Genomic DNA, 144,179 nt, shown 5'->3' on the forward strand with positions numbered 1-144,179 from the left:
AATGACGATCAACTTGTGGGACATCAAAATCCGTGATCACCGGAAATTCCATCGAAACTGTGCGTGAATTCATCAAAAATCAGACGAAATCATCATTGAAATTCGTGGAAATGGAATTGAACATATCCAAAACATCGATTTATCGCATTTTGACCGAACATTTGGGCTTACGAAAGGTGTGTGCAAGGTTTCTTCCGCACAAATTGACTGACGACCGAAAATTGCTCAGAATCCAACATTCGAAGGACGATTATTTGACCAAAAATCACATTTTAACCATTAACCACTCCCCGTATTCACTTGAAATGGCACCGTGCGACTACTTCTTTTTTGGAAAAATGCATTCGCGTATGAAAGGAAAGCGTTATGCAGGCGTAGAGGCCATTCAAAAGGCTTGCACCACCACACTGGCGGCCATACCGTCCAACGAGCTAAAACAGTCGTTCTACAAGATTTTGGATCATGCAAAAAGCTGTATTGAAGCAGAAGGAGACTATTTTGAATATAATAAATTGATTTTGCCAAAAAAACCATTTGTTCTGTTGTTTTTTAAGTACTGTTTAGTCCTGTTAGGAATGCACCTTGTATATTGAGTTGCTGGGGAAAACGTCAACCCGTGAATAGAAATTTTTTATATTAGGGAAGTGAGGCTTAGACGAAGTTTTAAATTCAGTGGTAAACCACATAACTTTCATTAAAATATCACACATCTTGACCAACTTCAAAGTCAGCTGGTAATTCGGATTAGATTGTAGCGTTGCGTTGGACAGTAACCTATGATGAATAAAACAAGCTTTCCTTGCAAGGACTTATTTTGGATCGGCAAGTTTGTATGAGAGCTATTTACTATAGTGGTCCGATTTCGTGGGTCCGACAGTTCGCGTACATATAGGTGGACATTCGGACAGCCTTACTGACAGAATTGGCTAAATTCACTCAGATTGTCACGCTGATCATTTATACATATATATAAATATATTTAAAGGATCTGAGGTCTTTCGTTCTGGTTGTTACAAACTTCGTGCAGCTCGCGCAGCCACTCGTTGGTAAGAGCTTATCTTATTCACATACCTGCAAATATACACAGAAACATATATTCATATTTTCTTGTCTTAATTACGATTTACCTTTTTTAGTTTCGCATTGAAATTCATCTTCGGAACTTCCATTATTGACCAAAGCAGATGCACACTCATACACACATATGTATATTAAACTTGCACACATCTGAAAGTTCTTCCCAAAAAGATACTTCACATTTCGAAGCACTAACTCTTTCCACTGACCCATTGCGGCATTTTATTTCAGAAAAATACACTATTTGCATAATTGATCAAATTACGTTATATAAAACGCACTCAGCACTACATAAATATTGATAAAAGCAATATTTTTGCACTTTTCATTGAACACTTTTGCAGCTTTCCACAAACGAATCGGAAGCGAATGCATGACGTTTGAAATGGCGGCGGAAACTGGAGAATGCAATTGGAGAAAAGTTGCCAATGCAGTTGAAAAAAATATTATAATAAATATTAGTTAATATTAAATATTAGTTTAAGCCATTTAACTTTAAATTGTTCAGAATATACTCTTAAGTAGTTCTCAAAACTAGTACTAAGCAAAGAAATATCTAATGCTAAACGTAGATATGTATAACAACTTATATATGTCTTATTTGTTCGCTTTTGTTATATACTCGGTTCTTGATAGACGTGGCAACACTCTGTTTGTGCTTCGTGCATATCTGGATCCTGGAAAGTATATTGCCCCCTCTGTCGGCCAGGGGCTGTATATTGTGAATGTCACAACACAAGCAAAGCAATAACAACCATATGTTTATTTCCAGTTTCCGCCGCCATTTAAATTGTCATGTATTCGCTTTCGACGCGCTTGTGAAAAATTTGTAAAAATTGTGATTTAAATACATATATCATCAGCATCAATAGAAATAAATATCATTTAAAAATACATATTGTTATTTTGTTGTTTTTAAACGAAGAATATTAGTAAACCCATGCATTTTATTCAATTTGTAGCCCAAGAGGCAAGAGTTTTCACCGGTTTATGAAATAACTGCGCTATCATTGTAGAAATATGGAAAGCAGGTGAGTTATAAAAATGCTTAAGATGTACATATACCATCAAATACATGAGATGAATATTTTACATGGAAAATTCGGAAACTATTATTTTTTTAATTGAGACAAATATTTGAATATAATTTTGTTGTTTAATATAGTTCTTTTAATTCTAAAACCAAAAATGTCCACTTTCTCTCATTTTTGTTCATATAATTATTTAACCGGGGTTTACGATATAGAGTCAACCGGTAGTTCGAAAATTTTTCTATTTGGTATTTTGTATTGACCCGATTCAACCTATTTTTTCCATTCAGTCATATGTATTATTTTCAGGAAAGGATTCTGTTCACATTTCACTTACATATCTCACACATTGACGGATATTTTCGATACAAATTTCGTAATTGGAACTGCGATTCACATATTCGGTATCTGGAGCTTTGAAAAATAGTACCGTTGTACAGGAGAGATTTCGTCTTGTCCTCGTTCGCAACCAGACCCATACGCCTCGGTTCTTCATACGGTCTTGAGAATATCAATATCATCGGCGTACGCCAGCAGCTGTATGTACACTTTTAAAGAACATTGTACCTTCTGTATTTAGCTCTTAGCTCTCGCATTATTTTCTCCAGCAATAGGTTGAAGAAGTCACACGATAGGGAGCCCCTTGTCTGAAACTTCGCTTGGTATCAAACTTCGGAGAGGTCTTTTCCGATTCTGATGGATCTTTTGGTGTTGCTCAACATCAGCTTCCACAGCCGTATTAGTTCTGTGACGTTACCAAGTTTTGACATAAAGGCTACCGAAGGCGGCCTTAAAATTACCGAATAGGTGGTGTGTGTCGATCTTCCTTTCACGGGTCTTTTCCAAGATTTGGCGTATGGTGTAAATCTGGTCTATAGTAGATTTTCCAGCTCCAAACCCAGACTGAGAAGGTCTGTTGACAGTGGGCTTCAGTCTTTCACACACTGCCCAAGATAAGACCTTATATGCGATATTTCCTTAAAAGGCTTATCTCATACTAACTGGCGCTGAAAATGTGTATTTTGAACATTTTTAATTCTGACGTTTTGCAAAAGTATGTCATTGGATCTTGTACTCGTATTCGATCTGTCTTTCATAAGAGGCAAGATTTCGATGACTTCACGCCCCCATTGAATATGTACTTTATAATATCCTTAGACTAAAGTATGTGATAAAGTATGGTCCCTAAAACTCGACCGCCAAATTTTAAACAATTCTTTAGCCCTGGATTTATTGGAACACAAAATTTGAAGCAAACTTATAAATTTTTTTTACATGCTAAAAAAATGTGGCCCAGCAGAAAGTTAATCTTAAAAGTAATTTCATAAATTTGGGTAACTAATTAATCAGTTTCGTATTCATTTACACAATTTATTTGATTATTTGCAGTTTACGGCGAATAATACTCACCGATTCGCTATTTTAAGACAAAAGAATTAATTAGCATAGGTATATTTGATTTTATTATTCTCTTTTTGTGTTTGTTTTCTGTTTTCACGTTTATTTTATTTCGATATTCCCATTTAGCTTAGCTTAGATTTTTTTTACAGCTATATAGTATGTATAATATTAGAATTCTATTAAATCTAGGCTTCGAAAAAAAATTAAATAATTTACGAACATTACGAAAACAGTAATTAATTACTGAAATGAGTATATTTTACATATTAGTTTAACTAAATTAAATTATTTAAGTAATAATTAATGGCATAATTGAGTTCTAAGCAAACATTTATAGATCAATTTATTTGTTTTTGTTTTTATAAAAATTCTTTTTATGCGTCCAGACTGCAGTATAGATTGAGCGTATCAAAAGTTACAAGTCTAAAGGTATATTAAAAGAAAAACGAAATCTATTTCGAAATGACAAAAAGTTATGCTAAATTCTAGCAATTACAGTTATGTAATACACATATACACGATGTACGAATTTGTATGTTTCTATATATTGAAGTATTGTGAAGTTTATAAAGCAATAAAAAATTTGGACGGACAAATTGCCGAAATGTAATGTGAAAGAAGCGAAGAAAATGATTGAGTGAATTTCAAACTAATATACAAAAAGTTATATATCTACATAAGTATATGTTATATAAAGAAATATGTGGATTATTTATATTAATATTTTAAATTCTGGCAGAGTTGGTATATGCTTCTTTATTGAAAAATTATTTTATACGGAAAAATTAAAAAAAAAAAATATTTTTTTTTGATAATTATGGCCTAAATTTCTTTGTAAAATATAAAAAAATTTTAATAAATTTATACAAACAATATTAAAGAAATTTAAGCGTAAAAATAATTTATTTCGAAAAATTATTTTTTTTTTCCAATAATTAAATCTAAATTTTTTTCTATAATTTCCAATAATATTGAAAGATTTAAATTAAATCATATTTACGAAATTGAATAGAAAAAATAATTTATTTTGAAATTTAAAAAAAGTTTGCTAGTTACGGTCTAAATTTTTTTTCAAAGATGCAAAAAAATATTGAAAAAATTCAAAAACATCATATTTACGAAATTGAATCGTGCGACTGAACTTCAATAATAAGGGGTATATATAATAGTTTCCAATAGTTGAAAATTAAGCCTCGAAGTTTTTCAATTAATGACCCAAAACCACTCAATTCTATTTCAATCGAGTCCATATACATATAATCACATGGATATAAGAAGCCTAAAAATAGCCGATATTTTATGAAATCAATTCTAAAAGCTTGATCAATATACAATTTCGTAGATATCAGAAACCTTAATGTAACCGATTCGAAAATTATTAAAAATATTTATAATCATGCCTTGTAGTCCCACACACAATTCATTGAATACATCGTTTGCTTCAACTTTAATAATAATGAAGAGTTGAAAGCAGAGCCTCCAAGTTTTTCAGTAAACAATCCAAAACACTTGACCCTATTTCGATCGAGTGCATATAAAATTGATATAAGAAGCCTAAAAGCAGTCGATATTTTATGAAATCGATACTTAAAGCTCGTTCGTACTGATAACGTCTTTAAAAATTCTCTGAAGATATTGTTATTCAAGTCACTCATTTTCAAGAGTTAATACCTTTTGTTTATACTAATTGAAAATCAGTTATTCTGACATCCAAGAGAAGAAGAGTTATATCTGTGCAGGAACATATGAGGCTAAAAAGACCACGAAATGGCTTTCAGCCAGTTTTATAAAAAACCTCTTTAAGTTTTTAACCAAGTTAAGTTTACTGAATTGTACGAAAATTCGAGAAATGCTATATGGCGATGCTTGTAGGGCGAATGTAAAGCAGAGCTGGTTTCGGAAAACCAAAATTTGAGAGCGAAATGCTCAACAACTTATAAATAACCGAACAGCGGTAAGTCGCCGAAGTAACAGCCCTTAGAGAGATGGAAAACAGAAACCATTCCGGTAACGAACGGTTCTCGTGTGAATCGGGGAGCATTTTGTTTAAATCTCTAAGGACACTTTTTGTCTAAACGAACAAATCATGTAGTTTTTGGTGTGAATGGAGTATATATATTAGTAAAGTAAGTCAGAAAAGTGATCTGATGGTATCTGCGTGGCAGAAAAAAACTAAATCAATGTTAAGTTCACGATCTAAGAATTAAAAGACTGTTTCTCATCTCGACGTACCAGTTATGTTTGCTTTAAGTCCGCGGTAAAACTTTTTTTAATATCTGAAACTGCCAACTCCACCAAAGTTATAAGAAAAAAACATATTTCTATAAATTACTGATTGTATTTTTGTTCGCATACGCATATACTATATAGCAGGTATGCTTATGTGTCTGTATGCAATTATGTAGAGTTGCTTTTATACTTGTTCTCTTCTTATTTTCATACACTGTAAAATCTACTGTAAAGTTGTCTATAAAGTTTTGCTCACAAAAGTCCATTTTGTTACTGTGTTTTGTTCTTGTTTTTGTTTTCTATTATCATTTGCGCAAATATTTGATTTTCTTTACACTTCAGCTTGCTATGCTTCAATGTTTCCAGTTTTTTTGTTTTGTTTTTTCGTCTTAGCTAAATTTAATATTAAAGAGTAAAATATCTCCAAAATGTAATATCCTTTACTAATTTGTTCTGTTTTCTTTTCTTTTTATTTTTATTATTTATTTTAACTGTTTGTTTTTGAAATTTTTTATTTATTTTATTTGTTTTTGCAGTGGATTGACTTTATTTGCGCATTGTTAGTGTAAACTTGCAAAGAAATTATTTTTATATTTATTAACTAAATTATTTAATGCTAAAGAATTGGCTTAAATTGAACTAAATTCGTAACAAAATTCGCTAACATTTAAACATATTTATTTACGCATATTTTAAGTGTTTTAGAAACTAGTGAGTATAACAGTAATTTTACGCAAAGAACACCGTAAGCGAGTAACTAAGTGATTTAGGAAACCAAAGAGAACACAACATAGTGTTAGAAATTTAATCAATTAATTACTAATTAAGTGTGTATGTACGTATATATATTTGTCTAAAAACATACATATACACATTTTGATTCCTACTTACTTTAAATATTGTTTGCTGTTCAATATTTCAATATATCCACGCTTTTGTAAATATTTGTAAGTAATATTTTCTTGTAGTTTTATTATTTAAATTACGATTCATATACCATTAAATTAATTAATTTATTTATGATGTTTTGTGTTGTTACTTTAAGAGTTTTAAAAAAATGCTTACTTGTAATTACTATGGTACAATTACAGATTAAGTACATAAATAATCTCTATTTATTCTAAAGTTATCTCTGCTTTACTGCCAGCGGAATTTGGAAACTTTCAGAGTTCCATGTATATTCTATAGGCAGAATCATTTCTTAAAATTATATAAAGTGCTTTAATTAGAAATAAAAAAAAATTAAAAATAAAAAAATATCTAAAAATGTTTCTTAAATATAAAAATAAGAAAATAAAACCGCTTCTTGGAGAGAAAAGAACGTTTTCTCACATTAGAGATCGATCACTCAAAAACAGAGAGATCAATAACAAAAAACATCAGCCCGCGTGTTGAAATTTATTTTGTAAAGTTTCTTTCTGCGTGTTACAAACCTCGTGGCAAACTTTATATGCCCTGTTGATATAAAATATATGGGTTTATGATCAGATTAATTTTGTAAGCAGTAAAAACACGCCAAAAGTCAAACATAGTTTTAGAAAAATCCCATCCCCTCACCCCCATCACCCCTTAACATGGGCTTACGGGTGTGTTACTCAATTCTACAACACCTCTACAATATTGTCCTAAATTTTGAAGTTGATCTGAGTAATAGTTGCAGAGATACAGCCTTGAGAACTTGTGCGCTCTAGGCTAGCCAGGCTAAGTACACCGTCTTTAAAAGCGTTTTTCTCGAAACTGTGTTTTTGCAGTCGGTCAGCAAGATTTCTCGAGAACTACTCAAGCGATCTTCATGAAATTTTACAAAGGTTGTTTAGATACAAATCTTAAAGACTTGCACGAGATTTTTTTTTTTCAATTACAACTATTGTCGGGAAATTTTCAGGGAAATTTTTAGTTTTTTATAGAAATGTCAGCCAAAAATCCAATTTTCAGTTGAGGTTTTAACTATAACAAGTATTTTTTCACTTAAGAAGATCCTGTTAGGAGTTATACCGCCAACAAGGGCGTAGCTTTTTTCCGAGTGATCACCAGAAATGGCGTCGTAATAGCCGAGTTTAAAATATTTTTTTCCAAAAAGCTCAGAACTTCTTTGTTAATTGTGTATGTTTGTAACAATAAAAAATTCTAAAAAAAATATTTCACTTTTTATATGAGAAAAATTTTTGAAAAATGATGTTTTTTAGGCGAGGAAACCCACGTAACCCCTTAATACCCCATTGTATGTTCAGATGTCTCCAATAAACTAAATTTAATTAACACTGTGGATGCTAATGAAAAACCGTTGAAGAAATGTGAAATGTCAAAAATTATTTGCCTCTGCTTAGAGAACACTTTACCCATATCTAAACAACATAAGGCTGGGCGTATAGTGAAACGAAAAACAAAACAAAAACGAAGGCAATCAAACGTATGATTAAAAATGTTCTTTTTATAATTATAATTCAAAGTGGATTATATGTCCGTACTTCTCCCAGGGGTCAGGGGGTAGAATTTGTCCGCTGTAAGGTATGCCTGTCGTATGGGGCGACTAAAATCCAATATGTACTATGCCTGTTATTTGGCTTGCCCCGAAATTTCTGTATAGTCTTGCCAGAAATAGTGCTATAGTACTCAGCTTGAACTGATATTATAGACTTTGAATGAGATTTCTTCTAATGAAAAATTATATGACATTAATCAGACGATAATCACGCCTACTTTCCCTATAGCAAAATTTTAAAATCCAGTTCACTCTTGCACTCTCCAGTATACAAGTCGAGCACCAATGCCGCATTTGGGTCGAAGAGCAACCTAAAGAAATTCAAGAACTACCATTTCAACCAGAAAAAACTACGGCTTGGTTTGTGGGCCGGTGGAATCATCGGTCCATATTTCTTCAAAAAATTATGCCGGTGAGAACGTAACCGTCAATCACGACCATTATCGCGCCATGATAACCGACTATTTGATGCCTGCAATTGAAGCTCGTGATCTCGGCGGCATTTGTTTCCTATAAGACGACGCCACTTCGCACACATCACATCAGTCAATGGATTTATTGACTAAACACTTCGGTGAGCAAATAATTTCACGTTTTGAGCCAGTCGATTAATCATCAAGATCTTGTGATATCACACCGTTGGACTTTTTTCTGAGAGGATATGTAAAGTCACAAGTGTATGCGGACAATCCCGCTTCGTTTCAGGATTTGGAGGAAAACATAACACATGTCATTCGCAAATTACCAGTCGAAATGCTCCAACGAGTCATTGAAAATTGGACTCAACGGACGGACCATCTGAGACGTAGCCGCGGTCTACATTTGAAAGATATAATCTTCAAAAAAATAAATGCCAAAGGATGTTATTTCGAATGTTAATAAAAATTCCCCAAAAATTTGAAGTGTCGGTGTTTTTTTCTTTAAAAGTAGGGAACCTCAAAATGAATCACCTTATATTTCGAAAAATGTAACAGTTATATTTTAAAATTGCAATTTTCTCACGCAAACCCAGTATTATGTTGACACCTCTTACTCTCTTTTTCTCTCGCTCTCACTTTATCAACTATTCATAATCACTTTATCAGCTTGCCTTCAGCTCTGGTGCTCAGCTGATCATGCAAATGACGTTTAGCGGCTTTTAACAGTCTCTGTTACGACAATTTTAAATAAATATCTGTTGCCCAATATTTAAAGGCAAATAAATAAATAAATATGTATACTTTACATTCAAAGTGTTGTTTGAAGTTTTGTGAACACATACACACTTATACATACGTTCTGTGTTATACATTTAAGCATATGTTAGTACCACTATAGTTATACATATAAGTATCTATGTCTTTGATTTGCGTGTACAAAGTATATAATTAAATATCTATTTCTTACCAGCATGAAATTGGAAGGGTTACTGATGTTCTAAACATTATAATACATACATACAATTAATTTTAATAATAGTTTTACGTTTGCAGTGTTTATTTCATAACAATTACGTTTGATTACTCCTACTTTAATAATACAAATAAATATAGGCTGATGAGACTTAATGAGAATTATTTTTGTTTTGAATTATTACTTTCATTTTGAAAACGTGTTCTTTTAATTAAGTAATGGTAGTGGAAAAGTATGTATGTATATACGAGTATATATTATTTTTTTATCAAATGAATACATATGGTCTCTTATGTTTTTAGATAATTTTTTGAGATCAGTTATAGAGTTACTTGGCTTTCAAAACTGAGTGAATTTGTTTGTGTACACAAAATATATATATTTTTTATGGTTTTTGGGTTTTTAACAGTGTTGTATTATATTACATATCGTCACCTAAAATACAAAATAAAGTATCATCACTTTTCATAAGTTTACAGGCGAAGGAAAACGATATAATAGAAACCACTTAACTTGAAACAAAATTTTAGTTTTGGTTATAAAATGGTTATATATCGGTTATCGCACACTCATATTGAAACAAAATTTGAGTTTTGGTTATAAAATGGTTATATATCGGTTATCACACACTCATATTGAAACGAAATGTGAGTTCTGGTTATAAAATGGTTATATAACGGTTATGGCGCGCTGTTGTTAACTCGGCTATAATCACGTAAGCGGTGTCTATGCCAATTAAGAAGAAGAACGGTTATCACACACTCATATTGAAACGAAATTTGAGTTTTGGTTATAAAATGGCTATATATCAGTTATTATATTTGACTGCGATTTTCGATTTGTTTTTGACGAAACGCTGTTTCGCATTTTAGGTGACGATATATTATACGGTAAATAGAATTTTTTTTGTATCAACAAAAAAACAATAACATGTTTGAAATTATTAAAAAAAAATTAATAATTTGAAATAAATTTAAATAATAGTGTAATTAAATTATTTAATAACGAATGAATAAGAAACCAACAAGTTGAAAAAATGCACAAATTTCAAGTTTTCTACACACACTTAATATAATTTAGCTACTATACCCTTTAGATGATATGATAAACTTATATTCCAGTACCTTTTTCCTAACCTATAATTAAACCTAGAAGACTCCCTATTACTGTTTTTGCGCCAACCACTAGCCACAAGCGGCCCAATAATGTCTAGAGCTGCGCGATTTACGCATTCTATGTATGTTATGTAAGTTTGTATGAATATGTATGTATGTATGTATAAATCTTTATGTAGTAGATAAGGAACATAATTACAAATGAGGAAATGTATGTATGCGTGTTTGACTGCTTGTTATATATATATATAAATACATATATGTAACTATATATAAGTAGTATGTTTGTATGCACATGTGTAGCTACATTCATATGTATGTCTATATGTACGTTGTGATAACTTTTAGTATGTATGACTTTTACAATGATTTTGAACATAGTTTTAGCTGTATGATGAGAATCTCTACAAGTAAACTAAAAAATAGAAAGAAAATTATCAATAATATTGTTGTTGTTTTTGTTGTGCAAAATCAATGCGAATGCAAGTTGCTCTCCACCCATTTATACAACGATGTCTGAGAGCGCGCCACCCACTCGACATTGGAAGCGACGCTGCTGAGCGTCATATTCAGCACTTCCATGCCGGGACCGCGTCCAAAGCGATGCACCAGCGACTTCAGCTAAAATTTAGTAAAAAATATTCATTTTCATTTTCATATTCAAGTAAAATAAGCATACGCACCTCATCGTAGTCGAACTTCGTCGCGCCATATTGTGTTATCGCCGATATCACTTTGGCGAAGCTTAGCGTACCGTGACCGAGTCGCGTTTCCAATTCAAACCATTTGGCTTGCAGAAAGCGACACGCCATCGCACCACCTGTCGGCGTGCCAGCAATAGCCTGTAATACTTGCACCACTTCAACGGTGGGCAGCATGGTGACATGCGATAGTAGGCGATTTTGTAGCCAAGCGTCTTTGGTACGGCCGAGCGCACGCAGTAATTGCATGCGTTCGACGAAACTCTCCGATGTACGCTGGAGCGCGATGAAGCGTTCCCAACAATGCTGCCAGTAAATGTATTCACCGGACAGTATGGAGCCGGTATAGACCACCTATGAGTTGTGTAAATTACGCTTATTGAAAAGCTTATTAATAAATATTTTACAAAAATCACTTACCTCTCTCAGGTTAGGTGGTATCGCCGTGCCGTTGTAGTACAGAAATTGGTTAAGCATGTTTTTGGCCTTTGTTATGCTGTCAATATCTTCCCAAAGCACTGAGCTTAAGAGTACTTCCGGTCGCATTAGTCTAAGGATTCAGAAAATCACATGTTATTTGATACGAAATAAATTAAAGGCTTAGCAAAAGTATTGTTCTAGAAAGATTGAACGTAACTTTTGTGAATGTTTCAGACCTTGTTAGAGATTCAGTAAACATTTCTATTAAAAGCTCTGGTTTTCACTTGCCTGGTGGCAACTCGGTTAAAATTGTAAATTATCAAAAAAGTTCTAATGACTACCATTCCTGGGAAGGTATTTTCATAATCAAACTAAGACAAGAAAAAACGTTAACTTCGGGGGCACCGAAGCTAATATACCCTTCACAGGTGCATTTCTTTTAGTAATTATGTGTTCAGTTTGTATGGAAGCTATATGCTATAGTAATCCGATCTGAGCAACAGATTACATTTTGAGAAGATAATCTATACATTTTGTTGTGAAAATACGTTGTCAAATGTGAAAGTTTTCCATACAAGAACTTGATTCCGATCGTTCAGTTTGTATGGTAGCTATATGCTATAGTTAACCGATCTGACCCATTTCTTCGGAGATTACGTTGTTGCTTTAGAAAATAATCTATGCCAAATTTGGTGAAGATACGTTGTCAAATGTGAAAGTTTTCCATACAAGAACTTGATTCCGATCGTTCAGTTTACATGGCAGCTATATGTTATAGTGATCCGATATCGGCCGTTTCGACAAATGAGCAGCTTCTTGAAGAGAAAATGACGTTTGCAAAATTTCAAAAGGATATCTTAAAAACTGAGGGACTAATTCGTATATATACAGACGGACGGACGGACGGACAGACGGACGGACAGACAGACAGACAGACAGACAGACAGACAGACAGACGGACATGGTTAAATCGACTCAACTCAACATACTGACTATTTATATATATGTATACTTTATAGGGTCTCCGACGCTTCTTTCTGGGTGTTACAAACATCGTGACAAACTTAATATACCCTGTTCAGGGTATAAAAATAAAATTCAATAGAAACAATAGTTAACCACATTGAACGAATGCTTCAAAGTTAAGTGAGGAGGTTAATGGTAGGTTAGGTTAGATAAACAGGTTGTTATTCGTGAGAGCACGAAGAGTCACACTTGAACATCTGGACACGCCTGCTCAGAACTCCTAGGTATCGACAAAAAAAATCGTCGCATATCGACAAAGTACCTAAAGTCAATTCCATTCAATTCGCCAGGTTCTTAGAAAGTATGGGATGCTTCAACTTTAGTTTGGCGAAAGATGGTCAGTATAGGAGAAAGTGTGTAGATGTTTCAACCTTATCTTCCTCCCCGTAACTTTGACAAGTTTCATACTAGAAAATCTTTAGCCTCATCGTGTGACTGTCAGTAGGGCAGGGGTCTGTTATTAAACCTATCATTTCGGCGAGTGCTAGTAGTTCAATGAATCTTTTACGGTCCTTTCTGGGACAGAAAGCTGACGGTACCCCACAAGTGCTGGTTGCCAACCGATGCTTGCTGAGCTTACGGACCTGAACGCAAAAAGACAGGGAACACCGGCTTTTTTCTATGCTGAATAGATTTGAGTAAGTGTGCTCTTTCGTGGACGCTGAACGACTTTAGATTTTCCGACGATTTCGCTATGATCAGGCACTTAGAGAATTATAATATGGAAGTAGTTTGATGGCTGCTACCTTTGGAAGTATTTATGTGCGCGGAGAAAGTGATCCAAATTTTCAGGGATTTAGTAAAAGTGAGAGAGAAATTCAAAATGTTTTTCTCTGGAACCCTTAACGTATCCGCTTTCCAGGAATCTTATAGCATGATCAATGTTGTATATAGTCTAGGAAATTCTTGCACGGGTAATCCAGTTAGCATGAGTAATCTTTCTTAAAGATGTGAACATATTTCTTACAGACAAAAGATCCCACCAAAACCAAAATTGGTTAGAGAAACCTATATATTGTATAATGTTAATCGAAGAACAATATTATTCCGGACAGCTAAATGTCAGATGAGCTTGCTAAATTGGCAAATGCTATTACAATAATTTCTCTTTTACTCACCTCTTTGCTTCATCGCCATCATCGGTCCAACCGATTTTCTCAATAACTGTAGCCAATTTCATTTTAATAAATTCCGATAACATCAGGAAACATTCTGAATACTTCAATATACGACGCCACTTCTCCAAGTGCCGCAACGCCACTGTCATGGGACCCCAATTGGTTTCACTAGGTAAATATTGTATCATATTCATGGTGATCTCACAGGGCAACAGATTCGCGTGACAAAGAGTAAACGAATCCGACAGCAAGCCAATGCGATCCTAAAGTAGATGAAAAGAAGGATTGTGCAAGGCTTTTGAGATACCAAATTTATTGAAGTCACTTACCTCACTGGATAACTTCTCGGGGTTGTTGGAAAGTTCCTCAATCAAATTCGCCCAGTTGTCATCGTTGTACAAGACGCGATAATAACCAGATTGCATTGCATTAACCTTGATCCACTTAACATTCTCTGGCACATTGAAAGTAACTGTAAATTAAAAGGTTTTGTTGTTGCATTGAATCTTGCGATGTACGATTCCGATTTTATTTATTCACACTCACCGTCAATATTTTGTAGCCATAAAGTCTCACTAACATTATTAGTATCGGTTATATAGGTTATTGGGAATATCCATTTCATCTTTGTCGGTTGCTTGGTTTTACCCGCAGCCGTTGGTGCCACAGTGCTCGGCGTCTCTGTGACATTCACCACCGTTTTATTGTAGTTGTTGCCGTCATAAGTCTCATCGTGTATGGCAAGGAAGTCAGCCGGCTTGAAGGGCCGCTGTGATATGGATACGCTGTTGCCCAGTTTGGTAACAGTCAGTAGCGGGAAGCCCGGTTGATGAGTCCACAAAGTCATCATGTCCTGTGGGATATATGAAATATCTAAATGCCGACCTTGGAGTTTAAACTAAGACAACACTTACTTTGATATTCTTGGAACCGTTGGCTTTCTTTGTACAAATCGTCCAAAGATCTGTGGGTTCGGCAGTTTTAAAACGATTAATTTTTAGAAAAGCGCCAAGGCAACCGCGGAAGCGATCTTCGCCAATGGCGGTGTGTAACATTGAAAATATGGCAGCGGTCTAAAGAATGTTAAATAATTTATATTAGATCTCCACTGTTACTTAGTCAAAAATTACTTATTACCTTTTGTATGAAAAACTCTTCATTATTACCATCATGCTTTGTGCCGTTCATAATGCTATCCCAGCCTTGTATGGCGTCAATGTCCAAAGCCGTTGTAGCTATTTTAAGCAGGTACATTTCTCTCAACGGCCAGTTGGTTTGTTGCGGCGAAAGCGAATGTATGCCCAAATATTTTATGAGTCCCTCCCACAACCAGACATCTTTCAATACCTTCCTCGATGTAATGCCACCAAAGAACTGTCTCACCATAGCCTCGGCTACTTGCAGGGCGCTCTTCTGATATTCCTCCGTCGTTATGGACTCGGGATCGGTGAGAAAGGCAGTCTTCAGCGTAACCAAACCCAACGAAGAGATAATGTTCCGATCCAGTGAAGGTAACGCCACAAAATCGACTTTCGTCAGCGGATACAATATGTCCAACCAGGTTTGTAGATGTTCCAACACGTCACGTGCAGTGTGTAGTATAAAAGATGAGCGTGGCAGTAGATCACGTGGCGCATAGAAAGTATACGATGGCGCACGTTTAATTAGCGAACCCGTCGACTGGCTGAGCGATGTAAGATTCTTGCCATTGCTTTCGGCAGTGGGCGTAACGGTCGTTGTGGTGGTATTCTTCATCAGATTAATATTCAATGAATGTGTGAGCGCGGTTATATTGCGCACGGGCGGCTTCTTCTCCTTCAACTGTGGGTAATTGCTGAGCTGTGCGGACTTCTTCGAGCCAGCGCTACCAGGCGGCGCCGGTGTTGTTGGCAAATAAGCTGGCGAAGGCTGCAGAGATTCACGCTGGAAATCGCTCACCACCCATGCGACAGCATCGGCGGGTAGTGGTGGTGTCTCGATGAAATCGTCACGTAGCTGCGGAGTGTGAATGGCAATTAGCGTGATGTAGAAGAAAGAATTGGGCGCATACTCACCAAACCGGTGCCCATGTAGAAGCCCACATCCTCCGTCGTATGCACAATGGAATTGGAAAGACCAATGTGGAAGCGATCACGAAAAACAGATATGCGAAATGGGGCGCGTATTTGCGGCTCATCAAAGCAGGGGAATGCGCGACGCGCGCTATTCGGCCGAAATACGGTGGCTGCCAGCAAACTGTACACGTTGCGGGAGAGTTATGGCAATATTTGTTAAAGTAAATATATTTTCTTACTTCTTAAACGCACTTACCGCTCCAGTCCGTTAGAGCTCTCATATTGATCCACGTAAAAACCTTCCGGCTCCGGATTTAATTTCGAATACCAGCGTAAGTTAAGCGTGTAATTCGACTTCTTCTTCAGCTTCTCCTTTACTTCGATGTACAATTGCTGTCGCGGTGGATATTCCAATACTTTGACAATTTTGATGGCGTAACCCTTGTTGCCCGTCGTCACAATGGCCTGTGAAAAAATGGAGAAATGTCAGAAAAGAAAAATTTAATGCAAATTTAGTGGAATTTGAATAAAATGAGAACTGTTTTTGGTCATACCCCAAATTAAACTTATGTACAACATACTAAAGTGAAAGCAAATAAAAGGTAAAGCTTACCCTATCGGTGACGTTTAGGTCCTGTATATGCAACACTATGAAATTTGTTTCCTTCTCCATGAAGAGATCGATTGTCACTTGACCTAACGAAGAAATGCCAAAATTAATTTTCTTAAAACTTTTAAGTACATTGCATTTATTTCGCTTGCTAACCTTTGACGTCCAGCGTCGTCAGATTCGGATGTATTGTCACCATGTAACGCAGTGGACGCGCACTCGTTGGCAGTGCCACTTCCAGCCATGGATAAGGCTCTCCATTCGTCGCAATCGGATTGAATGGCTGTGTGTCGTTCTCTTCATCCGTTTCGAAACCCGGTGCCAATTTACCAGCGCACGAACAATCTGGAATGGCAAGCAAGCGAGAAGTGAGGTAAAATTTGCCATTTTATGGGAGAAAGTACATGTTTAGTCGCTAGAGTTAATGATAATCTAGTATATAGTTTAGTATAATTGCATGTTATGTGGGATTTAGGGTACATTACATACGCGCATTTCGATACAACTAGTAAAAAGTGTTTTCTTTTATAATAACTAAAGTTTGCTAAGCTTTAATATATATAGATAAATATTGTTTCAGACCTAAATATTATTTGGTGTACTAAAATATATTTCCAAATAATAAAAGAAATAATTCCAGTGTAACATCTCTATTATACTAGTGTTTATGGTTATATCAGTGCATAATTCAAAAAAAAAAAAAAATTATTAAAAGTTATATTTTCAGTAAATCTAGTAAAAGAACACATATTTTTATTTACACAATTTTCTATGTGAAAACATTTACGACCCAGAAAACACGGTTGTAATTCACATATAGTCATGCATTAAAGGTTATTTTACAAATGTACAATAAATATATACAATGAAATATTCGTGCGAAAATCTTCCATTATTTTATTGTATTATTTTAATTAAAAAAGAAATGCAAACTTTTGATTTAAGGGATTATTTTCAAAGCATGCCTTACACGCAATGGGAACCTGATTAATAGCTAATCTCATCCTATATTGTTTGGACTTTTTAAAGTCGCTAACATTTAGCGAGTAACGAAACGCATGAGCGAATAACATAAATAAAAGTCTAACAGTAAAAAACCTTTACAAATTCGTTAATGATGTTATAACTTCGCACCGAAGTTCATTAATAGTTATCTCTAAAACAAGCGTAGTTTCCCTAAATGGTCTTTCATACTAATTTATCTCGAGTAAAAGTTCAACGAAATCAAAAAATCTCTTCACTCGTTGCTAACTGTTACTGCTCCGAAGTTTTCTACAAGTTCGTTTATTTTTGAGGTAGTATATTTACTAAAAAGATGTGAACCTTTAAACAAGAGTGACTCTTGTCAACTTTTTCACCTTTGAACTGTGAACTTCGAAATTTAAAGATAAAGCCTACTCTCAGCGAAGAAAGTTAATAGGCTTTCATATTATACTTCATTAGGTTGACTCTTGGAAAATATTATAACGAGTGGTCCAAGTAGAGGCACTTTTTTCAATCACCTTTTTTTGATAGATCGCGCGTGAATCGTGTCAAGCTGTCATGTTATTTTTGTTCAGTATAGTTTTGGATTTTATCACGGAAAGACTTACGTCTGAACCACGTTTGCAAAGCGTTCAATTTTATTACGAAAATCCCAGTCTGTAAGAAATATGTTTCGCGCGCTTCGCTCAACTGATGGTCAACATAATCGTTCATGAGCCATCACCCATCTTAAGACCCAGTATACGGTATTGGATAATATTCGACTGAAAATACCATGTCCAGCACGCAGTGAAGAAAACATAGCAACCTTAACCGAAAATGTACACGAAAACCGTGAAGAGTGGATTCGGCGCCGTTCGCAGCAACTCCGACTGACGTATTTCACGTCGAGATCTTAGATTGAAAGCATACAAAATACAGCTCGTGCAAGAACTGAAGCCACTCGACCTTCCCAAGTGACATCGCTTCGCTCTATGAGCTCGAGAAAAGTTCCAAGAAGTCTGTTCGAGTCAAATTTTGTTTAGCTATGAGGCCCATTTCTGGCTCAAAGGGTATATAAACTGGGCAAAATTGCCGTATTTGAGACGAAGAGTAACCTGAAGAGATTCAAGAGCTGCCATTTCATCCAGAAAAATAACGGTTTGGTGTGATGGTTTTGGCTGCCTGAAATTGATGCTCGTGATCGCAGTGACGTTTGGTTTCAAGACGGCGTCACTTCACACACATTGCGTAAATGAATGGATTTATTAAGAGAATACTTCCTTGAGTAGATAACTTCACGTTTAAGGCCGATTGATTGGCCACCAAGATTGTGTGATATCACATCGTTAGAGTCTCTCCTGTGTGGATATGAAAAGTATTAAGCCTATGCAGACAATCCCGCTTCGATTGAGGCTTTGGAGCAAAACGTCACGCGTTACTAGTCGAAATGCACGAACAAGAAATCGAAAATTGGACTCAATGGATGGACCATCTGAGACGTAGACGCGACCAACAATTGAAAGAGATAATGTTCAAAATATAAAACCCAAGATATGTTTTTTCGAATGGTAATAAATATTCCCCATTAAATTTGAAATTTCTCTGTTTTTTTTTAAGTAGGGAACCTTGAAATAGATTACCCTTTAATTAGGTTGACTCATGGAAAATATTATAAAGGAAGAAAAAATAAATTAAAACACTGAAAAATTAAAAAATAAAAAATTGAAAGCGTCAAAGCACCAGGTTTTGCTCCATAGTTTACTTTAGCCGTCAAAAGCGTACAGGTTATCGATTTTCAAGAGGTTTTCTAATCTTCGCCTTATTAATTATATATAAGTCGGGTATTAGGCAATTGATTTTTGAGAAAAAATGTAGAATTTGCCTCTAGAATTGGAAGTGAAGATTTATCGTTTGGCCGTTACGCATTTCGCTCACTAAGGTACGATTGTGATTTTTACTAATTTGCTATATAAATGAACGTGTGCAAAAAGACCTCAAATTACCAAAACCAAACCAGCTTCAGCTTTTTGAAACCAACATGCAAGGTTATTTTTGCAATAAGAAGTCACGTCGAGAGACGTGAGGCATGCTTTCAAGGCATGAAGCCATTTCATGAATCACTTAGTCGCAAAGTCTTAGTGTATTCGTATATTTGCTGATGCTTTTAACTGATTGTTTAACTATTGGTAAACAAATGGTGGTTTTTAGACATGTGGTTTTCAGAAGAAATGTACTTATATAACTTAATGTTACGGCCAAGAGTTCAGTTTTCTTTTCAAAATAGCCGTGAGGCTCAATTCTCGACCACTTGTTACAGCAATTGGTGCCATATATCAGTAATAACACGCAGAATATTCTCTTCCAAGGCGTCAATCGTCTCGGACTCAGCGACTTAATCATAATCTCACAAAAATTGTCAAATGGTGTTAAATCGCACGATCTTGGAAGCCAGACCACAGGCCCACGACGTGAAAGTTTACTTTAATAAATTAATTGTTTCGTTGGTTGTTTATGGGATGCAGTGCCGTCTTGTCTTGTCTTGTTGCAACCAAGGTCGCCACATCAACATCCTCTAATTCAGGCGCGCAGAAGTCATTAGTCATGACTCTATGGCACTCCCCACAGAATGTAACATTATGGTCGGCTTCATTTTTGAAGCAAATAGTGCATCTATTGATTTCCTTTACCCATAAGCATTAGCATTCAACTATCGAAACAAAAGTTATTGAAAAAAGTATTAAACACGTGTGTTATATTAAACAATACTAAAATTTACGCTGTCTAGTACAGTCCATACTTTTTTTTACATATGCACCTGTGGACTTACTACAAATTTATGGTATTGGTTCGTTCACTAAGTAATTTCGTTTGATGACAACAGTTGATGTTATTTAATTTTTTCGCAACCAATTTAATGGCTTTCTTCTTCTCAATTGGCGTAGACACCGCTTACGCGATTGTAGCCGAGTTAACTACAGCGCGCCAGTCGTTTCTTCTTTTCGCTACGTGGCGCCAATTGGATATTCCAAGCGAAGCCAGGTCCATAACCATAAATCTTTCGCAGAACTTTTCTCTCGAAAACTCGCAACGTCGACTCATCCGTTGTTGACAACGTCCAAGACTCTGCACCACATAGCAGGACGGGAATTATGAGTGACTTATAGAGTTTGGTTTTTGTTTGTCGAGAGAGGACTTTGCTTCTCAATTGCCTACTCAGTCCGAAGTAATACCTGTTGGCAAGAGTTATTCTGCGTTGGATTTCTAAGCTGGCATTGTTGGTGGTGTTTACGCTGGTTCCAAGATAGACGAAATTATCTACAACTTCAAAGTTATGACTGTCAACAGTGACGTGAGAGCCAAGTCGCGAGTGCGACGACTGTTTGTTTGATGACAGGAGATATTTCGTCTTGCCCTCGTTCACTGCCAGACCCATTTTTTTTGCTTCCTTGTCCAGCCTGGAGAAAGCAGAACTAACGGCGCTTGTGTTGAGGCCGATGATATCACCGCTGCCGCATACCCTGCCGCTTTGTTGTTCTTCAGGCGGGCAATTGCTATTCGAACTTCTTCATGGTCGGGTAATGGAACGTCTGCTCCATCGTCATCGATTGGGGGATCGGGTTCTCCTTCTCCTGGTGTTGTGCGTTCACTGCCATTCAGCAGGCTGGAGAAGTGTTTCCTCCATAATTTAAATATGCTCTGGGCATCAGTGACTAGATCACCTTTGGGGGTTCCACAAGAGTATGCTCCGGTCTTAAAACCTTCTGTAAGCAGCCGCATTTTTTTGTAGAATTTTCGAGCATTACCCCTGTCGGCCAGCTTATCAAGCTCTTCATACTCACGCATTTCGACCCCTTTCTTCTTCTGTCTGCAAATGCGTCTCGCTTCCCTCTTCAACTCCCGGTATCTATCCCATCCCGCACGTGTAGTGGTCGATCGTAACGTTGCGAGGTAGGCAGCCTGTTTTCTCTCCGCTGCGACACGGCACTCCTCGTCGTACCAGCTGTTCTTTTGCACTTTCGGAAAACCAATGGTTTCGGTTGCAGCTGTACGTAAGGAGTTGGAAATGCCGTCCCACAATTCCCTTATACCGAGTTGTATGGCTTTACCGTCATATATTTGAACAGCTGATACAGGAGGGCTTGTTTGTAAAAAATGTTGCCTGGTAGAGTTTTTGTTCGGTCCTCTAACGCAGATAGAAGATCGATAACAGCAATTTCCGACTGATTTTACTGATTTACTATCAAAAGGGTAAAAAAGCAGTTCAAGCAAGGCGAAAATTATGTGACGCATACGGGGAAGTTGTGTTGACCGAATGCCAATGCAAAAGTGGTTTGCAAATTTCGTACCGGCAATTTCGATCTTGAGGATGCATCACGACCTGGCAGGACTCTTGATGCCGATGTGAATAAAATTAAGTCTTTATTCGATGCAGATCGTTAAATAACAACTCAAGAGATTGCTGAGAGATTATTTTGTACGAAAATACACGAAATTACCGAGCGAACGACTCAATGCAATCTTAACTGAAAATATATTAGTATTAAATTAAAGAAGTATTCGCTCAATTAGCAACTGGTTTTGTGAATATTTATATAACAATAAGGCAGGCAAAAAAAAAAAATAGTGGAAGAAATGTAAATATATGTATATATCTACAGAAAGTTTGACAAAACAACATAATTGGAATTAACATTTATAAATAATGAATTTAATTTGTTTTGGGTACAGCAAAAACTACGATATGCTTTTATCAAATGTTCTTTTTTCAACTTTATTTACATATTTATTTCGAATAAATTAAGACACTTAAAACAAATAATAAATATTATCACAGACATCAATATGCTGTTACTCGCATCTATATCATACATACACACTATTTATCCAATGTGTATTGAATTTTTTCACATTGTACTAATGAATGTAGAGTGATGCCTATTTTTACCCGAAAACAGAGTCATATGAAAGAAGTTACTAGATGTCAGTAACTCACTCGAGAATGCTAACATTTTTAAATGTTTTTTGTTTATTTTATATTGCTTCGACACCAACATGCCATAATTAATAGAAAAAGGTACGATATTATTTAGAAAATGCGTGAGAAGTAAGGTCTAAGAGATGTGAAGGTATTGCGCATTAGATAATATTTCTGTAAGAATTTTACTCACATTTTTTACCAATCAAACAAGCATAAAGTGAAATCGTTATTTATTTATTGTTGTTGTGTTTTTTAGATTTAAGTTTTGTTCAAAAAAATATCAAGTAAATATAAACAGAAAATATATATAGAATATATTGCATTTGATTAGCGAAAAATGTTTGCAAACGTTAAATAATACATATATATGTTTGTAAATATATTTATTTATATCTTTAAATTATATAATTTATGCCTATGTATATAAGTTGACAGTTATGTTTTATAGTTAGTACAGTTTCAATTAGCATACACACTCACACAATTTTTTTTTCAGTGTATGAAAGTCGGATATGAGTTAGTTGTGATTAAAGTGTGTTTTAGCAATTAGAGAATATTTGTCGCTTTAATTTGAATTTTTATTGAAGCACGCTGATTTGTTATGTGTAACTGCGGAAATGTGCGCATGGTGTGTTCAAAAGTGTAGGCGAAGAATGGAAAAACAGAAAACTCTGTGCTTATTTTTACACACTTGCAACATGTTGTTACACCTAACCTAAATATAGGGTTATGTATATATAAATGATCAAAATGACTAGACGAGTTGAAATCCGGGCGACTATCTGTACGTTCGTCCCTCTGTGCAAGCTGTAACTTGAGTAAAAATTGAGATATCTTGATGAAACTTGGTATGCGCGTTCCTTAGTAAAAAAAAATACGAGAATCAGACCACTGCCACGCCCACAAAACCCGAAACAGTATAAACGACAGTATAAAAATGGATGAAATCGGATGGTAATCCCGCTCACTTGGCGTATAACGGTACTTTTAAAACTACCAAAAGCGCTATAAATCAATAACTAAACAATCTAGAGACATTAAGTTTTACCTCCGAGATGGAGGGCTCTTAAGGAACCGGCGTCAAAATTGGACCATGGGCATAGCACCGCCTAATTTTAAGTTTTCCATTTTTAGACGAAAACACTTCTCTCGAGATCAACCCGACCGAATTCAACCAAGTTCGGTACATGACGTTCTACTGACTTTTCAGCAGTTACATTTCATGTTACAATGTGAAAATGAGTGGAATCGGACTACAACCTACAATTCCTCATACAATTTTAAATTTCATTTGATTCCTTCATTTTCTTGCAATATTTGGACCCTAGTACCCCTTAGTTGACTTTTTACCGAAAATATAGTCAATGTGTGAGATATATAAATGAAATGCAGAGGAAATCCTTTCCTGATGATGGTATGCCTATTAAATTAACCTAGCCCCCATATAACTACTACCAGAAGTGTCGAATATCCGGCTGACTTCGCTCCATGTGTTTGGGGAATGTATGTTAGGTACCTTGATGAAACCAGGGAACATTTTTTTTAGTTTGTGGCATAATAATAGTCCATAGATAAAATCGGCTCGATACTACGCCAACTCCAATATACTACATATTCATAATGATATTCGTTTTCTAACAAACCTTATGCTGAATACTTGTATTCACCTAGAGGAAACTTTATTTGTCACTCTCCTACTCGATCCAACCTAGTTTACGATATTTAGTAGGCTTATTCCACTATAGTTGGCACCATCAACATTCCTTTAGATTGGAAGGAATACGACAACAATTACAAACTTATTTTAGTATGCAATCCAGAAACTAATTTTTTAAACTAGTACAAAAATTTATGATTTCACGATGCTTTATGACACGTTTGTAAGTTGAAGAGAAGTGGATAGAATTCGGAGTGCTTCACACCTCTACAATCGAAGAAAATTGTCAACATAACCTTGATTTTTGATCCGCTTTGCCGTGGTTTCTTTGGCTTCGTCGCATCTTTACCACGATATTTGGCTGATTGATCGGCTGATCCCGGGTCATAAGCATAGGTCCAAGACTCATCGCCTGTAATAATATGTTTCATGAGGTCATAGTAGTTGGAAAGCATGTTTGATCTTGAACTTCTTTGTTGAATCAACGACTCAACGTAAAAATTGCCGAATACACTTTATGTACTTTCGAAAGACAAGCGTATACTAAAGTCTAATGATTATTTTGATGTGACATTTGACACAGTCGTACAAACCTAAAAAAAAAATATTTCGACGAAATTTAATTTAAAAAGTCCTGCTATTTTTTGGCCACAGCAGTTCCAAAATTGTTCTCTTTGTTTGCTTCGTTGGTACTTGCGGAAAGTAGGACTAAGCGGTAATGGAACTTTAGTTAATCTTGACTAAGAAATTCGAGTTCACGTTTTCTCTATATAAAGTTTTTAAGTTTCCTGTTTCTGGCGCATGCCAGCGGTGTGAAGCAGTAGTGGTTGGGCAACAAAAATTATAAATATTACATAAATATATTTGGAAATCCTTCGAGTGCTGTTTTTCAATTTAGTATGTTCTCCATGCCTCGTATCCACCGCCGTTTTACAAGTTGCAAATAACAAATAATTGATTTTGTCCCAGGTCCATATAATGTCATGGACTTAATAACACCGCATTTTTCATGTATCTTATGCGAACACACCCTTCTTTAAACATTATGCACTACAGTCAAAGGCACTTGTGGCTCTTTCTACTACTCGCTTGTCAATTCAATTTACTTCCTCGCATTAAAGGCCATTAAATATGCAATGATAACCTGATGTTTACGCTTTGCATAAATTAAGCGTGTTTTATTTATTTTTTCTTACGTTTTCTTTTCATCTATACTGCCATGTAGCTTGTTGCTACTAGCGTTTTACTTTTTTCGATGTTGCAATAATTACTTTCATCTCCTGCCTTTTGTCCCTCACGGTGCGTAGCTGGTTTAATTGAGTTGATGTCCCAGCCAGCCCTTTTACAAACACTCACCCACCTATTCGTATGTACTGTGTTATTAATTTGTATACGGTACGTCGATATCTCCCTCGTGGGCGGCAATGGTGGCTTAACAAGGTTAACCTCATGGCAACACGGTGCATTTGAGCGACACAAAGGACTTTTTACAATGTGTTCGATTGTAGGTTTATATAAGCGCACAAAGAACATATATGTGTTAGTATGTGGTATATCAAACTACGCTTGGATGCGCGCGAAGATAACCGTTAATTGATAATGCATTAGTCAAGGCTTTTTAGCGGTTCCGTTGCGGTTACTTTGTATCTCACTTACGAAGAATTAATAGACTTTGCTAGTTTCCGTTCAATGTCAGATCAATAAGCTTTTATAAATTCTTTAATTTAAATTGCAGTGAGAGCAAGTTGATAGTAGTACGTACTTTTAGTAGAACATTTGTATCAAGATCGACTTTACAACATTTTTATAGTCTATCGTGATGACGAGACGAGTTGAAATCGGGAAGCCTGTCTTTCCGTCCATCCGGCCGTGCAAACAGTAATTTGAATAAAAACTGATATCAGTTTGGTATGCGAATATCTTAGAAAAAATATGTACGAGTTCGTAGATGGACGTAAATGGACCACTGCCACGCCCACAAAACGCCATTAACCGAAAACCTATAAGCACTAAAATAAGATATAGATTTGGCACAGGGGATCGCAGTAGCATGGGGAACCTGTGGGTAAACTTTTTTGGAAATGTGGAGTGGTCCTAAACCACAAAAGCTCCAACAACCAAATTAAAATATTCTTCTCGAAAAAATGGAATGGAATCGCGAACATTTTCGTGCGATTATTTTTTATAATTTTCGACGTGGATTAACTTATCAAGAGTGCATTGATGAACTTAATTCAATTTCCGGCGATAAAGCTCCATCGAGGACCACTGTTTACCACCAATGTTTATCGATGATATGGTGAACTCAATCGAGATGGTTCAAGACGAATCTCGGGAAGGTCGTCGAAAATCAGTTGGTGTTCCGGAAACTATTTGTTGGAAACTGATATTACAAGATCGTCATATGACCTATTGTGAAATTGAGACAACTATGGGCATTAATGGGACCAGCATTTGTACAAAAATTTTATAGACATTTGATTGAAAAAAATATTTATTCAAGTTGATCGCACATAATTTGTCATTCGCTGAAGCGTAGCGATTGGTCGAGCGAAGGGTTAAAAAATATAACAGCCGTACTTCGAAACACATCTATGAAATCGTGACATATAGTATGATAAATCGAGAATTTAAGCATATAAACCAGAAAGTAAACAGTAGACGACTGAATGGGTGTTTCAAGATGAGTCGCATCCAATAAATGTTGTTTGCGCACGAAGCACTTCCAAGCAAACGGTTGTCTGTTTTTTCTTGGAAAAGCACGAATGACTTTATTTGCAATCTTAAAAGTCGGCAAAGCGCCCTTTGACCAAGTAATTTGCTTAGGCGTTAAATTACAATTGTCAACAGTTCAGCGGGATATCTGAAAATGTGAGCTCCTGAGCGTTTAACCCGAAACGCGGGAAAATCAAGAAGAAAGTAATGAGATGTTTCCATGTTATTCTGTTCTTTTCTCCAATACAGCATCTACAAATGGCATCCGATAAGTTCCTCAACAACGTGAAAGCCGATGATCCGCTAGAACCATCACAACTAGGGAGAGGCTGGCCTTACTAAGGGCAACAAACTTTCGATGGTTCTTGGGGAAAAGGATTTTATGACGGAGAACCGATGGTAGCCAAGCGCTGGCCAAGCTTCTTTTATGAAGATCTTTATCGTTTTTGATTGTTCAGTTTATATGTCAGCTATATGCCGATATAAACAATTTGTACGGAGATTGTCAATATACATATATAACATATGCCAAATTTCGTGAAGGTATTTTGTAAAATGAAAATGTTTTTAATACAAGGACTTGATTTTGATGGTTCAGTTAGTATGCAGCTATATCGTACTCTATATGTAGTAGTTAAAACGAATTTTTCTTCTCTGGTGTAACGGTGTAAACAACAGCTCGCCAGTCGTTTCTGTTTTCGCTATTTGGCGTCAATTCGAGATACCTCCCGATCTCTTCACCGGAATGAAGGTCTTCCTCTTCTCCGAAGTAGAACCTGTTTGCAGGATTATTCTGCGTTGGATTTCGTTACTGATGTTGTTTTTGGTGTTGTTGCTGGTTCCAAGATAGACGAAATTATGACAGTCAACAGTATGATGGGAGCCAAATCGCGAGTGCGACGATTGTTTCTTTGATGACAGGAGATATTTCGTCTTGTCCTCATTCACAACCAGACCCATTGGCTTCGCTTCCTTATCCACTCTGGAGAAAGTAGAACTAACAGCGCGGTTTCTATGGCCAAAGATATCGATATCGTCGGCGTGCGCCATCACTGAGTGACTAGGTCGCGTATATACATATAATAAACCTTGTTTTGAGTATATAAATATAAATCTAAATGAAGATATCTGCTTATTGCCCTCAAACATAAAATAATTTTTAAGTTTATTACGTTCGTATTTTTTAGTCAGAAGAGAAATACTAGAAATTCCTAACTAATCAAATGTAATAGACGCAGAAAAACATTTTCAGTTGACTATACGAGTAAAGTCATGACAAGGTTGAAAAGATCAGTCGGTTCTAAATACACGCCTAAGGATTCCATCCTTTTAAAATAATTTTTGAAGAATTTTTTTTTTGTTTTTTCATTAAAATAATCTTTATGAGATGATAATCATATGAGCTACAATTCCGTCATGAAAATGTCTGAGGCAAAACTCGCTTTTCTAAATTTTGCATTTTGGCAGGGTCAACCTTTGCACTTGAAAGACTTTAAAAACAAAACAAAATACACTGCAAGGTGGTATAATTAAATTAAATCAAGGTATCTGGAACACGCATGAGGTAAAAATGAACAAAATAAATTTATGTGTTCGTTCAATGATTTTCCTGCAGGGGTGCTATATGCTGCCATAAATTTGTTAAATATTTCATTTGCATATGCTGCCGTATATTGATATGCATACGTATGTATATTAATGTATATATTCGAAAAATTAAAGTAATTGTGTGCGAAAATATGTATGTCTGTATGTACGCATAGCCACAAATATTTCAAATACCAGACACTCGTATTAGATACCCGCACTGAATCACTCAATTACACACACACACACATGCATGCAAGTCGGTTTTCAACCTACCATTTTGTGGTCCAGCGTAGGCAATTATCAGCGCGGTGAGCAGCAGCGAGCCCAACACGATGCCAGCAACCAGTAGCGCGCGCCTCTGTGAGCAAACAGCGACTCCCTGACGCGTCTGTCGACCACTCGATTCGCCACCTGTAAATTTAATTAAAAACTTTATTCGTTTTTATTCCCATTCTGTTTGTGTTTTTGTTTTTGTTTTTCAACCTTTTATTATATTCTTCATTGTGCAAAAGCCCGAGTCAAGTGAGTTAAGTGTAGTCAGTTAAACAAACCGAAGAGGCATGGCGCGGCAAGCACTGGGGAACGCACTCAAACCTACCAACAACCACAACAAGAACTCAACAGTTAAAAACAGACAGTTACGGCGCAAAAGTTTATTTCGGTTAGTCGTGGGTAGTAAATAGTTTTGATAAAGTGCTGCCATTATTTTTACTTTAATTATTTGGTTAGTATTTTTTGAGAATGTGTTTGGAAAGGAAAGAAATAATTGATTAAAGCGAAATTTCAAGAGTTAATAGTTATGTATTTAAACATCAATCGAATATTTTTTGGATACGAAATCTTTGATATTCTGCCTTTGGGAAGCAATTGCTCGACGCACCTCGGATCGCATGTGTCGGACGGCGGGCAGGAAACAAAAAATCCGCACAGATTCATATTTGTTAATAACTTATCTTCTTGTTAAACTAAAAAATTCCAAAAAACGTGTAAAATTCTATAATTTTTTTGAGAATTGAAAAAAAGTGGTTTTTGACCAAAAAAAAATTTTACTTTATGTTGTTTAAAAATATGTTCAAACTTGACTTGTCTTAGCTTTTTTTTAGTTTAAATAGAAGGTAATTTAAGCAAATAAACTTTGCGCCAATTCCATTCCATACGACGTTTAGTATTTTTTCTGTCATGCCCGCCAATTAAGAAAAATTGTAAAAATGAAAAATCGAGATATCGCCCGTTAAATTTTTTGCTTTCTGCCCAAGCGCTCATATATCTGCTATACGCTCGGTCACTATTTCCCTTCTTGCTTCGACAATATTTCGAATTCCCATCTATAACTTTGCGGACATATTCTTAGAAAATTTTTAAAAAGATTTAAGCAAAAAAAATCGATTTTTTGAAGCTTCTAAAGCAGGCTCCCCCCTTAAAGCTAATCGATATCGATATAGTGTTATAAAAGGTTTTTTCATGGGAACGCTACCAAAGTTGAACAATAGGGACAGCAAACGACGCCATATTTTTTCCAGCTCTTTTTTGACATTTCTCTTCAGTAAGGTTTGCCATTTCATCATGGAAAGATATACGATCCAACAACGAGTCGAAATTATTAAAACTTAATACCGAAATTTGGAGTCAGTGGCATCAACTTTAAGAGCGCTATGTCCAATTTATGGGTCGTCATAATCGTCCTGTCAGATCAACAATTGAGCGTTTAGTGGAAATCCACAGGCTTAGTACAAATTGTTCTCGTGCTCGTGAGACAAAGAAATGCCAGTAGTGTCGAGAATATTATTGCCGCTAGCGCAACAATTGAGGAAGACCCACACTCTCACACGTCGTTCTCAAGCGTTGGGCATCTCTGTGACGTCGTTGTGACGAATTTTGCAAAAAGATCTTGGCCTACATTATACAATATCAAATTGACGCAAGAACTGAAACCGCTTGACCACAAATCGCCGTATGTTCGTGAAGTGGGCTGAGCAACAATTTGAAAATGATTCGTATTTTCATCGAAAAATCATCTTCAGCGATGAGGCTTATTTCTGGCTGAATGGCGTCGTCAATAAGCGAAATATGCGTAATTGCTTAGGCAGCAATCCACACGTAGTACCCCATGAATCAGCATTGCATCCCGCAAAAAATACATTTTGATGCGGTTTATGGGCCGGCGGCGTCATGGGACCGTATTTCTGCCGTGATGATCAAGACCAGCACGTTAATGTGAATAGGAATCGGTACCGCTCAATGATAACTCAGTGTTTTGGCCTGAAGTGGGTGATATGGACTTGAACAATGTGTGGTTTCAACAGAACGGCACCACAAGCCACACAGCGAATGTCAAAGTCGATTTATTGAAAACCAAGTTTGGTGAACGTGTTAACTCACGAAATGGCCCAGTCAATTGACCGTCTGGGTCCTGCGATTTGACGCCGTTAGACTATTTCCTGTGGCGCTACGTCAAGTCTATGGTCTATGCAACAGTCAACTGCGATTGAAAAACTTCATATGAATATCGAATGTGAAATTGCAGCAGTGTCGGCCGACTTATGCTTGAAAACCGTCGAAAATTGGGTTCAGCGCCTGGACTTCTGCCCTGTATTACTTCGAAAGAATCGATTTATCGATAAAAGCTCAAACCGAAATAAAATTATCAGATCTTGTACCTTTGAGAAGTATGTATATTGTAACAAATGAGAGACTATCAAAAACATCCATAAAAGACGCTTGACAAACAGGCTACACGAATCTTTCCTCAACATAATAATCGATAATATTGTTTCATCCAAATGTAATATTTTCTCATTAATTATATGTAAAGATATTTTTATACCTGATAGAAAGGCACAGTCATCTAAATCCGGATCATTTGTCATTTCGATGCGTTCGCGTCGCCAAACTTTCGAACCTCTCTGACCGCCGCCAACGAACGATATCTTAACGGGGCCCGCTGACCTTTGTCTTCCTGCCAATACGTACGAATTTTTGCGTTTTACTTAAGACACGTAGAACGAAAGAGAAAACGACGTGGACGCGAATTCGTTCGCTCGACGTTCAATACGGAAATCACTCACATGCGCGAACACTTTTTGCACTTAAGCTCTTTGACAGAATATTTTCAAATAAAGCAATTTAAGCCACTTAATTTTTAAGCGGTGAATTTTGTTTTTTTTTTGTTTTTTCGTAGTGATTTGGATGGCAAATTTTACATTTATTTAGTTTAGTGTACTTTTCCTAAAGTTAAACTAATTATACCGTTAGTTAGTAGACTTGAAAAATAAGCAAATATAAACCGTTTGAAACAAAGTTTGCAAAAGCAAATTCACTGATTTTGAATACACTATTTTTTCGTATTCAAATTCACTTTGAAGTGCTGCCCAGTTAGTCGCGTCTGCCGGCAAAATGTAAACAAGCTCAAGTCAACAAAACACTTCACGGCATAGAAATCTCGGTAATCATTATGAACGCCGGCTGCATCCCACTTAATCCAGCTCATATTTTATTCAACTGAAAGTACACACATCGCCGAATACTGATTTTCGTGGGCATCCTTTCTGCATGTCCTTGCCAACAAGTACACCTGCAGTGACCCAAAAAAAAAAAAAAATAAATAAAAATTGAAAACATAAAAATAAATAAAAAATGGAAATTCCAAAAAGGTTGAATTTCAAATTCAACACAGGCATGTCGTCGCCACCAGCAGCGTAGAAAACATAAAAGTCTGCTTTTATTTTGGGGTAGTTTATCGCCTACGGCCTTCCGCTTAATGCGTTCGAAAACTTCGCCGTCTCCTTGTTCCGTTGCGTCGACAATCGCGCAATCTTTGTCGTCTCTTGTAAATGGTATAAATGTAATAAATGCAAAATGCGAAGAGTCAGCAACACAAAGGACACGCTGTGTAGGTGGCCGGCTCAAAAGAGCAGGCAGACAATTTCAAGAAGACTACGGCCAGACGGGCAGACAGCCGAAAATACACACACACACACTCATGTACAAAAACTTTTGGCGCAAATGCAGTTACTACTTGAAACACTCAGCACAGAATCCACCACCATCTCCACGTAGCTCAGCTGCCAGCCACCCTCATAGACCTTTTCATGCATAGCAAGCTATAACTTCCATCCCCATCACCTTAATCGTTCTTATCAATGTACTTTTGCCGGTTTCGCTACCGCCGTGTGCTTGCTGTTGTTTGTGTTTTTGTAAAGCTGTCTAGTAATCATGTAAACGTGAGGCCGCCAGCCGACAGCATCGCTGAGGTATGCCCCACTACCTACCCTTATTCACAACTTTTCGATATTTTTGGTCTTTCACTCTTTGAAAGTTTTTGCTTTAGCATGTTTTCAATGTCGCATTGAATTAGTGAATAAAAGCTCTAACTCTGGTTGAATATTTGCCGAACAACTGTGATATAAGATTTAAAAGAACCATCACTAATTTAACTTGTGCGGGTCCTACTTTAAAAACTACATTAAAAATAACCATTCGAAGTTTTTTATTTTATTTAAGGTGTTCTTAAATTTGCAAGCGTTAGAGAGTAGCGAATCGAACAAACAGTACCCTTTCATGAGGTATTCGAATATTACCTTGGTGCGAATTGAAGACATCTTTTGACAAAAAAGGAGTGCACTATGATAGCGAACAGAGCAATGATGAATCGAAGACAATGCTTGGGATCTTAACCTATAATACTCGTATAGCTTTCTATCTCATTTGATCAGTTTGATCATCTTTTTTACTACGAATTACTTGCTCTATTTCATTCAATAGAAGCTCAAACTATTGTTTTGACCAAATAGAATTAAGTATAACTATACTTGTAATATCTAGCGCTATTCCAAAAAGATATAGAACATATGTTGAGTTCTAGTAAAAAGAAATTTTTTCACCGGCGCCAATCACTTTGTGCCACGTCCAAACTGTAAGGTGTATATACTTATAAGCATCAATCACCAAGTTACCAGAGCTTCTGGTGAGTCCTTATCAATATGTGTGGCCTTGTGTCGTCCTGATGGAACACAAATCTCCTCCTATTGTGCAAAGCTAGCCACTTCTGGGCGATTGCTTCTTCTAAACGGTTGCGAGTACACATTCATGTTAAAAGTTTGGCTTTAGGGGAACAGCTCAAGGTAGATGAATTGTCCTAAGTCACCCACTTTTAATCAACAGTAACCATCCGCTTCAGAAATGGAGTCGTGTCAAGCGGTCATGTTATTTTTGTTCAGTATTGTTTGGCATTTCATCAAGAAAAGACTTACGCCAGAAAAACGTTTACAAATCGTTCAGCGTAAAGAATGTGTTAAGCGCTCTTCGCTCAACTTATGGTCAATATAATCGGTCTACTGAGCGTACTATTCGCAACACTATCACCCATCGTAAGACCCTGCATTCATTATTGAATAATATTTGACCGAGTCCGAGACCGACCACATCTAGCACTCAGTGAAGTGCAGCCGTAGCTGAGAATATACACAAAGACCGTTGAGAGTTGATTCGGCGCCGTTCGCAGCAAATTCGAGTGACGTATGGTACGACTTGGCGCATTTTACGTCGAGACCTTAAATTGAAAGCGTACAAACAGCTTATGCAAGAAATAAAGCCGCTCGACCTTCCCAAGTTCTTGAAAACTTCCAAGAAGATCCGACGTTTTCATGCAAAATTTCGTTCAGCGACGAGGCCCATTCCTCAAGAAAAATTTCCGCATTTGGGACGAAGAGCAATCTGAAGAGATTCAAGAGCTGCTTTCAGCCTGAAAACACAACGGTTAGGTGTGGTTTGTGAGCCGGTGGAATCATCGCTCGATATTTCTTCAAAAAATGATGTCAGTGAGAACGTAACCATCAATGGAGAACGTTATCGCGCAATGATAACCGACTATTTTATCATCTCGAGATTTCGGCGACATTTGCTTTCAACAAAACGGCGCCACTTTTCACTCATCGCATTAATCAATGGATTTATCGAAAGAAAACTTGACTTGAAACTTGAGCAGATAATTTCACGTTTTGGACACGTCGTTTTACCACGAAGATCGTATGATATCACACGATAAGACTTTTCTTGTGGGGATATGTAAAGTTGGATTCAAAATATCACACATGTCATTCGTCAGTAACCAGTCAAAATTCTCGAACAAGTGATCGAAATTTGGACTCAAGGGATGGACCATCTGAGACGTAGCCGAGGCCAACATTTGAAAGAGATAAGCTTCAAAAATTATTTTTTCGAATAATAATAAAAATTGCCCATTAAATTTGAAGTTTTTGTATTTTTTTAAGTGGAGAGTTTCGAAATGGATCACCCTTTATAATGCAGTATAAATAAAGTTCCCTGAACATTTTACGATAGAACGTGGATGTGGTCACTTCTTTTAACAGGCTTTATTTCTGATATATAATACAAAATATTCTCTCGATGCTCTCCTAATGCAGCCCATTAACCTCATCTACACATTTGACTTTACAGTAGTACAGAGCTTAAGAATCATTAAAATTCTCGCACTAAAACTTAGCACACATAGTACTCATGATCTCATTCTCTTCATAATCTCTTCTCAAAAATGGGTGTAACCAAGCAATATGTTTCCTTACGTCTCACATTCGGAACATGTATGTACATATATTCAATGATGAAATCATCACTTTCGTCTTATTTTTAGAAGAGGATAATAATTTGAAAGGACAGACGACTTTTGCCGGACTTTGGACGATGTCTAAATTAGTTACAAGTATTTGTGACTTTTGAATAGAAAACTCAAGATTAAAAGAGGAGTTAAAATAAAACCGGCATATTTGGTATGCGTCATAATTTCATTCAAAAATTGGCAAAATCGCTTAAAATCTGCCGTTAACCCGTTTTACCGTTTTTGTAGTTGCACTATTTTTGGATAATAGTGCGCAGTTGTTATATAGATGTCGGGTCCATTCAAATTTCGTAGAGCCGGCGAATACTTTGTTTAATATGCTAAATTTATCGAGTTTTTCGGGAATTGCTTGAAATCACTATCTTGAAAAATGAAAAATCCTTTTACTTTGAGAAAAGCCTAGTTTAGTGAGCACTACATTTCACGACAGAATAGTGAAAGGAAATTTATTCGCGGTCGATTGGAGCTAGTTTAGCACCTTAGCTGATAATGTGAATTTCGGCATTTAACTGAGAGGTATTTAACACAGAAATTGCGGATCTTGGAAAAAGCTATTATCGAGCTTGAAGAAGAAATAATTTGGATAAAAAAAAATAAACTCTCTTACCTAATCCAATAAACAATAGTAGTACTTTACTTTTATATTGATTAATGAGCATTCCATTAAGAGACCAAATACGATTACTGCGCTTGTTGCCGGAAATGCGTGCAATCGTATACATAAGACTGTCTGTATGTCGGCAAACAGAAGCTATTTATTTTGATTACGACATTTTATTTCTGTTATTATTATTAGGAATGATAGCCGCAATTCCGTTTTGCGCTGCTGTTTTGTTTACACGCGCGCTCAACATATGATTGCCACAAACATTTACCCACACGCGCCTTTGTATACAATAAAAAATATATATAAACGGACTATATACGTGTATGCAAGTGTTAGTGCGGCAAATGCCAATGGCGGGACTTTTACCAAATAGGAAATAAAATTAAAGAATAAGCGAAACCGCAAACCACCGGAGGATTTTCGGCGAAAAGTATGTAAGGGTAGAGAACGAAAGGGAGAGAGAGGGAGAGGAATAGAAGAAAAAGTGAGAGAGAGAGAGACAGTGGGAAATGAGAGAAAAAATGAGCAATGAGAGAAGGAGTGTAAGCGAGTGCTAAAGCACAGTTTTAGGCGCCAGTTAAGCTCACAGTGAATTAAACTAATTCCAGGCTGCAAAGCAGATAAAATGCTGAGCACGATGGTTAGAAAAGTGAAAGAAGAAAACTTTTAAGAAAATAAAAAGAAAATCAAAGAAGCAATGGAAAATGCTTTAGAGCAATAAAAGCTAATTTTCAGCAAAAACATTTCGCTTTCAGGTATTAAAACAGGAAATTGCTGTTAATAAATTAATTTTTATTAAACTATACGACAAATAAAAAATAATAATTTTATAAAATAAATTATAAAAACACAGTTTTGCGTTAGTGCTTCTTTTAAGCCTTCTATATCTCTTGCATTTGAGTTGTATGTGTGTGTATTTCCTTAAAAGCCTTCACGCTTGCCAGTCAAATCGGTTAAAGCAGCGTCAAAGCGTTGTGGAGTGCATGAAGTGCCTTTGCTGTCAAGTTAAGCAGCGCAAAGCAGCGCGCACAAGCAAGGCGATGCGGCGATGCGGGCGGAAAGGCAGGCGCAAACAAATGCGCGGCGTATGTATGTCAATAGTGCGCTTTCCAATGTATTCTTTTTCACGTGTGCTCATTTTTACTTTTCTTTCAGCGCTGCTGCTGCTGTCACAAACGCCGTTTGCCATGGTGCTGCATTGTATTTATTTGTTTTTCGATTTTTTTGCATTTTATTTTAATTTTTCTTTTGCTGGATTTGGCTTAAAGGCACATTTTATATTTGTTTTGCATTTATTTCGCTTATTACTTTTTGCTTAAACGCCACGGCGCGACGTTTTCGTTTTGTTGCTTCCGTATATGTATATACCCACAAAATATATGTACGTATGTATGCATATATGTGTTTGCTTATGACCTTTGTTGCTTTAATTTAGAGCTATCAATGACCGAGTGTTTTTATTGGAGTGTAGTTAACGCTGGTCTTTAATAAATAGCCACAGGAACTCGTAAACGGCGGAAATGATTCGCTAGCAGACCCAACAACAAGCGCTAATATACATAAATATACATATACATAAGTGTACGGCAAAAAACTGTAGTGTGTATGTATTTATAGAGCGCACAATAATTTATGTACACCCTAACAAAAGCAAAGCGCTACCAACATCTTGACATTTACTTTATAGGTTAAATATCACGTATACGCCGTGTAGGCGCACTGCAACACAGCGATTTGCCTTTAACCATCGCCGTGGAATTTTTTGTGGATACACAGAATAATAGTTAGCTAAATTTAGTCTGTGCTGTGCATTCTAGTTAAGGATATATATAATTTCTTCAAAGCAATTGCCACAATTTCTTTGCTTTTTGCCAACGAGACGCTGACTAACTGGACTTGGAAAATTCAATAACACTTGTATGCGCTACTTTCTTACAGCTGTAGATTTTCACTTTTTTTACACACACATACCGAAGAAAGAAATACTTTCTTTGCCACCACGCGCCGCACTGTGGTCCCCGGTGGCGTATAAGCAATATTTTCACTTCACTTCACACAAATTAAACATTAGCTTTGCACTTTACAACAACAGCATATTCACAACAAGCACTGCCACGGCACTCCGTTGTGCTATTACTACAACAACAACGCCACTCACTGCCTGTATATATTCACTTTTATGCTGCTGTTGCATACATTTAGGGGCGTATAGGCAAAACAGCGCAAGTACGCGTATTTAATAGCGCAGAAAAGCAGCACATAAATCACTTGTGAGCAATATTGAGTTATGTACTTTTTAAAGTGATTTTAGTAATAGAATTATCTACACTTTACTTGCAATTTTTCTTTTAATTTCCATGCGATTTCACGATTCACTTTTTCATGCCCGCACTGCGCCGCCTCAGACATGCATCATACGCCGTGGCTGCCTCGTCTGCGGCATGGATAATTCATTAGCCGCCCAGCCGCTATGCCGCCGTGCTGCTTGAACTTGATACCGAGCAAGGTTCAGCTTTAATCTATTTATATTTGTAAGCGTAAATATCGCACGCGATTTTTCTACTTCAGCACAGCGCTAGCGCGCTCAAGACTGATGAACGATTTTTCTACACACTTTCTTAGCAATATTTATAATTTTTATTTGAGCAGCAAACACATTGAAAATCCAAAAATTGTTTATTTGTTTGAGGCAAGCACAAAGTAACGGACGCGCGGTCCGTCAGTGTGTTGTTTGCGCTTACAGACGTTTCCCAACTGGATGCTGTTCACTGCCAGTGCCCAAAGTGAAGTTCCAACTCAGCGCTTGAAGAGCGCAACCACCACGCGCAACCCCCACCAAGCAACATAAACTCTCTGCAATGTTAAACTAAAAAAGCATTTTTGTTGTTGTTGTTTCACTATTTCTTTTATTATTTCACTGTTTTGGTGTAGCGCTTGGTGCTTCACCACTTAGCCGTTGCAGCGCATGCGATTCGCTCCGCGTTAAACTTGCATCTGCTGGAAGTCCCGTTACTGGCCAGCGCTACGCGAAGCCAACAGCTGGAGATTTATGCTCGCGAGCGCATTTCTCTATCTCTACTCGCCGCTATGTATATATGTAAACACCGTATTAATTCTGCACAAAAATGGTGCGTGCCGAAAAGTTCGTAAGCTCACGCGTCGTTCGTGTATTTGAGCGCAAGTTTTCGAAAAGTTTCCCCACATGGTTTGGCGCGCCAGCTGTCGACGCCGATTCCTTATATTGTTGATGTGCCGCGTGCTGGTGTTATTTCAGGTGGTTTTCCACTGTCAACATTGCCTACAGCCACCCCCTGTTGCCCCCCTCCACTCGTGCAGCTACGCCGGCTCACAAGCCATTTACCTAGCAACCCTCCTGCCACCCACCTCCCACCTCCCACCTGAGTCATTAAAACCACCCGGCTTTTAGCCCATCGAGCACATCAAATGCACGCACCGAAGCGCACTTAACGATACACACACACACACAAGCACTCTAATTGCATACATATGTACGCAGTAAACGACTATCGAATATTCGCATTGTCTGCTCGGAAGTGTAGTGAAACGCGCTGTCGAAATACTTCTGCTGTGTTTACGAGTGTTTATGTCCTTATGCTGCTGTCAGTTTGCTATTTTGTTTGTATTTCGTTTGTATGTTTTGTTATTCGGCGCCTTTGCCTTTCACTTACATCCGTTTTTCGTATTTCGTTCGTGTGTGTGTGTGTGTGTTTGCGGCTGAAGGGTATATATTTAAGGGATGCTGTCGGTATCGGCGCTGCTTGTGGGCTGACTGCCATTTCAGTGCCTTGGAGATTTATCGTTTTGGGGAATCCCTCATAATATGCCAATGTCAATGAATGTCTACGCTCATATATTCACGCCATAAATTCTACGATTAGGCAGGGTGTTGAGTGTGCGAGTTTATTTTTAGGTTTTATGTTCTAAATTTTCAGCAGTCAAAAACTGCCGAGTATGCTCAAAATATTCTAAAGCCGTTAATAATTTTTAAGTTGGTGTTCCATCAATTGTGAATTCGAAAATCTGATAAAAAATTCAAAGCAAGTTGAAGGTCGCAGTTATTCTTTTGCTACCGCTCTATCGATTGCCAAACACCCAGACGTACATTAAGAACAGAAAAAAATTGGATGGAAGTTCAAAAATATAAAAGGTCTATTAACCTTTCGAAAGATCGATATCTTCAATAAATATCCCAAATTTGACTCGAACTGACAAAAACAAACGTTGCCACGTATTTTAAAACAAATCTTTATTACACCTTCGAAGCTTGGTTAAGCTCCTCCAAAGCTTAATAACATATAATTTTTCACACACTTGTTCAAAGCCTCTGCTATGATGGGTTTCAATGCTTTCAGCTAGTGTTGCTTTAATGGGCTCATGGCGCGTTCCTATGGAAGTTGATTTTTCACTTTCGAAAACAGAAAAAGCTAACAGGCAGCCAAGGCAGGGAGCACCAAGCCTTATCGTGGTGAACACTTTTTTTAATTTTATACCCACAAAACCGGTTGTTTACGGCAAATTGCTTTTTTGTAAGTGCCTCAAAAGTACCAAGTTCCTCTTTAACCGTTCGAACTGGTGGAAAGGTAAACCACAATATAGTAATCGCAAACAAAATGATAAAGGAACTGTCCAAAAATCAAGCGATTGGCAGTCCAAATATCAGCCGAAACTTATTAGTGATGTAACAGGGTTTGTCGGGAAAGTAATAGGACTGATTTTCTTCCGCAGAGACTGCACTTCGGAGCGTCCGCGCACCGCTGGGATTCGGTTGAGGGCGTTTCTAGCTAACGAACAACCGGCTGGTCAGTTGTCTCCGAGCACCTGGAGAGTCAGCACAAACATTTTCACGTGACGTGTTTCTGTGAGTGGTGCAAGCCGAAAATGCAGCGTCCGTTGAAGCAGAGGTACGCGATTAAATTCTGTGTGAAACTCGGTAAATCTGCGACAGAGACGTTTGATATAATCAAGCAGGCTTACCCAGATGTTGCTTTAGCGAAAAGTGGTGTGTTTCGGTGGCATCATTCATTTTTGGAGGGACAGGAAAAGGTCGCTGAAGAAGACCGGAAGAATGAGCAAATCCAAAGTGGAAACGATGCTCATTGTCTTATTTGACATCAAAGGCATGTTGCTCCTGGACAAACCGTCAACGCCAGTTTTACGTGGAAGTGCTCCAGAGACTCAAACGAACGGTCAATCGGGTACGACAAGACATCGCAGTCGATTGGAAGTTGCAACACGACAACGCCCCGGCTCACAACGGGTTTCTTGTGCACAGCTACCTAACCAAGGCCGGCATCCCAACGCTTCCGCAGTCGGCCTACCGACTAGATGTGACCCCCTCGGACTTTTTTGTTCCCTTGCCTGAAAAGGCTGATGAAAGGCAAGCATTTTGAGATAACAGAGGGGATTCAAGCAGCATGCACCTCGGCGGCTCTCAAGTCTGTTCTCGGAGAATGCCTTCCGTGACTTCTACAATGTTTGAAAATCGCGCTGGCAGTGCTGTATCGACGCAGAAGGAGCCTATTCGAAAGTTTTTAAAGAATTGTAACGATTGGTGTAATACATTTTTTTTAAATCGATTTAAAATTGATAAGATTCCGATTCTCTGGTTGACGTTTTAAATAGTAAGATATTTCGCTGGCTTTGATTTCTGCAAGTTGCAAGAGTATAAAATGTTCGGTTGCACTCGAACTTAGCCCTTTCTTACTTGTTTTTAAATATTTTCAACTTTGTTCCACTGTGTCATAAAACCCATAGTATATATATATGACGTATATACCTTGTGCGGTGTGCTTCCCAACCGGCACTTGCTCCATGGTAATTTCATTAAAGATTTCCATAGAAAATACACACCAAATACAATGCACAACAAATAATGCTAAAACCAACAGTAAAATAATGTATGTATGTATATATACTCATAAAAAGAATTTAACAATGGAAAAAATAGGAAATCAACCCTCTTCTAACTATATGGTTTGGGAGGCTGTGGTGGTGAGTTTCTGCTGTTAATAGTTGGAGTTGCCGGAACAAGCCACACAGTGGAAACATTACACTTTAACAGCAAATGCAAACTCGAACGTACAAATATACATATATAGCGAATGTTTGCATACAAGCGCCCAGTGGGATAACCCAATAAACATAATTGTTGAATGTTAAATGAAATAAGTTGAAACACATTTTGTGAAACAGAAAAAATAAAAAAATATTTTTAAACTCTCGCAACATGTTGCCACAGAGTATAATAAAAAAGTTTTGTACTCCTAACGGTTTTATGTATCACCTACAACTGAAAAGATAGATTTAGATATTTGTATATAAATTAGCAGAATGACGAGACGAGTTGAAACCAGGTGACTCTCTACTTCTAGACTTCACTACACAAATTTACTTCTGGAAGGTCTATAACTATGTCATGTGCATAAAATGAGAATCAGCTGGACAGAATGTTGGCCTTGCAGTGTAGACACCATAGCTTACGTATATGCTCCGCAATGTCAAGAAGATAAAGTCGGTCATCGGAGCCATAGACGGCTGAAAGCCGCGCTGCCAAGCCCATTTAATGTGACCGAACTAGATGCAGTGATGTGCTAAGAGGAGAGCGCAAAATAGATCACAAGTGGTAGTACATATGTATATCATCTTTAGTTGTAATCTCACTTATTCTATTCTTATCTCTGACGACTTCCAAACAAATTCCTATTTCGTTCGTCCGTCTGTATGTACACGAACTAGTCTTTCAGTGTTTGAGATATCGACTTAAAATTGTGCACATTTCCTTTTCCCCCAAGAAGTTGCTCGATAGTCTTAAACGGCGACATCGACCCATTGGAGGATATAGCTGCTATAATATGAAAACCTTTTTTATTTGACAAGTTATTCAAGAAATTTGGTCTATATTAATTTTCTTCTTCTTTCGCACTACAACCGTGAATCAGTCTGGGCCGAGAACACGAAATTTCACTAGTTGCCTCTATTCTTTGCGAGGTTACGCCAGTTGTACAGATTGCTATGCACTTGGTCCTTCCATTAGATGCGTGTTCGAACTTGCTTCAGTTTTTCGTTGGAGCATCAGCTTCCATGCGAACGACATGACCTAACCATAGCATTCGTTAAATGTTTATGGACTTAACTATATATATCCATTCCACCGTATGTATAGCACATACAGTTTGTGGTTCCATCCTCTTCGATACTCATCGCTAAAGAAAAAATCTCTAAAGATCTTGCGAGGAGCAGTTCTTTCGAATAATTCAAGTGCTTGCTCATCTCGGGTCGTCAGCGTTCATGTTTATGCGCTGTATAATAGGATAATAGTGAGAGACATATAGAGCGTAATTTCCAATCGTCGAGAAAGGGATTTGCTTCTCAATTGCCTGTCGATTGCAAAGTACCACCGGCAAGAATTATTCTGTGCTTTATCTCCAAACTTAATTTATTGACAGAATTTATGCTGCTTCCGAAATATAGAAAGGTTTAACTTTATCGTATTTATAGCTGCTAACAGTGACGTAGTTCTGTAGACGCGGGGTATCTTTATGCATGGTCTCCAGCTAGTTTGTCTTGCTCTCGTTCACCAAAAGAACAACCTCTTCCTTTTTTTCTAGGTTTAGAAAGGCTGCGCTGACGGCTCTGTTGTTATCAATGCTGCCCACAGGGTGGAGTTCTATCCCCCCTACTACGGAGCTTACTAGTAGATGAGCTCCTTGAGTTGCTCACAAACAATGGAATTCAGTGCCAGGGGTATGCCGATGACATTGTCATAATGGCACGAGGTAAATTTGACAACACTCTCTGCGACATAGTCCAAAGAGTCTGAAGTCTAGCAAAGGGATTAAGTCTATTACACCATGTAATAGGGTAGGGTTAAATATCAAGCTGCCAAAAACAACCGTCGTCCCTTTCCCTTGGTGGCAGGGAATTAGAGGTGTTTAAAGAGGTCAAAATCTCAGACCTCACATTAGACTCAACATTGCGGTGGAATGGGAATGTGAAAATAACAATGTCCAGAGCCATCGAGGTACTCTTGATATGCAGACGCCTAGCCGGTAGACTCCTTGGGGTGCTCTATACTGGGCATTGCAGGGTAAAGAAACACTTATCCAACATGCCCTCAGTGTCTTGCGCAAATTGGAAACCTTATTCTTGATTGCCCAACTATTTGTGTTTTCCGGTGGGTGAAAACCGCTGCCGGTCACGTTTTCAGTTTGCGTTATACACATAGTTGCTGTAAGAAATGCACCTATGAAAGGTATGACCTGAAGGTAACTCAACACTAACGAATGCTTCATAAAGATAGTTATGAAAATATCAAGTAGTGATAATGAGTTAGTTATGGTAATGCATAAAAAAAACAAAGATAAAATATAACGATAAAGGAGAGTAAATAGTATTATCAACAAGGGTACGAGTATCGATGTTAAACATTATTCAATTGGTTTTCTGGGTAGTCAATAGACTGAAATTTCCCTCAAGCGAATGTTGAATGTTGACTGCGTCTGACAGTGAATATCCACTCAGTTTTGTCTTGCACTGCAATGCCACAAGTTTGTAACTGTACTGCATTGGTGTGTGTTGCTGACGATAAGCGTTGCGCACAATCACGCAACCCATGCGATAAGCACGCCACAATACTCGTTCGCAAACCCATCAAACTTACACATTATGTCACTGTGGATGCACCATTAATAGCATCATTGTGGACACCACCCACTACGTGCAAACGACGGCAACACAACCAACCTGCGCATCGCGCGTTCCTCGAACGTCATCGTTATCGATACAGTTAAGCATATATGTGTGTGTCTATATTTCTGTATGTATGTGTGTGTGTGGTGATTGTCGTCATCATCTCAAGCGACGTCTCTTCGCATTAATTTTTGAATGCTCGAGCTGTTGCCAATGCTGATAATTATGATGACGTCTATGCCCAAAGCAATTTTATCAGAAAATCATTGATTACTCGCCAGCTTTGTACGATTGCATGCACACATATGTACATATATAAAACTGTGCGCACTTGAGCAAGTTCGTTAACTAGTTGATTGTTTGTAACGGCATTGCAATGATTTTTTTTTTGATATTGTTGAAAATAACCTCGAGGGGAACAATCGACTAAGTCGTGTTGGATATTCGCAGAGAATAGTCAATTAGCCATGGGTCATACTTTAGCAGAGTCTTTATGGATTTTAACGACTGAACTTGTGCCGCTCATAATCTTATTATATTGGCAAATAATTGCTAAAGGTTTACGCAAAGAGAATGGAAAAAGTTTTGCAATTATTGATTCTAAGTATTTTTCTGCAAAAGCCGTCGCGTATAATAACTATTTTTGCCCCTCACAATGATTTAGACTTTTTTGAATACAAAAAGTCGCATTTGTGGGCCATAGCAATGTGATCTCTTACTTTTTCGAGTAAGTTTGCTGAAATATTTGTCTTAAGCATGTTAATTGTCCAAGGATTGCAGACATATGCTTTATTATATCCAGAACAGGGGATATTATGTTTGCCACGAAGCTAGTAATACTCAAAACGGGATTGATTTACACAGGGACGATTTATTTGTAACATCTAAATCGAGATACATACAGAGTTATATACAAACAAATATGCATAAATGATCAAAGTAACGAAATGAGTTGAAATCCGGGCGACTTTGATTCCTTACGTCTGTCTGTGAAAGCGATAACTGGAGCAAAAATTGAGATATCGTAAAGAAAATTTGTACACCGATGCCTTTGCCTTTTGTTTTTAATGAAAGCAACAATTTTTTCAGTCTTCGAAACGCTAAGCATTTTTTGGGATGGCCTTCAGCTACTTCATTAAATTTTGTTTCATCTCTTCGATCGACTAAAAACCGGTTCCACGGAGCGACAATTTAATTTTGGGGAACAAGAAAAAATCATTCGGAGCCAAATCTGTTGAAAACGTTGGTTGATCGATGGTATTCATTGCGTTTTTGGCCTTAAATACGGTCCGAATCATGACTCGATGCGAAGGTGCATTATCATTGTGTAAAATCCGTGAATAGTTCTTCCACAATCCGGCAGTTTTCGACTCAACTAAACGCCTCAATACGGCAAAATAGATATTCTTATTGACCGTCTGTCCCTCCAGAACAAATTTTTGATGCATCAAACACGAATATCGAAAAAAACAATGAGCATCAACTTGATTTTTGAACGGCTTTGGTTTCGGCTCGTTTTTTCCCTCCATTCCGATGATTGTTGACTTGTTTGCATAATCCCATGTCTTATCGGCAGTTATAATGCTTTCAATGAATTTGAGATCGGATCAAGCATGTCCAAAGCGACTTGTTTACGGTACTCTTTTTGAAAAAAATTCAACTTTATCAGGACGAGTCGAGCAAGAACGCGTTCCATACTCAAAATGTCCACCAAAATCATTCGAACGGACCTCCGAGAGACGTCGATCTCTCTTGCCATCTATCTAACACTTGCCCGATGATTTTCAGGCACCATATCCTTCACTTTTTCATCAGTTGAAGAGGTCGAAGGTCCTCCAGAACGAGGCATGTCTTCAGCGATCTCTCGTCTGTCTTTCAAGGCTTGGTAGCAATCGTAAGCCTGTGTTTTTGATAAAATTGAATCACGGTAAGCATTTTCCAACATTCGCAACAATTCTACTCACAAAATTTGGTTAGAAATACAAAATTTGAGGCAAATTCTTTGTTCAATATTGTAAATATATTGTAAAAATCCCAATGCTCTACTGAGGTGTACCAACTTAAGCAGCTGCTGTTAATCAACTGGTTGACAGATCGTAAATACCAGATCCCTCCGTTATGTCAGAAGCAAAGGTATGTCATACATAAAGCAGTCCATCCACCAGTTTACTAAGTTTATCACCTACTTAACGTATACGAACTGCTCTAGACTCACATATAGCTGAAGACTTCGAAATAACTAGCTTTAAGACTTCACATTGGGGATTAATACACCTCACACAAAGCAAGCGCACTTGGCGCGGGTTCCACGAACCTGGATGCAGAAATCGATATCAAGCATATACATATGTATAATACAAGATGATATAGTCATGTGTTTGGAATTGTGACTACCATATATAGATTTACTTTTTAAATTATTTCCTCACTCATCCGGTTAATAGTTATTTTTAGTATTTTTAGTTCATATTTATATTTATTTAAGCCTTATCCATAAGCATTTGCAAGAGTACCATAAACAACTCAAAAAATATGAATTTAATAGTGCCTCAGCTTTTATATCAAATCTCCCACTTAAGTAGGACGCCTTGATAGTATTGAATATTATTATTATTTTGCATATTATAATAGCTATTGACACGCAAGTCGTGGCATAGTATACCAAACACTATCAAAGTGTATGTAACACATGTGTGTATGAACCCGATATTCGTATCACAGTAGCACCAGCACTATCAGCCTTTCCATTTAATGCTGATGCATATCTTTATGTTATATTTATATTATGTTGTATGTAGGTATGAATTATGTACACGATTGTAGGCTATAACTGGAAACCCAACATCGATATCAGATGCCTGACCAATCGTTGGTGTGTATTAATCTGTCGCAATATGACCTTAATCTGACGAAGAAGGACGGCTGAGAAGGTGGAAGACTAAATAATTTAATGCTGTTATCGATTTTCGCTAAATTTAATATGACTACTATTATTATGCTGTTTCTCTTTGAAAATCAAATAACATAGATAATATAAAACGAACACATCCACGCCCATGTATTTAGTTGTACAATTAAAAATAACCCCATGTCTCAGGACAATATACTGGCATATGCATTTAATTAGATAAGCATGTTTTCTAAACCAAACAAAAACAAGTAAAGAAGGGCTTAAATTCTGGTATAATCGAACAATTCATATTCATACCTTCAGATACATCAGACTTGTTAATTATATATGGTCTTCGGCAAGTTTTCACTCGATTTTATTCATTCTAACACAAAAATGCACCGTTATTAGAAAAATACGTTCTCTCAATTTTATTAAGATAACTGACATATTGGCCGATATATGCGGTATAATGCCAGCCGTAAGTTCGAAAATCTTTACATTTGATGTATGGAGGGAAAGGAAAGTGCTTACCCGATGCAACCTATTTTCGGCTTTCAGACATCCTATTATTAGGATGCATCTCCCTCATTGACCAATATTGTCGGTCAAAAGTCAACTATAGGATCTGGGGTCCAGATAGCCAGTACATAGAGGCTTGAACAGTTTGGATTCAATTTGGACAATTTTGGTTATAAGTGTGGCACTTCAAGGGCACAATTCTCCCATTTCGCAGTGTAACAACGGAAGAATGTTGCTTACCGAAGTTGGTTGAAGTCGGTCGAGCAGGTCCAGAGATATGTAATTTCCCCTAAAAGTAGGCCGTGCCCGCCCATCGACCAATTTTGACACCGGTTCCTATAAAGCCCTGTTGTGTCATCCTGAATGTATACTTTAATATCTCTGACGCTTAGTTATTGATTAATAGAGATTTTATTAATTTAAAAAAAAGTCATTACAATACTTCCTTTAGTCCCAATATCTTCTTCTTCTTGATTGGCGTAGACACCGCTTACGCGATTATAGCCGAGTTAACAATATACCTAATATAAAGATTTTCGACCTTCAGGTACAAAGTCACCAACATGTGAGTTATCTCAATGAACTCACAACTCCCATATATTACTTTTTATGATTTTTATTATTCCACCAAGTTTTGTACCGAATTTGTCGGTCTGTGTATTATATGCATATAATTGTTTGGATTACGATCCTCTGGTTGACCTTTTGTACCTTAAAGTTTTCCCCTGCTTTGATTCTTGCAAGTTGCAAGAGTATAAAATGTTGTCCTAGTTCTGGACTGGCAAGCTTGCGGCTTGCGTTGAGCTGCCTTTCAACACCAAGGACGCCATTCACAGGGATGGGGTCAAAATAGACATTAATAAGTCCAAGGTACTGCTTGGAGAAGAGTGGATGATATCTTTTTCGGGTCATGCGGGTCTCATACAGGGCAACAAGAGACATCTTGCGATGTCTGTCCGGAATGCGGTGTTGTGTCAAGTCGTTATCTTGATGATATGCGGTGCTCATACGGGGCAAAAAGAGACATCCTGGGATGTCTGTCCGGAATGTGGTTTTCTAACAAGTCTATGTATATCTTCTTCAACTAAGTTCTTTTGCATCAAGACTAATAGAGCCGTCTGCATAGCCTACCAATTGTTTTATAAATGGGCAGCACGATTTCTCTGTTGCGACCCAAGGGACTGCCGGCTAGCGACTTGGAGATTTTATTAGGCCTCTTTACCTTGGTAATTGATCGAGATCGTATGCAGAGTGAAGAAATACAGACTGTCAAACATAACTTCTAAAACTTAAGTGTCATTGACTGTAAGAATTTTAGAGCCATCGAGAAGAATGTTGAGGCCTAGTATCATGTGCTCAATTTGTACATATGGTTGCTGTGAATTTAGCAGTGGTGAGTTTTATGCTCCCTGCAGTGAAGCAGCGAGAAAGGTCGTGGATATAGGCATTCACTGCTACTCATCTTCTTCCTTTACTCACTCGTTTGGTCGATGAAACCGATTGGATTGTAACGCAATCCAAAATAGTTTCTTTTCCGTTTCGTAACCGTCAGCGAAACATGAATCCACTGGTGCACACCAGGGAATAAGAAACTGTTGAAAAAGTGAACTTCGCTTGTCTAATCTGCGAAAAAGAGAAGAAAACTCAACGACTGATCTCTTCGCCATTGCTTTGGTCAAAGTGTTTGAATTTGGATACCCCTTATAGTACTATGAGTATAAGAAGAAAAATGGTGCTTTCGACGGCTAAATTTCAAACGAGAACTAAATAACTCGTTTATCAAATAAAATATTACCGTTATCAGTCATCAGTTTCAATTTCTCTAATGTTAGCTTTAAGGTATAACAGGCACGGATAAGATTGAAGGTTAAACTTGCATTTAAAATAATTCCTGCTCAATCGAAATTGTATGAATCGAGTACTCGTCTTGATATATTATACAATATTCAAGTGGAAATCGATGGCAAACAAGCAAAGCCATTTGACTGTCCACACTGCTCGATTGTAGAGGTCGCTCGCTGAAAGTGCACACGCTCAATTTCGTGCAACTTTTGAAGACTCTTAATTAATTGGCAGACCGTGTTAAAGGGCTCGGCACAAAACGTTTTCGCAAACAAAAACAACAAAACTCAACTTGATTGAATGGTGAATTATTTGCTCAAAGACGCGCACAGCAATCGCACATTAATGCAAGTCATCAGGCAGGCAATCAGACGTAGGCGTGTAATAATTGACTGATTACAAGTAAAAATTCCGACAATCCGACAAGTACCAGTCAATACAATCGCAATTAAAAGTGTGCTTCGTAGAAGTGCTTGAAGTGGCATAACGGCGGAAAAGCGTCGAACAACTTGAATGCACTCACACATACATACGCACATCTATGTCATGCTTATGAAATGTGAATGCGATCAAAAAAGGCGCATTTATACCCACAAATATTTGCACGGCAAGCTGGGCAAGCGCCTGGTGGCAAATGGTTGTGGCATGTTGCATGTGGCATGTGGCATATAGCCATTTCATTTGGCATATTCCACGGCACGTGCATTTAATATTGTTATGCGCTTTTGTTACTGTTATTGTTGTTGTTGTTAGTCAGTGGCAAAAGCCAGCATACAACAAACCGTTGCAAATAAGCTGCTGGGCACATACACTACAGACCCACAACGGTTGATTGAAGAAGATGTTAATCCTGGTAATTGAAAATGTGCGCCGCTTGTAATTTTTTGGATTACTACAGCGGGCCACTGCACCGAGCGCCGTAACAACAAGCAATCAATAAAATCTAATAGGAATCTGCATGCTTTGACGAGGGTCAGTGGAGCAGTGGAGGCAGCGCCGGCATGCAGTCGATGCAGCAGCAACAACTCGCTTGTTTGGCTTAGTGGGTACAATGAACTTAAGGCAAATACCTGCAGTTGATTTTAGGAAAAATTCTACAATATTTCTTCCACGCCCCCGCCACAGCAGCATTGGTATGCTGTTCGTTTAGCGCCCTAAATAGCATTGGCGCAATATTCGCCGTTGAAGTGATGCAATATTGATGGGTGCATGGACCCCATTAATGTGCATGTAAGCTCCCTTGCAGAGTAAGTGTGTTTGTACATGCGATTGAATGTGATCACAAGTAGGCGCCTGTGAAATGTAACTTAATCGCCGTAGGCAAGCACTTCGTAAGCACAGTGTTTTATGGTTAATAAAAATGTAAGCAAAAATAATAAAAAAAAATATTAATGCTAATATAAGCCAGCAAGTTTGGAAGCAAACCTATTGTGAAATTCTGAAATTTTTTATTTTTTTTGTATTCTTTCCTATATTTATAGGGTGATCGAGGTTCCCTACATAGAAACCTCAAATTTTATGGGGAATGTTTATTACCATCCGAAAAAACATTCTTTGGCATTTATTTTTTTAAGATTATCTCTTTCAAATTTGTACCGCGACTACGTCTCAGATGGTCAATCCGTTAAGTCCAATTTTCGCTGACTTGTTCGATCGATTTGACTGGTAACTATGTAGCGAATGACAGTCGAGATCTTTTGCTCAAAGGTCTGAATAGAAGAGGGATTGTCCGCATAGGCTTTAGACTTTACCTATCCACAGTAAAAGTCTAACTTCCGAAAAGCTTCCGAAAACTACAAAACTTTAATTTTTTATAAAACAAAGTTGATTTGTGTTAATTATTCAATTTCATTTTCATTGTTTAAAAGTAATTTTTACACCAATACATATTAGAATAAGTTCTTGCGGATTCGAAAAGTCAAATTTACAACAACTCCAAGCAGCATGTTCTGTGATGATGTGTTCGACAGCAATGAATTACTCAATGTCATTTTAATTTTTGTTAGAATCTATCTAATACGCATCCAAGAAGCTTTAGAAAATATAATGGCGGTCCGTATACAAGAAGCATTAGATAATATGATGGCGGTCCGATAAATACTTTGCCTCACTCACCTGCATCATTTAATATGTACATTTACATAATTTAAATCAGTCGTTCTTCCTTTTCGCCATTTGGCGCCAATTGGAGATTCCAAGTGCAGCTACGTTCTTTTCCACCTGATTTTTCTAATGAAGTAGAAGTCTTCCTCTTGCTCTGGTTTCACCGGCGGGTACTGAATCGAAAACCTTCATGCAAACAACATAGCCACTCAACAAGATATTGTCATCGTCCATGCCTTTGCATCATATAGCAGGAAGGGAATGATAACCGGCTTGCAGAGTTTGGTCTTTGTTCTTCGAGAGAGGACTTTACTTCTCAAATTCCTACTCAGTCCAAAGTAGCAACTGTTGGCAAGAGTGATTCTGCGTTGGGTTTCAAGGCTGATATGGTTGTTGGTGTTCATGCTGGTTCCAAGATAGACGAAATTATCTATAACTTCAAACTTATGACTCTGAACAGTGACGTGCGAGCCAAGTCGCGAATGCGATTACTGTTTGTTTGATGACAGTAGATATTTCGTCTTGACCTCGTTTACAACCACACCCAGAAGCTTCGCTTCCTTATTCAGTCTGGACGAAACAGAACTAACGGCGCGGTTGTTGAGGACAATGATATCAATACCTGTATCATTGGCGTACGCTCTTATGAAAGATTTCACCTTCTCTATTCAGTTTTATTTTCTCTAGCAATAAGTTTAAGAAGTCATATCATAAAGATTCCACTTTTCTGAAACCTCGCTAGGTATCGAACAACTCAGAGAGGACCTTCCCTTATGGACCTTTTAGTGTTGCTCAACGTCAGTTTACACAGCCTATTAGTTTTGCGGGGATACCAAATTCAGACATATCAGCTGGAGGCAGTTCCTTTTCGTGCTGCGTGCGGCTTTATAATCGACGAAGAGGTGGTCGATCTTCCTTTCGCCGGTCATTTCCAAGATTTGGCTTATTATGAAAATCGGGTCGATGGTAGATATTCCAGGCCTAAAGCATCACTGATAAGTTCCAATATGTTTGCTGACGGTGGGCTTCAGCCTTTCAAATACTACTCTCGATTAGACCTAATATGCGATATTAAGGAGGCTTATCCCACGGTAATTGGCACAGATTGTGAGGTCCCCCTTTTAGTGTATTGGGCACAGAATCCAATGTGGTTTAACGTGTGTATCTGCCTAAGGAGGCTCAAATCCACGGTGTTTTCTATTACTAGAAACACACAGATCAAAACAATGCGTTGATCAGCGCCCCAAAGTGTAAGTGTGTGCACCCACACTACACTCTGGAAGAACCAAGGTATGAGTGCCTGTGTATTGGGCACAGTACACTTGGGTTCTAATCGTCGGGCATGCTTTCATCCGAACATATCTTGTAAAGAAGCTGATGCATGCACCTTGTCAGTTCTTTGCCGCCGCATCAGCTCGGCCCGTAACCTAGCGGCGCGCACCCTGAAAATGTGTAAGATGCGATAGCCAACCCATGTGGTGCTTGGCGTCACGTATAAAAGAAAGGAAGCTTTCCGACGTATTCGGGTTCGCTGAAATGTAATTGCAGCGTCTGTTCACCAGAGGCGTGGCAGCGAGTGTGCGTCGATCTTGAAACAATCGACTCGCTTTATAAAATTTTATAAAGCTTTATACTACTACAAGCCACTTCCAATGAAACAACAATCGCGGATGAAAGTCCACACTTTCGATGACGACCACAGCAAATTAAAACTATGTGGATACAATTGATTGCAACTTTAAAAATAAGAAAATATGTACATATGCATGTATACTATATACATACAAGTATACTATATATTAAATATACAGTAAGATAGCACGCTTTTAGCCCAATAAATGCTTTAAAGATAAAATGCAATTAAAAGCGTTTTAAGTTGATTGTTAGCAAACACAAAGAAAGCTCCACTGTGCGCGTGCGTTACAACGGTAGTTAGCAGAAGGCCACACCAACCAGTTGAGTGCAATTTCAATTTAATTATGTGGCCAAGCTAACCAATGGAGCGGCTTGTGGCAGCGGCAGGATGCAGAATATTGCATATTATTTATAGCCAACTTTTTTCTGCCGCGCGGCGCCTGCCAGCAGCTGTGGCACCGCAAAACTTATAGTTCGTGTGCTTGTGTGGGGTAGCATATCATCGCTTAATATATAGCAAATGCAGATATTGCACGTGTGTATGTGTGTAGTGCGCCTTTGCTCATGCCTTCATCACTCACTTTGCACGCTTTGTATCTAAATTGTGCCACAATTCCTTTACACTATCAAGCGAGATGACAGGAAATACAGGAGCCGCAGCCACGTTAAAAGCAAATGCAGCAACAGTGCCGCGCCACGTCCGTTTTCGCACTACCAACGCCAAACATTATGCTATGCACACACACACAACCAAACATTCGCTGCCACATCCGTTGGCATTTAAATTGCGACTTTTTTACTTACTTACTTCCTTCCTATTCTCCACAATTTTCATTATTGAAGTACCCACTTTGACCTAAAAACACATTTTTCTTACAGCTGCACTCCACTTTACTTTCACTTGCAACACACGCGCGTACTCACGTTGATGTACATATATGTAAGTATGTTTGTGTGTATGTATTTGTCACATATACATATATGTATATACGTTTGCACTCGTATTTGCAATGAATTGCAACTTACAGCGTTGACAAGCAGGAAGGCAGCACGGCATGTTGCATGCAACACTCTTACATATGCCATAGAAAATGGGATAAATAGAAAATAAACAAAAGTGCGATAAAGGCAAGATAAGAGGCGAACATAACGGTGAAGTAGCGGAGCAAAGTGAAAGGCATTTGCCTATTGGCTTATATACATACATTTACCAATATATGTACATATGTATGTATGTACCGCAGATTATTACATAAAATTTGTAGAAATGTTTCTGTGTGTGTTTGCTTGCGCTATCATTGTTCCGTCAGCACATCAAATGTTGATTGTATCTGAACCACTTAGCACCTAGTCGCTCCCTCTGCCCCCCACTTGCTACGTCTCACCCATTTCGCAACCCGTTGCGCTGATAACGCTCGCTAAATTGGAGTGTGCAAATGCAAAGGGTAAAAAACAAAAGCGCTTACTTATAAACGTGCTCACCAACACATAACCACACACACACATACATACAAATGTATTTGAATATGTATCAACTTTCAAAAAAATTACAACAAAACACTGCTTATACTTTCTTTTCTATGCTCAAAGCTTTCATATGAGCGCAATTGCTTACAGACAAACATTTACCGTTACAAACAGGCATCATGGCAACTACAAGCACAAAAACTCACAACCGCACGAAAATCGCATAAAAAGTGTTGTTGTTGTTGTTGCACGTTGCATAATATGGTGGCATGCCACATGGTAATGCCGCACCGATATTCAGCCGACTAACTGGCGCTCCTGCATGCTCCTTCGGGATATGCCACGGAGAGCATTTAAGCTTTTTCGCTTTTATTTTGTAGCGTTTGTTGTTGTAGCATTTGTTGTTGTGGCATCTTAAGTGGCACCGCCGTGTTGCAAAAGATGTGATGTGCAGCTCGTTTGCACAGCATGCAACATGCGCTGTTGCATGCATATTGTCTGCACAATACGTTCGCTAAACGTTTGTGGCAAATGAACACTAGGCCACACACACACACACACGCGCGCTCATACCTTTCTACATAGGTATATATGCGCGGCACAGCACGACATGCCACTTCACAGCACTTCACTGTATGCTCCAACTCAACTCTGCACCACTCTCTTCATCACCACTCGACGCGTCTCGGAGTTCGACTCGACTTGTGGCTTGCTTGCCGTCAAGTTGACACACAGAATTCCCAAGTGGATTTAAGTTCGCGAATGTTAATTGCTTATATTCAAGTGGCACAACATACTCAACGCATAAGCCACAATTGTGCATACATACATACATACTGCTAACTGCATTGCTCCATTATTTGCCTCTGAGTATGTATTTTATTTTTTTAGAAGTTCGTTATGATTTTTCAATTAACTGTAAGTATGTATTTGTTGTTTTATGTTTTTGCAAATGTAAGTGCATATTGTCAAATTGTCAAATTGAATGCAAGGAAAAGAGTGCGCTTCATCAGAGCAGTAATTGTGTGCACTTGGGTGCCTATTTCGGAAAAAAATCGCGAAATTTTCACTGAAATTTTAATTGTTTTTAGTAAAAATGTCTGCCAAAATTCCAAATTTTCAGTTCTTGTCCAAGTTCTAAGTTAAGGTATTAACTACAGCACGTATTTTTTGCTTTTAGATGATCCTGTAAGGAGTTATTCTGCAAACGTGGGCGCATCTATTTTCCGAGGGTCACCGGAAATGCGACGCCATTGCCGAGTTTAAAATATTTTTTTCCCAAAAATTTCAGAATTTCTTTTTTATTAGTGTATTTTTGTAACTATAAAAAATTCTAATAAAATATTTCATTTGTTCTCCCTTAAATCGCATGATCTTGGAGACCAAAAACAGTGTTACTAGTATGGTCATTGGTGCAATCTTTTTGGAACCAAAGATCGCCAAACAATAACATATGAATTATATTCAGTCCAAATGCGACAATTTGGTTTACTAACGGATACATTTAACCAAAAGTTTCATTACTGCAACAAAATTTTTTCGGCGACCATCTCGTTTTGAGCCATCGCAACAAATGTGCGAAGCGTTTGATGGTAATTCGGCTTTAATTCTTCAACGAGTTGGGTTTTTTAAGCTCGCAAAATTTTTCATAAAGTGGATGGGTACAGCTCCAATTGAAACGCCCCGTTAGCGGTCTTCTTCGATACTCTGTAGTGCGAAACCGGTGCATGATTGCTCGAATTAGTGACTATGTTGGACGATTATGTCGACCGATTGCTGAGAGCGATGCGTTGCGCGAACCGCGCAATTATTTGGGTAATTTACAAACGTTAGTCCAGAATAATTCATAATGAAATATGAAAAATGTTCATAATGATATGGCAAACCAAACTATGTATAAATCAAGTAACAGCTATAAAAAAGACCGTCTCCGAAAAAAACCAAGCTGGAGTATAAATTTTTTCACAAGTAACAGCTTTTTTGGAATGCCACTATTTTGTGAAAATTCAAAATGTTGACTAGTCCTTGGAGCATTAACTGCATTTATCTATTCCAATAATAAATAATAATGAATATTCGCAGATCTTCTTAGGTTTGCGTGTTATAGAAATTTAAGTGCACTTGTGGAATGAAATTCCGAATGTCTATGAAGCCCTGAACAGGGTATATTAAGTTTGTCACGAAGTTTGTAACACCCAGAAGGAAGCGTTGGAGACCCTGTAAAGTATATGTATATATAAATGATGAGTATGTTGAGCTGAGTCGATTTAGCCATGTCTGTTTGTCTGTCTGTCCGTTTGTCTGTCTGTCCGTTTATCTGTATGTCCGTCTGTCTGTATATATACGACCTAGTCCATCCCTTTCTCTTCAAGAAGCAGCACATTTGTCGGAACTGCCGATATTGGACCAATATAACATATACCTGCCATACAAACTGAGCGATCGGAATCAAGTTCTTGTACGGAAAACTTTCAGATTTGACGATGTATCTTCAAAAAAGTTGGCACAGGTTATTTTCTAAGGCAACAATGTAATATCGGAAGAAATTGTTCAGATCGGCTCACTATAGCATATAGCTGCCATACAAACCGAACGATCGGAATCGCATTTGACGTGGTATCTTCACGAAATTTGACATGGATTACTGCTTAAGGATCTAATCTCCGAATTCGGATTGGACTACTATAGCATATAGCTTCCATACAAACTGAACACATAATTACTAAACGAAATGCACCTGTGAAGGGTATATTAGCTTCGGTGGAGCCGAATTTAACGTTTTTTCTTGTTTCCAGTTCATTTAGATTAAACTATTTTATATATTGGTTTCACTGTTGTTGTTTTTGTTTGGCAGAACCAAAGGTCAATCGCTCAAATGTAGTATCTAATTATGTTAAAAAGCCAAAAAAAAATTTAAAAAATAGTAATATTGCCTATTTCTACACAAATACTTGCACTCTATTTGTGCAACCATCAATAAAAGTTCAATAAATCGCACACAAAACGCCGGCAGAAAAAGATTGGCAGAGATGACGCTACATTAAAAGTGTCCGTTACAAATTATATCTAGCCCAAATCTGTCACGTTTCATTTTTACAACACCACTGACAATGGTGAGCATCAATAAATGGTATGCCAACCAACTAACAAGTACAAAGCATATTTTCTACGACGAAGTGAACCAATGAAAAAGTACCCAGTAGGAAATGCATTTAAGAAAAATCATTTACCGTAATGAAGACTAACAGCTTATTTTTTTGACTTTTTCGAGGGATATCACACTTTCATAAATACTATTGTAACACGAGGTGATGGATTAACTAAAAATCCTTTGTTTTTGCATTACAAAGAAGTTGGAATTATGTGATTTGGGTCAAATATGCAACGTTTCGTTCGATAATTGGTCGCCATTTAAAGGGAATTAAAAAATACTAGTCTCATAGAAATCCTTTTCCCTGTTGGACTGGGAATGCCGATCATAAGATGCCTGCATATGAACCTTTCAACCAAGCTTGCGAAGCTCTGGCTCGTCACTACATTGTGTGTGGCCTGGCGTTACGTATATTCTCTTGAAACACACTTTCTCTCCTACTGGAAATAGCTAGCCACTTTTGGGTGATTGTTTCTGAGCGTCGGTTTACCATGATTCAAAAACTACATTTTTCGCTTGACGTTGTTGCAAATAACCAAGCTTTCGTCCCCAGCAAACATCTTCTTCATAATGAAGATTTCGATACATGAGATGCTTAGCTCCTGGGCTATTGAAACCTATTGAAACAGTGATTACGATATTGGTCAGACATGAATTCAGCGAATTCCTTCGAACCAGAACAATCTTGCGAGCTCTGGCAGTTAACGCAAGTTTTGGCAGCTGATCAGAGGCCGTGAAGATCATATGAGATACAGCCAACCCACCAATAAATTATTAGAATGTCGACTTTTAATTAACTTGTGGTGACACAAATCCAACCCTATGTAATATTTAGGAAGGACTGAATATAAACAACTGCATTCACAAGTAATATGATGTTTTTTCCCCTCGACCAACCTTCTCCTCCAATTTGTTCATTTTATCCTTGCATACCAAATTTTTTTATTTTTAGTTATTTGTCCTAAGATTAGAAATCACCGTTGATTACCTAACATTATCTGTCAGTTGCTCTAATGTGTCAGATACATACGTTTGACGGCCAATTTTCATAGAGGGTGCTTGCATAAAATCGACGTACGTTGCGCTTTCCCTTACTAATGGAGAAAACTCCTGCTCTCAAGATTTTCTTTTCATTTTGAATGGACCGAGAAAAGAAGGCGGTGCATTGCCTTCACGAATCTTCAAAGTTGCCGCCAGACTTTTGTAATATATTTTGTTAGTTCACGGAGCCGTTGATGGGTGTGTGCATGTTGGCGACGCGTCTGTGTTTGCAAATTACCCAACAATTTCGTTACCACAAATATAAATGAACCAAATGTACCTTCACCAGCTGCCAACGAGCCGCTCCCAGTGAGTAAACAAGAAAGGACAAAAAATTAAGTGGAGAACGAAATGAAGAAAGGCTGGCTTTGGCTGGCTACCAGTTGCAAATCAGGCTGCAGCCGCTTTAGGGGTGACTGGGCTATTGCAAGTGCAAACTCACTGTTGGCGGTTATCCCGCAATTGTGCTGTCCCTTCCTATGTGCTTTTAACAGCTTAACTCTGTATGACAACTTAAATATGCCGCGTTAATTCCACTAAGAATCTACCGTTCTCGCATATATGCATGTGTATGTCTGTATGGGGTCTTTCACGTGCTCTGCTGTTGCCGTTGCTTTCGCTGCTCTTGTTATTGTTGTTTTTTGTGGTTTGCTGCTGTTGTATTCATAATTAAAAATGGCGAGAAAATTGTGAATGTGTTGATGAATAAATTCAACAACAATAACAACAAAAGCAATAAGGAATGAAAGGGAACGTTTTGGACCGTTTAGCATGGAAACGTGTGGCTTACCAAGGAAAGCAGGCTCTGTCCGTAACCCGGTAGCTTATAGATAAGGGTTTGCGAATGCCAATAGAAGCAGAGAATTTGAAAATCAGTGAAGGGCTATGAAGATCTGTTAGGCAAACACAGATCCATTATGTTATGATTTGATTCTTTTTTGATAGTCTTTCAAGACTTTCTTATGAGAGCCTTCTCTAGTTTGGATCTATTTTAATATTATACTGCTGAGGTATATTGAAAAAGAAGTTTTAACTGATAACATAAAAAATCAGCTTAAAATGTATTTTTGCTTCATGAGCAACTTTCATAATGTTATCAGAAGAGATCTTGTTCAATAACTTGTTGCCATTTTGAAAATAATTTCATAATACCACTCTCATAGAATCCTTCGGTTCTATTGGCAAAAACTGAAACAGTTGATTTTTGAAGCTTTTTTTGAGGAGAGACTTTCAGAAACAAAATCATGCACCATAGACAGGAGCAGGTAGTAACACCCTTGTTAGAGGTTCGGGCTATGAGGTGGATGCATAAGAACCTCCCAACTAAGCTTCCGGCCACAATCGGTGTATGTGGCATGGATATGATTAGATGGAAAGCAGTCCGCTTCTGGTCGATAGTTTTTTTCAGATGGTCTAAATTAGGTTAGATGGCTGATCTAGAGAGATCGCACGTGGACTGCTATATATTATTCATAGTGAAGCCATAGAAAAGAAGAAATTCTATGGCAGAACTTATAAATTAGCAAAACTCTTAGTAGCCAATATAAATTCCCACCAGTTCGAAGAGATGTGTGAAGGTAAGCGCTCCCAAGTGTTTATGCCTTGATCTCCCAAACGCGGGACAGTCAAGAAGTAAGTGTTGAATTGTTTCCACCTTTTATACTTCCATACGGCTTCTGCAGATGGCTTCTCGTAAGATTCCCAGCTTTGCAGCATGGACACCCATAAGTCAATGCCTTGCTAAAACCCACAAAGAGATCACTCTCGCGTTCGACCTTTGACCGAAAGGATTTCGCGACAGCGCATGTACCGATGGTGGCCCACCGCTGGCCAAGCTTCCGCGTAGACCAACTACCATTCTACTCATAGCTGCTCAGGCACCCTTCCTTGCTAGCTCATCAGCTTTACAATTGTCTGCGTTTCTGTTGTGAACTGGCACCCATACCAGTCTTATCATAAAGGGACTCAATGCTATTGATAACGAGTTTATGTTCTCCTTGACCAACTCTGAACGCACTGTTAATGAGTTCACGGCTAATATCGCCACTCTGCTATCTGAGTGGATGGTCACTTCTGTGAAGTAGGCTGCACCCGGAGCAGTAAATCTACTGCTACCTTAACGGCTGCAAACAGGAAGTCTGAAGCTGGAGTTCAATGAGAGCTCCTCACAGGAAGCTGCTCCACCAACTTACCTTTGACCCATCCGTATAGAAGCTCACTCCGTAGAAGCTTTGACGCGGTATCTTCGTCGTTTTCCACTAAAAACAGTTGCTGTTAAACTTTTTCTGGTGTAGACATCATCCAAATAAACCCGATAAATTCAGAATAGTCATGGTCTTAAATATATTGGTAACCAACCAGTTATATTATAACTCCCAGCAAGGCATTATTTTCATACACAAATCTGCAATCATAAATTCATTTGTTCGCTGCTTTTCGTTCGTGTCTGATATGGCTTCAGGGAAAACGGTTGAAAATAAGTTAAGCGACAAATTACACGAGTGCAATTAAGCAATTGTTCCCTCTACCTATATACATACATACAGAGGTATCTTTTCATGCACACACCTACTTCTTTGCTACTTGAGGGCTTTTCCGTTTTTATTTGTGTGTCTTCATGATTCGTTGACTCTATTAACTTTGCAATTCGTTTTCCATTTCGCATTTTTGTAGTACAGAATATAGCAAGATGAAAGTAAAACCGTCAAACAGATGTAGACGTATGGTTGAACGAATTGTCTTCTAAGGAAATCGTAAAATGGTAAAGCTGCAAAATTTCAAAAATCTTTATGTTAAGGAGGAGATGGATTTAACGATATGTAGAGTTGATAGAGCCTTAAAACAGACTATTGATTGACTATTTGAAATATAGGATGGAGCTATATATAGATGTTCACGCAACTGAGGAAAGTTCTCTGAGCACTATTTATTTGGGAGTGGCCAGAAACGATTCCGGACTTCCGGTCTTAGACCAAGTATCCTCCGGGTTGCCAAAAAACATCCGTTTGGAGACCTAAAGTGAGGAGGCAAATCACTACCGAAGGTTGTGCGCTCGGTCTAGGAGCCGCCACATAAAAAAACACGCCCAAGAAAAGACACAACAGCCTCGGAAGAGAGGCACCTTTTGATATTTCCGCAAAACTGGCTGGCGTACACCGATGGCCTCAACAACCGCGCCGTTAGTTCTGCTTTCTCCAGAAAAGATAAGGCAGCGAAGCAAATCGGTCTGGTAGTGAACGAGAACAAGACAAAATGTCTCCTGTCATCAATGAAACAGTCGCCGCACTCGCTTCTTGGCTCTCAAGCCACTGTTGACAGTTATAACTTCGAAGTTGTAGATAATTTCATCTATCTTTGAACCAGCATTAACAACAACAACAACGTCAGCTTCGAAATCCAACGCAGAATAATTCTTTCCAACAGGTGCTACTTCGTACTGAGCAGGCAATTGAGAAGTAAAGTCCTCTCTCGACGAACAAAGACCACAGTCACTCATCATCAGCGTCCTGCTATGTGGTGCAGAGTCATGGATGATGACAACATCTGATTTGTTGAAGTTACGAGTTTCGACAAAAACGTTCGAAGAAAAATTTAAAATTCTTTGCGCATTCGCAACGGCGAATATCACAGTTGATGGAACGATGAGCTGAGATAACGGCTACCCTGTCTAGAATATGTCGTCCAAATGGATAAAAACACTCCAGCTCTGAGAGTATTCGACACAATACCCGCGGGGGGAAGCAGAGGAAGAGGAAGACCTCCACCCCGTTGGAAAGACCAGGTGAGGCTACACTTGGAGTCTCCAATTGGCGCCAAACAGCGAAAAAGGAAGAACGACTGGGGCGTTGGTGTAATGTCGGCTATAACCGTCTACTCCAATAAAGAAGAAGAAGACTCACGCAAAGGAAGCTTACATTTATTTCAATGATAATTGGTAATCAGAGCCGTTTTTAGTAAGTCAAGTTTTGTATAAAGTCGAATTGCGAAGTTCGAGTGTTAACCGCCCTCAGCCCCTCAATGTCTCCATAAATGTCGAAGAAAAAATGTTGCCTCCTCTAAAAAACTTCTTTTATTTAATTCTATGACCTTTTTTTCTATAGTTTGCCCTTCTCATTGCATATTGCAAACTTGGCAAATAAGCCCTCAAGCACACCCACTGAATCTCATAAATTTGCTCTAGTGTCATTAATATGTTTAAATTTACTTACCGAAAGTCACACCGTTCGTTTGCTTTTCTTTATCCTTTTCCTTTTCCTTGTCGATTTTTTCGCCACCCAACGGCTCCAGCTCGATGCCATCCATTGTGGCCACCTTGTAATCTCGTTTCGACATATTGCCGCAACAAACGCCACAACATAACATTGGTGAAATTCGCTTTTTCCCCTTCGCACTCAGGTTGACAGAAAATTAAGTAAAATTGACAGGATTTGACAAAATTTGCGGAAATTGCCGACAAACGTGCAGTCAGCCAGCCGAACAATATGGATGATGTTCGTGTACGTGTGTTACTTTGTTGTAATCGACGACTCGGTTCAAGACCAACGGATGCACCGCAAGCGGTAGACACGAATTATTGCTGTGTGTTGTTGTTGCTGAAGAGAGTTGGGGTGCAAAATGTCAATTTGAAGAGTACCGAAAGTGGTGTGGTTTCTAATAAGGCCGGTGTTTGAGGCACTAAACGAAAATCTAGTATGTACTACGTTTATGGTTTTGGCGCAGTGTCGTTCTTTTGGGGAGGAGTTTGTGTGTAAAAAGTACTACTGCTGATATTTGTTGGGGATATTGTATGGCACAGCTAAAGGTATCTAGAGTCTTTCTACATGTGTTTCTTTATCGTAAAATATTATTTGAAATGTTTGTATTTTTAATTTGTTGCTACAAAAATTTTGGTGGGGTCGTTTTCTGGATTCAACTACTTGTTTGTAAATTTTTAGTTTGTAAAATACGTTAATGTAAATTTCCTTGTAGATAGAAGCTGACGATCTGCAAAGAAGAAAACAAAACTATTTGAAGTTATTCCAAAAATTTTATAGAGCAATACGTATTTTTACTGTCTAGGGCTAAATGATGTACAGATATAGAATTTTTCATGGTATACATGTTTATTTACGAATAAAAATATAACAAATATAATAATAATTATACCTTTTTTTTGTAATTTATAATTTAAGTAACAGTTCATTCATTTCTCAACTTGCAAAAGTCTCTATGTTTAAATGGCTGCACAAGCTGGTTCAACATTGAGCACTGTCAACGTTGTTGTTCCACCGTATAACGGTATGCAACACCCATCATAATCAGCTTTGAAATTCGCGGAATTAAGGAGTGATCCATTTCGAAGTTCCCTACTTCTTAAAAAAAATACAAAGAAACTTCAAATTTGATGAGGAATGTTTTTTTTATCATTCAAAAGTATATTCTTTGCCATTTGTTTTTTAAAGATTATCCCTTACAAATGTTGGCCACGGCTACGTCCCAGATGATCCATCCGTTGGGTCCGATTTTCGATGACACATTCGAGCATTTCGACTGGTAATTGGTGAATGACACGCGGAATGTTTTGTTCCAAGGACTGGCCTGAATCGAAGCGGGATTGTTCCGCATAGATTCTAACAGTGTGATATCACACGATCTTGGTGGCCAATCAACCGGCCCAAACCGTGAAATTTTCTGCACATCGAAGTGTTTTCTCAATAAATCCTTTGATTGATGCGATTTGTGGGAAGTGACGCCATCTTGTCGAAATCAAATACTGCCGAGCTCAGGCATCAAATAGCTGGTTATCATGGTGCGATAACGGTCGTCAGTGACAGTTACGTACTCACCGCCATCATTTTTGAAGAAATATGGACCGATGATTCCACCGGCCCACAAACTACACCAAACCGTTGTATTTTCTGGATGAAATGGCAGCTCTTAAATCTTTTCAGGTTGCTGTTCGTCACAGGTGTGGTAATTTTGCTCGTTTACATACTCATTAAGCCATAAATGGACCTCATAGCTGAAAAATTTGGCTCGGAAACGTCAGATCTTCTTTGAACTTTTCAAGTGCCCATAGAGCGAAGTGATGTCACTTGGGAAAGTCAGGCGGCTTCAGTTTTTGCACAAGCTGTATTTTGTACGTTTTCAATTTAAGATCCCAACGTAAAATGCGCCAAGTAGTTCCATACGTCAGTCCGAATTACTATGAACGGCGCCGAAACGACTCGCCACATTCTTCGTGGACACTCTCAGCTACGGCTGCTACAAGTATATTTCACTGCGTATTGGACGTGGTCTATTCGATCGAATATTATCCAATAATGAATAGGCCAATCATGTTGGCCATAAATTAAGCGAAGCCCGCGAAACACATTTTTTACAAAACATTTAGCAGGGAGACGTGTGGCATACCACTGAACATTCGTAATAAAGTTGAAAATTTGTAAAATTTGTAATTTGTTCAGGCGTAAGTCTGGCCATTTGGCCTTCTCAGGGATGTCAATCGAGAGGAGCATGGTAACTTGAAAGTCACAGCAGCTTCTGGCTTTTCCTTTTACAGAGTAAGTTTCCCGAAAGAAGTCTTCTATTTCTAGTCTAGTCTCATATGTGTATCTGTGGTACCATGTTTCGTCGACGGTCACGAAATGGCGCAGAAACTTCGGATTTCGTTTCAACAGCCTCAAACATTGATATAAAGTGATCTCGTTGTTCTGCATGTTGGCCAGAGTGAGCAAATGCGGCACTAATTTCTCCGACAATTTACTCATATCCAATATTTAAAGCTGAAATCCCATCAATTCCTTGGAGATGCCTACGAAGGGGGACACTCATCGGATATAGAAATGCTCCACTCGCTAGCCGGCAGATCATGGGAAAGGACAAAGAAACGTTGTTGGCAACATACAAGGCAATCGGCCGATCGGTCATAAACTACGCTGCAGCGATATGAAGAAGCTTCACACGTGGCGATTACAGAATACTTCTTGATGCCTCCTGTTGAACATTTACATAGCGAGGCCCGCATGCTTTCAGTCAAGGAACTGAATGAACTCCTCTCCAAGCTGTTTCTGCTGAAATGTTTTCGCAGAAATCATCTCTGCAGTCATCTGTTGGTACATAAGAGAAACATAAGAGGTACATATTTCTTTGATTACGTCGATGACATCGAAGAGAACGCCAATCAGACGTCGGACGCAGCAAATTTTAGACACGCACTGACCGCCATTCATAATGAAGCCATAAACACCAACTTCATCTCAGTAAATGGTGTCTTTGGAGTCAAACCACTACCCAGCGTGCAACGAACCAACCACCAGAAGACTTGACAATCAACCCGAACCTTGTTTATAAGTGTTATGAACCGAGACATGTTCTATTTCCTTAGCTTTTTGTACTGCAGAAAATTTTCCCGAAATAAGTTCGAGGAAATATGGTTACATCGAGGCAACAATTCTGGGAACATCCAAAAACCTGATTGATCTAATTTTTTTTGTTGTGAGTGTAACGTAATAATTTAATTTCAAATTGATTTCATATAAACTTTTTTCGTGCTTTTGAGACCTACTGAAGCGCAGAAGAAGAAACTTTTTTTAATTTCTGCGAACAAAATTACTTTTTTTAGTGTGTGCACAATAAAGAATTATAAGTTGTTTACGGCTCTTTATATTCCTTATGTATTTCATTTTATTCTCTATAAGTTTGCTCAACTCATCGCCTTCAATCGACAGAATCGATGTCTCACTTTAAACTTTTAATAACTTGTCGTTCGCCAGGCTATGAGCACTCGATAACCTGCACTACTTGGGCGCAGGCAAGCACAGTGTTGGTTGTGTGTGCGCACGAAGAGGTGGATTGACAAAGTCAGCGCTACCATGCCACCCTTCACCCTTTGCAGCTTTGCTCACGAGATGGATGCGCTTTTTCGGAATTCCCATTTTGTCGACAGCTACCTGAAGCATATTTTGTGTAGGCTCCAGTTGACGATCACGCTCTTAAGGACACTGCAAACTGCGAACTGCACTACACTACACTGCCTGTTAAAAGTATTGCAACAACAATAATAACAACATCAAAACTAATATGTACCACTGACGATGGCGTTGACACAACATATCAACTCTCATCACCTACTAACAACAACTATACACTGACACAAGCGCAAACACGCACACACATCCACAGAGCACAGTTCACCGAGTCACTTCAGCTATGTGGCGGTACATCAGGAGTAGAGCGGTCGTTGAACTGCACATTTGGTTTGTGCAAACTTTTGCACTAGTGTTTGTTTAAATTTGCAATTTTTTGTGCATATAGGTGTGCGTGTGTGGATTTCCGGCACTAAGTAACCGGTGTATTGGCCGGAATTCGTACTTGCCTCCATTTTTTCAGCAGCTAAGCTTTTCGTTTTCTTGTTTTGCATTGTTCTTTTACACACGCCGAACATGTTTTCTTCTACTTCAAGTTGCTTTTATTGCTGCTCCTTTCCAGCAAATGAAACATTGTTGGTGCAACTAACCGACGAACGACATACATACGGTACATATGGCATACCATTTCAACGCTAAAAAGTCTAAAAGTTGCTTTTATTATTACTTTTTACCCAATCCAGTTGTAATATGCCACAAGTTGCAATAAAACTGCAAAAAATCGTGGTATGCACCCTAAAGTAGACGAAAAAACAAAAAATTAAAACAAAACAAAACAAACAATAACAGCGAGTAAGACCCGTGCACAATAACAAACAACGAAAAGAACATTCGTTAATAGATGATTACGCTTTGTGTGTAATAAACGCAAAGAAGGAGGTTAATGTGTTTCAGAAAATCGCCCGAAGCTGAAGCTACGGTAAGGCGGTGTGATTGTACTGTGATCTTTTAGCCACATGTTGTTTCTTATGCAAACAGGAATGTTAGTAACTAGTTACATTGCACTTACTTTCCGTTCATCTAATTTTATTCTCACTTTTGAAATTGAAAGTAAATTTTGTCTTGCAAATGAGTAGATAGCATACTGGACAATCGACTCTCCGGAATGACATGCCACTATTAAGAAAGCAAATTTAAATTTCGAAGTATTAAACATTGTTCAAAGCATATCAAAGGACGAACTGATAAGTACTTGGCCTTTGGCTGTCGGAGTCGTAGTTTGGGTTTAACCGCGAGAGGTAGCGAACAAGTCCACGGATTTGAGAAACGTAAGCAAATGGATAACGGTCGTTGATTAGACCAATCATCTCTTTATATTGCGATCGCAAAAAATTTATTTCAGGAGTCGCAATTTCATCGCTGTTGGTTTCAGGTGAGCCATAGATAATTGCTCCGAGTGCGGCTAACACGGAAGCTAAAATGACCAAAGTCCAAAATTTCATATTGATAGTTGCTCGTAGTTTTACTCAGCGAACCTGCTCCGAAGAAGGCGAAGACTTGGAGATTCTTAAGATATCCGTTCCCATGACGGTCGGGTCTAAGTAACCGGAACGGATCCGGATTTTTATTTGGCTAAGGACTGTCAACTCGGTAAAATTCTGCCTCTACAACAACAACAACATTCAAAAAGTATTTTCTATATAGACTGCCAGTTAAAACTCTTCCAGGATTCCGATTCGACGTCGAATTACGGAAAACCGATCTTATTTGACGAAAAGTTTCTCTTCCACCAAGCCAACGTATCGGCTCACAAGTTCACCGCCGCCTTCCCCAAATTATTCGGATTAGACAACGAACCGCTGTCCTATTCACGGTACTCTTCACATTTATTTGTCTGCATATACGCAAACTAGTCCCTCAGCTTTTAAGATATTGATCAGAAATTTTGCACACGTCTTTTCCTCCACAGAAGCTGTTCATTTGTCGTAACCGCCAACAGCATTTAGCTGAAATACAAACTGAACAACCAAAAATCAAGTTCTTTTATGGTAGACGCTTAAGAAAGTTCTTCCGAAAGTATTCGTTGTTAATTTTCGAAAATAACTACCTTCAAAATTTTACAACTCATATACAAATTTTAGTATGTATATGAAAGGAGAATGGACACATGTAACGTAAATTTCTACTACGCAAGTGAGAAAAGTTCCCTGAGCGCCATTCACTTGGGAGTGGCCAGCAACGATTTTTTTACATATGGCTGAAGCAGCTCACGACTTCCGGTCTTAGACCTAATATCCTCTGGGTAGCCAAAAAACATCTGTTTGAAAGTGGGCTACAGTGAAAAGGCGAAACGTTTTGCGCTGAGCTTGGGACCCGCCTCAACACTTGTCTACGTCAATATGGAAGAAGAAGATATGGATTCCTGTATACATATATATGAATATTTCTTAGGCCATAAAGAAAAGAAAACACTTAGCTTATAATGTAAGTAGAATAACAAACATCAACTTTATGGTATCCTTTACTGCTGGGTATAGGCCAACTGTCAGTCGCGCGTATGCATTCAGGTCGCAACCATTAAAAGGAATCACACTTGAAAAGAAAAAGACTTCGTTGCATATTGCAAACAGTTACCCACGTACATATCTGAATCCATCTTCCAGCACTCGCTCCCACAAACTTACTACTTGTAATACTTTATGTGTATATATACATATATTTATGTATACTTACATACATACCACATAGAGATACATATGTATGTACGTGTATATTTATTTATAGAGTAGAAAATCTATTTGCTCAGCAACTTTACTCGCCACTGTTCTTAAGTAAACCCATTTCCGTTAGGAACACTTCGATGCGTTCGAATACTCCCATTTCAAGTGGCAGCAGCATTTCTTTGTCAAGAAGTTGAAATAAAAGAAACACAATCATTTTTCTTCTGCAGAAAAGTTTCCTTGATAAATGAGAAATGCTTACAGGTGTACATCATGCTCTTAATAATATGTATGTATGTATGTGTGTAGAGTTGTTACTTGAAAGGCGCTCTTGGCGCTATTATTGCTTAGGGTTCTCCCATGCAAAAGGAAGAAAATGTCTATTTCTAAATTGCTCCATTTCGATTACATGCTTGCTTGGCACATTATTAATGTTTGTAAGGATATTTACAGCTTTGTTTTAGCTGAGATGTTTCTTTACTTAAAACGGAAAAGAACGAAGAAATATATATATATTTAAGATTTTCGAAATAATAGTATGGGTCTTTGAGAAAAAGAAACCTGTGTTCAGTATTAAATAAGATCCAAAACATAATCAGTACTACGAAGCATAAACGCAAAAAATTTACTAAAGAACTCGTCGGTCTTTCTAGGTTTTGAAATACTTTGTAAGACATCGGGCCCATATTAAAGATTAAAGAAATCTCACTGGCTCTAATAAGCTGCTGTTACTACCTAAAAGGTATTGGTCCTAGTCCACAGTCAATGATTAAATATTTTGCCATACCAACTGAGGTGAAATCTTCTCTTTCTTCCGTCTTCATCAGCTAGCGTTTTTTTAGAGGTGGATATTTTTAATTTCTTTCAGACGAACTCTATAATCTTAATCGCCTTAGCTACTCTATTAAAGACCAATACCGTTTAAATCTTCTTCTTTATTGGCGTAGACGCTTACGCTTACGATTATAGCCGAGTTAACAACAGCGCGCCAGTAGTTTCTTCTTTTCGCTACGTGGCGCCAATTAGATATTCTAAGCGAAGCCAGGTCCTTCTCAACTTGGTCCTTCCAGCGGAGTAGAGGTCTTCCTCTTCCTCTACTTCCCCCGGCGGGTACTGCGTCGTATACTTTCAGAGCTGGAGTGTTTTCGTCCACCCGGACAACATGACCTAGTCAGTGTAGCCGCTGTATTTTAATTCGCTGAACTATGTCAATGTCGTCGTAAGTCTCATACAGCTCATCGTTCCATCGAATGCGATATTCGCTGTGACCAACGCGCAAATGACCATAAATCTTTCCCAGAACTTTTCTCTCGAAAACTCAGAACGTCGATTCATCAATTCTTATCATCGTCTGAACCTCTGCACCTTATAGCAGGACCGGAATTATGAGTGACTTATAGAGTTTGGTTTTTGTTTGCTTCTCAATTGCCTACTCAGTCCGAAGTAGCACCTGTTGGCAAAAGTTATCCTGCGTTGGATTTCCAGGCTGACATTGTTAGTGGTGTTTATACTGGTTCCAAGATAGAGAGTTGAGACAGCTTTGAAATCAACGAAGAGGTGGTGTGTGTCGATTCTCCTTTTACGGGTCTTTTCCAAAATTTGGCGGCCGGCAATCCATTGGAGGATGGAGTCATGTGTAGAAGGTCACCTTTCTTATGGATTGGGCATAGCACACTTAAATTCCAATCGTTGGGCATGCTTTCGTCCGACCATATTTTACAAAGAAGCTGATGCATGCTCCTTATCAGTTCTTCGCCGCCGTGTTTGTCCTGTCCTGCCGCTTTGTTGTTCTTTAGGCGGGCAATTGCTATTCGAACTTCTTCATGGTCGGGTAATGGAACGTCTGCTCCATCGTCATCGATTGGGGAATCGGGTTCGCCTTCTCCTGGCGTTGTACTTTCACTGCCATTCAGCAGGCTGGAGAAGTGTTCCCTCCATAATTTTAGTATGCTCTGGCCATCCGTCACTAGATCACCTTTGGGGGTTCTACAAGAGCATGCTCCGGTCTTGAAATCTTCTGTTAGCTGCCACATTGTTTCGTAGAATTTTCGAACATTACCCCTGTCGGCCAGCTTGTCAAGTTTTTCATACTCACGCATTTCGGCCTCTCTTTTTTTCTATCTGCAAATGCGTCTCGCTTCCCTCTTCAACTCTTGGTATCTCGACGAGTACCGCTTAAATGCTGCATCATATTAATGTACTAAGTGAAGTCAAGGCCTTTCACTTCATTCCCATCAGCTGGTCGAATTCAGAGTTGGAGATTCTATATCACCAAGTCTCCAAAGGTCAAGGTAAAGTCTTTACCTTGACGGTTATTGGAGTGGAGAAACCTTACTTGCCTTTAGCGATCACTAATAACCATTAAGTAATTTCTGCTTTCATTGTTGAAACAAACATTTTTTGGGGACAAACCTCGAAAAGACTCTAAACATCATCCCCCTAAACAATTATACAAAGAATTCTATTAACCTGAGAGCCTCTCTTAAGCAATATCTCCATTCAACAACAAAACGGAGGAAGTTCCCCCCTATTAAATGTCTTTACTTAGATGTCTCTCGTGGTAAGCATTGATTCATTCCACTCTATCAAAATGCCATAAAGTGAACATTTCAATGAAAGAAAACAGTTTATACGAAGGCTTCTGATTCCTATGTATAAATTAAAAGCATTTTTTATTGATGTATTAATTCGCACATCGGCACAAGCTCTCATGAATAGACCTACCACGCCCACCATACGTTTGAACATATTGTTTCACCCACCAATCCATCTTCTGGATTCCATCAACATCAACTTTCCCCCACGAATATAAAACACTTTCCGCTGTGGACTTTGTGCCACGAACATATGTACGAGCATAACGAAAGTTAACTGTAAAAAATAACAAACAATGTAAACAAACAACATACATCCATACCGACTGCCGCTGGACGAACGAACAACGCGCCAGTCGCTGCAACTGGCCTTTACCGTTAGCGCCCAGTGACAACGGCAACTCCTCTAGCAGGACCCCAGGGCTGGAGTTAAAGTGCAGTCAACGCTGGTCATACCAATTTCAAAATACACGCTTACTCCATGGCGTTCCTACGAACGAATGAGCATTGATACGGTTGTTTTAATGTTGCCAAGCTCTGCAACAGCAACAGCAACACCAACACCAAGCTGCGTTCGTTGGTTGAGCCAGACATTGTAAATGGTCATTGGGGGCTCGTATATACATTCGGCTGGCATCGAAGCTGGAAAGCAGTAGTGTGTAAAGTGTTTGCGATTAATGGGCAAATGGCAAGTGGCAAATGGAGTCGAATCAGTCGCAATGCCGTTGCGTTCACGACCCTTTCGCAGTGTGGCATTTCGCCATTCCCTTCCGTTGCCTTGCATTCCCTTCCGTTGCGTCTCGTTGCCATTGTTTTGGTTTGTCTGATGTCGTTGTTGTTTGTTAGCTTGTTGTTTATGGCGTTCGGTGGCTTTTGTTTGATATTACTACTGTTGTGGTGTTTCATTCTGCAGGCATTGTTATTTTTTCATTTTATTTTCTGTTTTTTTTTTTTGGTTTTTGCTATTTTGGTCTCAGTGCACAAAGGTTGGACGCGCCAAAAATGCATTTGTTCCATGCAAATACACAAGGAGACAACGGGCAAGCAAAAGCAACAAAACGTCACGTGTTTACCGCAAACGCAATGCAGTCAACGGTTTATGTTTGACGTTTTGTTTGATTTATTTATAGTCACCATTTCGTTTTATTTATTAACTTCCGTTTTGTTTTGGCCGCATTTTGTTTACCTTCAAAATGGCATTTGTTAAACGACATCCGTGGGTAATAAAATTTGAGGAGTTTAACAAGCATACAAATAGACATATGTATGCTATGTGTACGATTGAAAGTGCAAATACTTGTATACAAGGGTGGTTCGATATAGACTTAGCCTACAAAACACAGGAAAATTTTGGAAAAGTCAACCTTTCAGTTCAATATATGTACCTCGATCCCTTAAATATGTTTTGTTGCGGTCTGACCATTTGAGCCTAATTTCTGCTCAAGTTTGGAAACAAACGGAAGTCAGACAAGTCTAACACTTCGGCGCAGAAGTTCGTACCATAATTAGATCAATTTTGTGATAGCGATTGCCAAAATTTAACTCGATGTGTTGTCATGATGGCAGAACACTTATATCTGCGCCAAATGCTGGCGTTTTGTACATCCCATCGGACCAATAATTTCACATAATAGAGTAACTGTAAACGATGTTCATAAACAAGCCTGATAGTAGATTCTTTGAAGCTGGTTTGCTGAATGTCAACTGTTTCGAATCTTCTCTGTTGTATACCAATGGATACAAGATCATCACGAAACAACGCAGAATCGCCTTCGGCCTGCGCATAAGCAATGTCGAACATTTATGTAAAATGCCCAATCGCGGCTCTCATCGCACCGATAACGAGTTCTCTTGCCTAATATTTCATGTAAGATGCACATAACTTATTCGGTCTTTTGAGTTGCCTAGTGTCTCAGCTTTCTGACGCACCTTCTGTCGGCGGTCTGTCAATACGAGATCTTAGGCTTAGTTGAGCACCTGTTAGTGACCTATTATAAAGCCACGTAAGACTAAAAATAAACTCGTTAATCCAATTTTTAACGGTCACCGTCGAAGGAGAAGAGTTTCGGTATACATCATCTTTGATTTAATTGCGAGATATCGATTCCAACAAAAACAACAGAATCTAGTATGATATTTTATTTTTACACGTCGTTAAAACAAAACTACTAGTTCGATTCGACTGAATCTATGAGAATGTAATACACGATTAGTAAATTGCTGTCGTGGGTTGCGTAGGTTACGTACACATCGGATTGGCCTCTTATCTAGTGCTAGGAAATATTTGCATACATTTTTTGGTCTCTGCAGTCAACGTGTCAAATGGGTGTACTTATTTTTAAATGGTTCTAGTAAAAGTTTGACACATTGCCGAGTACAAGGCTCGCTTAGTGGTGATGAATATGCCAACCAAATATACACATATATAATACATATATTAACTAAAATATTCTGATTTTGATAATATAGTTTGATATGAAAGTTAAATTGACACATTTTTTACTCTGGCTCTGCACAGGGTACGCGTAGTTTGTCTTTATATGTCAGGATTCGAGAACAAATTTTAATTATCGAAAACCATTTTACTGCTTTTCAAAATATTCTGCATTACGATCTATACACTTTTGCAAGCGTTTGAACCAATTGTCGAAGCACCTGATTGAGGTGTCTGCAAAACATGTCATTTGAACACTGCAACCGCCTCTTCAGGTGTTGAAAAACGTAGACCTTTTAGTTTATTTTTTACGAACGGAAATAAGACTTCTTCTTATTCGGTCCAAAGTCAGGACTATACGGAGGACGACCTATCAAATCCATGTTTTTAGTGCTCAAACATGCAGATGTTTCTGTCTGAGAGCTCGCATCGTCGTCGTGAAGAGTGATCCGTCTTCGTCTTTCTTGAAAAACAACTGGCAAACAAATGACAGTATACCACTTAGAATTTACTGTTCTGCGTTGTTAACATTTCTCTCGGCCGATCGACATGAGCCTTTTTTTCTGAGCGATTGAGAAATTATGTGTGATCAACGTGAAGACATTTTTTTACAGTAAAATTTTCATGTAATACTCGTATTGAATGTATGCTAGCCCCACTAATGCACATAGTTGTCTCACTCTCACGATAGGTCACATGACGGTCTTGTGATATCAGTTCCAATCAATAGTTTCCGGAACAACAACTGATTTTGGACGGACTTCTTGAAATTCGTCTTGGAGTGAACTATGATTTGGATTGAATTCACCATACTATCGATAAACACTGGCCCTTGATGGAGTTTCATCGTCAAAAATTTAATTAACTTCATCAATACTCTCTTGATAAGTTAATTCACGTCGAAAGTTGTGAAAAATAATCTCGCGAGAATTTTCGTTCTTTAATTAAATTTTTTTGGTCAAGAAGAATATATGTATGTATATATCAAAATTATTGTATATACTTATATTTGAGAATATTTTCCAAAAATTTTAAGCTGATCCGAAAATAATTTCGAAGGTATGAGAGTATATGTAGGAATTTTTTAACTTAATCTAATCGGCTCCCTTTAAACGAAGTTTTATCTGAACGCTGTTTCCAGAGTCGTTGAGAAAAATGTCTCGGAATCCAAAATTTTTCAAAATGAATATGTATTTTTAATGCTTTAAATTTATTTTATTTTTATTTAATTATTAAATAAAATGCGTCTTTAGAAAAACAAATTCACAAAAAAACATTTTTTCTGCTCTGCAAACTTAAAGGGTTATAGCTTTACATATGTATGTATTTGCTACTGCGCCAACACATTTAAACATTCTTAAACTGCCTAAACTGTCTTTCTAAATAAAATACATATGTACATATGTACAATATGTACTCTTTAATGATATGGCAATACAAAATATTACCAGACATTTTAACGCACATTTAATATTTTGCGGAATTCACTTCAAATTTATTTTTTGCTCCTCGTTAAATGTTTTCGCTCTCTTTAACGCAACAAATGAACGTGACGTATCTGCGGAAAATCAAGTTTCTTATATGCATTAACAGGTGTATTTGCATATATAACAATATGTATGCATATTATTTTGTACATACTTATACATATGTATATGTATGTATGTGTGTGCGTACACTCCTTTGAAAAATCACTACAAAAAGTTAATCCTCAAGCTTTTACACATTTTTATATTTATACATACTCACTTATATCTGAGCGCAGCTACATTTACGTGTGCCATGACAGCGTAGCTTATATACTTAGTTAATACATGTATGTATGTATGCATAACGTTTACAAGTGAAGGCGACAATTTATGCGCTTGTATGAGTGTTTACAAATCACATCCTGGCATCATAAGCACATGCCAAACTTATATTCATGCGTAAAAATAAAAATACATATCTACGTATGTATATACATATATTTACATATACATATACATATGTACAACCATATGCTCAGAGAGTTTAATATGACAAGAGTATCAACGTTAAGTTCTTGAAAATCGTGTTGGTATTTCCAAACAACACTTGTAAACATACATTTATGCACATATATGTATATCAACATATATAGATACTTAGCTGTGAATATATAGTATGCATGACTTAATGAATATTAGTAGTCAGTGGCTTTTATACGAATTTACCAAAGCTATTGTATACATTTCGGCGTTAGATTGTGTAGCAAACCTGTACTTAAACACACACACACATATATATATGTATATATATATAAATGCATTTGCGAACTGCGTAATTTATACCGTTGCTAGCACAATTAGCTTTTGTATTTGAGTAATTGTGTAGTTTGCAAAATGTTGAAGGATTCTATTTCCTCAAAAAATATTTTATATTTTATTTACTTACGCAAGTATATACAAACTTAACAATGTAACAAAGTCACAATAGCAAAACTTCTAAAAACAAATTTTAAAGCCATTTGCTGCCATTAAATATATTTAATTTTTACACTTCACTTATACTTTCAATAATTTAATATGCGCTTCTATAAATTACAGCAAAATGCAGAACTAATTATTATCAAATTAATCAATAAACTGTCTTTACAACAAAACAAGCAAAAACATTAACTTCAGTTGCAACGAAGCCATAATACCCTACACAAATACATATGCTTCCTTACAACCACTTGATTTTGAGCGTTCAGTTTGTATGACAGCTACGTGCTACAGTGGTCCGATCTGAACAATTTCTGCGTAGATTATAGAGTTACCTTGGACAATCATCTGTACCAAATTTTGTAAAGATATATTCTCAAGTAAAAAAGTTTTCCATACAAGAACTTGATTTTGAACGGTCTGTTTGTGTGGCAGCTATAAGCTATAGCGGTCCGATATCGGCGTTATCGACAAATAATCAAGTTCTGGGAGAAAAAAGAACGTGCGAAAAGTATCAGATTGATATCTCATAAATTGAGGGACTAATTCGCTAAAATATAGAGATGGATGTAATTAAATCGACTCAGCTCATCACACTGATCATTTATTTATGCTACATAGTATATACTTTAGCGGGTCTTCAATGTATACTTTTGGGTATCAGAAATTTTGTGGCAAACCAAATACATACTATAAAGCTTAGGTTATAAATAAATTTAATTTCTTGATTTTAATCTCATATTTACCTAAAATTCTCTACAGCATTAAATATCACCTTTTAATATGCAAAGTTCGCTTAATTTGCTGGATCACTTTATTTTCGAAAAATACGATATGTTGTTGCACTTATTCCCTGCTGTTTGTTGGTCAAGAAGTCCCTTAACAATTACACACAATTTCGTGCAAAATATCAATAAATATTAGCTTGCATTAAAGCGTCTGTATTGCGTCTTTGCCACTTTAACAACACACACCTTCGACCACATACAACACGCAAACAAAAAATATATGGGTGTATATATGCGGGTATATAATATATGAAAGACTTTTGCTTTTATGCTTTAACAAGAAATGTTTTGTTTTCAATATTTTATTTGTCGATTATTATTATTCTTGCACTTAACACACATGTGATTTTGGCGTAAACACAATAAAATTGTTAAATATTTTTTGTCGCGTTAATGCAGTGGAAAGCGTAAATTTAAATTGTGAAAAAAAATTAGAATTTTTGTGCGATTGCTAAATATTTGCCTGTAGATTTATGTTGTATATTTGAACAAAACAGAGAACACAGCCATTTGCCACAAAGGACTTGCTCTTTCTGAACAGACCGAATGCGAAGCTCCTGTGCGCGAATTCGAGGCATTTCGAATCTGCAAAGTTTTAAAACTTTCGTCTTCGCTTCCGCTCTGCAAAGGTGAGATGCGCGAGCGAAAGCGCTTTAAGGTGTTAGGCTGCGAGGAGGCTGAACTCTTTTCGGGGGTGGCAAAAACGATGGTACTTGCGCGGTTCGTTGTAGTTGTGTGCACAGTGCTGTTTCGTATGCTCTCCTGTCAATGCAACCGCTTTCCACCCTCATTGAGATTTGCGCTCAGTTGCTGTATGATTTTGTGTTAGTTGCAGATATTTGTTAAATGTGCTCAGGAATTTAATTGTTCATACTTTTCCTTCTCCCATCAAGTGCTGTTGTTGTGTATTCCATTTTCCAGTAGCGTTTTGCTGACAGCACAGTTGTTGTACAACAAAATATTGTACGCAGCTAAATATCAGAGGAACTGCAGTTTAAAGACGACTTTCATTATCAAAAGTAATTATATTTAAATGCATACAAATAATATTCAATTGCTTACTATATATATGTATATGCATAAATTAAACAAAATTAAATATATTTGTTTTGGCTGATAACATGTTAAAATTTCAAATTTGTACAACAAATCATAATTTTATACATACGGGAGATTTATACAACATCCTTATATTAGAAATAAAAAATAAAAATCTGGCACTTACTTCTCAAACTTAAAAAAAACAACAATTTCGACATAACCTCCCAAACATATAAAAATTAATATAAATTGTAGCATATAATATATAGCCTTATTTTTTCTTTACACGCAAATCAATCGCCTCACCGCCTTCGAATTCGAAATCTTCAGGTGTCTCATTGAAGCCTAAGTGATCACCGTTGAAGCTAAAAATACAAATTGGATTTTTGCAATGAATATGAAATCGTTATAAATAACACACAATGCATACCTTAGAACAAGCTCCTCGGCCGATTTTTTTAATTCTTCGGCACATTTAATGTATAAGATTTTCAGTTTATCGGTTTTACCAAGTTCTACTTGTAATGGTTTCCTTGGCCACAAATCCGACTGAATTTTCAGCGTAATTATATTGGCATCACGCTTTTTTCTCAAATCACCGCCATCAAAGTGATGGGTCAATGCACGACCTCCTGTCATGCAAAAATTGTGAACACTCGTTGATATGATATTAAATAATATTCGTATGGGTACACTTACTGATAAATTCATAAACTTTATAATTAATACTGGCAGGCGTATCACTGGCTGATAAAATGCGATTATCAATATTGAAAACTAGGTTGTCGATGGGTGTATCTTCGCGTTCTGCTATTTTACTAAATATATCTTGAAATTTTTGATACTTCCGTAGCTTGAAAATTTCCGGTGCTCCACCATCCCACTTTATTTTTACCGACACCTCTGGATTATCTTCATCAAAGGAACATTCTAACGCTGCTAGTACAGATGTATTAGGCGTTTCGACGCTAGTGACTTCAACGCCATCATCTTCACCATCTGAGTCAACTGCAATCTATTATGTTTAATGAAGTGAAAAAATTACTAACATTTATTTAAAAACAACTTACAACGCCTTCAATGCGCGGTAATGGGCTCGACACCAAATCCACGTAGTCTACATTTGTGGAGCGTGCAGCGATTTCTGCAAAGTAATTCCGACGTGCGCGCATCACACTACGTCTAGTCTGCAGAAAAAAATTAAATATTTGATCTGTAAATAGAACTTAATTTCAGAAAGAAGCACACACCTGTCCTCTCATCAATGTACTTATTACACCAAGTGATTCTGGCAAGGACATCGTATTGCTCGATTCTACAATATCGGGTTCATTTACCCCACCTCGGCTGCGTCCGCGGCGACCATTTCTTGCTCTTCTCGGGGCGCTAACTGTTGTGGATGCTGTGACCGTTGAACTTGGTGTTTGCGGGGCTGCGGCAGTTTTACTTCGCGTTCTACGACTATTGGCAACAGGAGCAGGATCAGCTGGTTGTGTGGATTGGTTATTAGTCACATGTTGAAGTGCTTCTTCGATAGGCGGCGCTTGAGACTTTTTTGTCTTTTTAGCAGCAGTTATTGAAGTGGGTGGCTCCACTTTTTTCAACGGAAGCGGCGTTGTCTTTTCATCACGTCCTTTTCGTTTGCGTTGCAAAGACGGTGGCAGAAAATCTTCCTCATCTGAACTGTCGTTACTTAAAGTATTCACTGTATTAGATTTAAGAGTTTCGAGAAATTTGGCTTTTTCATCTACAAAAAAAAATAAATGAAATTTAAATTTTTTGCAAAAAGGCGCTTCCAACCATATAATGTCGCATATGGTTACCATTATCATTGCCGTACAAATCAGCAAATACGTCATATTCCTGTGACATAATTTATTTAGCAAATTATTTCAATATTTAACTTTAGTTTTATAACGATGTGAAACAGATAAATGCAATTTATGAAGCGCCAATTTGTCATTTGGTTTATGGATGTGATAAACAAACTCAGCTAAACAGCGATTATTAGGTAAAATTATCGATAACCAATAGTACTGTAGCCAGAAGAAACTTTAATTTTTTATATATGTACTTAATGGATTATTGTAGAAATGTTAGATTTACGAAGATCATTCGGCTTCAGTTCTTGCACGAGCTGTATTTTATACGGTTTTACACCAAGATCTTTGCGTAAAATCTTCCATGTGGTCGAATAACACAAACCTAATTGCTGCGAACGGCGACGAATCGACATTTCACGGTCTTCAGCCACACTCTCAGAAACAGACGCAATATTCTCTTCTGTACGCACTGTACGCATTCGTGTGGTTGGTTTAATGTCCAATAAAGTAAACTGGAGTGCGAAACTTGGTCACAATCGCATTAATTGTTTGCTCACTTGGTCGATTATGTAGACCATAAATCGGACGTAAAGCGCGAAACACATTTCGAACCGAACACTGATTTTGGTAATAAAATTCAATGATTTGCAAAAGCGTTGCTCGTTAGTAAGTCTATTCATGATGAAATGTCAAAGCATACTGAGCATCTTTCTCTTTGACACCATGTCTGAAATCCCACGTGATCTGTCAAATACTAATGCATGAAAATCCTAACCTCAAAAAAATCACCCGATAGATTTCAGATTTTATTACTCACATGATATTAACCGTGCGATTCTGTAACTTGAGACAGTCTCAAGTCTCTAAATTTGAGATTTTAAGTTAGAGACAATTTTTGAGACTTGAGATGATATTGCTATTCTGTAAGTGACAGTCACAAAATCTATTACATTTCATTATTCAGAGATGTTTTTACACTTGAATGAAAATAAATATGTCGATAACAAATATTAAATTTTTTATAACATAGTCAAAAAACATAATTATCAATGAAAATAAAAATATATGTTGACTTTGTTTCATAATATTTACGAAATTTATGTAAAATAGATTTATTTTTAACCTTTTCGTGTTTGAGTTGCTTACAAAATATAAAGAAACGACAATCGATTAATATCTATGATGATCTCTATTCAGTATATTCAAAATGGCAGACAAGAGTTCTTTTTAGTTTTGTGACCTGCTAACTACCAGGTCTCAATATTTTGAGACTAACGCTAGAGACTGTTTAGTGAATAGTAACTAGTCTCAAATTGAGACTTTGCCTCAAAATGTCTCAAATAGAGACTAGAGACTGGTTACAGAATCCCGCTATAAATTTTACACATCGATATAGAACTAAGTACAGAGAACGTATATTTGTTAATATTTGCGTTCTCTGCTAAGTATAAGTAACATTGTGAACACTGCACAGAAAACACTTACAGCTGTCTGTCATGCAACACTGTAAATTTCAACTTTATTAACATACCTATTCAACGTCAGTGATTGTCATTTAAATAATACCTACATTTCTTTTCTGACATTAGATGAAATAAAATAGTGTTGCTTTAATTGTTAAGTTATGAAAATTGATATAAATAGTAATATAATAAGACGTGAATTCGGTAAATTGTCGCATTAGAAATCGTAAAAAAGTTAAAGGCGTGAGAATGAGGAATTATAGCCCTATGTGGGAAAGGGTGTAATTTCTAAATACGTGTGATTAGTAAAACGTTAAAATCGTTTTTTTTCCAAAGGCCTGTTTCATTGGCACTGGAATATTAAACACCAAAAAAGTCAAAATAAAACCGAGAAACACAAAATTTGTAAAAACGTCTGGTGCTTTTTCCACGTATAGACAAACAAATCAATCGTCAAATAAGCACAATTGCTTACGTTAATAAAGTTACTTGGAACAGCAGAAGCCGTTGATAATGTCTTCTACATCTATATTAGGTGTTATTCAACATTACCAAAGAAGCATCGAGCATTCCCAGGACGATGAGGGCAGAGTAAGTTTTCGATACATAAATAGGAATGCATGTGTCAACACTTTCCACATCTCATTTACTTCGGATATATGTATGTATATGTAACTATGTTTAGTTCGCTAAATTACACTATCGTACAGAATACATATTGGGGTCTGAGTTGAAAACCACACGCTATCAGTATACATGTATGTGTGTTCGGTAAATTTCCCAAATTCTAATAAATTTTACTTTGATGTAGTTATGTTGCAAAGAAAGAAAGTCAAAAATGTATACTTTTACAAGTCAGATGTTAATCATTGCAGATATCTAAATGCATCTATTCCCATATGCAATTAAGAATGTTAACAGATGCGCCCAGTTTTATTAATTATTATAATAAAGATGTTCTTGAGGAAAGACACTAAGTATTATATAGTTGGAAAAAAGTTTTACAACATTTTTAAGCTTTTATCTGTTTACATATTTTTTTTTATTTTTGGTCTTGTTCCTTACAGCTTCTACACTGTATCAACAAGTTGTATAAATTACCTGTTAAAGTAGAACATTTACAAGAGACCGGAGTTGGCAAAACAGTAAACTCACTGCGCAAATATAATGGCGAAATTGGTATTGCTGCAAAAGCTTTGGTTACCAAATGGAAAGCTATGGTTGCAGCTGAAGAAGAACCAGCGGAGGTCAGTAACTGTCAAGGCAATGACGATGATGATATGAATAATGCCAATGGGCATGGGTCAAGTGATGATGACCGTCACAATCACTCAAGAAAGACATCTCCACAAGAACATAGTCATTCAAATACGTTAAGTGAAAATACATCAAAAGAACGCCAAAATAAGCACAGAGACAAAGGCAATTCGGAGCATAAATTGAAATCACATAATGAAACACACAAACATGAAATTTCAACGACGAAACGTAAGCGGGATGTGGAGCAAGAACAAAAAGAATTATCCGACGTAAAGAAATCCAAACATGAAGATCGCCGAAATGAGGGAAAGAACCGCGAAAATGATAGACATAAATCGTCAGATGAGAAATCGACGCGACATCGCGAACATGGTGAGAAACACAGCTCAAACAGGGATGATAAAACTACCTCTTCTACGACAACACATCACAAAAATGGTGGTGACTCTAATGACAAGAGAGAAAGCCTTAAGGGTGCAAAACTGAGTGAACATACAAGTTCGTCGAGACGTGAAACAAATTCTTCGTCAGAGAAAACAAGCAAACAGGATGAAAGCGAAAAGCATAGATCGTCGAAGGACAAAAATAGGCATGAACGATCAAAGGAGGTAAATAATGAGTTCTTATTTGTCGTAGTTATGGCAAATATATTTAAGGCAATGTTATTTGTATTTTTTACATATTTATTTTATTACAATTTGTCGTTGTTTCTATTATTTTAAAATATAAAAGAAAAACTTTTTTTTTCATAAATTTTTTTAATAATTACGTTTTTTTATAAAACTTTTTAAATTGAGATAACAAACAAAACAATGTTGTTTAAAAATTGTTTAAAAAATTACATTTTTGTAACAGAGCAAAAATGATAAAGGTAAAGCTTTATCAAAAGACACATCACATCGCGACAAGCACCACAATTCATCCACATCACATTCATCTAATGCCAGCAGCAAGCCTTCCACATCGGCAACCGAACAAGTTGCTACCTCATCATCATCGCATGCCAAAGGTGAGAGCAGAAATAGTAGCAGAAAACGTCAACAAGACAGTGATTCGAACGATTCGACTACAACAAAAGCAAAGGTGCCGAAGACACCAAAAGCCACAAAACAAAAACCCCCTATTCCTAGCGACAATGAGGAGGAAGTTGATGCGGATAATGGTATTGACTCGTCAATGGGCGCGAATTTCGCTGATGTTCTGGGCATGCTTAACATGCCAACAAAGAAAGCGAAAAAATCGCTAAATACTAGTAAATCACCCACAGCCAGTACTTCAAGCAAGAGTACGTCGAATGATAAGCCGAGCGGTAGCAGTAGTTCAAGTAAAAATGCTAGAAGTGAATACATACCGACCCCAATAAGCTCAGCAAGCACTTCAGCAAAACCTGTGGATAAAGTAAGTTAAAATTTTTCTTTTGAATATTCCTTTTTTTCTTATAAATATTAATATTCTGATTTGAATTTGTAGAAACCAGATTTATTGTCGGCATCGGCGAAATTGGCGCCACTTGATCCGAGCATTGCACTTGAACTACCAACGATTTCAGCCAATTATAAACCGCTTCCACACAATAAGACTGTAATGGATTGTATTTACCGTAATAGCGGCGCGGTATTGCCCACTCCTAAACCCGTGCGTACACTCACTGATGCAGAGGCACTGAGTCATGGTATCTCATCGAAAACAATGCGGTGAGTTCTCTGATATATACCGACAATAATTAATTATTTAATACTTATTTTTAAATTGTTGAATTTTCTTGAAACAGTACGAAAATATACTCTGGTGTCAAGACAGGTCAAGTCTTGCAAGTACCATCACTATTTGATCTATGCATACGCGTATTGCAGAAGAATATCGATGGTTTGTACTTCATGCTTTGTTTTTATTGTTTAAGGATCTGTGTAATTAAATTGCTTTTACAGGTCTAGAATACACTGGCGGTGTTCCGTTTGATGTGCTGCGTCCTGTTTTGGACCGTGCCACACCGCAACAGTTACTCACATTCGAAGAATATAATCCATATTTGATGGAAGACAGCGATTGCTTGTGGCAGATACATGTACAACGCAATTATCGTTCCAAAAAGCGCTTAGAAATGGAGTCGTGGCGTGAAATGTATTTGGTAAGTTGTTAGAATCCCTAGATCTACGTTTATTGTAATTTGAATTTTAATATGCATTTTTTTAATACCCTTTAGCGTTGCGAGGAGGAAAAGGAACAAAAGTTGAATAGCCTCACGGCGACTATCAAGCAATCGCAGAAAATAATTGCTGCACCCGTTCGTAAAACGCAATTGGCGTTTGTTGATTCGATGGTGAAGCCGCCGCGTAGTGTGATGCGTAAACAGGAACAATTTGGCACGAAGGCAAAACTGGTTGCCACACCGGCGGCACGCGTCGCAGCACTATCCAGCGTCACACCGAATGCCGGCAAAGTGGGTGATACGCGTCTACGCGTAGCGGCTTCCGTACGCGACGCGGCACAAGTTTGTAAGTACCACGATTACGATTTTATAAATTTAACTCTGCTGAGGCAACTTTTTGCACTCAATTATAGCTCATGCGCCGATGCGCGCAAAGAAGGCACCACTCATGGCGAAAACATTGCAGTTTATACGTGGCCGTCACAAGCGTTAAGCTAAAATTTTTGTTTTGTTAATTTGTGTTCGTTAGTCTGATGTTTGTTCAATAAGGCCTCAATCAACAAAACTCAAATAACTAATGTATTTTTAATGAAATTACCATGTTACTACAAGATTGCGTATACTTTGGTATATAAATTAGCTGTATGCTTGGTATTCATAATTTATAGGAATACAAAAAAAATATGTTTTAATTTATAAAATTAAAAATTGTAGTTGTTTAACAATAAAAACAAAAACATTGCATCACACATACACGCTCAGATATGCATATTAGTACGTATTTAAACATAAACTATGTATAATCTTCGCTTTAAGTTTACCGAAGTTTGCGTTCAAAATTTGTTTTTACTATTTGTCATTTTAAGCCAATGTAAACAACTACACACACACGCCTACGTAAACGTGGGTGTGTAATGCAAGCACTAGGGCTGTGCTAACTGTTAAAAAGATTTCAAACCCTTTGTAAAATAATAACTAGTTTAAACCAAGATATAGCGTTAAAATAGGCAATTCCTGAATAAATATCACATATGAAGTAATTAAGATTGTATTATTATGAAAAAATGTATGTTTGTGTCTGACATTAGGCATAAACTGGACTAAAATTCATAAAATTGATTTTGTGCTGTAAAGTATGAGTTTGTGTATTGTAAGTGAAGGTAGTGGTATTTGTAATGAAAAATGATTTACATTTAAATTATGTATTACTTAATTTCATGTTTCATCTCTGCACCTTAATGCTCAGCTAATTTTTTAAATTGTAACTACATGGCTACGCCATGCCTATTAGCTAACAGTAGTTAACTGTCAGTTAAAAAAGAAAAGTTCACTCATGTATACTTTAATTATATATAATCGTTTAATTTATTCGGTTTTTTTGTTATTTTAGTCAGAACTTAGTTTCTTAAAATAAACTAATCATGCTCTTTAACAAGTACGAGTACAACACTCTTGTTTGATTCTAATAATAATTTGTTCTTGCATTACTAATTTCTAAATACATAGAAGTCTTAACACGCAGTTTTTGCTGTATATACTAATAAAGTTAACGGTTAATGTCTTAGCTGCCTATAGCACAAATTACTTCATCTTGCCGGCTAAACGACACTTTCACTAAACGCTGGCAGCTGCTGCTCAACGCCATAACCTTGTTCAAATTAGTTGATGAGGAAGATGAGGTGTTTGTGTTGCTACTGCCGCTATTGCTGTCACTACAGAAATAAAATGTGATTATTTGTGGATACATGTAAATAGATAGAACATACTTCATGGGTGAAAGCTTTTTGACATCCCACACACGCAAAGTGCCATCGCGACATGCGGACGCTAAATGTCGACCGCCCTTACTCCAGGCAATACTGTTTACTGTGGCAGTGTGGTCTTTCAGTTCGTTCAGCTGTGCGCCGGCGGCTAAATCAAAAATACGTATTTTCGACTCCTCACCACCAGCGGCTAACATTTTGCCATCAGGACTAAATGCAATATTCGTAACAGGCTGTTTGCAGTCGGAGAATACGCGCATGAGTTTGCCACTTGTAACACACCACAAACGCACCGAGAGATCCGCTGAGCCAGTGGCAAGGTAATTTCCATTCGGATGAAAGGCTATGCACTAGTAATAAAATAAAAATAAAAACTTAAGTAAAAATAAATAAATTTAAAGAAATGCCTCCGCTCACTAACCTCCACATCTTGTGTATGACCAGCATAAGTAATTAGTGGAAATTCACGCTCTAACGACCACAAACGTGCTGTGAGATCCTTCGAACCGGTCGCAACGTACATGCCCACCGGACTCTCATCGATGCACCAAACTGGGTGACGATGACCACGATAGATGTTTGCGCACCCAAAACTTTCGGCACGCCAACTACGTATTGTGGCATCTTTCGAAGTACTAAAAATGAGCGGGTAATGTGTGGAGAAGCGTACATCTGTGACGCCAGCCCCATGACCACGCAACTGTATGCCACCATATTCATTACTAAAATTGGAAATTTCAATTTTGTTAATATGTTAGTATATAAATACAAGAGACACTAAAATGCATACAATGAATTGCTTTCGTATTTGCCAGCTTCGTATTTTCTTTTCCGCCTATCGTTCACGTTTAAGCGCGAATGTTCTCTAACATCCAAATCAATTTGATCCTCAGTCTCAGTTTCTTCGGCGCAAATATTGTTTAGCTCCCAGCGACACACAGAATCGCCAAAGCGTGCGTATAGATTTTTGCCACTGCATGTTTGTTGATTTAGTTGCCAGAGTTGTACCACCGAATTATTGAAGCCAGCAACCAGGTGACATTCATTGGCATCAACATGAGCGGCGGAAAGACTACAAGTAAAAAAAATATTGTGCATTATAAAATATTTACAATGATTATGCATTAGCTATTGCTATCCTAATACTCACCCTCTATTCCGATCGGCAAGTTTAATAATGTAGGGATGTTGCACTTGAGTTTTTAACATTTGCTCTCTACACATTCGCAAAGTTTGCATGCTATCTGTCACTTGTTGAAGGCGAATTTTTTTCATTTCGTCTAAAACGTCTTCGGACTTTTCAGTTTTTACCATAAGTTCTTCGGGAAGTTCTTCTGCCTCACGCTTCGTAGCCGAGCGTTCATTTGTCGCACTGATTTTCGGTTTGACCTCAGCCAAATTGTATTTGCTTTCTTCATCGTCTTCAGTCGCCCCAAAGCCCATAAGTATGTTATCTTCACTCCATTTCGGTACCTCATTATCGATGACGTGCACGTGTATCCATGTATATAGGAGGTTGAGTATGAGTACATGACCACGTTTCTCCAAGTAGCCACGCAGAGTGTCGACTACCGCCTCGGTAGTGTGTATTTCATATTTGGAGGCACGAAAATGTGCCACCTCTTGATCACTTTCGGCCGCCTCCAATTTTGTACACGCAGACAGTGTTTGTATGAGTTTTATGAAATACATCAGTTCAGGATCTGTAGGTGTATCATTTGTTGCGTTCACAAAACGTATGCTGGTATGTGGAGTGGTATTGTTGGTTTGATCGGCATGTGTGTCATTTGCAACGGAACAGCCATTGATTTTCGTAGGCAAGGGTGCTTCGTAGGTTTCTACAGGTGCTACTAATTGTGCATATTTTTTAAGTAAGTCAAATGCAGCTTTTTGTTCGCGCGCTCTCATCAGCTCCACATACAGGTGGCATAGCATGGGCGCATAAAAGCGTCGTAACTCTAAACGTATGAATTCACTTTGAGATTCAACAAATTGTGAGAAACTGTAAAAAGAATGAATGCACAAAAATTACATATAATCTGCACATCAGTATGTATGTTTGTTCATCAAATATAGCTTACCGCCCAAATTGTTGGTCAACAATGTGGTGATTATTCGTGATGCACAGCACATTGGAGAAAGCGAATGAATTCCCAGACTGTAAATCAAGATCCAACATCTTTTGTACCATAAATTGTCGCTTATTTTGTAATAGCAGAAAGTCAGATTTACGAAATTTCTCATTACCCTACAAGAATGGTTTGGGCAGTATTTGTAGTTAATGGTTCTTAATTAAAGCTATTCTTTTTCGTATATTTACCACAAAACTCTTCTGCTTCAGATAATATCCTAGTGATGTGCGAAACAAGTCATTTTTTGACTTTTTTACTTTGTTGCCACTACTTTTTTCGCCCATTTCTGGCATTCCACATAAAACTTTATAAATTACACCAATAAATTTACTGAATACAATTAATAGTTTTTGCAAGCAAACGTCAAAAATTTGCACAGCTGCTGCTGTTGACAGTAAACAGTGAGCCAGAGTTGTACTGTAAAGAGGCTTGCAGAGTTGTAATAATACCAAACCCAAACTTAGGAAAACTTTTATTTGTTTAAGAAAACATGTTAAATTCGTATTTAGTTATATTTATTGAAAACTTATACGCAAAAAAATGTGAATTATATTAAGCTGATACGTGTGATTGCAATAAAATGATTTAAATAGAAACGAAAGAATTGGTTAAAAATATTTGATACTAAATATTGTAACATTAAAAATGTTACCTTAAGTTGCAAACATGTAAAAACAGCTGATTTTCTTTTTTTATTGACATTTTCAAAAACAAAAACAATGCATTGCCGATGAACTATTTGTTTACATGAAAAATGAATTCCTAAAAAAAAAATTGGGCGCTATTACAAGTGAAATGTGCACGTTGATTCTTGAAATAGATAGTTATAATGTTAATAATATATAAATAAATAATAAAATATTATTGGTTGTGTTGTCACTCAAGCAGTTTAAAAATTTATTTTCATTATTAGCTAGATTAGCATACTTATATATATGTATATATATATATAGAGTAAAATTATTACTTTACAGCTTTAAAGTCATCAATTGTTTAACGATAAGGCGCTACAGTAGAGTATGAATAGGTGGTAGTTGCTCATTCACTTTTGAACACCTAACTTGTACGTTGATGTTCGCGGCAGTGACAATGAATTTGTTGGCAGTTCATTTTGACAATCGCTGTGTGAAAGTTGTATGAATTTCGCAGCTGATTGTTTATTTACAATAGAAAATTGCAATCGTATAAACTTAATTTTATAAATATTATTAATTGTTTATTAACTAACGTGGTCATAAGACAATTAAAAAATTACGATTTTAAAATATGTCGACGACGAAGTTTGTAAATGAATTTTGTGAAATTATCGAGACTTACGGCGGTCGAGATAAGGTAAGCAGTAGTCGCTTAACTGATATCGGCAATTTAATATTAAATTGAGAGCAAATACTATCTTTCCGGATATTAAATTTGCCACGCATTGCGATGTTGGCATAGTATAACATGTGGTCACTCCCACCATATTAATCAATTGGAAGCTCTTTTCGTGTCAACCTGAACAACAGGTTTTTCCCTTACGAGACGTGTGCGCATATTTATTGAAAGTGAAATGCGTAAACATTTGTACATATACATACATACATAGATATATGCTGCATAGACCTGGAGCTGTAAGATAAACATGCTTATGTATGACAAATTATCAAAACACCGGCCATGAGTTCACCTGTTCCGCTTCTACATTAAAGTAATAATGATTAGGCGACTACTCGATGTGATTAGTTGAATTAACATATTCTTCGTTTTCAAGCCTAATACCAGAAATGTTTCGAAATATTGCGTTATTGACTACAAACCTAAAATCAATTAAAAGTAAGTTTCTGTCTTAATGAGTTAGGTGTGTTTGACTACAATTACATAGTCATTGCATTGTGCCCTCGCATGCATACAAGTATAACGTTCTCTGTTCCCTGCAGTTTATACCCTGATGCGAAGTGCCGTTTATTGTCAATTGAAATTGTTAAGCAAATACAATATACCTTCACATGTGTACAGATGTACATACATTTGTACTTTTGCCCATATACCCATGAGCATTTTTGTTTAGTTTAATTTGAGAAAATTTAAAATTTAGTACATATTTTCAAATTGATCTATAATTTTCATATGTATGGCATATATGTAGAAGATAAAAAAAATCGCAATATAAAGTCTATAGCATCATGTGGTTTAAATTTAATACACCTCTTTGATTGGCTGATAAGGGTTTTTTAGTCATGGCTTTCTTTTTTAAACAACTATTTTGATAATCATAAATGCCAAACATTGTTTTCTGATATGAATATCCGTCTGCAGTGTCACAAAATCACGTGTGTTAACTCGAAGTCATATCTGTAGACACATACACTTATGGACAAAATGATAGGTGTGATTATTGTTGGTACTCTTTTCGTCAAATGGTGTTGTAACTATTACTTTTTATACCGTTAGGTGTTAGTAATATTAAAAAAATACATGGTTATTTCGAAGTATTTTTCATATCAATGTAAGTATTGGAGTATTCGGAATATTATATTCCTTTGCACAGCATAAACTGAAAAGAAGAAATTATTTAGAGTGGTTCATTAAAGCCACTGCACTGAAATAGAGCGTCGATTAGTAAAAAATGCGTGATAAAGGAAAAAGGTACAAATTCATTTCAACACTATGTCAGAACGTTCGAAAAACTTTGTAACTAATGTTTTAAATTAAAAAAGTAAAGGAAATTTGTGGTCGTTCAAGGAAACCTGGTCTTGTTGATGATCGCAGTATAATTCTCATTGCATAAAGAGCCCTTTTGTGACTTCACTACAAATTGCAGCGGAGGTTGGTCTAAATGTAAGCTCGCGGACATTTCGGCGTAGATTAGTGAAGGGTAATCTACCAGGCGTGAGGCCAGAAAAAATCCCCTTCTAGGTAAGGTCCACATACAGAAGGGAAAAGCTTTTTCAGCTGAAAATAAAAAAAGCAAGGCAGAAAAAGTGGCAAAATATTTTATTCAGTGATGAAGTTAAGATTAATACTTGCGGAAATAATTGTAAAATAACTGTCCGTCGGCCTAAAGCTGAAGAATTTGATTGTAGATTCATCTCAAACACAATTAAACATGTTTCTGCGCCACATAATAGTGCGGGGATATTTTTCCTGGCAAGGCATTTGTCTTTTAATTTCAATAAAGGACACAGTGACCGCCTTTGGGTGCAGAGATATTTCTCAAGGCATTATGCTATCACATGCTAAAGAAATCATGCCGTTGAGTTTGTGTTATCAACAAGATAACGACCCGAAAGATTCAAATGTGACCTGTATGCAATGGCCTAGTCAGTCCCCTGATCCCAATCTGATTGAAAACTTGTGGAGTGACATTAAAACTAGATTGGCAGCCTTATCACTTCAAAATAAGAAGCAATTGTGGCGGAAAGCAAACGAACTTCGGGATTATAACCAATTCATGCCGAATAAAAGTGGAGAAATTATTAAAAACCACGGAGGATATACAGGTTATTAAAAATGTAATTTTTTGTTTCTATTTAGAAAGAAATATTTTTCTAGTTGCAAATATTTCAAAGTTATTAAGTAAAAACTGCTTGCACCTAATATTTTGTCCATAAGTGTATTGAGATATATGTATGTATGTACATACATATATGTTGGTACTGTTTAGACATTTGAAAAAAATGAAACTTCTGTGCAGGAAAAATAAAAATTATGACTAAAGAAACTCTTATAGTAAATCATATATGGACTTGGCCCACATTATTATTATGTTATTTCATAATAATAATTCATGTTCATTTTTGAATGTTATATTTGAAATGAATTATGTTATTTCATAATAATAATTTCATGGATCTAATTGAAGTTTTGTTATTATAATACTACACTTCTACTATACATATCTGGTCACAATTTTTCATTTGTTTTACGTATTCAGTTGCTTTTAACGATTTCTTCGAATGAAATATATGAAATAGAAATTAAAAAAAAAAAAAAAAATAATCAAATTAAATTAAATTTCATCGTCACTACCACTTGGCTGACATTGAAGAAACATGCATGCGCATGTCACTAATTGCGTTGAAATAATATTTAATTAATCGATTCTCAAAATGTCAAAAGCATTTGTAAATTACCGAGACACATTCATATTTTACCAATCGATCTTGATAACTGTCTGAATATACCCTTTATTTCTCAATATTAAATTACTAAATAATAAATTAATAAACAAATATTTTAGGCATTTACAGTACAAAATACATATTATGAAGATTCGCTTTTATCAAATTCGAAATATGATTGCTACATTGCGACATAGTTAAACAGAAAAAACTTTCATATTTTGGAATATACATATGTATGATGCAAAACACTTAATAATTGTAATTACTAGTTAGCTTTTACGTAGACAGAGTCATCCTGATCATTTTTATACATACAGACATATACCCAACTCTACATTTATAGCGATTAATTTTAAATGTTACAAACAACCGTTAGATGAACAAAACAGTTATACTCTGTAGCAACATGTTGCGAGAGCATAAAAAGCATAGACCAAAAACAATTAATATTAAAATATTAGAAATACGAAAAGACTTTTTCGACTACCCAATATTATTCAAAAGTGTAACGTGTTTAGCCAAGCATTAGCGAGAAAAGAAGTATTTCTCATAAAGTTGACTAGATAAGATTTAAACTGTCAAATAGTTTTAGCGGCGCATTATTTAAATTGACTATTACAAACACTCGGAGAAAATTGATTTATAAGGCTTGTCTACTTACGACTTATATATCACTTTTCAATCTCTAGAATGAGCTAGTGAATAAATACATTAATATTGCCAAGTAGCATGTCATTATGTGGCAAATGATAATTATCAATTTAGAATGCTTAAAAATTAACTTTGTTAATTAAGTTGTCGTTTTTCACGTTTTTCGACGTCATTTGAAAAATGTATGTAAATTCAAATATGTACATATGTATGTATGTATGTACTTAAACGATTAAGTGATTAAGCCGTCAAAAAGAGTATCGCGTGCGCTTTGCTTTGTAAACATTGCGTCCAACTAAATAAACGTTTTTCTTGTGCATAATTGCCTATCTTGTTTACCTTAATTTTTTGGGGGCTTAACTTTTCCAACTTTTTTCACACAATATCTATTAATTGTTAATGAGTTGTAAACAGCAGCACTTATCGCCTAAAATGTGTCTCTGTGTTGTTTGTGAACTGTCCCTAGACGTAGTGGGAGAAGTAGAAACTTCATATGTACATAAGTAATATTTAAACAGCCGATTCTAAGAATGTTTTTTCACACTTAAGTGCCTACTTTAACACATTCAATTATGATATTCAAAATTTGGTTGTTCACAAAGGCTCGAATCGCGCTGGACGAAGAAAATTAAATTATAGAATTATTTTTAAGTATTTCTTACTATGAAAAGCAAATTATTTCCCTCAGTTTTTGAGATACATATCTGTCTGAAATTTTGCGCACGTCTTGAAAACTGCTCAAAACCACCGTTATCGGTTCACTATAACATATAGCTGTCATAAAAACTAACCGAACAATATTACTTTTCATCACTTTTTTATTTGTGAAGACTAATCCAGCTTCGGCGCAAGCAAAGTTAACGTTTTGTCTTATTTGAAATGGCATTAAAAATTGAAATTTTTCGTTATTAATTATTAAATACACATTATGTATGTTTGTAGTCAGAAACTCTGCCGCATCGTTTCAAAGTCCCCGTACTTGAGCTATTTATAGCAATAAAGTGCTATTTACACAGCATGATAATTAAAAACAGATTCCATATAGGGTATTCATAATGCATCGTAAAATCATAAAATCTTAAATTTTTACACTTGTTTAAAAAAACAAATGAGTTTACGTATTTACAATGCTCAACGCTATGTTTTCCTTTAGTTACAACTTATGACTTTATGAGACTATATGAAACCCTTAATTGTGTCAATATACATATGAACATATAAAATTATATATATTTGTTAATCAGCTGTAATTAAATGAATATACATATACAACGTGTACATTTAACGGAACTCAAAAGTAGAATATGAGAGCTTAGGCTACAAAATAAAAATGGATTTTTTTTTGGAATTTTGGAAAAACAGCGAAATATTTGTCAACATAGCCTTAAGGTCTGCAAAGTAGATCTCTATTGCGACGATGACCTCAATCGGCTCAAACTTCTGCGAAGAACTTTTTAAGTTTGGAGGCAAAATGAAGACCCACGGGGTCAATTTTGGAAAATGTAGTAGATGAGACAGTAGTTTTTGGCCTAATTCGATCGGCCGGTATCCATTCCCACGACAGTGTGGTCTAAGTAACCGGAACGGACCTGGATTTTTATCCAGCTAAAGACTGTCAACTTGGCAATATGCCTCGAAATTACTTTAAGAATGTTTTCTGCCACTACAACAACAACAATGGAGAATGTGTGAGTCGATACGTTATGTTATCAGTATTACCATGGACATGATTAAGCTCTGTAACCTATTTACCCTTCTCAAGTAGACTGTGTTGACTTCCCCGGCCGATAGAACAGTCTTCGCCATCTTCGAAGCAGGCTCGCCCGGCTAAGTCCATGTTTTCACCGCTTCTTTCTCTCTGGTTTGTGCCAGCGTATCCATGTTTTGTCGAGGCTCAAACTTTCGGATAACACTTAAATAGTTTCACTTTTCACTTAAAGTAGTTTGAAAATCCCGTTTGTCTAACCCTATATTTCATGCGGAATTGCTGTCCCAGCTATCTCATGCAGCTTCAATCGCCAGTCTTCCGATGGAACATGCTTTTTTTTATAATTTATAAAGCTTGAACTCTAATAAGTCCAACCCTTTAATGTAACTGCATTTCAGGTGATGAAGGCACTTTGCTACAGCGCCAAACTTGTCGCCGGCTATCATGCCAAACGCAATCCGGAGTTAGCCAAACGTTATGCCATCACCAGCTCACGCATTTCAGGCGCTCGTGCCACTCTCCGTCTCATCGATGACATTCCCATGATCCAATACGCCTTGGAGTACGGCTTAGGCGAAGGGGAACCAGACCGTCTAATGGCAGTGCTGGGTGTCACAGCGAATATTGTGGACTTACTTTATTACCCAATTGAAAAAATTTGTTGGCTGTCGGACAACAATATACTCGATGTAAAAAACGCTGATGCTTGGGACGTGCTTAACTCAACGTTTTGGGTACTTTCCGTCTACTTGAATTTAATGAGGTACGTCGAAGCGACTAATTTATTTTTAATTACCCAATTTATTGGTATTTTTTATTTATTTTAAATTTTTTTTTGTCGAATTCATTTTCAGAACAATGCGCAATTACGCATTGAATCAACAAAAGGTGAACGCTTCGAACGTTGCTAAGTAAGTAGCTAAATGCCATTAGTAACTGAGAGTATATATTTAATGTATCTATATACTAGAGGTCTTAGAAAAAGAGATTTTTGTTATTATAATACTCCATGATTTTGCGGTAGCTTCGGTTTTAAATTACCGATTTATTAATTTATTTAAATTTCTCACTATTTTTCTTTTACCCAGCTCTAGTGTGGATGAAAAATTACTTAAAAAGCACCGCCTGGAATTGCTCTCCGTTCTACGGCTCTCACTCGACTTCACCCAGGCCGTCAGCACTCTGCCTAAAGGCTACCTTTGGGGCGGCAAGCTGTCCACAATTCAAGTGGGCGCGATCGGCACACTCTCGGCGGCTATTGGCATTTACCAGCTCTTTGCCAAACGACGTTTAAATAAATAAAAAAGGATACGGTTCCTACAGGCACACCTACACATGCCTACTCCTTTCGAAACATATCGCCTTAGCACAACTAACAGTATTTTACGTGTACACTGTGCTGTGTATTTGTTGGTTTTTATTCCTCAAGTTTTAGTTTAATCCAATTTTGTGTATTTGTGATAAGTAAGCCGCCCAGCGCATAGAAGAAAAGCAAAAGTGTGCTTACTTACATTTTGTATTTGTATACATACATATGTATACTTATGCCTAAAGCATTTAGGTAATTTTTACGTGAAGTCAATGTAACTCAAGGCAATCAAAGACAGCGCAATTACTATATTGGCCTTCTTGAACGTTTAATCATCGTGTAATAGTTTTCCTCGGTATAATTAATATATGTACATATATAGGATAAGAATACACACTATATATTATACGATATTATATATACATGTATGTAAATGTATACATAATGATGTGATATGGAAATAATGTCTGCAGGAAAAGAAAGAGTAAAATTATGAAAAAAAAAATATTAAATTGTGTTATTATTATAATTATTTATAATTGAAAACAACGTTAACAACTTTGTAAAAACTTGGCTGTCTCTTTATAGGAGATTTAAATCCAACTTGTCTAGAACTATAGAATATTGAGAAAATAGTAAGACTTTTTAATTTAAATCTCGCGCGAAAACACACCCGTCGAAATACTTTTTTCTATGTTGGTATGACTGTCAGTGACATCTGTGCCAAATATCACATTAAATAATCAGTATATGCTTGTATTTCTGAAGTGCGGCCATTTTTATATACATACATATATCACAATATCGAAAGGGTCAGTGAAAACCATTTTGAAAGGTCATTTGGTCATAAGAAAAATGAAAGCACGATTGGTTCCAAAGTCCCTAAATTGTTTCGAAAAACAGCGTTGGGTTAAGAAGTTACATGTGTATTCTCGGGTAAAAAACAGCCTTTTTTCAACAATTTATTTCTCATATAAAAAATGAAATATTTTACTAGATTCTTTATTGTTACAAAAATACACTATTAAAAAAGAAATTTTGAAGTTTTTGGAAGAAAATTTTAAAATTTCCGGTGAACCCTCGGAAAAAATATGCGTTCGCGTTGGCAGGATAACTCTTTACAGGATCATCTAAAGTGAAAAAAAACGTGTTTTAATTAAAAACTTACCTTAAAACTTGGGCGAAGGAAAAAAACTGAAAATTAGATGTTTGTAATCGAAAAAAATCCTTCGACCAAGTCGTTAAGAATTGTATCTCAAAGACGTGTGAAACATATTCATGAGGATCGGTTGAGTAGTTCTTTCTCGAGAAATCTTGCCAACCGACTTCAAAAAACTCCGAAATCTCCGAAACTATTATTCAGATCAACTTTATTATTTAGGACAACATTCTAGAGGTGTTGTACTTAGAACTTAACAAGATAATAAAAAAATTCAATTTTTTTAAACCAGTAAACCCATGTAACCTCTTAACATCTATGAAACAATGCTTTCCGACTAACAGGATGTCAAGAAGCATATTATTACTGATTTGGAAGAATAAATTAAGAATTTTGAAATTATGATAAAAGTCTTACTATTTTTTGCTCATATGTACTCGTAGTAGTATGTAAGGATTTATTTTTTTTATTTCTATAAACTTTGACCTTCTAATAAGCCAAAAGAAGTTCGTGGAATTCAAAATTGAAGGTGTGAATGTTCACTGATCCACTGTTTTATTAAAACTAGACGCCTTTACTAAGCCATTTGTCGGAAGATATAATAAACTAACATCCATCGTTCAGCATTGATTGTTGCTGTTGTAACGGTTATCCACATCCTTTTTAGTATATCGATTTCGATTCTGAATAACAAGTAGTTTGTCCTGTTAAAATAGCCAGAAAGAAGTTACGGAAGTGACCTTCTAGAATCACCAGGCAACTCGACCTCTTCTTCTGCTATGGACGCAATTTACTTGAAGTGAAGATGTTAATAGCTCCACTCTAAATAGGTTTCAGTGTTTGTCTGAAGTGCGTTAAGTCCATAGTCTGGTCGGTTCCTTGTGCAATACTGTCGATGTAATAAATGAATGATGTCTTAATGCTCCTAGCAGACGGCTTTACTGGATTTTTAATGCTTTCAAGCAGTTCATGAATATGATCGCTGTGGACTCAGTAGAGGAGAGTGTTAGGCCGCTTGTAAAGAAGAAGCGAAAAATATAGCTGAGATAGTAGTTTACTTTTGAACATATACCATCAATTCCATTGCCCGGCGTCAGTATCGCACAACCATCGGGGTATTAGGTGATGGAGGAGTTTCGAGAAATATAATTTAAATACTAGCGGGGAGAGAACAATATCCTATGGAACACCCTGTTTAATTTGATTTATGGCCTCGAAATAATACGAATGATTGACGACTCTTCAGATAATTAAAGGTTAGTCTCTTCAGCTCTGAAGTTAACGTAGATTTTTCGAGAAGTCTTTAGTAGCGTTAAGTGTGTCAAAAGTTTTTGAAAGTCTAAGGCTACTAGGATCTTTCTCACAAAAGGGGCATTTTTGATAAGGCCACGGGTTTCTTTTAACCGTTTAACATGATAAGTGCCGTGGTAGTGTAGTGCACTTTACGGAAGCCATTTTGTTAATCTGCAAGGTTCAGGTGGTGAGTGATTGTCGAAAGGAAGGAAAGTTGTCGATAAATAAGATTCCCTTGGGTTGGTGGACTTTTCAGATTTCAGTAGTAGGAACGCCTTTCCAAATTTTCACAAATCGGGTACACATATGTAAACAGTGGTAAGCGACAGATTTACCGCCACAAATATAATCCGTCCCCATGACAGTTTGGACTAAGTAAACGGAACGGACCCAGATTTATATCCGACCAAGGATTGTCAACTCGACACCATTCCTCGAAATTACTTGGAATTACAGAAATATTTTCTGGGTTTTATGTCTGTCACTCTAGATATACTCAATCTTCAGTTTTTTAGATATCGAACTGAAAATTTTCTGGGCCGTATTCTCCTAGAAGCTATCAAGTTAAGCCAATTCTTTGTATGGTCCCATCCAACTACCGTGGGATAAGCCTCTTCTATATCGCATATAAGGTTCTATCGAGTGTACTGTGTGAAAGATTAAAGCCCATCGTCAACTGATTGGATACTCACCATGCGCTAAATCTTGGAAAAGACCCGTGAAAAGGGGATCGAAAGAAACCCCCACGAAAAGGAACTGCTTATGTCGCGATGACTGAATTTGGTATCTTCGCAAAACTAAAACGGCTGTATAAACTGACGATAAGCAATACCAAAAGCTCCGTCAGAATCGGGAAGAACCTCCCCGAGCCGTTCCATATCAAATGAAGTTTCAGACAAGGCGACTCTCTATGGCGCCACTTCTTCAATCTACTCCTGGAGAAAATAATTCGAGTTGCAGAGCTGAATAGAAGGTAACATCTTCCATATCTTAAACAATTGCTGGTGTACGCCGATGACATCGATATCATTGGCCAAAACATTCGCCCCGCTGGCTCTGCTTTTTCTTGGAAGCGAAGCAAATGGGTCTGGTAGTGAACGAGAGCAAGATGAAATATCTCCTGCCATCAAGCAAACAGACGTCGCACTCACGACTTGACTCCCCCATCACTGTTGACAGTCATAACTTCGAAGTCGTAGATAATTTCTTAGAACTAGTATTAACACCGACAACGATGTCAGCCTCGTAATCCAACGCAAAATAATTCTTGCCAACAGGTGCTACTTCGGACTGAGTTGGCAATTGAGAAGTAAAGTTCTCTCTCGACGAGCAAAATCCGTCCTGCCATATGAAAACATCTGATGAGTCGGCGCTACGAGTCTTCTAGAGAAAGATTATGCGGGAAATGTATGGTCCTGTGCGCATTGGCAACCGTGTATACCGCAGTCGATGGAACGATATACGACGACATTGAATTAAAAGACGTGGCTACGTTGGCTAGGTCATGTCGTCCGAATCGATGAAAACACAACAGCTCTGAGAGTATTCGACGCCGTAAGCGGAAATAAAGAAGAATAAGAGTATTGAAAACCGAATAAGTGCTTAAACCCAACTGTTATTTTTTTCATTAGAGCATGGTAAGGCCATTAGTGGCTTTTTCATAAAGTTACAGTACGACGCCTTTGTTTAAAAAGTAAATGAGAGTGAATCTGTAAATCCGATAACCCCAAATAAAAATAAATAAAATTGACAAGTGTTTTTTTTTTTGTTTTTTTTTTTGTTTTTTTTTTGTTTGGTTGTGAATCCTTTATTGGTATACATACTCGTACATTTCAATTTCAACTTATAATACAGGCGCATATGTATATTGTCATACTCATTTAAATATTACTTCATATATATGTATTTATATATACTATATATATATATATATATATATATGCATGTATTTTGTTAGTTGTCTATTTACTGGATTTGCCATATTACTATTCACTTCCGTTTGATTACATTTTTGCATTATTAAATTGTTATATAACTGCATTAATTTGTTTTAGAATATGTTATGCTTTAAATATTTCGTGCACTTTGTCTGTTTGTATATGATTTGTGCTGGCGTGTTGGTGCGCAGGTCTATTGCCTTTTATTTATTGTTCATTTTGCTACATTTGTTTTGATTTCTTGATTTATTGATGCGTTGTTGTTGTTGTAAGCAGTTGAATTGCTTTGTGGTCCGATACTTTTTGAAAGCTTCTTTTGTATTGTGTGTATGTGTGTGTATGTGTGGCTGTGAGATAATTTACGCAACGGCGATCACTTGCAATACATACATATATATTGATTGCGTATATTTGTATATAATTAGCTATTGTTGTTTGTATTCTTATACTTTTAACTAAGTTTCAATTATAGTTTTCTTTCATTTCGATTCGTTAAAATTGCATAAATATTGTATATGTATGTGTGTATACTAAGTGTGTGTGTATGTTTAAGGTAAGTAGTTATGCATGCCTTGTATATAACTTTCCAATCGATTTCTGGGTTTCTTCTACGAGTATATGCAGTCAGCTGATTAAAGATATTTGTTTTTTTTTTGTTTTGTTTTGTTTTGTTTTTGTTCTACTGTTTTGAAGCATTTTTCGTATTGCTTTTTTCGATTATTACTTCTTGAAATTGTTTATAATCCTATCTACATTTCCCTTATATTTAGTTAAATAGATTTTTTCTTGCATTTTTGAAACTATGCATATACGGATGTGCATACATGTACATATCTATCTATCTATGTGTGTAATTATATATTTTAGTGAGTATGTTTTACTTAATTTTTAGCAGCATTTCTTCGATAATTGTTGTCTTTGATTAATTTACTAAGTGCGTACTTCTTCTGAGGAAAAATTATGAAATAATCAAAACTAAATGTGAAGTTTTTTCTGTCAACGAGAACCTATACTTTACGATAAGAACAATAATTACACTACACAACTAATCTGAAGGAAAAAAATTGCGACTGATTTGCTAAGAGGTCTGTGTGGCATCTGAGCTGTCCGGATTACGAATTTGAATTCAAAAATTTTCTATCACACACTGATATTTTTGTAATTTTAATAAATAGTGGTTGTTTGACACCCAGGACTACAAATAAAAAATTGTACGTGTTGGGAAATTTTTGTTAACATTTTCGGTTTTAGCAACTCAAAACTGGCAAGAAACAGTCTCTAACATCACAGTCGCAAAATGACTGGAAACTGGTACTATTTTATTATTAGGTTAGAAGGCTATTTTCGAACTTATAAATTAGCAAAACGCTCAGTAGCCAATATTAATTAAAATTCAGTATTGACCTCCCAAACGTGGAACAGTCAAGAAGCAAGTGTTGAGTTGTTTTCACTTCATTTTCTTCCATACAACTTCTGCAGATTGCGTCTGGTAAGATTCCCAACCTTACAGGGCAATGGCCTGTTAAAAGCCCCACTACAGCCTTTCCTTGCTAACTAATCAGCTTTAGAATTTCCTGCGATTCCGCTGTGTGTCCCCTGTCAGTCTTGTCAAAGAGATACTCGATGCTATTGATAGCGAGGTTAGGCACTTCTTGATCAACACTGAATGTACTGTTAACGAGTTCTAGACTTGAATCTCCACTCTAGCTCATTATATTAATTAATTTTTCAATGCCAGCTGATGATTTTGTAGATTTTATCGATGGAAGCGCCAACTGAAAGACTCAACATAAAGTTACTCAATTATTCAGCATTTCCAGTTGTCCCTTGTTCGAGATATGCATGACAACGGGTTCTTTTGAGAAGTTCACGAATATAATACCAGTTTATTGACTAAAGAATACTATCGAAATTCATTCCCAAATTGTACTTATTTGAGAGACTTATCGAATATATTGATTGTCTCTTTGTAAAGAACGTTAAACTACGTTTTGTAGGACCCAATATTTCGTATTGATAATTGTACTTAGTATAGATAATTTGTATCGATATTTCAAGAAGATGATTAAAATGCAGCAGCCGTAGCTGAGAGTGTACACGAAAACCGCGGAAGTCCTATTTGGCGCTTTTCGCAGTAACTCGGACTGACGTATGGAACGACTTGGCGCATTTTACGTCGAGATCTTAAATTGAAAGCGTAAAAAATACAGCTTGTGCAAGTACTGAAGCCGCTTGACCTTTCCAAACGACCTCGCTTTGCTCTATGGGCTCTAGGAAAGTTCCAAAAAGATTTTGGGCTCAATGCGTATGTAAACAAGCAAAACTGCCGGATTGGGGACGAAGAGCAACCTGAAGAGACTCAAGAGTTGCAATTTCATCCAGAAAAACAACAGTTTGTTGTGGTTTGTGAGCCGGTAGAATTATCGGTTCGTATTTCTTCAAAAATGATGCCGGTGAGAATATAACCGGCAATGGCGACCGTTTTCATGCAATGATAACCGACTATTTGATGCCTGAGATTGAAGTTCGTGATCTCGGCGATATTTGGTTTCAACAAGACGCGCTCGTCACTTCCCACACATCGCAGCAATAAATGGATTTATTGAGAGAATATTTCGGTGAGCAGAAAATTTTACGGTTTGGGTCGGACGATTGGACACCAAGATCATGGGATATCACATCGTTAGACTAAATCCCAAAGAATGTTCTTTGGAATGACAATAAACATTACTTATTAAATTTGAAGATTCTGCGTTTTTTTTTTAATTAGGGGGCCTTGAAATAGATCACCTTATACAAGTAAATTTCAAATTAAAAAATAGATAAAAATATCATTTCGCAAATCTTTTAATAAATTATGGCACATTAACTAAGTGGTTTATGCTAATTTAAAAAGCTAGTAATCGCTAACTTTAACACATTTTCTTCCAAGTTTGTTTTCAATATTTTCCACTTGTTTCAACACATTGCTGCATATTGCATTTGATAAATTCCGCTTACTCATACATACCTACTGGTATTTCTATACTTGTATGTTTGTATGCATGTATGTATATACTCGTATGTATGTATATAGTGTTTAAAGCTAAAGCTTAATTTAATTATTAGGCAATATTTTCATTTTTCATATTGTTTGTATTAAATATTTGTTGTTAGTATTAGTATATATGTATATATTATATATATGCAATTATAAATACATCTAAATTTAGTTGCTAGTATTCATTCATCATAATTACATTAGTCAATTACTATATTTATATGTGTGTATAAGGTTCTTTAGTATGCATGTATGTATTTTCTGTAATTAGTAGTACTTATCGGAAGCTATTTAAAATGGCACTGCAGTAATATTTTCATGTAAGGTGGGAAAACAATTAGAATATTTATGTTCTTTTGCTTTTTATAACTTTTATTTATTATACTCTAGTCATTTACTTGCGAATGTCAGTATTCTTTTTTAAACATCGTCATTATTAACATCATGTTCATTACTATCATCATTATAATCATCACGTTCATTATCATCATTACCATTATTTAAAACATTATCATCATTATCATCATGATTATAAACATCATTATCATCATCATCATCATCATCATCATAGTTATAATCATGATCATTATTATCATCATAATTATCATCATGTTCATTATCATCATCATTATCATGATTATGATCATTATCATCATCATAATAAACATCATTATCATTAACATCATCAAAATTAATGCTAGCTTAAAAAGCTTGCTTATGGTTCAAGCTGTCTTTCTTCAATATGTATTTCCGAATTATTTATTTTTTGTTTTTATTTTTTAAATTTGCATACATAAATATTTTTTTTTATTATTGTATAATATTTTTTTAGTATGAAAATAATTTTGTTGTTGTTATCTGTAACATTTCAACATGCTCTGACATACCCTGTCCATTCCAAAACATTTAGCGCTCATCAAGTCATTTAAAATGTACATATGTATGTATTTGTTTCAAGCGATTATTTTTAAGAGTATATGTTTGTTTGTATGTAGTGGGGTATGCATTTTCTGCCCGCTAGGCAGCGTTGAAGCCTATCTTAAGGGTTAGACAAATTTTGCTTTTTTCTCCTTTGCTGCCAAAATGTGAGTTAAAATTTTTAAGATACTCTTTTTAAGATTCTTTAGCCAGTCTATTTGCATACTTTGCGGTTTTCGAAAATCGTTTTTTCTAAGATAATTAATTTTTGATTTTTTATATGTATTTGAATTTTTTTTCATTTGATATATATGTATATGCATATCTCATACATTTCTCATGCGCATTTCTTAATTACTTATTTCATTAAAAGTGCTTCTTTATGCTCAAGTTCTAGTTAAAAATTCTTTGAATTCGCATTAAAAATTTTTGGTTAGTATTTTAGTTAGTTTAGTTAAGGTTGTCGGTATCGGGGCAATTAATATATGTATGTATATTAGTTAGTATTGCGGTTGAGTAAATAGAAGCAGTTATAGTGGGGTACATACAGTTGCAGCATGCGCGAACAGTAATATGTATGTATATATGTAATTGTGTACTTATATATACATATATATAACTAGCTGTACTTTTTGATTTAAGGTAATAAGTATTAAAGGTTCTTTAGGCAGGTAGGTTTGTATGTATGCGTTTTAAGGTTAAGGTATATTATTATAATAAACTTATTTATGTGTGTATGTAGTTAATAGCGTCAATATTTGTATGTATTTAGTAGGCATGTAGGCATTTGGTTATTTAGATATTGTATTTGCGAACTTGAAGCATGTTATCATTGTCAGGCAGCAGTGTGAACTGCTTATAATCATATATGTATGTATATTATATATCCAAATCTATATAGTTGTATATAGTCAATACATTTACTAAATGTGAACTAAAAATTTCTTTAACCTAACTTTTCGTATTTTTTGCACCCGAAATGTTTTTTTTTTTAATTTAAATTTTTAATTTTCTGACTTTTGCAATAATTTTTATTTATTTTGATGTTTACACTTAACCTCACGTTTTGCTTATAAAACTCGCATAATATTTTTATGAATTTCAGTGTGTTTTTTATTTATTTTTTTGCTTATTAAAATTTTTCTTATTTCTGCTAAATTTTTTTTACTTTGAAAAGAATTGTTAAAATTGCTTTTTAGCTTTTGCCAACTGTGTGATTGCTGTTAAAATACTTAGATTTCAAATTGTTGTAATAATATTTTTTCTTATCTTATAAATTTAACGTAATACATAGTAATTTTATTATCTTTTCTCTTCTACTTAACCGTTATGTCTGTATATTCTATTATCATGTGTAAGTGGGAAGCGTTTTTGATTTTTGTTCCTCATACCTATTAGTAGGTTTTTTGCAGTAATTAGTTAACTACAATTTCCAAAATTTAAATATAAAAAAATATTTTTTTCATTTATGTTTATTATCAGACATTTTTCCCTAACAATTGGGATTCAATTAACTATGAACCTTTCGAAAACGGGATTTTCGAACCGATTTGATCAAAATACATCCAGAAAACAGCTGGAAGTATCAATTCATGGATAAGATGAAGGCCTAGGATACACTTCTTTACGTACAAGGTTTTCAAATAAGAGTGATATGACTTCATTATTAAAAATACTAATTGTTAAGGAAATTCAAATTTGTATTTAAGGTGAAATACAATACATAGATATCATTAAGTTCTGAATATAACATCATTCAAATGGTCTCCATGATTTCTTTTGCAGGAACGAATTCGATGAACCCAACTTTCGAGTACTTTTTCTACTAAATCAAGTCGCACGTCATGAAAAGCAGGTACAACATTGATTTCTAAAGTTTGAAGCGTGTCTGGTTAATTGCTAAAGACTTCAAATAATAATGATGTTAAATTATAACTTCTTGTAGGCCATTCAATGTCACAATTTCTTGAAATAATCGAGTCTCCAAACTTTTCTCGCAATATTTTGGTTGTTGCATGTGCGGTATAGCTCCATTTTCTTGAAATCAGTTGTTGTCAAGATCAACTTCTTTCAATTGGGGCCATAAAAAGATGGTTGTCATCGATCTATACCGCTCTCCATTGATAATAACGGTGCCACCAGCTTCATTTCGAAAGAAGTACGGACCGATAATCCCACCAGACCAAAAACCGCACCAAACTGTCAATTTAGGTGAATGAAATGGTTGCTCATGAAAAATTTGTGGATTTTCTTCGTACTTGATCGACAGTTTTGTTTTTTGACTGCAACACTCAGATGAAAGTGAGCGTCATCGGAGAAGATGGTTTTCTTAAAAAATCGTTATCGTTTTCAAGTTGTTCCAAGGCAAAAATCAGCAAATTCACAACGTTTATTGTGTTCCAATGGCTTCAGTTCTTCAGTGAGAACAATTTTATACGGATACAAGCCCAAATCCTTTCTCAAAATCCTCTATGTTGTGTCTTGATACAGTCCAAATTCTTGAGAGCGTCTTGAAATCGACAAATTGCGGTCTTCAGCAACTCTTACATTAAGACCAGCAATATTTTCATTACTTCGAGCGGTTCTTTGCCTTATTGCCACTTAAACATTATATAAAGAAAATGTATGCTCGAAATTTTTAATAATTCGACGAATAGAATTGGAGATCGATTATTTTGATAATAAAATTGAAAAATTTGTAAACGTTGTTCTTAGTATAACTTTCCATGATGAAATTGTAAACATTACTGAATACAATGAAAATAAATTACAGATCATGACATTATGGAAATGGCCAAACCAATACTCAGAAATCATATCATCCCTATCGAAAAATCCGGTAGGTTATTTCCTTGTGTTTTGGGTAACACTGAAATGAAAGCTTTAGCTCTCATTTGGTTCAGAATGAAACTTTTAGTTTTGGTTAGTAATGTAGGGAATTGAGGTTTGAAAAATAATTCCAACAATCTGTATCGAAATTAGTTTACTCTAATTTTCAGTACAGAGCTTTGAAAGACCTTACCAACACAGTCTGTTTCAAGTTTTGTATAGAAAAAGCGTACAAAGCGCATTGAAGTAGAATCCAGAGTTTGAAGAAACAATCTCCCATAAAGATATCGCAAGATATACGAGATTTACACGATGGCAAACGTCCACGATCTCTTATTGTCAGACTTCGAACCACAAACGCATCCACTTAACAGCAGTGTTTGAAGAAGCTTATATGTTGACATAATACTGATCTATTGGTATAAACGGAAACCAAGGAAGAGTTGATAAAGTAAATCTTACAAAATAATTCTGCTTCGAAGAAGCCTACGCTATCCTGCCGGCTGCAGCTGGCATTCTGTAAGAACAAAAGACCTCTGTTTTTCGGGACTTACATTGACTACCTGCAGAAGAGCAAAACTGTCACAGGGTACGGGCCGATGCAATACCGAATTGCTGAAAAGACGATCACATTTGACAAAGAAAAAGTATATGAATGATCAAATTTGTTTGGGTGTTTGACTCCTTTTCCGCTATTCCACCTCGATGTATAAAACTATGAGTTTCGAGGTGTTTTTCCCTTTATACGGCAAAAGCAAACATCTGATGCAGCGGACAGTATCTAATCCTACAACCATTGATATGTGGGCCTCGCTGAGAGCGAAGAGTTCCTTAAATCTTTTAGGTTTACCCCGGGCAAATTGACCAACGCTTGCTGAGTTGGTGTTAAGCCTAATACTTTAGTACTGAAGACCAATGAGCCAATGGAGCTCCTACCCGTTTTCTTGCGCAGTTATTGAGACTGAATTACCAGTCCTAGAAAGCTCATCAGTCTTACAACACCGTCGTGGCCAGATATCCCAAACAGTTTAATCATAAAATAACTAGGTGCTACAGATAAGGAGTATACATATACATATGTACATGCTTTCACTAGTCTTGTGCGCACGGTCAGTGAACTTAAAGTAGGCTGCGCTCCGGAGCATTAGAACTACTGCTACCTTTAAGTCAACCACATCCGCTAAGAAGATGTTGCAGTAGTCAGGAAGCTTAGAATTGGAGCTAATGGAAAGTTTCCAACAGTGTACACCTCCATCAACTCTCACCGCCAGCTTTGGTTCATCCATAATCCCTAGCATCCAGCGTGCCCTTCCCTCCTATCGTCTTTAAATTTTTGGAAGTATTAACTATACTAAGAATATGTTGTTGTACCAAAACCGAAAATTATTTTCCCGTTATCGCTTTGTTTTTGTAGTTTTGACTTTCGTTTAACTGTTTAACTAATTACTGCTACCCATTCACTTCAAATAACCATTCCGTAATTTGTAGTAACCTCATGTGTACTCATTCAACAATCGCACACAAATACATATACAAATGTATATATGCATTGTATATAAAGTAAGTAGCCAGTAAAGCAACTCTAAACTTTCAATTTCTCTGCTTCTTAGTATACTAAATTTCAGTTTATCGCTTAATACTAAATTACCTTAACCGTTAGTTTATTTTAAACATATTTATTGTGTGTTTTGTTTTTGCCATGGCGCAAAATATTCGTGAAATAAAATTCAAAGTTCATTAAAAAAGTAAAATATAAAATTGTCACTAATAAAATTAATGTTATCTTCTTGATTTAAAATAGACTCTCGAGCTGCGTCTTTCCGATGATTAATTGCAGGCGAGTATTTTTTGCTTACATTTTTCCCTTATGTATGTCTGTATGTGTATGTGAGTAGATATTTTAAAATGAAATCAATTAAAATGCAATTTACTCAATAAGAAAATTGCTTACTGTTTTGTTGTTGTTGTTTTTTTTGCTTTGCTTGAGTTGTTGTTGGTAGCCAATTCCTTGTTTATTTCATAAAAAAATTCACGCTGCTAAACGCGAAGGCTAAAATGCTTACGAATTCAGCAATGCCACATTTCGCTTTTATGAATGATGAACATTTTTTCATATTTTTTCATATTTTCTATACTTATATAACGTGATTACTGTGATTTTGGGTTAAGTTTTTTAAAATACGTGTTTAAAAAGTATTAAAATACATGCGCACCACATTCCCTACTAATAATGCCGTTGGAAGAGTTGCTTTTTTCGCACTCCTCGGCATGAACTCACCTTTTCACACACACGCACACCCTCGCACATGAGCGGCCATTTTAATATTTTCACTTTATTATGTATGTATGTGCATACATTGCAATGTACATTTGTCTGTTTTGTTAGTAATTTTTAAGTGCATATGTTTGTAATCATTACACATGCATTACCTTATAGTATGAGCGTTAGTGAACTACAGTGGCTTTCAAACTGTGCTTCCACAGAAGTTTTGCTTTTTGCTTTAAAATTTCACACATACAAATACATATATGTATATGTGTGTATAGTTGTTACATGCATATGTTTATAATTTAAAATTATTTTTAATAAAAAGGTACTGGATTGGTATTCATTCTTAGATTTTTGATTTAATTACATTTTAATAATTACACAATTTTCGCAATTTTTGTTTTATTTAATTTCAATTTTGAAACTTTTTACCTTAGCAAAATTGCTTTTTCAAATATATTTTGACGAATTAAATGCATAATTTGGGAACTTTTTAAAATGATGCTACAATTTTTGCAACAAAGTTTTGAAGTTGTTGTTGTTTTTTAGTTAAACGCTTAATGCGTGCTTTGACTTGCCAATTTCAGTTCGATTGCATGTAAAAAATGATTGTTTTTTTTGTATGTGTTGAAATTCTCTTTCGATTTCAAGTATTTCAATTACAATTTCACATACATACATATATGTAAGAATTCTGAAATTTCAGTTTTTTGCATACATGCTTTTTAAGCAATAAAACGAACGCATTTTGCAATCAGAGAGTTTTGTTTAAAAATACATTTCTTGCATGCACTTTTTCGCTTTAATAATTAATAATTATTAATAATAATAATTATTGTTTAATTTAAATTATCTTTAAATTGTTATTTTTTGCCGTTTTGTATTTTGATTTTGTTTTTGTAGTGTTGTGTTATTCAAGTCTTAACATAATAATTCAGCTAAAGCACCATTTTATTTTATTTTACTCAACTCCATCAAATACTTGCTGTGTGTATGTATATTTATCAATATTTATATGTATGCTTATATTTGTATATACATACGCTATAACAAGATCTTTTTTATAATCTTATTTTAATAATATATTGCAAAACTTAACTATTTGTTGAGCATTCTGCAATGTCCAATTGCATGTGAATTTCACAACAGCGAAAATTATATATTCTGGCAAATTATTGCCACAAAACTAAAATTTAATATTATCTTATTTATTTGCATCAAAAAATCGTGTTGCTTTTTTTCTATTGCATTATTGTTCGTTTTTCGAGCTGAAAGCAATAAAACTTTTGTTGTTTATTGTATTCGAAAACTAATATGATTTGTGTAGACTTTTTAAAAATTAAAAAAAAAAAAATATTTTTGTTTTTTGTAATTTCAATGTAAATAATTTTAAAATTGCTAAAATAAAAAAATTAAAAAGTTTTATGAGACCTTGTCCTTTCAATACTAATTTTTTCATATGAAAACTGGAGTCAACCGGCTTTAAATATTCCTCCAATAAGCCCGATCGAAATTAGTTATAACGGATGATCCAAGTTGATATACTTTTTTCAATAACATTTTTTTTGAGTTGTGTGAAGCTGTGAAGCTGACATCTTATTTTTGTTCAGTATTTGTTTGGTAAGTTTCGGAAAGACTTAAGCCTGAACAACGTTTACAAATCTTTCAACTTTATGCGCGCTTCGCTCAACTTATGGTCAGCATAATCGGTCCACTGAGCGTACTATTCGCAACACCGTCAGCCATCTTGAGATTCATTATTGAATAATATTCGACCAAATAGGCCAGATCCAGCAAGCAGTGTAGAAAATATAGCAGCCGTAGAGAGAGTGTACATGAAGACCGTGGCGAGTCGATTCTGCGCCGTTTGCAGCAAGTGGAACGAATTGGCGCAGAGATCTTAAATTGAATTCGGGCTCTTGAAAAGTTCCAAGAAGTCCCGACGTTTTCGAGCGATAAGGCCCATTTCTGGCTCAAATCGAAGAGCAACCTGAAAAGAGATTCAAGAGCTGCCATTTTATCCAGAAGAAACAATGGTTTAGTATGATTTATGAGCCGGTGAAATCATCGGTTCATATTTCTTCTTCATTTCGGCGAAAACGAAACCGTCCATGGCAACCGTTTTCACGCCATGATAACCGACTATTTGATGCCTGAGATTGAAGCTCGTGATCTCGGTGACATTTCGTTTCAACAAGACGGCGCCACTTCCCACACATCGCATCAATCAATGAATTTATTGAGAGAACAGTTCGGTGAGCAGATAATTTCACGTTTTGGTCCGATCAATTGGCCACGAAGATCGTGTGATATCACAATCTGAGACTTTTCTAATGATAATAATAATAAAGTATAAAGTCTTTGCGGACAATCCCGCTTTTATTTAGGCCTTGGAGTAAAACATAACGACAATGAAAATGCTTGAACGAGTCATCGAATATGGATGGACCATCTGAGACGTAGTCGCGGCCAACATTTGAATGAGATAACCTTCAAAAACAAAATACCAAAGCATGTTCTTTCGAATGATAATAAACATTACCCATTAAATTTGAAGTTTCTGTGTTTTTTCTTTAAAAAGTAAAGAACCTCGAAATGGATCACACTTTAAAAACTTGGAAAATACATAAATAACAAACGTTAAATCACTTAAAAATCCAGTTCTTTTTTCCTGAATTGATTTTTCTCTCATCCCAACATAAATATAAATAAAAGTAAATAAAAAAAACGTTTCTCTTTGAAATTAAATTAAAATGTAGAACTCAGCACTCTTTTTTAAATAAAGGAAACTGAATGCTTAGTATGAATATTCATATTACAATATATTATTTAAAATTTCTTTTCAGCCACGGTAAGCAGTTTTCGAAAAAATCCCATTTACTATGGAATATTTTGGGAAATAATAATTTTGTAATTCATCTTAACCCTTCAACTCCAGAGGTATAAAATATATTATTTTTGAAAATTGTTTTTGAAAAGGTATAATTTTTAAAATAAAAATATGCAAAAATATATTATTTTCGAAAAAGTAAAATTTTTAAAATAAAAATTTCCAAAAATATATTATTGAAATATTAGGTGAAATATTTACAATGACAATTTCTAACAATATATGTATATTTTCGAAAAAGTAACATTCTTAAAATGAAAATTTCCAAAAATTTATAATTTTTGAAAATTAATTTCGAAAAAGTATAATTTTTAAAATGAAAATTTCAAAAAATATAATATTTTCAAAGAGGTAAAATTTTTAAAAAGAAAATTTCCAAAAATATATTATTTTCGAAAAAGTATAATTTTTAGAAGGAATATTTCCAAAAATTTATAATTTTCGAAGAAATAAAATTTTTAAAATGAAAATTACCAAAAATATATTACTTTTGAAAATTGTTTTCCAAAAGGTATAATTTTTAAAATAAAAATATGAAAAAATATATTATTTTCGAAAAAGTAAAATTTTTAAAATATTAAGTGAAATATTTAAAATGACAATTTCTAACAATATATATTTTCGAAAAAGTAACATTCTTAAAATGAAAATTTCCAAAAATTTATAATTTTTGAAAATTAATTTCGAAAAAGTATAATTTTTAAAATGAAAATTTTAAAAAATATAATATTTTCAAAGAGGTAAAATTTTTAAAAAGAAAATTTCCAAAAATATATTATTTGAAACATACTAAAAGCTAAATATTGGGCAAATTAGCATAGTGCACAATAAAAATCTGTATTCAAGCATATCTTTGCTCAGCACCAACAAAAGTATAAAAGAACATGACCTTGTATGTATTTGTTTATGTTCTAGATATATACTTTTAATGGTAATATGTAACCACTGTGTATACGATATATGTATATTTTCTTATATACTATTCTATATACTTTTCGCATTTACAATATTATTATTTTTTTTTGTTTTTATTTTTGTGAATTGTTTGTATTTTATTATTTTTTATAGTATTTTGTGTTACGATTTAACGTAATGTCCGCTACAATAAAATCCCTGTAGGTTTTCTCTGCATATTTTACTTTAAAACTTGTTACGAATGTTTGTAATAAAAATCCAAAAATAAAATTTGCAAATATTTCTTACCATAAACCAAATGAATCGGTTTATAAACCACTTTTATAAATATTTGGTGTTCTTTAACAAAAGTTTAGGTCTTTTTCACAAGTTTTAACACTTCACACAAACAAAACATGGCTCAATAAATGTATGGGTAACAAAAACGTGGTGAACGCAGTTTGGTCTTTTATTTTCATTTACCAAATTTACGTATATTCGCTATAATTTAATAATTTCAGGGCGCATATAAAGCCACCCGACTGGTTAAAACATGTTTAAGGTACTAATATTTTGTAATATAAAAATTGGATTAGCATCTAAAATAAATTATTAAGGCATAATATGTGTTTGTTGTTGTTATTATTGTATTATTATTATTATTAATATTATGGTTTACTATAAATACTTACATATGTAAGCAGCAGCAGCATCAGCAAAAGCGGCAATATTTTGTACAATGCATTGTGTTGATGCTCTCGAAGCGTTTGGAAACCGAAAAGTAACTTCGTGGGTTGGGACTACTTGCTTATGAAATGCAACACTGGGTGCTTTTTCGCCCAATTTCTCATTCTTTTAATTTCTATAATACTTTTAGCTTAGGTGCAACTAAATTTAAATTTCTTTTGATTTTGTTTTTAATTTTAAATTGCTTGTATTGTTGATTTTGCACAAACACTTGCTTGTGTGTGTGTGTTATCGATTGTCTAATTATGTTTAAGAGGCATAAGGTTTAAAATTATTATTAATTTGGCGTAAACTAATTGAACCACTGTAGAATGGTATATTATTCGACTGCAAACTTTATATCATTAAAGGGAAAAACTGATGGCGAAATGGCGTATATAACAAAATTACAAATTATTGTTAATGACATATTCTAATAATTATATAAGTTATAATATGTTAAAAAAATTACATATTAACAAAAATTTGATCTTAAGAGGTCGTTCAGTTTCTGGTTAGTAGTCTGGTCGAATTCTTAAGGGCTATGCCATCTAGAAATTGTAGTCTAGCAATAAAAATATACTTTTTTATTTCCTACACTATTGAGGAATATTTCAACAAGACGATTTGTCAAAATTCAAATTCTTTTCGAAGTTATATGTTGGCAATTTACTGACTTGGCATCCAAATTGTTTCGACTGGAACTGAAACTGTATTTTTCAACACGATACCCACGATTTCTCAGGTGCTACTAGCCGATTTACCTGAAAATTTTATAATGTCTTCTTTATAGATTTGGCTATGTCTGAAACTAGAGAAATCACCACTTTTAATTTTTTAATATTTACAAAAAAATCGAAAACGTCAACAAAGGTGGTACAGAAATTGTTTTTCTCTTCAGGCAGTCGCCGTTTTGTGAACATTCTTTACAGCAATACTTTTTTTTGGCATCCAAATGCTGGGAGCATTTAAATTGTGGGTATGGTGATGTGCCTAATTTTTTAGACCCTCCACTGAATGGTTGTTTGTATCACTTAAAAATAATCAGGATATATATAGAGTTATATATGACTGTTGTCCGTCCGTCCGTCCGTCAGTCTTTCGGTGCAAGCCATAACTTGAGTATAAATGGAGATGTCTTGATGAAATTTGTTACATATTTATGTTTGCATAGCTAGGGACACTTGCGGGTTAGACATTTATAAAAAGTGAGCATGGTCCCAGCTCCTAAATGGTCTACCAAAGCGCAAAGGTAAATTCAACCAAGCTTGCTGAAAAAGGGTTCTTTAGCATTTTTTCATGCACTGTGAAAATTAGTAAAATCAGATAATTATAATGCTTACTCACATACTTATAACGGTTATTTGAAAACTATTAAAAGTATGCCAATTCTCTGAATATATATATATACAAGTATATCACAAGCCTTCATAGGTTTGGGCGTAAAAATAGGACAAAGGCGGTTACACCGCCTACCTTTAGCTGAAATCCTATAGCTCAGGAAGAACTTAACTAATTTCAACCAAATTCTGTTTGTGCGGTTATCCAAACTTTCCTCTAATTCGCTGTGAAAATCGGATGATAACCCCGCCTACTTCCCATACAATAAACTTTTAAATCCCATCTGATTCTTTCACTTTACAGTATACAAATCAAACATCAATATGTTATCGGAATAAATCTAGCGCCCAAAAATTGTTGAAAACGGAAAATAATTTTTTAAGGATTCAAAACTCTGAACATGTGGACCTTAGTGAATATGGCTAAATTTTAGCCGAAAATATCGGTCAAGAATTGAACATTTTTGTGATGACAGAATGTACATGTGGCAAAAATGCATAAGCTCCAGTCTTTCTTAGACCCCATATACTTATTACTAAAGATTTTCAAATTTCCGGTTGACTCTATACCGCATTATGGTCAATATGAAATCTCATTGAAATACAGAAAGAATCTCTCTTTGATAACAGTGTGTCCTCTTGCTTAAAATAGCCCTTCCTTACTTGTTTTAACTCGGACTGCGGTATGGAACGACATGCCGTATTTTACGTCGAGATCTTAAACTGAAAGCGTATGAAATTACCAAGCCACATCGCATCATTTCGAACCAAACTTTGTTCAGCGATGATGCCTATTTCTGTCTTAATGGGTATGTAAACAAGCAAAATTGCCGCATTTGGGACGAAGCTCAACCTGAAGAGATGCAATAACTGCCATGTCATCCAGAAAAAAAAACAGTTTAGTGTGGCGATCGCGCCATGATTTGATGTCTGAAATTGAAGCTTGTGATCTCGGCGACATTTGGTTTCAAAACGACGGCGCCACTTCCCGAACACTGCATCAATCAATGGATTTTTTGAGTGAATACTTCGTAGAGCAGATAATTTCACGTTTTGTGCCGGTCGATTGGCCAACAACATCGTCGGATATCACACCGTTAGACTTTTTTCTGTGGGAATATGTAAAGTCTAAAGTCTATGCGAACAATCCCGCTTCGATTCAGGTCTTGAAGCATAACATCACACGGGTCATTCGCCAATTATCAGCCGAAATGCTCGTACGAGTCACCGAAAATAGGACTCAATGGATGGACCATCTGAATCGTAGCCGCGTCCAGCATTTGAAAGAGATAATCTTCAAAAAATTAATGCCAAATAATGATCTTTTGAATGATAATAAGTATTGCCCATAAATTTGAAGTTTCTGTGTTATTTCTTTAAAAAAGTAAGAAACCTCACATCATCGTAATTATGAAACAAAATTCAATAAATAATAATATTTTTTATAAAGAAAAACTGAAAATTTATTTTCACAAAAACAAAAAAAGCAACTTAAATCGATTCATTGACCGGCATTGAAATGATTCAAATTCGTTATTTGAATTTCAGCTTCGAACAAAAGCTACCAAATAATAATCAAAATGAACAAAAATAATTTTGTAATAATATTAACAATAACAAAATGAAACCGTTAGGTACACAATATAATTAATTCGAATAAACAATGCAAATATAAATAACAAACATTAACTAGGGGAGGTGTGTGGTGATGACATAAAGTTTGAAAGCAAACATCCGCATTAAAAAGGCATACACAAATAAATAAATTCGTTTACAAAACCTTGCAATTGTGTTGGAAAATGTTCAATTTTCAATACTAAAGTAAAAACTGATTTTTCCACCAATTATGTACCTAAATGTAAATAAATATGTAAATTCTGTAGAAAATAATCATCTTAAGTTAGCTTATTTACAAATAGTTATTTGGTAAACTACAAACATAATTGCTAAACTAATTAGAAATAATTAATTTCTAAAACATAGCAAGCCTTAAGAGTGTCCTAAGTAATTAGATTTAGACTTAAAGCGAACCGAACAAACGGAAAACTTAATGGAACAGTTCAGCTTTTAGAAAGCAGCTAAGTTAATGTATGTACATATGTATAAGCTTAAAATAAAATTGCAAACAGTTGATATGTTACACGAGTACTTTTTCTTTTTGTTGTCTGTATGTATTATATGTATGTATATATACAATGCAGCAATTGGCAGCTGACTAAATACCTAAAAACCTAAAAGTTATCATTAAATTTGCAGCTCAACTCAAATGAGTGCCTCAATGCGGAGAAGCGTTTCAAAACACAAAAAAAAAAAAATACAAAAAAAAAATATGAATAATGTCCCTAAAAACTATACAATATTTACAGGAAATGAAAAACTACATTTTGTGCTTGCTTACAATTAGGTCTAACAAAAATCATAAAGAAGAAACAAAAAAAAGAGAGATAATAGTAAAAGAAAGTAGGCTTGTAACTAAATTAATTTACACACTATTCAATTGGTTATATGTCGATATATATATATGTATATAGATATACGAGTATAGTATATGTAGATATAGGTTTGTGTGATAAGCTAGTTCAACTAGCAACTTAACAATTCCATTGAGTTTTTGGCTTAACGCTAGCAAAGCACGGCTTAAAATATAGATTGTTGCTGATTTTGTTGTTGTTGTTGTTGTTGCTGGTGTTGTATTTGTTGGTTCAGCTGAAACATGGGTTGTGGCGATGTGCGGTGTTGGCGTTGTTGTTGTTGATGTTGATGTTGCTGCTGCTGCATTTGATTGAAGCGCTGCATGTGTGAGTTGGTTTGTTGTTGCTGCGCATGCTCCAACTGAAAGCCGCCACCATTTAGGTGGTTCTGATGAGCATGCGCCTGTTGCTGCTGATGCTGATGTTGTTGCGATTGTGGTGGCGTATGCTGCGAGTGCAATTGTGGTTGTTGTTGCTGTGGCTGTGGTGTCGAGCTCAAGGAAGACAGTGAGGCTGTCGAGGATGCCGGCCCAATCCCCACTAACATTTGCGACTTGGAGTTTCTCGTTAGCGGCTTGTGATTCTTGACGCCGTCGGAGGAATGCTGCCACTGCCAGCAGGCGCGACAAAAGTATCTGTTATTAAATAAAAAAATAAAAAAATTAAAATTAATAAAATATATTAAAATTTTCAAAAATTAATGCAAAAAGTAAAGTATTATATAAGAACATATTTGTAAGAAAATACTTTAATACTTTTTATATAATATATCGTTTATTTTTCCAAATAACTTTTTTCTTTTTACTTTTAACTTACCTAAAGCACGACAGTTCGCGACAGAAGTATGGTCCATGCTGCACACCACAGATAGAGCAGAGCGAGTCTTCGAGATATGGATCCACCTGCACTTTTTTGGTGAACTTAGACGTGCGTATTTCGATGAACGCCGCCGAAACCGCCTTCATGTACGAGCGATTGTTGTTGAAAGTAACGCGTCCGGAACCAATGGGATACTTGTATTTGTCGGTATCAATACCTTGAAACAAGATAGTGTATTTTACATTAGTTGATAATAATAGTGTATCAGTAATGCTTGCTCAAACATACTTCCAATATTTATCTCATTAGATATGAGGAATTTACTGGGAAGCAAATTGCACTTAATATGGTGATATTTTTACTTAATCATAAACTCTTTCTTGCAGCGAACAGACAAGCTTGACAGCTATACGCTATAGTAATTCAATAACAGTTGTTCCGACAGATGAGCAGTGTCTTGGATAGGAAAGGACAAGTATAAAATCTCTTAAACTTTTACAACAGAAGTGCGGCCATGCCTAAATAGCCTCAGCTTATCTGCTGATAATTTATAAAGGACGATCTATTTCGAGGTCCTATACTTTTTTAAAGAAAAATCACAGAAACTTCAAATTTATTGGGGACTGTTTTTTTTATCATTCGAAAGAACATTCTTTGGCTTTTAGGTTTTAAAGATTATCTCTTTCAAATTTTGGCTGCCGATACGCCTCCGATGGTCCATCCGTTGAGTCCAATTTTCGGTGACTCGTTCGAGCATTTCGACATCGAAGCGGTATTGTTCACATAGACTTTAGACATTACATACTCCCACAGGAAAAAGTCTAACGGTGTAATAACACACGATATTGGTGGCCAATTGACCGGCCCAAAACGTGAAATTATCTGTTCACCGAAGTGTTCTCTCAACACATCCATTGTCATCGTCTTGTTGAAACCAAATGTCGCTAAGATCACGAGCTTCAATTTCAGGCATCCAATAGTCGATTATCGTGTCGCGATAACGGTTGCCATTGAAGGTTAAGTTCTCATCAGCATAATTTTTTAAAGAAATATGCACCGATGACTCCACCGGCCTACAAACCACACCACGAGTTTTTTCTGATTGAAATGGCAGCTCTTGAATCTCTTCAGGTTGTTCTTCATGCGGCAATTTTGCTTATTTATATACCCATTGAGCCAGAAATGAGCCTCATGGCTAAATAAAATTTCTCAACGGTCTTCTCTGAGCTACGGCTGCTATATTCCCTTCACTGCGTGCTGGACATGGTATATTCGGTCGAATATTATCTAATAATGAGGAGTAATGGTGTTGAGACTAGTACGCTCAGTAGGCCGATTATATTGACCATAAGTTGAGCGAAGCGTGCGAATCACATTCTTTACGGTACGTGAGTTTTCGTAATAAAGTTGAACAGTTTATAGACCACGTTCAGGCGTAAGGCTTTCCATGATGAAATGTCAAACAATACTGAATCAAATTAACATGACTGCTGGATATGACTCACGCGTGATCTGTCAGTGAAAGATTATTGAAAAGAGTGCCTCTACTTGGAGCAACCGTTATTTGAAGACATTTCTTCGACAGTAATGTATCGTCAATTTTGTATATAAACCTTATTGGTAAAAATAAATATATTTTAAGTATAAGAACTTGATTTTTATAGATCAGTTTTTATGTAGGTTTCTCTTATAGTAGTCGTATGTCGACGGTTCCAAAAACTGGGCATAATCATTTCGGAAAACTCGGAGATTCGATAGCGCTATGCGACAAAATGGACGTTTGTTGTTGAATATTGGACCAATTATTTCTATATTTAGTCCCTAGTAAAAAAGAAAGTTCTCCGTCACAAGACGTTCTCGACCTAATATCGTTACAGTCTCAAAGGTCAGCTGGCTAGTGATCTGAAAATTTTGTTGTGAATTTGCACTTTGGGAGATTGCTTGATTATGAAGTTTTATGGAAAAGTTGTTTGAAATTAGAACAAAAATTATTCATTTCGAATTTCGTACTTATGGCTATCACGACAGTGTTTTAGGGCGACCATAGATCTAGTTTTCTACTAACACCAGATCTTAGACTATTATCTTGACGTACATACATACATATATCCCCAGTACTCAAACTTGAGATAATTTACATGACATAGGCGGTCAAAAGAGACGGTTTTTGGATGGATAGAGATCGTGAATATTTTCCTCTTGTGCTTATTTTTAAAGGCCACGTTAGCTCCATCGTAAGTTTTAAAAGAAATATGGACCAATGATGTTTTTAAAGGAGTCCCTTTTCAACTTTTCAAATAAGTCAATTTCTATATAGGGAACTCTATACACTATAAAACACCCTATATGGTATTGACTCTCACTGCATTTTTCAGCGATTGACTCGTTTGCTATTGGCATTTGTGGGAGCGGCTTGATATTAGTTGAGAAGTAACTATGCAGCAAAGTAGACTATGTAGGATAGGGTTTCCATAGCTTGATCACGACTTATTTTTGTGCACATCTTGCAATTTCAAATCTTTGAAAATATCCATTTCAAGTCATTTTGCAATTAAAACTATTTGGTTTTGGTAAATTTTTTCTTTTTCATAAAATTTTAAATATTTTATATAAATATGGCGTAAAAGGTAAATAATCTCACCTGCATATAGCACGCCATCAAAAAGGTCATCCATTATCTTTGCGAGACCCTCTGCGGTGAGCTTGCCATGCAATGCGCCCACAAATACGGTTTTGGTTGGATCTAATTTCTGTGACGTGGACTTGACAAAATTTGAATCGGCGATAATCCAAGGAATGACCTCAACCTGTAAAAAAAGAGTTTATAATATTTTGAAATTGGCTGATTGAAGCAAAACTTTTTTAAAAGCGGAATAACTTACGTCCTTGGCTTTAATGCGTCGAGAAGAAATCTTGAAGTAATAAATCCCACCACTCTGTGAGTCATCGACTTGTAAAACGCAAGCGGATAGTAGAGCCTTCACTTGTTTGTCGGATTCAAAGATTATGTAGACATAACCCTTCGGTTGCGCCGCTTGTTGCTCTTTGCCGGGCCACTCGACTCTGTAGAAAATAAAAATGGTCCAATACTCTACTGAAAATAAGAAGCACTGATGTATACTTTACCTAATTTGTCCAAACGGCTTGAATATCTGTATTAGCGATTGTTCGCTTATGTCCCAGGGTATGCCGCCGAGAAACACTTTAGGCGAGTAATTTAACATGCGGTGCGAACGCGGCGGCAACTGCCCGCTCCAAGTGCAAGTGGCATCATAGAGTGCGGCCGAACTGCGATAGAACTTTGCAACGCGGTCCAAATGCGCATCTGCGGCGGCGGCCGACTGCGGTTGTGCTTGTGGCTGTGGCAAGCCCTTGAACTGGTTCATGCCATTGCTATAGCCCTGCAGCAAGTGATTGAGCAGTGGCACCTGTTGCGACTGTGCCTGCAATAACTTGAGCGTGTTGAATGCCTGCATATTTTGCAGCTTCGACAGTTCCAAATCGACAGCGGTGAGTGCATCGAAGTTCTGCAATTGCTGTTCGTCGAAGAGATTTGTGGTAAAGCTCGACATACCGTTATTGCCATTCCCCAGATTGCCCAGAGAGGTAGTAGATGTTTGCTGTTGCTGTTGCTGCCCGAACGGCAATGACTGCTCGAAATGCAGTGATGATGGCAGCTGTTGCGGATGCGTTGACAGCTGTGTTAGTTGTTGTTGCGACAATTGCGATGACAATTGCTGCTGCTGCTGCAGTGAAATTTGCGAGTCATTATTGTCTGCCACAGAGAGCAGGTTCTGTTGCGATTAGAAGGTAGTAATTTTAGATGAATAAATATTTTTACTGAGTTGTGGCAACTTACGATCATATCTATCAAATTGTGCTCCACATTGGATTGATTGCTGTTCTGACTCTCCGGCGAGTTCGAGCGACTATTCGAGAGACAACCACCAATGCCGCTGCCCACGAAATTATTCTGATACATCAACGGTATCGAATCAACCGATAGACCATTGGCGCTCGATGAGTTGCTGCCATCGCTACAATTTCAAATTACAACGAAAAAATAGAATAATTTTTAAATATTATGTCCAATAAGATGCCGTTCGAGCAATAAGTGTATATGAAATGTTAAAATATTTATTTTAAAAAAGTTAAAAGTGAGCTTTACCTGACTAAAGGTGAATTGAGAAAAGAGCGATTGTAAATAGTGGTGGGCGTACTTGGCGATAAAGGTGCAGAACAATCGAAGCTGATGTTTCTTTGAAATACCTTAAGTGGTGTGTTATTTTGTGCAACATTTTCAAACTAAAATCAAATTCGTTTCCATTTCATTTAAAGAAAAAAGTAGAAGAACATACAACAAGAAAAGGAAAATAAACAATAAATATGTTAAAATTAAAAATCAAAATCCATAATAGTCAATAATAGTTGGAGGAGAGTTTTTCAGCGCAAAAAGGCAGAGACAAAATTCTTAAAGGCATTATTTTATGTTAGTATGTATTTTTTTATATAAACTACTTCATTGAACGATTTGATATAACCACAACATTATATTTGTAAACTAATGCATACAGATATTAAATAAAATATGAGTTAACTATCTATTTTGATCTAGGTGTCTGTCACAAAATTTTTTGTGTCTAGTCCTTGATGGATCCTTCGAACTTTTCACAGACTTCCGTTTCTGGATAGTAAATGACAAATAAAATCTTTGTCCACTAATCAATATTTATTTCAATAGCTAGCCCAAAATCCTTGCATGACGATTCCTAACTTCGCTAGTGACAATATGTTAACACTTCTTCATTCGAGTATCGGCTAGCCTTGCCGCGATCTTAACTAACGCGGGGATTGCTGAAATTGAGATCAATGTAAGCCTTAAAGGTTCATCTTTCTTATTGATGTCTGAAGAGAATGAGTTCTTGGCAACGTAGATGAGTGATCTTTTTGTAAATTTTCTGACCGAGAGTGAATAATAAGAGTTTTTCTGGGTTTCAAACCAATCAATTGGGGATTCGATTATAACTGGTAACGATTCATTAGACATACATGATAAGAACGATCACTGTTCTCTGAAGTTAACTTTGACAGTTGTGTAGAGAAAGATTAGATATATTCATCGCACCATTTACTATTCATTTTTTTACAAAATGTGAAATGAACTATCAGATCTTCTTTAAGGACGCTTGCCTTGGATTTGGTCATTTAGAGCAGAAACTGGAAATAGGGCTTAAATTCAAGCGACATGCATAATTATCAAAACGGAATCTGCAGCAGGTCTGATTCGGTAATAGCCCAGTAACCACATTTATGCTGCTTAATTTGGTTAGGAAAATATATACATTTTAGTTTATTCAATGATTACTAATATCAAATGCTTGAAAACTCAATATTCTAAAAAAATTTCTTAATCGGTTCCAATTTTTTGAATGGATGCTGGTTGGAATATACAGTAAGATTAATGAATCCATTGTGCTATTTCAAATCTGATTAAATCTTCCACTTTCACCTAGCTTCTAAAATTTGTAATGTGTTCTTAATGACCGATCCAAGTTCTTCCAAGGAATCTTTTTTATTTGTAAAAGATATTATAGTTTCGGTGTAACTGAAGTTATGTTTCTTTTTCTTGTTATTCTCTTGCAACCTGTTGCTACAGAGTATAATAGTTTTGTTCACCTAACGGTTCTTTGTACAGGCTTTCCGGAAAGTAATAGGACTGAGTAGATTTGAAAGAATTCATTGAACCAATCGATGCAATTCTTTAAAAACTTTCAAAATAGGCTTCTTCTGCGTCGATGTAGCCCTGGAGGCGTGATTTCCAAGCATTGAAGGCGTTACGGAAGGCATTCTCCGGAATAGCCTTGAGAGCCGAGGTGCATGCTGCTGCGATCCCCTTTCATCGGCCTTTCCAGCAAGGAAACAAAAAAGTCTAAGGAGGGCACATCTTGGCTGTAGCGTGCCTGTTTGTCCTGACTCTCCAGGTGCTCGGAGACAAGTGACCAGCCGCTCGTTCGTTAGCTAGGAACGCCCTCTACCGAATCCAGTGGTTGCGCGCACGCCTCGAATTACAGTCGCGGCGGAAGAAGATTAGACCTATTACTTTCCGGACAAACCCTGTATCACCTAAAATTGATCGAGTTAGATATAGGGTTATATATGTATGTAAATGACAAGATAAGGAGACGAGTTGAAATCCAGGTGACAATTTGTCTGTCCGTCCGTCCGTCTGTATAGGCCGTAACTTCATTAAAAATTGGCATATCTTGATGAAACTCTTCGGAGATGGGCGAAAACGTTTGAACGTATGGATAATCCTTCCCTGACAATGGTATGTCTGGTTAAGTCGGGTCAATATTTTTTGAGCCCCCAAATACGTAATATAAATATTTTCAAATTTCTAGGTGACTTTATACCGCAATTAGTGGCCAATACACGCGTGATGTTTTGCTCCGATGCCTGAATGGAAACGGGATTGCCCATAGAGCGTAGCGATGTCGCTTGGTAAGATCTATCGGCTTCATTTCCTGTTCAAAACTGTATTTTGGGGCTCGATTTAGGGGCTCGTCGTAAAATGCCCCATGTCGTTCTATACGTCTATCCGAGAGGCGCCAAATCGACTCCCCACAGTCCCAACTACGGTTGGTATATTCTATTTTCTTCACTGCAACCTGGACGCGGTATATTAGTAAACAAATAACACGACAGTTTGAAACGACTCACGTGTGATCTGTTAAAAGAAGCCTATTGAATAAGTACCTCTACTTAGATCATCCGTAAGTATGTGGTATTGGCAAAAATGGATAAAATCGGGTGATACTAACCCTAACTCCTGTATATTATCTGATTTTCGTTTAACAAACCTTATAACGAATATATCGGTCAGTGGCGATTTATATATACATATATATGTACATATGTATAATAAATGAAATCGTAGGATGATTATATATATAATTTTTTGGTTGCACCCAAACTTAGCCTTTCCTTACTTGTTTTTTTTTTCTAAAATTACGATTTAAACAATTCTAACTGCATATTTTTTACAACAATAACTTACAGCAAACTTATAAGTGTGATTAAGTAAACTACATCGAGCCATTTAAGCAGTAAAATTATGTACTTCTTTATATACTTGTATGTTAGTTAAGCATATTTATATTTAAGTAAAGCCGCAGTGCAGTGCAAAATGGTGCATTTAACATACTACTGTGCAAAATAGCAAAAACAATTAGCTGCAATATTATTACGATTATTTGGTGGCAGACGCTAGCTGATGCCAAATAGGGCAAAGCTTTTAACTTCCGATAATTCGCAATAAAAATACTCACCTGAAAGATGTCAAAAGAATTTGCTGACAGGGTGCCGGGCGAGGCAGAGGATTGCGATGAACTCGGTGTTAATGGCGTGTAGGCGGCCATCGATGTAGACAGCGTGTCCCCATTGGTGCCCAACAGCAACGGATTTGTGGTCGATTTGCCAAAGCCAAGGAAATCATTAATGGCAATCGGAGGTTCTATTGGAGATATAAATGAAGTAATGAAGGAGCTCAATATATGTATATAGAATTTGAAATATATTTTTATTTTAGTATTTGTGTGTATGTTTTTGGAACGTATTAATTTTGAGTTTAATTTTTCATTATTTGCTGCTAAAGCTGAGAGAGAAGGAAGACGCATTTATTGTGTCATATGCGGAGTTCCGCATTTGCCTACATTAGATTTACAATTATAATGAGCGGACGCAGCTCCGATCTAATTGGTTGACAGGCTGCTAACTGCCGCTCACACATAAAAACCCAAATAATGACAAAGTGTAAAACAACAAAGAATACTTTTGTGCGCTAAACAGGGTGTTCCCTGCTATTTCTAACCAAATTTCGTATGCGGAGTCGTTGTGAATGTTGGAAAAGGCTTACGGTGATTCAGACGGCCGAGAGATCGTTAAAGACATGCCTCGTTCTAGACGACATTCGACCCCTTTAGAGGATGAAAATAATAAAAAATTGAAGGATAAGATGTTTAAAAATCGTTGAGGAAAGTGTCAGAGGTCATATCACGAGATGCTAGTCCGTTCGAATGATTTTGGTGGATATTTCGGGTATGAATTACATTCTTGCTTGACTCGTTTCTTTGAAACTGTTTTCTTTTTTTTTTTAAGAGTACCGTGAACAGATCTCTTTGGACGTGCTTGATCGAGCGAATTCCGATTCTACATCTATGGAAAGCATATAACTGTTTGTTAGTTTGACATACAAACAAGTCAACAATCATCGGATTGGAGGGGAAAAAACGTGAAAAAGGCAAAAAAACAAAAAAACAAAAAAACACGTAAAAGCTGCTAAAAAATCAAGGTGATGCTCGTTTAAGAGATAAAATAAAATTCGCTGAAGGAGCTAAAGGCCACCCCAAAAAGTGCTTATGAAAAGTGTTTCGAGGACTGGAAAAATTGTGGTATCAGTGTATTACATCTACTTGGGATCACTTTGAAGGCGATAATTATTTAAGACTAATTAAATATTTTGCTTTTCTACAATTTCTGTATGTTTTTTTGTCCCAATGTCAATCAAAGTAAACGGATATTTCCAGTATAAAGACAAACACCTAATTTACCAACCTAAATTAACAATTTTCTAAATTCTTTTTGACTTTATACCACATAAACCAGTTAATATGTGAGCAAATTCAACGAGAGTCTCTTAACAATGTAGCTGAGAACTCTCTATTAACGAACTTTTCATGGGTTTGCGCATGCGACAACGAAACTGTGAAACAATCTAGCGGATGGCGCTGCAAAATGAGCCGAAACCGAAAAAAACGGCAAAGTTGGTTAAAAATCAGACTAATAGTTTCCTTTTAGCTTATGGCTTCCCTTGATCACCGTGGTGTGGTTCTGCATGAACAGTCAAAAAGGAATACTATTTGTCCATTTTGAGTAATCTAAGTGAAGAATTCGTCGAAAAAGATCTGAGTTGTGAAAATCTATGGATTTATCACCGAAATAATTCGTCGTCACTTTCTAACATCATTATGACTGACTTGCTGGCCAAACAAGAAACGAGAGCTATCGTTTAGACACCGTATTTGCCAGATTTAGCACGCTATGAAATTTTTTGCTTTCGAAGCTGAAAAATACTTTCAGTGAACGCGCCATGAGTCCATCGAAGTCATCAAAAGTCATTCGCTGAAGACATTGTAGGTTATATCAGCCAAGGCTTGTAACAAATGTATGAAAATTATACTAAGTGTTGGCGTGCTTGTTTTGGTTCAAAAGAAACCTACTTCCTAGACAATAATCAGTATTTGTTTTAAAATACTTGAAAATGTTGTTTTTTTTTTTGGTCAGTTAGTGACAAATTTGAAAACTCTGAAAATATGCGCTCGGCTTTGTTATTTGACAATTGCTTGCTTGTTTACCCTCAATTTTCCTTATCAATTGTTTTCATTTCTTTTAAAAATATAAAATTTGGCGATGTTTTCCAATCTGACAACTCTAATCAATACACCCTTTATTACATATACGTAGTAAGTGTAAGTGCAGTAAATGCAACACTGTATAAAATTCTTTAAACATGGCGACAAATGAAGTCAATTGGTGCTAGGCGTATAACACGACAACTTGGGGACAGCGCTGAAGAAGGCCAACAGAAACAACAACCAAACAAAACAAAAATATATTTACATGCAGTGAGTGTGTGTGCAATTGTTTGTATGACTTGCACTCGAACGCAAGCAATAATAATGCCTGTTAATGCAATGAAATATGCCCACAATAAATCAAATTTATCTGTAGTAATTTTTATTTCTGCAACTATTAGTATTACTATTGCCGTTGTTGCATGCAACCATGAGTGCGTTGTTTAGTTGTTGTTGGCGTCGCCAACACAACCGCATTCCCCAATGTGAGCTGCTTCAAACACACACATATATGCACATATAACGGTATATTACATTCTTAAGTATGTTGCCATAATATTAGTTCGACTTTGCCGCCATTTTTCCTTTGACATTCTGCATTTCCTTTGCCTACTCTTTCAGTTTTCTTTTAAACTTTTCAAGTATAAAGCAAATATAATAAATTAAAAGCATGCATGTGTGTGTGTGTATGGTGTGTGTTTTTCCGCCTTCGGTGCTCAATTCGTTTAGAAGGCGATGGCATTTTATGCCAATAGGCACAGCAGCGTATACTTGGCGTCCGCTCAGCATAAATACTGGCCAAAGAATATATTTCTTCGAAATTCTCATTGCCCACAAGGCGTACAAACACAGCAAACCACTGAAGTATATGCAAATATAATTAACTGCAAATATATATGTATGTATATGTGCAAATATTTGTACGAATTATAAAGTATATTCGTTGTTTGTATGTGTTTATTGTCGGCCAACTCGCTTCTAATGCTGTCACAGTGTTCAACTGCCAAAATCGCCTGAATATGTAGTTGGTTGAAGGATTCTTCATTTTTGAATGAGTAAATCAATATTTATTTCGATATTTTCTATTAAGTTGTATATGTGACCTGGTCTACGAAAAGGGAGCTAACGTGCGAAAACTAGTTTTCTGGGAAACAACTGTTAAAAATAAACAACTCATCTTCCATCCGAATCAACTAAAAAGTGAAAAAAATTGATTTTTTGACACCTAAGCCCCCTTTCCGTAGACCAGGTCACTTATATTCTTCTGAATTCGTAATTTAATTTGGTTTTCTGCTTTAAAATAGAGAGTGACTCGTGAGTGGAGAAATTTGAATGCTGTTACTTTCCCTTTTTAGAAAGCGTCACAATCGTCTGAACGAAAATTTAGATTTCTAGTAGATAATATTATATGATATCGGCATCACCTTCCTAATTAAGGGACCGGACATTCCAGATGCAGTGTATTATAGTTCATCTATAAAAAAGATTACAACTTAAGGGCTGCCCAGCTTGTTGATGTCCTCGTGAGAGTACATCACCGTCACCATGAAGTGCGATCGATAGGACAAGGACTAAGATGAATAGGCCCTTGTGACATTTACTACAGTGGCCATATAAAAGTGTGCAAGTTCGGTATGTGATTCGTGGGGAGGAGAGAGAGACCCCGTCGCCGAGTCCTGGCATTCACCTCGGTGGAAGAACGTATATCCATAATACGCATCAAATCGAAGTTCTTCTTTATATCGCTGATTTGCGCCCACACCCCGACGGAGGAGAAGGACGATGTGACCAAAAATACTTTCTATGACCTCTTGGAACGCAACAATGCGAGGCATCTTTGTAACAACAGTTGAAAAATTCAGCCTTCATGACGATACCTCTCTAAATGGGTTGAAGCTGATCGACTTCGGTTTTCTATTCGGCTTGTACTCTTATTCTCTGATAGCGCTTATCGGCAACTCGGTATAGGGGAACTTGTCGCAGTAAATAGAAAGCGGACAGGGTACCATGCAATGATGCGGTCGATAACATGAGCGGGTTGGGATATATAGTTTGTAAGGCAACTATATGTTATCGTGAGCGGATCTAAAAAATGTCTATGCAAGCTGCATTAGTGCCTCGGTTTATCAGTTCTTGAAGCCAAGTTTCTTGAATATATCTCTGTAATGAAAAAGGTTTCCCTACAAGCACTTAATTCTCGTTGTTCAGTTTGTACGACAGCTTTATGCTATAGTAATTCGATTGCTGCGGTTTCAATAAATAAGCACATTTTTGAAGAGACAAGATCGTGTGCGAAAGCTCAGATCAATATCTCAAAAGCTGAGGGACTAGTTCGCATATATACTATATAGCCGGCAGACTGAATGAGAGACTGACGAAAATGGCTATATCGACTCAGTTCGTTATGCTGATCATTTGCATATCTATTTAATGCATTCTCCAATCTTTCTTCTGAGTTTTACAATCTTCGTGCCAAACTTAATATACCCTACCTAGGTATAAAAAACACACAACAGCTCTAAAAATAAAAGGTTTGCTGAATACTACCGATTACAACTCAACGGATGGAGAAGAAGGCGTTGTGCGCTATTGTTCAGCTCAGTGTGCTACTACAAAGTGTTGAATTAATTTTCCAATGGTTAGACTTGTGTTCAAGTTTAAATAAAATCTTAAATTTTACGATCTCATTTTTTGGAAGTAATATAGCAATCTGTATGCAAATATGCGTAATATAACAGTATAATTTAAAAAATGACAAAAATGGATGGATGCCAAATATTTTTGAGTGTCGCTAACACGAATTTGATAGACCAAATAGTATAAAATGAATTACCGAAAGATTTGGCCGAAGCGAGCTAGACAATGTGAATACAATGGTCACCACTAAGGTAGAAATGCCAGAGAATGAGCAACTAAGCACTCTGTGCTCTCTGAGGTTACATTTAAAAGCAAGATTTCCTTCTTGGAAAATTTAAATGAATTTTATTGCCGAAATAAACAATTTGTATAGTGATAAAGTGGATCTTGGAAAAATTATATATTTTATTTGACATGCCATCAGAGGCTTTGAATAACAAGAAAACTCTACCAAAATGTGTTTAAAAATTGCAGAAGTTTTGTAGAAACTAGTAAGTTTCTTTATGCAGAGTATTATTCACTTTTGACATAAAAGGAAAGCTTCTGAAGTAAAAAGCTAATGCAGTATTGGTAGTAAGCGGTTTTCGAAAAGTCGTTCCCCTCAATCATAATTATTTATATGGGAGCTCATAAATCACTAGACAGTTAGGTATTGATCATAAAAGGCCTTATAAATCGACAATGTATTTTGAGCCTAATAAAAATTTGTCATGGTGACTAATATCAATTCCAATGTTTGACTTTCAGTCGCGTAAGAGCTAAGCAATAGTGGGTAAGGTCCGTGCTGTGCAAAACCACAACTTCCATCATGTGTAGCTTCATAGTGCAGTTAACTCCATGCGTTCTACTCTTGGTAGACGGCTCTCACAGTCGCATAAAAGCTATTTGTCAAGTGAGATGCATAGGCTCAGCGCTGGAACGTAAAATACAGCAGAGATCTAGGTCATTTACAATCCGATATAATTGGAAAAACAGTGCGCTTTCTTGCAAGCCCATTGGCTTTGAAGCTCCCATAGCTTTCACAGCGGTCAGGCTCTCAAACGGATCGAATAAAGAAGCAGCTTGTTGCTTGTACTTAACTAATTAAGAACGCACATTGAGCGATTTCAATGCTAGTATAGTCGTTCTTCTAACGAAGTTAAAGCTCTCCTCCATGATTTTGGCTCTATTTCGAAGCGATGCGTGTACTGTAACCTTTATGGCAGCCATAACCGAGATCTTTATATACATATACCTGAATGTCTGGTCTTTTCGCTGAGCTTCGGTGAATTAGCCAGGACTCCACAAGTAGACTCAGTGACATAGTGGTCCAAGTTTTAAGGGCTCCAGCCGAAGAAGAGTTGGATCTTAGAGTTTCCCTCTTCGAACCTGTTTAAGCACTCAGATACACTTGAGATTTTAATGAACCATATCAGCAGTGCGATATAATTTATAAATTTAAGTAACGGGTTTTTTAATAAGAGCGCTACAAACGAGGAAGAAGGTCAGACGCTGAATGCAATTTTCTGCTGCAATTTCTCGTTCGATATTCGTACGAAATTCATCAATCGTAGCTGGCTTGTTGGCATTGACGTAGCCGCCAATTCGCCAAAAATTTTCCTTTATCATTGATCGGTAGTGATTCCCATTCACAGTCATGTGCCGGTCTTAGTCACGAAAGAAGTGTTGCCTAATGACGCCGCCGGCCCATAAATCTCAACAAAGCGTTTTTTTCGGGATGCAATGATGGCTCGTGGAGTACGTGTGGATTCTGCCTGAACAATAATGCATATTTTGTTTATTGACGGCGACATTCAGCCAGGAATGAGCTTCATCGCTGAAGATGATTTTCGTTGAAAATTCGGATCATTTTCAAGTTGTTGTTCAGCCCAGTTCCCGAAGGTACGACGACTCTGGCTGTCAGTTCTTGCATCAATTTTATCTTGTGAGGATGTAGACCAAGATCTTTACGCTAAATTCGCCACAACGACATCATAGAGATGATCAACACTTGAGAACTTTGGGTCTTCCTCAATTGATGCGCCAGCGGCAACAATATTCTCGACACTACGGACATTTCTTTGTCTCACTAGCACGAGAACAATTTTTACTAAGCCTGTGGATTAAAATCTTTCTACTAGACGCTCAATTGTTCATCTGACAGGACGATTATGACGACCATAAATTGAACGTAGCGCTCTTAAAGTTGAGGCAACGGACTCCGAATTTCGGTGGTAAATTTTAATAATTTGGACTCGTTTTTGGATCGTATATATTTCCATGATGAAATGGCAAACCTTACTGAAGAGAAATATGAAAAGAGCGGGAAAAATATGGCGTCGTTTGCTGGCCCTATCGGTCTGCTTTTGTGGCGTCCCTATTGAAAACCCCGTTTTAACCTAATATGCATAAAAACGGTGTAGAGAGTAAATCAAGTTCTTGAAAATTTATGTTCTTTTTGACATGAGTAATTTTTAGAAATATTAGATAAGTCAATTCTATTAGAATAGAGGACCTTGGTTAACAAGAACCATATATCGAATTTCATAGCGCATAAAAGGTTAATTACGAAACTATCACTAGGTTATAGATTCCAGACTTGGGCAAGGTAAACTATAATGGGAAAAGCTAATGGTTCTCCACATTTTTTTACATATGAAATACTCTTCACCAGATTTATTAGCCATTAGAAGGGAGTCTTGCAGTAGAAGGCTTCTGTCAAGTGTTTAAGTACAAATCGATTTTTTTAGTTTCAGTTCTATTTTAATAAATTTCTTTTGAAATAGCTTACCATTTAAAGGCGTTATTAGCTCATCAGCAGTCTCGTTTCGTCTACTTAGGAAATCTTGGCGTTGTTCCAGCAACGAATTAATCGAGTGTTTTGTTAGAATATCAGCACCAGCACTTGATAAGGACCTCATATTGGCAGCTGTTGAATCATGCACATCAAACTGTGGAAAAAGAAGAAAAAAATATTTTTTTTATAAGTATTTATACAGAAATTTTTATATTTTATTAAATTTTTATATGTTTTCGTAGAATTGAACAAAAATTCATTATATCTATATTATATGAAGCATATTTAACCTTGTGTGCCAGGGCGTATGCGTGACATTGAAAATGCACGCCCGAAAGCACACTTGCATTGTCCGATATACATGTTCGTGTATTTGTGCGTGTGTATTGCACTACATTGCAGCAGCAGCTGAGTTGGCACAGTCAGAGTAATTGCGAATGACGCGTTTGAAAAACCGCAACAATTTGAAACTAATGAATCGCTTACTTTTCCCATGAATTTTCGAATGCACTCAGTGGCGTGCGGCCACTTCAGTTGCCAACGCGAAGTGCTGCGAAGAAAGCACAGTGAATAAAACACACCAATACGCGGGCGCGCACTTAGCAGCAGCAGCATTGCCGCGAATGTACACGTAATAGCAGCAACAAATCATTTTGTCATCGCCGAAGCAGCAGAGGTATTTCCCCAGCAACTCGACGAATGCAATAAAAACCGAAACCGAACGGCGGCCAACAGTGCGCACACAGACATACAGCAGCCGCCACAGGCAAGCAAACCACGTCTATAACAACAATAACTACAACAATTGTGCTGGCGCTACAACTCACCCACTCACCAACTAGAAGGGGGGTGGGGGGGGTGGTTGTGAGCAAGAGCAACAGTGACTAGAAGAGGAGGGCAAACACAGCCATACGACGGGGCGGTAGCAGAGTTCGGGACGTACTTAGTGTGGCAAGTTTAGTATTGTCGACACCATCAATGGCGTGGCATGCGATGTTAGTTAGCTATAACAACAACAACAACAATATAATACTCGTAAAATCACCAACACTTGTGCAACGCCATCGAATGGTGAGTGTGGACTCTTAAGCGTTTGGCGCAATTAAAAGCGCATCAAGTGTCAGTGGAGTACCATTAAAAGACCAAATTAGTGCAAACATTGTTATCAGGCACTCACCAAACAATTTGGCAAAAATGGCGTACAACTCATTACGCCAGATTAACGAAAATTATGGCAACAAGTGATTGCCGCCCATATACAGGCACACAGACACCCACACACACGTTCACCCACATACAATTTCACACACTCTCACTCAAACACCCATATACATGCGCGAGCGCTTGCACCCGCTCTTATGCAAGCAAACCAGCACTGCCGTTACTTTCGAACAAATACTCACACATACATACATTTACGTGGCGGGAAGTCACTTCTCAACAGCACTTATGCAACTATTTCCCCAAGTACAGCTGGCACGCTTTTGAAGACGTTCTCACATTAAGCAACGTGCAGCACACACCGCTCACCTCATGCCGCCGATGCTACCGCCATCGCACGGCATCGCATTGACTTACGTAATAGAAACAAATGCGTAATTAACGTACGAAAGCAAAAACACTTCTAAATGGCGCACACACAAGTGTCTCTATGCGCGTATGTGTGTGTGTGTGTATGTGTGTTTATAGTGTCCTGAAAGGATGGTTGTAAGCATTGCTCACAGTTTGCTTACATAATTAAATACATATATACACACATACAAATGGAGAATACGTGAAAATCAAATGAACAACTTTCTTGGCATTTGTGCATTGGCTTCCTACTCACGGAAACCCAACTATAACAATAACAACAACAATGTTACCAGATAGTTTTCATTGAAAACCGAAGGTAAGGGTTTAACAGCTAAGGTAGTCGTGCAGCTAAGCCGAGATTATTATTTTTTAAGTACAGTAATTTATCTGCAGCGAAGGCTTCAGAGTAGTTGAGCATATTTCAGCCAATGGTGTGTTACTAATAATTTAGCAAGCATAACCCTACCATTTTATGCACAAGGTGAAAATATTTTTCCCTGTGTTTATTAAAATTTAACCTTACTCTTCAAATCCAAATGATCATACACATATACATATATATATATATATTTTTTGTTTCAAGAGTTCGAATTCATTGTAATGAAAAATGGAAAAAAAATATTTGTAAACTAAGGAGAGCAAATTCTACAAATCACCGATAGTTTCAGGCTTTTTGAGCCCAAGTATATTCGAAATCGACGTTATATTTAGGGTAACAAAACCACTGTAGACCAGTACAATATAGAGTGAAGATTTCGGCGAGTTTTGCTTAACAAAAAAAATCTTTGTGATCTGTCAATCTGTTTGTTTACTGCAGCTGCTTAAGTCGGTACACCTCAGTAGTGCGTTGCGATTTTTACAAGAGATAAAAATTTTGTGTTTCCAACCAAGTGTGGTGTGCGGAATCGTAGCGAAAACTTGGAGAAGGCTTACGATGATTCAGTTTTATCAAAAACGCAAGCCTACGAGTGGTACAAAGCCTTCACAGACGGTCGAGAGATCGTTGAAGACGTTCCTCGTTCTAGACAATGTTCGACCTCTTTAATTGGTGAAATGAGAGATGGCAAGGGAACTCGACTTCCCTGGCGAGTCCGTTCGAATGATTTTGGATATGAAACGCGTTTTTGCTCGACTCGTTCCGAGATGGAACCCGTTTTCAGCCGATCGAAGAGATAAAACAAAATTCGCTGAAGGCGCTGAAGGCCATCCCAAAAAGTGCTTTTGAAAAATGTTTCGAGGACTGCAAAAATCGTTGGCATAAGTGTATTGCATCTGCTGGGGATTACGTTGAAAACCAGAAAATAAATATTTATGAATAATTAAATATTTTGCGTTTTATTTACAATTTCCGGGTAATTTTTTGAAACAATATATATAAATATATATTTTTATATATTTTTTTTAACTAGATGACATCCCAAATGGTGTTTTGTGAAATGGCCGAAACTCATTAACACTACTTTTTCCGTCTATGGAGAGATTTCGGTAAGTGGCAACCCTTATATATTTATTAATTTATTTTCCAAATAGGTGGGAACTCTGTTCCAGCACTCTTGTAATGTAAAACTTTGTCAAAAAACCTTCTTTTTATTCATTTTTTAGTATATTATTTGGAAAATTTACTAATTATCGCTTTTAAAAAAAATTGGCAACACTGTAAATATTACAAAACTTTCGTTAAACACACTTACTATATATGTATATATAATTTTTAAAAATTTCGGAACATTTTACCGTCTTGGTTTTAGTTATGGTGAAAATTGTATATAATAATAAGACTTTCCAATTTTAAATTATATAAATCAAAATTCTAAAAATTTGAAATTAAAAATTTTATTATTGGCTGTTCGAAAAAATTATAAGAAACATCATGTAAAATTTTTTTAAAAATAAATCCATTATATACGTACAGACGTTATTTGCCTACCGACTCCACAAAAGTCTTCAAGTGAAGGACAATTTAATGAGGTGAACCGAAAGCGCTTACGAGCTTGACACGTATTGTAATGACACATTTTCCGGTAGTTTAGCCACTCCTGACACAAAGTCAACTCCGAGTGAATGCAAATACTTGCTCGTAATTGAGTACTTTAGCCACATGCGTTGCCGATCAGGTGAAACATTCGTTCAAGGTGCCCCAATGACTGCTCCAACACATCCACATATACCTATGCACATATCTACGTAATGACATTGCATAATCTATGAGCAGACATGTGTGTGGCGACGCCTAATGTAAATAGTACGAGTAATGCGGGGTAATACGCCATGACACATGCCCCATGAAATCTGTGAAATTCATGAAATCACCACAAACTGCGAGTGCTTATGGTTTGCGACTGCCCGGTCACTGAGTGTGGCGAGAAAAGGCAACGCAGAAATGCTATGGCAACAGTAAAAAAGAAAGTGGCGGAAATGGCCCGTAGCAAGAATGCAACGACATCAGCGCTGGTGTCAATGATGGCTTTGCATTTCTGCTACAAACATGCGACACAATGAAGTGCATAAAATAAGCTAGTTTAGTATTTGATGTGTGAACGAACCACAGATAGTGAAGTATCTGGGTTCAAGTGGTGCGTTTAGGATGAGTTGACTACCATTGCCAGTTCCCACGCAATTTTTTTAACTAGGCTTTATTTACTTCGTCTGAAAAATCAAAACTGCAAAATATTCGACTAAAATATCTGGCGAGTTATCTATCCGGCCGTATCTATGTAGGAGGCATAGGCCGATGTCTTGTCACAGGCTCGTTTTTGCAATTCGGCGTCAAATTGGCTTACTAATTCGGGAAAGTAGATCGATATTATTTCGCCCTTCTCCAGATGGCCAATGTATGGTAGATCACACATTGTCAATGCGGGCTTTACATTCCTGGGCGATAGAAGAGTCTGTTACATTTTTGACTTTCTCCAGATACTCGATGTATGGTTGATTACACCTTGCCAATTCGAGAAAACTGCGGTCATTACTTTCCTGAGCGAAAGAAGAGTCTGCACCTTCTTTAAAGCGGGTTCTCAGGTTGAAGTTTCGACGGCTTTTTTTGCCTCTGATGTGTATCAGTGGATCGATGGGCACAAAAACCCCAGAAACTCCTTCGACGGATACATGAACAGTGTTACTAAATACTCAAATAGTATTCCTTGTTGACATTTTGGCAGCTCGAAAGGAATTCGGAGTACACCACACCTCGATAATGGAAGAAAACTGTCAACATAACCTTGATTTTCGACTTACTTTGATGTGGTTTTTTCGAGTTCGGCTCACCTTTGCCATGATATTTGGCCTAATGATCGTCTGTTTTCGGGTTGTAAGCATAGATCCAAGACTCGTTGCCAGTACTAATACGTTTTATGATATCCTTGTAGTTGGAAAACATTGTTTCTCAGACGTTAAAGCGACGCTGATTTTCGAAAATATTTACTGATTTTGAAATCAATCGTGCTTTCTCTTTTTTTAGGCCCAAATGATCTTTCAAAATGACTTACAGTGATCATTCCGAGATTCCAACGGCGTCAGTAAGATCTCTGACTGACAATAAATCGATGTTTTGGAGATGTTCAATTCTATTTCCATGAATTTCAACAATGATTGCGGCTGATTTTTGATGAATTCACGCAGGGTTTCTATGGAATTTCCGGTGATCACGGATTTTGATTGGCCCACATGTTGATCGTCATTTATGTCCTCACGACCACTTTGAAAACGTGGAAACCACTCGTGCACTCTGCTACGGGATAGGCAATCATCGCCATAAACTTGTTTCATCAATTGAAACGTTTCGGTAAAAGTTTTACCAATTTAAAAAAAATTTAATTTGGCTCTTTGTTCGAAGCTCATTTTTGCACCGATAACACAAACATACTGACACTTAAAACGCAATAACTTCACTTCCAGTCAATGAAATGTCATGAAATTCTCGCTGGACAATCGATAAAAATAGCAGATTGTAACGTATATGTCGACTTATAGATGGCGGCACCAGGGGGCGCTAGTTTTAAAAAGTCCTGTTTACTTTGGAAACACCTTGTAGTTTGAAGAGTCAAGCACGAATGCTATAAAATTTTTAAATTTCCGAATTATTATGTAAGACGGAGATCCATTGGACTCAAGAAGAAATCAAATAATAATAGTTCTTTAACTTAAAAAATAGGTGTTTTAGCGGCCTTGGGGCGAATAAAGCTGCAATGTTTAATAAAAAGTGAGACCGAAAACAAAATTTGAAAATTGTGTAGTCAAATGATGTACACTGTAAATACTTCCTGGGTTCAAATGCAACTTTTTATTGGGTTAAATCTGTGCAACTGCTCGTATGTATCTGTGTGTGTAGATTGTCGTGCTGCCATTGCTAAGAGTGACGACAAATTGAATTCGCCAAAAAATGTTAACCACTTAACTACTTCGATATATGAGCATGCGTGTCAGTGTGTGTGTGTGTGTGAGTGGTTTCTAAACAGTGTGAGATTGTGTCGCCGAAATCGGCGATGTTGTCGATGCTGTCGCCCTTGCTGTTGTACGAGTTCATTTTTTCCCTTCCCATACGTGAGTTTTTTTTACAACTGTATGTAATATGTGTTTTGTTGTTGTCGTTGTTGCCTTATTTGCTATTGTCGCTGAGTTGTTACTAACTGGCAAATGTGTTAACCAAGTTTTACTGTAATAGCATCCGCACTCGCAAGTAAGTGCGCTTGTAGCAAGCAACAGCCCCGCTCTCTTCTCGCCTTCGTACCTCTGCTACAAGTGATAGCCAACGCTAACACCATTACGAACACTATGCAACACTCGATTCACGCTACTTTTGTCCAACCAACGCTTAAAGCGAAGGCGACAATTTTATATTCGTGGTATTTTGCAGAGTGTGTGTGTGTGTGTGTGCACATACTATATATGTGTGTGTATTTGTGCTCTAACTTGCGCTGCTGTCACATACTTTGGTGTCTGAGGTGGCGACTGTGAAAGGATTTTATACTGCTTGTTGTTGTTGCCATTCCGCTGTTGGTCGCCCGTACTGCTCGTTTTGCACTTTGAAAATTGACGAGGTTAAATAAAAATCTAGTAGTGCCCAAATAGCAACAACAAGCAGCGTTTGATGACCGTAAAAAAGGAGGAAGAAAAGTCCGACAGCCGCCAAAGAAGCAGAAATTAGAAATTTTTCTTCGCAAGCATGCCGGCGTGTATTAAGTTACACACATGTGTGTCTGTGTGTGTATGGGTGCTGCCTACTCTCGGCTTGCCTTATCATCGGTTTTCTTTCGCACCACAAGCTCGCAGCGGCAGCAACGGCATTTACCATGCAACACTGTCGATTGGCGGCATTTTTTGGCAGCTCCTCGACTGTGTGATGTTATGTCCGACATTGTACATTTTTACTACATCCCGTTACGAGCGCCTACCGCACCCCGCTATACTCTATGTTGTTATGCTATTATACATGTGTGTGTGTGTGTTTGCTCGCATTTATTGCTGTGAGATTTGCAAAGTCGTCGTGCTAACATTGTGATTAAGCACCACTGAAGCAGTCTTGGGTTTGCTAGAATTCTTAAAAAAAATCTAAATTTAGAAATGATTTCACAACGGCAGTCGTTGAAAGACGCTCTTTGCATTCGACGACGGCTTGCAACAACATGCAAGACACATGCAAAAGTGCAATTAAGTGATATATCGCGCATAAATGCGCTGCTGGTCAGTCGTTTGCCGGCCGGCAGCGCTCGTTCGGCGCAACAAGATTTTGCTTTCACAAGAATTCTTTTGCATTTCACATAAAGTTATTAGCACCAAACAGAAACAGCGTGCAATCCACATAAACGTTGTTGTTGTTGTTGCTACTTTTTCTCGAACTTTTTTCGCTGCATGTTGTCTGCGCCAGCGAATGCAGAAGTATTGTAAAGACCAATGTGGTTTTTGGTATTGTTGTTGCCTTCGTAAGACATTTGTCGCAGAAATGCGCTCCGGGGCTTGCGTTTCGCGGGGGCAGGGGCACACTTTTACACTCTCGTAAATTATGTTAATATATGTAGATAGTTATTTACATCATAAGCAAATTATTCGTCTGCGGGATAATGCAAAAGTCCTGTTTGCTACAAAGTAATGCACTGAATTAGTTGTAATAAAATGTATTTGAGTTTATGGCGATTTGTTTTTTATAATGGCCATTGAAAGTTTACTTACGCGTGAAGTTGTAAAATAAAGTGTTAGTACGAGTAATCTTAATACATGGATACATATATATGGAGAGAAGAGAACATACATACCGTACATGCATATAGAATGTAACAAAAAAATACCCGGAAATTGTAAATAAAACGCAAAATATTTAATTATTCATCTCAATATTTATTTTGCCGTCTTCAAAGTAATCCCCACCAAAAGTAACACAGTTATGACAACGATTTTTCCAGTTCTCGAAACACTTTGCTTAAGCACTTTTTGGGATGGCCTTCAGCTTCTTCAGTGAATTTTGTTTAATCTCTTTGATCGACTGAAAACGCCTTCCATGGAGTGGCAATTTCAGTTTGGGGAATAAGAAATAACCACACGGTTCCACATCTGATGAATACGTTGGTTGATCGATGGCATTCATTGCGTTTTTGGCTTTAAATTCGGTCCGAATCATAACTCGATGCGATGGTGCATTATCATCGCGTAAAATCCATGAATTTTTCTTTCATCATTCTGGCCGTTTTCGACAGATGTTCTCACGCAAACTCTTCAATACCTCCAAAATGAGCTCTTTATTGACTGCGTGTCCCTCTGGAATAAATTCATGATGCACCAAACCACGATTATCGAAAAACCTATGAGCATCACCTTGATTTTTGAGCAGAATTGTGGTGGTATTTTTGGTTTCGGCACGTTGTTTGCTTACAAAACTCATACACCTATGTCTTATCGGCTGTTTTAATGCTCTCAATGAATATGGGATCGGAATTCGTACGAAAAAGCATGGCCAAAGATACATATTTACGGTACTCTTTAAAAAAATTAGCTTTATCGCGACGAGTCGAGTAAGAGAGCGTATCTTTCTCAAAATATCCACCAAAATCATTCGAACGAACTCGCGAGAGATGTAGAACTCTCTTGTCATCTCTCTAACACTTGATAATTTTAAAGCACCACATCCTTAACTTTTTAAATATTTTTATAAGTTGAAGAGCTCAAAGGTCGTCCAGAACGAGGCAAGGCTTTAACGACCTTTCAAAGCCTTCAATTTGTACCACTCGTAGGCTTGTGTTTTTGATAAATCCGCATCACCATAAGCCTTTTCCAACATTCTCAACCAAGCTAAACACGAAATCCGGTTAAAAATACAAAATTTGAGACAAACTCTTTTTCGATATTTTTATCCATTGTAAAAATCACACCGCACTACTGAGTTGAACCGATTTAAACGGCTGCTGTAAGCAAACTGGTTGATAGATCGCGTTCATATTTGGCATCGTAATTAAAGACAATCCTACCAACTTAACAAATTACCTTTTTTATACTCTCGCAACAATGTTGCTAAGGAGAGTATTATAGTTTTGTTCACATAACGGTTGTTTGTAAGTCCTAAAACTAAAAGAGTCAGATATAGGGTTATGTATACCAACGTGATCAGGGCGACGAGTAGAGTCGAAATCCGGATGTCTGTCCGTCCGTCTGTCCGTCCGTCCGTCCGTCCGTGCAAGCTGTAACTTGAGTAAAAATTGAGATATCATGATGAAACTTGGTACACGTATTCCTTGGCTCCATAAGAAGGTTAAGTTCGAAGATGGGCCAAATCGGCCCACTGCCACGCCCACAAAATGGCGGAAACCGAAAA

The 144,179-nt window shown here is 36.6% G+C and overlaps 6 protein-coding genes across 10 annotated transcripts; 2 read left to right on the plus strand and 4 right to left on the minus strand.

The window, feature by feature from the left end:
* Positions 1–10,631: 10,631 nt before the first annotated feature.
* LOC120766451 (endoplasmic reticulum aminopeptidase 2) lies at positions 10,632–78,271 on the minus strand. 5 transcript variants are annotated; one of them, XM_040091968.1, is made up of 15 exons: positions 77,981–78,271; positions 63,372–64,146; positions 28,836–28,973; positions 16,813–17,001; positions 16,660–16,742; positions 16,303–16,511; positions 16,047–16,227; positions 15,130–15,987; positions 14,907–15,065; positions 14,539–14,845; positions 14,322–14,464; positions 13,993–14,255; positions 11,849–11,978; positions 11,411–11,782; positions 11,199–11,348 (listed from the first exon to the last, which is right to left on the minus strand). In XM_040091968.1, exons 2-15 carry the CDS (start codon positions 63,523–63,525, stop codon positions 11,199–11,201), a joined length of 3,336 nt encoding a protein of 1,111 aa, XP_039947902.1. In that variant the 5' UTR covers positions 63,526–64,146; positions 77,981–78,271. The 5 variants fall into 5 exon arrangements, with proteins under 5 accessions (XP_039947903.1, XP_039947902.1, XP_039947905.1 ...); XM_040091971.1 differs by having other exon boundaries at positions 16,813–16,953; positions 77,952–78,271; XM_040091967.1 differs by having other exon boundaries at positions 77,952–78,271.
* Positions 78,272–79,110: 839 nt separating this feature from the next.
* On the minus strand, positions 79,111–81,003 carry LOC120766610 (uncharacterized protein CG4449). The gene is made up of 6 exons (XM_040092217.1): positions 80,858–81,003; positions 80,285–80,781; positions 80,105–80,221; positions 79,734–80,049; positions 79,465–79,666; positions 79,111–79,399 (listed from the first exon to the last, which is right to left on the minus strand). The coding sequence occupies exons 1-6, from the start codon at positions 80,904–80,906 to the stop codon at positions 79,306–79,308; spliced, it is 1,275 nt and encodes a 424-aa protein (XP_039948151.1). The 5' UTR covers positions 80,907–81,003; the 3' UTR covers positions 79,111–79,305.
* A 1,445-nt stretch (positions 81,004–82,448) lies between these two features.
* On the plus strand, positions 82,449–86,769 carry LOC120770383 (transcription elongation factor B polypeptide 3). The gene is made up of 8 exons (XM_040097808.1): positions 82,449–82,911; positions 83,388–84,188; positions 84,436–84,978; positions 85,051–85,274; positions 85,352–85,446; positions 85,509–85,708; positions 85,784–86,075; positions 86,143–86,769. The coding sequence occupies exons 1-8, from the start codon at positions 82,834–82,836 to the stop codon at positions 86,220–86,222; spliced, it is 2,313 nt and encodes a 770-aa protein (XP_039953742.1). The 5' UTR covers positions 82,449–82,833; the 3' UTR covers positions 86,223–86,769.
* Positions 86,770–87,086: 317 nt separating this feature from the next.
* LOC120770390 (TAF5-like RNA polymerase II p300/CBP-associated factor-associated factor 65 kDa subunit 5L) lies at positions 87,087–89,917 on the minus strand. Its single transcript, XM_040097823.1, has 7 exons — positions 89,813–89,917; positions 89,574–89,740; positions 88,643–89,494; positions 88,283–88,564; positions 87,914–88,214; positions 87,496–87,842; positions 87,087–87,441 (listed from the first exon to the last, which is right to left on the minus strand). Exons 1-7 carry the CDS (start codon positions 89,915–89,917, stop codon positions 87,291–87,293), a joined length of 2,205 nt encoding a protein of 734 aa, XP_039953757.1. The 3' UTR covers positions 87,087–87,290.
* A 725-nt stretch (positions 89,918–90,642) lies between these two features.
* Positions 90,643–97,907, plus strand: LOC120766585 (peroxisomal membrane protein 11C). The gene is made up of 4 exons (XM_040092184.1): positions 90,643–90,956; positions 96,485–96,849; positions 96,941–96,997; positions 97,175–97,907. The coding sequence occupies exons 1-4, from the start codon at positions 90,891–90,893 to the stop codon at positions 97,386–97,388; spliced, it is 702 nt and encodes a 233-aa protein (XP_039948118.1). The 5' UTR covers positions 90,643–90,890; the 3' UTR covers positions 97,389–97,907.
* A 20,254-nt stretch (positions 97,908–118,161) lies between these two features.
* LOC120766391 lies at positions 118,162–134,960 on the minus strand. Its single transcript, XM_040091832.1, has 9 exons — positions 134,801–134,960; positions 127,309–127,493; positions 124,149–124,285; positions 123,840–124,017; positions 123,107–123,774; positions 122,863–123,043; positions 122,622–122,787; positions 119,978–120,197; positions 118,162–119,796 (listed from the first exon to the last, which is right to left on the minus strand). Exons 1-9 carry the CDS (start codon positions 134,928–134,930, stop codon positions 119,328–119,330), a joined length of 2,334 nt encoding a protein of 777 aa, XP_039947766.1. The 5' UTR covers positions 134,931–134,960; the 3' UTR covers positions 118,162–119,327.
* Positions 134,961–144,179: the final 9,219 nt, after the last annotated feature.

The sequence above is a fragment of the Bactrocera tryoni genome, chromosome 1, assembly GCF_016617805.1.
Source record: "Bactrocera tryoni isolate S06 chromosome 1, CSIRO_BtryS06_freeze2, whole genome shotgun sequence".
Taxonomy (NCBI): Eukaryota; Metazoa; Arthropoda; class Insecta; order Diptera; family Tephritidae; genus Bactrocera; species Bactrocera tryoni.

Excerpts from the sequence above, each read along its gene's own strand:
- LOC120766451 (XM_040091969.1), bottom strand. The coding sequence starts at position 63,525 with ATGTTATGTTGTGGCGTTTGTTGCGGCAATATGTCGAAACGAGATTAC. Across the intron at positions 16,228-16,302 it reads AGCTCTAACGGACTGGAGCG|TTTGCTGGCAGCCACCGTAT; the intron begins GTAAGTGCGTTT and ends CAACGTGTACAG. Across the intron at positions 15,988-16,046 it reads TCTACATGGGCACCGGTTTG|CTACGTGACGATTTCATCGA; the intron begins GTGAGTATGCGC and ends CACACTCCGCAG.
- LOC120766610 (XM_040092217.1), bottom strand. The coding sequence starts at position 80,906 with ATGTCACAGGAATATGACGTATTTGCTGATTTGTACGGCAATGATAAT. Across the intron at positions 80,050-80,104 it reads TACCGCGCATTGAAGGCGTT|ATTGCAGTTGACTCAGATGG; the intron begins GTAAGTTGTTTT and ends TAAACATAATAG. Across the intron at positions 79,667-79,733 it reads TAAAGTTTATGAATTTATCA|GAGGTCGTGCATTGACCCAT; the intron begins GTAAGTGTACCC and ends TTTGCATGACAG.
- LOC120770383 (XM_040097808.1), top strand. The coding sequence starts at position 82,834 with ATGTCTTCTACATCTATATTAGGTGTTATTCAACATTACCAAAGAAGC. Across the intron at positions 82,912-83,387 it reads CCCAGGACGATGAGGGCAGA|CTTCTACACTGTATCAACAA; the intron begins GTAAGTTTTCGA and ends TGTTCCTTACAG. Across the intron at positions 84,189-84,435 it reads GGCATGAACGATCAAAGGAG|AGCAAAAATGATAAAGGTAA; the intron begins GTAAATAATGAG and ends TTTTTGTAACAG.
- LOC120770390 (XM_040097823.1), bottom strand. The coding sequence starts at position 89,917 with ATGCCAGAAATGGGCGAAAAAAGTAGTGGCAACAAAGTAAAAAAGTCA. Across the intron at positions 87,843-87,913 it reads GTCATACACAAGATGTGGAG|TGCATAGCCTTTCATCCGAA; the intron begins GTTAGTGAGCGG and ends TTTTATTACTAG. Across the intron at positions 87,442-87,495 it reads AAAAAGCTTTCACCCATGAA|TGACAGCAATAGCGGCAGTA; the intron begins GTATGTTCTATC and ends TTATTTCTGTAG.
- LOC120766585 (XM_040092184.1), top strand. The coding sequence starts at position 90,891 with ATGTCGACGACGAAGTTTGTAAATGAATTTTGTGAAATTATCGAGACT. Across the intron at positions 90,957-96,484 it reads CTTACGGCGGTCGAGATAAG|GTGATGAAGGCACTTTGCTA; the intron begins GTAAGCAGTAGT and ends ACTGCATTTCAG. Across the intron at positions 96,998-97,174 it reads AACGCTTCGAACGTTGCTAA|CTCTAGTGTGGATGAAAAAT; the intron begins GTAAGTAGCTAA and ends TCTTTTACCCAG.
- LOC120766391 (XM_040091832.1), bottom strand. The coding sequence starts at position 134,930 with ATGAGGTCCTTATCAAGTGCTGGTGCTGATATTCTAACAAAACACTCG. Across the intron at positions 120,198-122,621 it reads TGATGGCGTGCTATATGCAG|GTATTGATACCGACAAATAC; the intron begins GTGAGATTATTT and ends TCTTGTTTCAAG. Across the intron at positions 119,797-119,977 it reads CGCGAACTGTCGTGCTTTAG|ATACTTTTGTCGCGCCTGCT; the intron begins GTAAGTTAAAAG and ends ATTTAATAACAG.